This window comes from Myxine glutinosa, chromosome 4 (genome assembly GCF_964187855.1).
Source record: "Myxine glutinosa chromosome 4, kmMyxGlut1.1, whole genome shotgun sequence".
Taxonomy (NCBI): domain Eukaryota; kingdom Metazoa; phylum Chordata; class Myxini; order Myxiniformes; family Myxinidae; genus Myxine; species Myxine glutinosa.
In genome coordinates, this window is record NC_136264.1 from 115,899,672 (window position 1) to 116,043,850 (window position 144,179).

The window sequence follows — 144,179 nt, forward strand, 5'->3', positions numbered from 1 at the left end:
CTTCAACAAATATGGGCCGCTGGTGGAAGTGCGGGTGGTAAAAGACAGGGAAATGCAACGGTCAAGAGGGTTCGGCTTTGTCACGTTTGCAAGCCCAAGAGACGCCAGAGAGGCAGAGAAGAATTGGAATGGTAAGGCTTTGGAGGGTCGGACCATAACAGTAGGGAAGGCATTTCGTCGGCGTCGAGAGGTCTACAGAAGAAGACAACTTGGCGGTAGTTTTGGGGTTGGCAGCAGGCGATATTACTATGGAGGCTCCCAGAGTTACGGCACCTCCCGAAAGAATGAATGTCAGAGCACTGGCCGAGAAAGAGACCGCCAGTCAAGTAACGGCTGGGACAAGGGGTCCCACCGTAACTGTTAGGAGTCTGGAGAAGTTGAAGCACTAGATACGGGGGAGCCGCCGAGCCGGGGCTCCTACACGGACTAACCGTGAACGCCACGTTCTTAAAGGCATCCAGGTAGTGAACTTTCCTGCACGGACTAACCGTGAACTCCACGTTCTTAAAGGCGTCCATGGAATGAACTTTCCTCCCCGGACTAACCGTGAACTCCACATTCCTTAAGGCGTCCATGTAGGGAATACTCAGCTGGGCCTCCCGAAAAAGTGCTATCGAGAGGTTTAAATTTGTGGGCTTTGGTCACCACCTCTTAACCGTCATTCAAGAGAAACTAGAAGTGGTTGACGCTTGGTCCAGAGTGAATTAATCTAGGGGTTTTGGTGAAATTTTGTTGCTTTATTTTTAAGTGATAATTGTGCCCGGGGGGAACTGATGATTTGGGGGTGTGAGTTATCTGGTTTGTTTATCCAAGTTGGCCGGCAAAGAAAGTTTTCGCTGGGGTCAAACTTTCTTTCTTGAAGGGGGGGAGTGTTACGGATTTATGTGAATTACTATTCAGGTCTTTGCTTATTAATGTGTAGTCGATTAAAGGTTGTTGTGATTAAAGGGTCAGGAGCCCTTCTGGGGAAAAGGAGACCGGAAACGGAAGAAGAAAGACACGAGGCGATTCTCTTCTTCTTCCTCGCCCAGCGCCGAGAAGAGCAGTATCGATATTGAGCAGCGGGGAACGCTGCGTTTGAAGGCCCGTCTGGCGAGAGGAGTTACCTGGGCGGGGTAATTACCCATTTACACGTCAAGTCGCCGTGGGTTCGTGCACGGAACCCAGCGTCCGGCACAGTTCACCTCACCGTCTACAAGGACGCGTACAGGTCGCACCTTGGGCCTCGCGCGCATTGCAAGCCGTGCTTGGTTTTGCCCCGTTGCTTGGCAAGGAGGTGTGCGCTGCAGCAGCTGTCCCCGGTACGAGACGTGCACGTTTGGAGCACGTCCGCCTGGGGTTCGTTCAACCGCCCATGTGCGGAGAAGAGAGACATTGTGAGGGGCAGTGACCCAAGTGGTCGTGAGTGGGGACAGGGGGGGACACATATGTAAGATGGCCATCTTCGTAATATTGATTGTGGATTGTTGATTGCTCGGGGAAAATATTATTGATTACTCCGGATCCTTGGTGTGGGGTTTCTTATTGACTGAAATTCACATTGATTGCATTACGAAAGCGTATAAATCATAGATCTTTCTGGCGGAGTTCCTCTCACGGTCCGGGGGTCACCGAGACCAGGTAGTCACCGGGAGGACCACGTAACAGAATCACAACATTTGAGAGCAGGGAGAAGTGTGGGAGGGAGTGGGCTTGGGGGCAGGAGGCGTGGGAAGGGGTGGGGGGCAGGGGGGGGGAAGAGGTATAAAACACAAGGGGACCGAAATTAGCGGGGGTAGAAAAGATCAAGGTTTTGGATGGGGGAGGATAAGAGATGGTGGTGAATAGCTGTTTTAAAGACCTGGAGGGTGGAGTGGGATTGAAGAGAGTGAGGGAGTTTGTTCCAGAGGTGGGAGAAAAGAGGAATGAAGGAGTGAAGGTGAGCAGAAAGTCTTGATTTTGGCAGTTTAACCATAAGAGGGTTGCAGGCAGATCTTGTGCGACCTGGAGGAATATTTGGGGGACAGAGCCCAGAGAGAGCTGGGGGGGCAAGGCCAGAGAGGAGTCGGTAGAAGACGGAAAGACCACCAACCTGCCTGCGGTGAGTGAGTGAAAGGCCCTTGGAGTTAGCTTCATCACGGGAGATTACAATGATTCTGAAGGCTTTGGTTTCAACAGCGTGAAGACGAGCTAGGTGTGAGGCAGGAGCACCAGACCAGAGGGGAGAGCAGTATTCCATAGAGCTGCGGATGAAAGCCTTGTATGTGGTGAGGAGCTCAGGTGTGCCAAGGAAGGACTTCGCACGACGGAGGATGCCCAGTCAGCGACTGGCTTTGGAGGCCAGATTTGAAATGTGGTTTTCCCAGGAAAGATCATGGCAAATAGTGAGACCCAAAAGCTTGAGTGACAGAACTTCTTGGAGAGGATTATTCAGAAAGTGGATGGGAGGGTTTTCCAGTCGGTCTTTTCGGAGAGACATCGTAAGAGTGTGAGATTTATCAGGATTGAAAGACATGTTCCATTTGTTTGCCCAGTCTGTGATTTTGTCCAGGTCTGCAGAGAGTGAGGAGGCTGCAGACTGCCGATCTGAGGGATGAGGAATGGAGCGACAGAGAGTAGATTCGTCAGCAAAGAGACAGAGAGGATTTTCAAGAGAGTCAGAGAGATCATTGATGAAGACCAGAAAAAGCACAGGGCCCAGAACACTACCTTGGGGAACTCCAGCCTGAACAGGAAGAGGAGATGAGAGAAACCCATTCAGGGCCACACGTTGACTACGACCAGAGAGGAAGTCCGCCAGCCATGCGTGGAGATTTCCATGGATACCAAAGGAGGAGAGTTTGGTGAGCAGAGCGGGGTGCCAGACCGTATCGAAGGCAAGTGAAATGTCAAGGGAGACAGCTCTAATTTCCTGTTTGGCGTTGAGGACCTCCATCCATTGTTGAGAAAGCAGAAGCAGCAAGTCCAGAGTAGAGTGACCAGGTCTGAAACCAAGTTGATGATCAGAGATCAAGCCTTGGAGAAGAGGAAAGATTTCATATCTGAAGCAATGATGGATTCCATATTCTCATTATAAAGCTTTGGTGAAACTGTGATGACAAAACTCAAATGGTAAATTTAAATTTGAGGTAAATTGGATGAAAATTGATGATGCTATGTGACACTGACCTTTAACCTTTTTGACAAAATTATTAATTTGTCTATTCCATATTATCATAATAAAGCTTTGGTGAAAATGTGATGACAAAACTCAAATGGTAAATTTAAATTTCAGGTAAATTGGATGAAAATTGATGATTTTATGTGATGCTGACCTTTGACCTTTTGATCAAATTATTAATTTGTCTATTCTATATTCTCATTATAAAGCTTTGGTGAAACTGTGATGACAAAACTCAAATGGTAAATTTAAATTTCAGGTAAATTGGATGAAAATTGATGATGTTATGTGACACTGACCTTTAACCTTTTTGACAAAATTATTAATTTGTCTATTCCATATTATCATAATAAAGCTTTGGTGAAAATGTGATGACAAAACTCAAATGGTAAATTTAAATTTCAGGTAAATTGGATGAAAATTGATGATTTTATGTGACACTGACCTTTGACCTTTTGATCAAATTATTAATTTGTCTATTCTATATTCTCATTATAAAGCTTTGGTGAAACTGTGATGACAAAACTCAAATGGTAAATTTAAATTTCAGGTAAATTGGATGAAAATTGATGATGTTATGTGACACTGACCTTTAACCTTTTTGACAAAATTATTAATTTGTCTATTCCATATTCTCATAATAAAGCTTTGGTGAAAATGTGATGACAAAACTCAAATGGTAAATTTAAATTTCAGGTAAATTGGATGAAAATTGATGATTTTATGTGACACTGACCTTTGACCTTTTTGACAAAATTATTAATTTGTCTATTCCATATTATCATAATAAAGCTTTGGTGAAAATGTGATGACAAAACTCAAATGGTAAATTTAAATTTCAGGTAAATTGGATGAAAATTGATGATTTTATGTGATGCTGACCTTTGACCTTTTGATCAAATTATTAATTTGTCTATTCTATATTCTCATTATAAAGCTTTGGTGAAACTGTGATGACAAAACTCAAATGGTAAATTTAAATTTCAGGTAAATTGGATGAAAATTGATGATGTTATGTGACACTGACCTTTAACCTTTTTGACAAAATTATTAATTTGTCTATTCCATATTCTCATAATAAAGCTTTGGTGAAAATGTGATGACAAAACTCAAATGGTAAATTTAAATTTCAGGTAAATTGGATGGAAATTGATGATTTTATGTGACATTGACCTTTAACCTTTTTGACAAAATTATTAATTTGTCTATTCCATATTATCATAATAAAGCTTTGGTGAAAATGTGATGACAAAACTCAAATGGTAAAAAAGTTACGGCCTGGACAGACATACTCACATACCCAGACACACAGAAGTGATGCAAACCCGGTCCCCCGCGACAGTAAAGAGGAACAGGCAGATGTGAGACAGGGAAATCGTAGACGGAGAGAAGGATCAGGGGTAGATGTCTTACAACACTTCCATTCAATTTCAATCGTTAACATAATGAAACTAATGTACTAAATAATACCTTAGACTCCAGCTCTATAATTGACCATACAGTGCTGGGTTACACCAAAACCCACAAGTGGCACAAATGCACACAGGCATTCCTTCAAGCGTGTCACCTTAAAGGGCAGAGGGAACCAAATGTCACGTAGCACGGCTGCTGTCATAGTAGAGACAAAGCACCACGTATACACGAGGGAAAGGAAAGTGCATGCAGCGGTTGGTTTAATTTACTGCAAAAAATAAAAAGATTTACTTGGGCGCAAGCAGCAAATGCTGTGGAGACATTACCACCAGGCAATCTGGTTAAGTGCTAGAATTTACAATGGACCAAAAAAAAAAAAACCAGAGAGGGCTTTGTGTGGACATACCAAAGGATTTCACACACACAGCGCTGTTGGACTCTCACTCCATGTGCTAGCTCATTGTCTGTGTGAACATAACTACACGTGATAACCGTGTTCAACACTCAGAGAGCATTCAAGCCTATAGTTGAGATACTGCCCGATTTGTACAATTGCTTCAAACATTAAAGATAATTTCTTGGAATGCAAGATGAAGAAGACTTTATACAAGGAAACGTATGGATGAAATGCTATTGAAAGACAGTTGTGTAAGCCATGCGCAACAAAGGCATATTTTGATTAGAAAGTCCACTCTAAGTCCAGGAGATCAGTGGTTTGAATCCCCCGCTGAGTAATACTCAACACTATAAAAATTATACGTGCTGCTACCTTGATTGATGCTCAGCATTTAAAAAGGATAGAGCACAGACAAACAATCTTAGGTTGGAGCACTGAACGGATCAGGATGCAACATAACAAAAGGAGTAGTAGAAAGATAGGAGAAATACCAACAGCAGGGTTGAATAACAAAACAGAGGAAGACTTGGACAAAAAATGGATGTGGGGGAGGAATGAGGGGTAGGGGAGGATGCATGGGGTGGACCAGATGGATACAGAAACAAGCTCTCTGAAAGGAAAAAAAATGGAAATTTTGAAGGAGGTGGGCTTGGGATGGTATGGGTTTAACGGGGTAGAAAATATTGTTTTGGATGGGGGATGATCTGAAATGGTAGTGAACAGCTGTCTTGAAGATCTGGAGGGAAGAATGAAATTGAAGAGAATGTGAAAGCTGATTCCAGAGGTGGGAAAAGGGAGGAACAAATGAGTGCAGATGAGCAGTGATTCTGGATTTTGGGATTTTCCCCAGAAGGAGGTAGATGGTGGACCATGTGTGCCCTGCAAGAACCTGGGGGAATAGGGGCCAAAGCATGGAAAGAGTAAAGGGTGCAAGACCTGAAAATAAGCAGTATAAGTCAGAGACTACTAACACCTTTGGAATCTGCGATGTGAAAGTGATAGCCCATGGACTCAGCTTCAAAGAGGGAGATTCTAATGATCTTGAAGGCCTTGGTTTCCATGGCGTTAAGCTGAGTAAGGTGTGAGGCATGGGTGCCAGCCCAGAAGGGAGAGCATTGCTCTGTCAAGTTATGGATAAGGGCTTCAGGTGTGCCAAGGAAGCTTCCGGTTCCTCCGGTGAGGAAAGCGTCCTTCGAGCTCTCCACATCATCAAAGTTTAAGTATTTTCCCATTCGTGTCTTTGTCAAATTTCCATTGGTTATTTTAATGTGTATGTGTTACTGTGTGTTTCTCGTTAGTTTTGGTTTGTAATTCGTGCAAACTTGTGTGCAATTAATCGTTTTCTGTTCGTACCACGTGAGCGGCCTGGTCCCTCTCGGCTCCCTACCCCCGTCGGTATTTTGTAAACTTAAGTTATTTTCTTTGCTGTATTGTTTTTTTCTTTCATTTTCTTTTCTCCCCCTACCTCCCCCAAACATCTTGCCCTTTGTCTAACGTTTTAAATAAAAAAAACAAATAAACAATAAATTACTTTATTATTTCCTTCTCTCCTCACGGTCCCCACCCACAACCACGTTCCGGTTCCTCCGGCGAGGAAGCGTCCTTCAAGCTTGGTGTCTTGCCCCGCCCCCTTTATCTCCTTTTTCTTCTACCTCTCTAGCTGATACTCACCTTTCCAACTCTAGTTTCCACTGTTCATTTGCTTTATACCATGTACCCCTCCCTCCTCCCCCAGCCCCCCCCCCTTCCAAAGATCTACCGACGTCCCTGTTATTTTCTGTTGGTGTACTTGTGTGCCTCCCTCTCTCTCCTCCTCTTGTCTCGCACTCCCTTCATTGCATCTTTTATGCGTCTGTGCATGTTTTCATGTTCAATGTGTTAGCTCTTACACAAGCCTCAATTCTGTATACCAAAAAAAAGAAGAAAAAAACAACTTTGTACAATTGAGGATGCCCACTCGGCAACTAGCTCTGGAGGCCAACTTTGAAATGTGGTTTGCCCAAGAAAGATCATGGCTGACAGTGAGAACCAGCAGTTTGAGTGACTGCACTTCCTCAAGAGGATTGATAAGAAACTAGGAGACAAAGTTTTGCAGATAGTCCTTTCAGAGTGAGAAGAGAGTGAAAGCATGAGATTTATCAGGATTGAATGATATATTCCAATTGTGTTTAACCAGCTTGTAGTTTTGTGAAGGTCTGGAGAGAGGGAAGAGGCTGCTGCCTGTCTATTGGAAGGATACCTGAAGGATGAGTTGAAGGGTAGGGTCATCAGCAAATCGAGAGTGGATTTCCCAGAGAGTCAGAAAGCTCAATGATGAGGATTAGGAATAGGATTGGGCCCAGGACACTGCCTTGGGGCATTCCAGCCTTAATAGGGAGAGGAGATGAAAGGATTCCGTTGAAAGTCACCCATTGGCTACGAGAGCAGAGTAAGTCATAAAGGCATGTGGGAGGCTGGCCTTGGATGCCATAGGGGGAGAGTTTGGAGAGAAAGGCAGGGTGCCAGACTGCATCAAAAGCTCAATATATGTCTAGAGAGATGGCCCTGATATCATGCTGACATTGAAGGCCTCCATTCCATGTTGGGAGAATAGAAGCAGCATGTCCAAGGTAGAATGACCTGATATAAATGTGGTGGTGATCTGAGATGATGCCGTTGGGGAAAATCAAGAATTTAATATCAACTCTGGTGATTGGTTCCATGACCTTCCTGATGATTTCAAGTCAGTGAATATGTCTGTAGAGAAGGGGGTCAGCTTTTTGCACCTTTTTATGGAACGCTTTGATGTTGGGTGATTTCCAAGCAGATAGAAAATAACCAGGGTCCAACGGTAAATGAAAGGGTGAAAAGTGTAGAGAGAGGATTGGCAAGAGCGGCAGAGCAGCTTTTTAGAACATGTGAGCTGATTTTTAGGACATCTGGTCCAGTTGCAGCGACAGAGTTGAGGGTTGTCAGAAACTTCTCTACTTTCTCAGGTGCAAAATACACAGAGTCCAGGAGCAGTTGGGTATGACTGGGTAGAGTGGTTATAGAGAGTGAGGGGTTAGGGACAGAAAATGTGGAAGAAAACACAGAATTGAGGCATTCGGCCTTCTCATGAACGGAGTCGGCTGTGTCGGCATTTAAAGTGAGGGAAGGGATGGAGGTTGAGCATACTTCAAAGAGAGATTTCACAAGGCACTATCAGGTTTTAGAGGGAGACAAGTTTGAAAGTTCAATTTTGAGGTTGGACAGATGTTGTTTTCTGGCTCTCCTGACAGACGACACATTGTTGTTGTGGGCTTTGTGGAACGATCTGAGATTGCCTTGGGTTGGGTTTGCTTTCCAGAAAGAGAAATAAAGTTGTTTCAGAGAAATTGCTGCACCACAGAATTCAGTGTACTATGAAGGCAGGAGGGGGAAGGGAAGATAGGATAACTGAAGACAAAATGGAATTGATCTTTGCATAAGAGAGAGCAGGTTTCTGTGGAAGAATCCCCAGGTTGAGTTAATATCAGGGGTGGCAGATGTGGGAGACCAATCCTAAACTGAGAGATGTGGGTGGGTCTTTGTTTTTTATTTGTAGGTTGACTGCTTGACAATTTTGAGCAGTACATGCTTGGGAGCCTCTATAGCACACATTTTTGTCGACACTGTCGCTGATGACTCGCCAATGAACGATGAAACCATTCCAGCAGCTGAGGAGATGTGTAGCATTGGGTTTCTCTTGTGTGTACTATGTGTAAATGTCGTGTACTATGACCATCCAGGCCAGAGGTGAAGCGGTGAGCATGCGTACACAGCGTTTAATTCAGTGTTGCATTTATTGGGCTGGAAGGGCTTTGTTTACTGTGTCGCCTTTCCATCTTTCCTTTAAAATACACTGGGCCACCTTTCCTTTGTGAAATATTGTTCATAGTACTGAAAAAATGGGATAAATAGCATCCTCGGAAGGTATGAAATGGGATGTGAGACATTAGGGTAAAAAAGGGCCACCATGGTCAGCCTGCCGCCACCCCTGGTGTGGTGTTAAAGTCTTACGTAATATATTAGGGGGTGTCTGTCGTGTCAGATTTGAACAAAAAAGTGTTACATAATTTTTGAACGGCCCCAGAGATAATTTGTGTCACCACTTGGGCTGTAACAAATGGGGCTATTAATTTTTCTAAGCACCAAAAACATTCCTGGGTACACCACCAAGCTTACACTTATTCCATACATCGGTTTTGGAGTGCATAGATTAATAGACAGATATACACAAAGGTTCTTCCACAGAAACCTGCTCTCTCTTATGCAAAGATCAATTCTATTTTGTCTTCAGTTATCCTATCCCTTCCCCCTCCTGCCTTCATAGTACACTGAATTCTGTGATGCAGCAGTTTCTCTGAAACAACTTTATTTCTCTTTCTGGAAAGCAAACCCAACCCAAGGCAATCTCAGATCGTTCCACAAAGCCCACAACAACAGTGTGTCGTCTGTCAGGAGAGCCAGAAAACAACATCTGTCCAACCTCAAAATTGAACTTTCAAACTTGTCTCCCTCTAAAACCTGATAGTGCCTTGTGAAATCTCTCTTTGGAGTATGCTCAACCTCCATCCCTTCCCTCACTTTAAATGCCGACACAGCCGACTCCGCTCATGAGAAGGCCGAATGCCTCAAAGGCTTTGTGTGTGTGTGTGTGTGTGTGTCGTTACTGAGGAACGGGCTTATTTTAGCTGAGGATCATGACTGTACCTGAGTTGCTGTGTTGTCATGATTTACACCAATCATAATACAAACAATATTATTTTGCACAAATGTATTTGTTGTGTTTGTGATATTACATTTTTATAGGCAATTTAGATTGAAGATTTAGGTTGAATGTTTTTAGCCGCGTCGCAGACGCTGGTCATAGAGTGCCGTCTGCTGTTGTTGTTGTTGTTCTTCTTGTTCTTCTTCTTCTTGTTCTTGCAGAGAAGACAAAACCTCAAAGCTCCACCCATTCTGGGAACCATAGCTCCACCCATTCTGGGAGAGGCCTCATATAAACAAATATCCACCATTTTATAAACTTGCATAGCTTTGAGGCCTGTTTTGTAGGCCCGTGGTGTCTTCCTCTCTCACACAGTTTTATTTCAAATCAAATTCGATATATCATTTCATTTTTCAGTCGCTAACATAGTTTTAGACTCGGTTGAAAAAAAACGGGAAGAAAATCTGATGAAAGTTGCCCTTTATAGAACGAAATGAATTCTCAAAGGCCTGTAACTTCAAGTCCATTGAGATATATATTTTTTAAATCGCGGCATGGTCAGTCATACACCGCCCGAAATAACAGACGGGAAAATGCCGAGATATATATATTTTGTTTAAATCGCGGCATGGTCAGTCATACACCGCCCGAAATAACAGACGGGAAAATGCCGAGATATATTAAAAATTCGTCCATTTGATGACAATCGTCACGATGAAATATTTAATTTATACGTCGTCACAATAATGTGGAGAGAGGAGCATAGCTTCGTTCACGTGTCGCCACATACGGGAAATTGCCGAGATATATTTTTTTTAAATCGCGGCATGGTCAGTCATACACCGCCTGAAATAACAGATGGGAAAATGCCGAGATATATTAAAAATTCGTCCATTTGATGACAATCGTCACGATGAAATATTTAATTTATACGCCATCACAATAATGTGGAGAGAGGAGCATAGCTTCGTTCACGTGTCGCCACACATGGGAAATTGCCGAGATATATTTTTTTTAAATCGCGGCATGGTCAGTCATACACCGCCTGAAATAACAGACGGGAAAATGCCGAGATATATTTAAAATTCGTCGCCACACACGGGAAATTGCCGAGATATATTTTCACTTTGCACAAAAATAACATCAAGTAATCGAATCAATAGGAATGTCCTGTGCCTATAACATCGACGTTATAGGCACAGCTGCATCTAGGCATTGTGTAACATCGACGCGGGTTTTGTTTTAATTAAAACTTTTTGTACTTGTTTTTTTCAAGAAAGAACCCTTCAGCACATACATAGGGGAGGGGTAGGGGCAGACTGTAAATTTGGGACCATTACACCTCACCACCACGTAATTCAAAACACCTCACCACCAAGTAATTCAAAACACCTCACCACCACGTAATTCAAAACACCTCACCACCAAGTAATTCAAAACACCTTACCACCAAGTAATTTAAAACATCTAACCAACAAGTAATACAAAACACCGCACCACCAAGTAATTCAAAACACCTCACCACCACGTAATTCAAAACACCTCACCACCACGTAATTCAAAACACCTCACCACCAAGTAATTCAAAACACCTTACCACCAAGTAATTTAAAACATCTAACCAACAAGTAATACAAAACACCGCACCACCAAGTAATTCAAAACACCTCACCACCACGTAATTCAAAACACCTCACCACCAAGTAATTCAAAACACCTCACCACCAAGTAATTTAAAACATCTCACCAACAAGTAATTCAAAACACCTCACCACCAAGTAATTTAAAACACCTCACAACCAAGTAATTCAAAACACCTCACCACCAAGTAATTTAAAACATCTCACCAACAAGTAATTCAAAACACCTCACCACCAAGTAATTTAAAACACCTCACAACCAAGTAATTTAAAATACCTCACCACCAATTAAAACACCTCACCACCAAGTAATTCAAAACACCTCACCACCAAGTAATTTAAAACACCTCACCACCAAGTAATTTAATACACCTCACCACAAAGTAATTTAAAACACCTCACCACCAAGTAATTCAAAACACCTCACCACCAAGTAATTCAAAACACCTCACCACCAAGTAATTCTAAACACCTCACCACCAAGTAATTTAAAACACCTCACCACCAAGTAATTCAAAACACCTCACCACCACATAATTCAAAACACCTCACCACCAAGTAATTCAAAACACCTCACCACCACGTAATTTAAAACACCTCACCATCAAGTAATTCAAAACACCTCAACACCACATAATTCAAAACACCTCACCACCATGTAATTTAACACACCTCACCACCAAGTAATTCAAAACACCTCACCACCAAGTAATTTAAAACACCTCACAGCCATAAAACACGGAATAAAAACACCTCACCACCACAAAATGAAAAACACCTCACAGCCATAAAACACATAATAAAAACATCTCACAGCCATAAAACACGTAATAAAAACACCTCACGGCCATAAAACGTAATAAAAACACCTCACAGCCACAAAATTAAAAACACCTCACCACCACGTCATTTATAAACACCTCACCACCAATTAATTCAAAACACCTCACCACCACGTAATTCAAAACACCTCATCACCAACTAATTCAAAACACCTCACCACCACATAATTAAAAACACCTCACCACCACATAAATATAAACACCTCACCACCATGTAATTATAAATACATCACCACCACGTAATTCAAAACACCTCACCACCACGTGATTTTAAAACACCTCACCACCATGTGATTTAAAAACACCTCACCACCACATAATTCAAAATACCTCACCACCACGTGATTCAAAACCACCACAACGTTATTAAAAACACTTCACAACCACGGAAACAAAAGTTTGAGGGAGTTATTAAGTGACAACACAGACACGGCCCAGATGTGTAGATATATAGATAAATGACTGTACCCGAGTTGCCGTTTTGTCATAGTTTAAACCAATCATAATTCAAACAATTATTTTGCACAAATGTATTTGTAATATACGTGATATCACATTTTATAAACAATTGAAGTTGAAATTTTTTTTTTCACAAAAACAATAAATAAATAATTGGAACATTTTTCAAAAAAAATACTCTTAGGACATACCGACGGGAGAGATATGTGCACACCAGACGTTTGGTACGATTTCACAAAAGTTTGAGAAAGTAGTTCAGTGACCAGACAACACAACACAGGACAACACAACACAGGACAGGACAGACGCTGCACAGATATATATATATGCAGTCACGTGAAAAAGTAAGTACACCCCATGTAAAGTTTTGACTTTTTCACCATATTTCAACATACAGCTATTTGATCTTCATTTCAACAATATTGATAGATAAAGGTGATATAATATAACAAATATCATGAAACAATTACATTTTGAAGTCCATTGTATAATTTAAATAAACATAAATGCAAATTTCGCACGTGGAAAAAGTAAGTAATTTCCAGAAGAAATTTTACTGTCCGTAATCCCAGTCGTAATTTAAGTCAGTACTTCATCTAACCCCCACGAGCATTCAGGAGAGCACGTACATGTTGAGGAATGCTGTTCACGAGATTTGCCAAGGTTTGGACAGGAATCGCTTGCCATGCAGTGACAATAGCCTGCTGCAATTCACGCACAGAGGTCGGCTGCTGGTCCAAGTGGTCGATTGGACGCGTTAATTCTGCCCACAAGTTCTCTATCGGATTCATATCCGGGGACATGGCAGGCCACTCCATATGCTCTACACCACGGTCAGCAAGAAAGTGTTGGATCATGCAAGCACGATGAGGCCGTGCATTGTCATCTTGGAAGACAAAGTTTCCTCGAAAGGCTGCACGAGCAAATGGAAGCAATGTTTCTTCCAGAATGGCCCTGTACTTGAACTGGTTCAGGTTTCCATTCAGAACAACCAGGTAAGCTTTGCCCCCTGCAAGAAAAGCAGCCCAAACGGTCACCCCACCACCTCCAGCTTGGACTCTTGGCACTATACAACCTTTGTTGTAGGCTTCATGCACTTGTCTGCGCACTCGGACGTGGCCATCTTGATGATAGAACAGAAATATAGACTCGTCACTGAAGATCACGTGATTCCAGTGTCCTGGCTGCCATTGACGGTGCTCTCTGGCCCACTGCAATCGGCGCTGGCTGTGTTGTCTGGTCAGGCGTGGCTTTCTCAGGGGACGCCTGGCACGATAGCCTGCTTGAACCAGTCGTTAGTTGACTCGCCTTCTGGATACAGGCCCAAGTGGCAGTTGCTGCCACTCAGTCCTAAGCCGATTAGCTGACTTGGTACGGCCATTGCGGACTAACCGGTGCAGCTGGCGATCATCCCTCCTTGTGGTTCTGCGGGGACGTCCTGGCCTCGGTATTGGAGTAGGGACACCCCTCTGAGCATTTCGTTTCAGGATCTTTGACACCTGACCTTGAGTGATGCCATACTGCCGAGCAATAGCACGCTGTTTCATGCCGTAATTTCGTAAAGCCACCATCCATGACAAACAGCATTGTCGAGTTGACGGACCATCTCCAGAGGAAGCGGAAATAACTTTTGGAGACGTGCAGCAGTTGTTTTCCACGAATACAGAACGCAACAACCCTTGTATACCCAACTGTGAAGACAATCATCAAATGCACCTGTCCGTACATTTTGCCATGCCACCTGTGATATAATCCTGTTGTTGACTTCTTGCTGCGACAGACAACCAGTGACATGGTTCTTTTAACAAATAAATCACCAAAGTGTAAAAGAAACTCACCAGATTGATATACTGAGTTAAGAAAGTAAACCCAAGTCAAGAAAAAAAAATAATCCATATTAAATGCTAAGTCTGTATATATATACAGTCATGGGCAAAAATATTGGCACCATTGCACTTTTTTCAAACAATGCACCATTTCTTCCAGAAAATTATTGAAATAAAAAAATATTTTGTTATCCACATATGTACTTCTTTGGTTTACAGTGGAACAAAACAAAAAAAGCTGAAAAAATTACGAAATCTTAGCTTATTCCACACAACAATCCTAAAATGTCCAGGACAATATTATTGGCTCTTTTTAGAAGTTGTGAGAAATAATTATATTTCAAGCAGGTGATTCTCCTTTACTTTGGAATTGAACTCACCTGTGGTGAGTTGCAAGTGCCTGCAATATAAAAAAAACAAAAAAAAAACACCCATTCAACCAGCTTGAATGGAGAAAAGGAGTCATTCTGCTGTTTTGTGTCACTGTGTGTACCGCAATGAGCATGGAGAAAAGAAAGAAAACCAGAGAATTGTCTGAGTAGGTCAGACACAAGATTGTAGACAAGCATGGACCATCTCAAGGCTACAAGTCCATCTCCAGAGACCTTGATGTTCCTGTGTCCACCGTATGCAATGTTATCAGGAAGTTTAAGTCCAATGGCCATGTAGCCAACCTCCCTGGACGTGGCCGCAAGAGAAAACCTGATCGAAGATTGCAGTGAAGGATTGTCCGAATGGTGGAGAAAGCACCTCGATCAACTGCCAAACAGATTCAAGCTGACCTTCAGACACAAGGTATGACAGTTTCAACTCACACCATCCATCGCCAACTCAATGAAAGGGGGTTCTATGGTAGGAGACTCAGGGGGACCCCACTGCTGAGAGAGAGACATAAGAAAGCCCAGTTTTGGAAGTTTTCCAATGGGATTTTGGAAGTTTTCCAAAACACACCTGAACAAGCCAAAATCCTTCCTGGAGAATGTCCTGTGTACAGATGAGACCAAATTACAGCTTCTTGGTAAAGCACATCATCTATATGTTCACAGAAAACCTTCAGAGAAAAGAACACCTTCCCTACAGTCAAACATGGAGGAGGTTCAGTGTTATTTTGGGGTTGCTGTGCTGCATCTGGCACTGGGTGCCTTGAATGTGTGCATGGCATCATGAAAGCAGGAAATTACCAAGGCATTTTGGAGTGCAATGTTCAACCCAGTGTCAGAAAGCTGGGTCTCCGTTGACGGTCATGGGTCTTGCAGCAGGGCAATTACCCCAAACACATTTCAAAAAGCACCCAAGAATGGTTCAAGACGAAACGCTGGACTGTTCTGAAGAGGCCAGCAATGAGTCCAGATGTAAATTCCATTGAACACCTGTGGAGAGATCTGAAAACAGCAGTTGGGAGAAGGCACCCTGCAAATCTGGGAGAACTGGAGCAGTTTGCACAAGAAGAGTGAGCCAAACTGCCAGTGGAAAGGCGTAAGATGCTCATTCATGGCTATAGGAAGCGCTTGACTGCAGTTATTTTGTCCAAAGGCTGTGTGACAAATATTAAGTCGAGGGTGTCAATAATTTTGTCAATGCCATTTCTTTTTATTTTCTGATTTAAAAGGATATATTAAGTTCTGAATCAAAAACAAAGGTTCTGCAAAGAAGGTAGAATGTGTATATATATTGTTACATGCTCCTCCCCGACCTCCTGGTCACGGTGTACCTCCGAGCTCCGAGAGGAGCCACGGCAGAAAAATATGTTATTCTGTGTCAAAAATCAATAGGGAAACCACACCAATGGTTATCAACAAACAAATATTGTATTAAAAATCACACAAGAATAACGATACAACAATAATAGCAATCAAAATTACAATCAACACATCTTATGATGGTACCATCAGCTAGTATAGGATAACTCACTGTGCTCCAAGTGAGTGAAAAAAAAGAACATTCCCCAATGTCTCTATAGCTCAATATTGATCCCCTCCAGTGATCAGCAGAGCGATGTCGAATCGAAACCCGAACCCCGTTCAGATGAAGGTGACCCCAAAAGAAGTAAGGTGGGTAATATTTATATGACATCAATGGTGAAACTGCAAATGCCAAATCCATGAATGTCCCAGGTGGAAACCTCACATAATTTCCTAATTTAGGTTTAAACTCAATCTCTACATTTTCATTGCAAACAGCATCATTCCAATCACAAATTAATGCTATACCATTAATTTAACAAAACAGAATGTTACAAACATTAGTTAGGTAAACAAATATCTGTGCCATTCTGACATGATAACCAATACAGACAAATCTGCGGACGAGAAAGGGCGGATATGGAACACTTTGTATGGATCGAAAAATCAAAATCATAATTGTATTGAGAAACTAATTAAAATCTCCCTCCCCCACCTTAGGATGGATATACGTATGCAATGTCGTTCAGGTGGAAATTCGAAATCACAATTGTATTGAGATATTATCAAACCAGCGAAAGTTTCTGCCGAACCCGTGATTGTGTTTACTTCCGGATAGTTAGCAGTTTCATATGGATTAAAAGACAAAATCATAATTATATTTAGGAATTTGGAGCTAGTTCCAAAACTGAGGGAATAGGTCAAGGACAGATGGACAGACAGATGGACGGACACTCCTGCGTTTATATATTTCGACAAGTTCTTACGGACATGGGAGCAAATACATGGAGACTGGAAATACGTTTACCAGGTCTGCTGATTGATTTATACGCATAATATATCTTCTGTTTCAATCATTGGTAGAATGAGTGCTAGTTTTGAGCAAATGAGGATCATTCGCAGGGTCATGACCTCCAAATTGCACAATTAATGTGATGAAAGAAGCAACTTGCAGGAAAATGAGACAACGAGGTCATGCATCTCCCTCTGACAACCCTTCAAAACTTGTGCAGTAGGCAGCAGGCACCAAGGGAACATTAAACATGTAGGAGAAGGAGCCGTAAGAGTGTAAAGAATACATGGCGGGCTAGCCAAGCTAAGGCCAACATGATAGTGCTGTAGCAGGTGGCCAGCTGCATCGACTTTGAATTGAACTCTTTCCTGCATAAATACTGTGAACTCTCAGTTCCTGTATGTGGCGAGGAAGGAGGAAGGGTCAAACTGCTTGCTGTGCCCAATAATTGGCATGCCAAGTACCCCACGAATGGTGCCTCAATGGTCTTAGAGGTGATATGAATGCTTCACCCAGCTTCACTCAAGTTTATGCCCTTCAGGCATTGCAGATATAATCAGGCAGCCGGCTTATCTCAACTAAAACAGAAGACTTGCTTCCTCTGATAGCATGGCACTGCAAACGACAGGTAAACTTAAAATCATGTGGCAGAGCACAACATAGTGCATAAAAGGAGTTGAGGATTGTGGGTAAGAACCTCAAACAACTCTCAGTGCGATGATGGAGTGGAAATTGCAGGGAGGAAATCACATGATGAAGTGGAAGCATGGCCAGCAATGGGAGCTTGGGTTCAAGGGTAAGCCTTCAGCCAATGTGCTGTGATTAATAGGGATAAGAAGGTTCAATTCGAGCTGAAGTATTGTGCAGAATATTATTATTATACAAACTATGGTGCATGCAAAATTACCACCTACATAGTACCATAACAAGATGCTGATCAACTTCAATGTTATCTCTTTCATTAATGCAAGAAAAATAATTAATTTGTCAACCACATTATCATGTCCGCTTTTTATTCTTTATTGAACATAAACTGACAGCTCTATGGTGTCATACTTTGACTAAATAATCACTTATATAATGAGAATAAGGGAAGTATTATTTACGTATTCATTTTTCCAAATTAATCTCACAGTAATATCATTAAAGTTTAAACCAAAAAATATTGGACAATTTCTGCATAACATTTTTTTTATACCAAATTAAAAGCAGTGTGCAGAAACACTAATGACTGTCCAGACAATCCATCTCCAGAAGAAATGGGAAGCCCACTCGTTAGGCAAGTCTTGGGCAGGCAGTCTAACAGCAGCTGTAATTGGCTGTTTTGCAAGATTGTGAGGAATCATGGGCCCTGGCCTGGAAACCAGGCAAAGAGGCATCTTGCATACAGGTCACTCTGTGGTTGCATACATTTATTAATACAATTGAATAAACACAACTAAAATCACTACTTTGGGTATTAGTCAAAGATCAGTGTTGCGGTTGCTAAAGGCTGGGAAGTTTAGGCCATACATCCCCCGACTGGTCCCTGGCTTGATTGAAAATGACCCAGACCACCAGTTGCAGTTCTGTGAAGTGTTTATCAACCAAGTAAGGGAGAGCCCTCGGTTGCTGCAACACATTGTTTGGTCTGATGAGGTCACATTCCAAAATTCTGTCTATTGAGACAGCGAGAACTCACATGTGATCATCGAACAGCAACTGAAGTAACCCGGCATCATCATGTGGGGAGCACTCTCACACGTAGATGTCATTGGTCCTTATTACCCTGCTCTCGCGAAGCGAAAAAGAAGGTTAGGCATTCGGTTAGGTACATGCGTGCCTCCGTGTGGCGTAAGTGTCTGCATTTTTAAAATTCATTTTGTCGGCATCTGTTCGCACGAAATTTTACCATAGGAGTTCCTCCGGCTGTATATTATTTATTCATAATTATGACGTCATAGGTCCCGTGGTACGGACGCCATATTGAAAAAACGTTGCACCTCTATATCTCCCAAACTGCTCAATGGAAAAAATTGAATTTTTCATTTGATTTTGAAAATTGAAAAAATTGAAAAACCAAGCCATGAGGTCGAAGGAACTGCCTGCAGAGCTCAGAGACAGGATTGTGTCGAGGCACAGATCTGGGGAAGCCTACAAAAAAAATAATCTGCTGCATTGAAAGTTCCCAAGAGCACAGTGGCCTCCATAATTCTGAAATGGAAGAAGTTTGGAACAACCAGGACTCTTCCTAGATCTGGCCGCCCGGCCAAACTGAGCAATCGGGGGAGAAGGGCCTTGGTAAGAGAGGTGACCAAGAACCCGATTGTCACTCTGGCTGAGCTCCAGAGATCCTGTGTGGAGATGGGAGAAACTTCCAGAAGGACAACCACAGTGGCGTACCGAAGGTATGGCAGGTATGGCACATGCCCTGGGCGCCACTTGAAGGGGGGCGCCACTGAGCAGTTTCTATTAAAGTCAGACAAGCCATCCTCGGATAGTGAAAAAAGAATTTTCTTCAGATGTATGATCTGTCTTTGATTATCATGGGTGAGAAGCACTGGGATGGCTAGATTGTTAAACCACTTATATAAATTATTAGGTAAAAATACAGTGCTGGGAGCTACATGACCACATACCTCACAGTACCACTGCTCAGTGCCAACTGGCAGTAAGACCATTCTCCTGCGCAAACTAGGGGGGGGAGTCTCAAATTTTGTGCAAAATCGGTGAAATTTAATGTTCTTATTAAAAGTGCCATTTCCTTATATTTCAGAGCATTGTGTAAGAAGACCTTGAAACGTTTTTTCACGAAGAAGAAGAAAAGTGGAGCTGAAGGACGGAAGAGACGAAAGTTGGAGACGGAGGAAGCCAAGAAGTCGAGCAAGTTCTTCATGCCCTTCTTTGAAAAGCCCGGAACAAGTTGTTCGACACGTTCCATGGAGTCGCCTGCACCTGCTACAAGTTTGTTAGAATCCGAAGGTGGATCAAGTACAAATGCGTCACAAGCCAAGGAGGAAGTCAAGTCAGATAAATCCGAGTATGACGAGATTAAAAGTGAGGCTGCCAGAGAGAACGTGGACATGACAGGAGGGGATGACGATGGTGGTGGTGGTGATGTTGAGTTTATTGACGAGATTTTACCTGACGAGATTGAACCTGACGACACTGAACCTAGTGAACTGGATGGTGTCGAAGAGCCTCGAACTGTCATACCAGAAGTGATTGAACAGCATGACATTGGACTTCTGAAGTTCGACATGGATCCTGGAAAAGCAATTATGCCTGACGCGTTGAGAACATAAATAATAAAGCTGGGTTCGAAGTATTTCCAGAACAGTGAGGGGCCTTTCCTACCAACAAATAACCGCTCAATGAACAAAACTTGGTTCAAGAGGAAATTGGGAAATGGTCATGGTGAGGAAGTGACTCGCTCATGGCTGGTCTATTCCCCTTCTAAAAAGTCTGCATTTTGTATATGTTGTCTTCTCTATTCCCGTTACCGGTCAGACCATCAATCCTCATTGGAGCAGGAAAGTGGATTGAACCAGTGGAAAGCACCTGAATGGATTAGTGTTCATGAAAATGCTAAGAATCATTGGGAGTGCTTCACACAGTGGACAGAAATGGAAAGAAATTTAGCTGAAAACAGAGGAGTTATTGACGTGGAACTTCAGTCACAGATTGAGAAGGAAAAGCAGAAGTGGCATGATATCTTGACGAGAATCCTTCACTGCATAAAATTCCTTGCGACTCAGAACCTGGCTTTGCGAGGATACAGGGAGTCACTTCAGCTGGACGATGACTCCAATGTGGGAAATTTCCTTGGCTTACTGAAACTACTGGCCATCTTTGACCCTGCCATGAAAGTACACCTCACTCGTGTGGAAAGTCATCCTGGATCCACATCTTATCTTTCACCGGGTGTCCAGAACGAATTCATCCACATGATGGCATCCACTGTTCACCAGAGTTTACTGAAAAGCATTCGTAAAGCCAAGTACTATGGTCTCATGTTGGACTCGACTCCTGATCAGGCACACCGTGAGCAGATGTCAGAAGTAGTGAGGTACGTGGAAGTTGATTTTGAGAGGAAAACAGTCTGTGTTAGAGAGTCCTTCCTTGGTTTTATCCAGATAAGCCAGAAGGATGCTGAGAGCTTGGTTGAAGACATCTTGAAACAGCTAGAGAAGGACGAAATGGAGCCCCCGAATCATGTGCATGCCCCCGAATACGTTCGGGGGCGATGGGGTCACCAGTTTAGGAGTTGCCGAAGGCGAGAAGAAGAGGCCATTTCGTTGGGTACAAAGCTTGTTTATTGTACAGAAATCTCCAGCAACTGCTCGCGAACGGAAGTCGTAACGGCTTATATAAAACCAAAAACCCTCTTCGGAGGGCGTGGCTCCAACAGCCGCGCGTGCGTCACGACCACACAACCAAAAGCCCGTGCGCGTGAATTAGACCAAACATATGGTATTGATAACCGTCACATGCGGATAAGTTAACCGCGACATGTGAATAAGGTAACCGCTACACTGTAAAAGACACAGTAAACGCCCACTGAAAACAAGCAGCTGATAGATGCTTTGTTCGATGCTGCACTGCTACCTGCATTATCAGTCAGTCAGTTTTTTAGCAATGCCAGACAACCTTTTCGGAAGGAAATTTATCCATAGACATCCATGGTTGTCGTGCAAACAATCAGAATGTGCTACACTGCAGCACTATAAAAGTAAAGGACAGGGGAGTGGTATAACAGTTAAAATACAACAGCTACAGTGAAGCATGAGGGTGAATCAATGCAAGTGTTGGCCTGAATCTCAGCCAAGGGTGTCAGACATTTACCTGAAATCGAATGTACACCAATTGCCAGCAGTTATGGGCAGATTCTGATTCATCATATGCCATTTCCTCAGGAACACATTACATTGGGCAGTGATTCACCTTCCAACATGACAATTACCACAAGCATACAACTAATGTGTTCATAAACTACCTGGAACATAAAGAGGCTGATGGAATCTTCACAAAGATGCCTTGGCCTGCACAAAGTCCTGATATGAACATTAGTGAGGCTTGATGGGTTATATGGCTACTGAGGAAGTTTAACAGCAACCAAATACCTTGGATGAATTGTGGAAAGTGCTACAGGATATTTGGAAGAACATTCACCATTATACATTGATAAACTGCGTGGGAGCATGAAAAGAAGGTCAGGCTCTAGAAAGCGAGGGCTCACATACTGAATACTATTGCACAATATACGGTAGTTATATTGTTTATTTAAATTTTCTGTAATGCAGTAATTTGCAGTGTATATATTATATACATCTATCTCTTCGTTGCAATTACTCATTACTTGTGCATATCCTTTGTGTGCTTCATATATATATTCTCAATACATTTGTGCATGTACATTTATTTATTCATTCTCATATTCTCATTCTCATATTCTCTTTCTCTTTCTCTTTCTCTTTCTCTTTCTCTTTCTCTTTCTCTTTCTCTTTCTCTCTCTCTCTCTCTCTCTCTCTCTCTCTCTCTCTCTCTCTCTCTCTCTCTTCTCTTTCTCTTTCTCTTTCTCTTTCTCTTTCTCTCTCTCTCTCTCTCTCTCTCTCTCTCTCTCTCTCTCTCTCTCTCTCTCCTCTCTCTCTTTCTCTTTCTCTTTCTCTTTCTCTCTTTTCTCTTTCTCTTTCTCTTTCTCTTTCTCTTTCTCTCTCTCTCTCTCTCTCTCTCTCTCTCTCTCTTTCTCTTTCTCTTTCTCTCTCTCTCTTTCTCTCTCTTTCTCTCTCTTTCTCTCTCTCTCTCTCTCTCTCTCTCTCTCTCTCTCTCTCTCTCTCTGTCTCTCTGTCTCTGTCTCTGTCTCTGTCTCTCTCCTCTCTCTCTCTTTCTCTTTCTCTTTCTCTTTCTCTTTCTCTTTCTCTTTCTCTCTCTCTCTCTCTCTCTCTCATTATAAGCATATGGTAAATTTTCAGAAAGGAAGAGGCACACTCCAAATTTGTTTAGTAACAATAAAACTTATTCGTGAGCCATTCACACGATATTGGTGGGAGTGCACATGTTTGGCATTACACCAACATATATTTGCCTCAATATAACATGAAAACATTTTATAATTATATTTTTGCATACAGACATTTCAGCTCATGGAGGAGCTAAATGACAAGAGCAGCAGGTTCACAGACTGACGGAGGATCAAAGAGAAACAGGGAGATGTAGAGTGCACATGAGTGGTAGAAATGAGTGGGGTGGGGTGTGCAGAGTACAATGAAGCATGGTGGATATTGGGAGGACTGAAAGGAGGGCATGAAACAACAGGCATGGGAAGTCAATTCCAATTGCTACATAGTAGAGCTTGAATGTATCACTTGTAGCTATTGTGAGAGCACTCAAAAATATACATAGTACTGTAAAAATAATAAATAGCACCGCAAAGTGGGCGTAACCCCTCAGTCCATGCATAGTAGTTAGGTAAAAATATGAAATAAATGGGCAAAGCCCAAAAAAATTCCTATAAAACGTTTTATGGTGTTTTCCTGTAGTATTTGGTCCAGAGAACAACATACCAAAAGTAGGCTGAAATAGGACTATCGCAAAGGGTCTAAATGTGACGTCAAAAAAAGATGACCGCCTCTATTAAAAAGTGCCTTATATCTGCTCATATCCTATCAATATCCTATCAATGTAGCTGTTTTTACCCATTTACGTGTGAAAATAAACTCTTCAAACCAGTATATCAGTGAATTCATCATTATGTAGTATTACCCAATGTACCCAAGTGATGTCATGACGTCATCAATGATGTCATGATGTAGCTTTTCATTATTTCAAGTTTTTGTGGCAAATTAAAGCTGGAAGATGGTACTGACATTTTAGCTATTAAATTTTGTGTAGGAAACTCCAGTCATGCCAGAAAAACAGTAAGCAGATGAGTGCATTGGCATATTTTGCCCTGGTGAGGCAGTCCATAAGTGTAGTGCTGCCATCTATAAACATTTCTTCTCCAGAATGACAAAAGATTCCAATCAGATTCACATTTCTCCAAATTTTACCTAATCAAAGTGTTTCATTATGATATAGAAAAGGACACAATGTATTTAAGCTAATAAAGATCATACAGGTAAGAGAAAACAACTTTTCAATGGCCATTGTTTTCTACTTTCTGACTTGATAAACACTTGGTGAACATTGCATGCTAAGGCCATGGACTTGACTTGACTTGACTGTATGAACCAACCCTCCTCTTCAAGGAGCCTCCAGGTTATACTGGCATAACATAAAAAGTTAACTTGTTTATAAAACATTATCGTGTGCTACATGGATGTTGTAGCCGTATGTGCTACAGGTTACTTGCAACTTCTCAAGTTACTTGCTGTGCACTCTGTCATGTTTACCCCTGGTGGACCCCCCCCCCCCCCCCCCCTGGACCCGAATCAAAGTGTGCTTTTCTTGAGACATGTGTATATAACATAGAGTATAGACTACTGTATGTATTAAGAGGCCATTGCCAGGTGAAGGATGACTAATATCAGGATTGGTCTTGTTTAGGTCAATAGACAATAGTGTAAGTGACTTTCTATGTGCACTTGTTGTTCTGTGTCAGATCAGGTACCTGTTTAACTTTTTCATGGGTGATTGATTGTACTCTACAATCTACATATATTGAGAACTCTAGTCAAAACAAAGCTTATTCTGTGTTTCAGACCATGAAAATGAACGCAAGTGAAGAAACCTGTCTCTTGTGCAAAAAGGAAATTGCTTCAGAAAGTGAGGACAGCATTGTTATTACTCAAAAAGGAGCTGGCGGCATCAACAGTGCAAGTGTCGAGAGAGGTGACAGCATCATCGTAGCTGCTGCAACGAAGGTTCACAAGACCTGCCGCTTGAATTACACAAACAAAAAAAAACATTGAGAGAGCCATAAGAAAGGTAAACTAGATTCTGCTCAAGCTGCCAAAAGAAGTACACGTGTCTCTACTGGCCCTTATGATAGCAAAACAGACTGCTTATTCTGTGGGAATAAAGTAGTGACGAGCAAGAGGAGTCCCGATTATGATGATTCTAGCTTTGTTAGAACAGACAACTTTGCGGCCAAGATACTTTTAATGTCTAAATCACGAAATGATGATTGGGCATTTACAGTCCGGGGACGTGTCGAGTACTTTGGTGGAGACCTTCAAGCAGCAGAATGTATGTACCATCATTCTTATGACTCACATTTTCGCACATTATGTGATATTCCAACACAGCATAGGTCAGGACCAGGGAGCAATAAGAGAAGGAAAGTTGGGCGGCCAACCGACGATGACCAGGACCAAGCTTTTCAGAAGGTGCTTGCCTATTTTGAGGACAATGATGAAGAACAGTTGACTATTACAGACCTTTCCAATAAGATGAAAGAGTACTTGCATGATAGTGATTCTAGTGCATATGGCAATCAGTATTTGAAGTCTAAATTATTAACACACTACGGGGATTCTATATTTGTGGCTGAGGGTGCGGGCCTACATGATATTGTGACTTTTCGAGAAAAAACAAGTACAATTCTGCGGGACTACTTTAAGATGCAAAACAAGGATGACGGGACACAGTCTGAATCTCTAGCATCAATGCGGTACAGTTACCTCTGCAGAAAGGTGGCGACAGCAAAGACATTCGTAACACCAGGGCGATTGCCCCCCACAACCTCAGCAACAAAATATCATGCACAGCGAAGTTACCTTCAAGTCATGCAATGGATGGGCCACAGTGACAACATGGACCCTGCAAAATGGGGCTGGGATATTCAAGAGGACAAACTCACACCAGTAATGATGGACAATAACCATGCTCCTGACATCCTGCTAAAAATGATTCACTGCAACTGCTCAGCTGGATGCAACACGCTTAGATGTAGTTGTAAGAAGTACGGACTTGAGTGCACCAGGGCTTGTGGACCTTGCCAGGATGGCAACTGTGAAAATATGAACCATGCACCCATTTTAGATGAAAATGAGGACTGATAATATTGTGACTGGTGTGTAGTTGGTGGTGGTGAGTAGTAGAGTAGTGCCCATGGTGGTGGTGAGTAGTAGAGTAGTGGCCATGGTGGCGGTTGTAAAGTAGAAATGGTTCCCCACCTGGAATGACATCCTGGGTACCAACTAATTAAGAAAAGGTGGACATTGGTTTTATTTGTGTATGAGACTGTGTGTTAAAAGAGTGTGGAGCATTTTGGCATCATCAGTGACTTGATGATGCCATCTCACACAGATATACAGGACAAAAACTAGTTCAATTTAATTTCATGTGAATCTCAGTTTCATAAATTGGAATTTACCATCAGATTAAAAAATTATGTAATGACGTTATTTAATGACGTCATGTCATGTCATGATGTCATGACATAACTTAGAGACACTTCTGTTGACTGCAAGACTTCTAAGGTCATAAGCTTTATGAATAATTTTCACTTTTAAAGTGGTCTAGTACTGCTTGTTTCAAAAGAAATGTGAAGATATTAGGATTTTTGGTCAAATGGCGGCCATTTTGTTTGACGTCATATTTAAACCCTTTGCGGTTCTCATATTTTGGCCTACTTTTGTGATGCTGTTCTCTGGCCACAATATTACTGAAAAACACCATAAAATGTTTTCTAGGAATTTTTTGGGGGTTCGTCTGCATAATGATCCTACTATAGTGAAAGGAAGCCTTGGCGGCCATATTGAAAATCGCAGCGCGCCCATTTTCGAAAAGCACCTTCCGCTACTCAACCCCAACACACACTGCAAAAATGGATTTAATCGGACAAGTCGTTCTCCTTGAAATTGACGGAAACCAATTTCAAGATGGATACCGTGGCGGCCATATTGAAAATCGCAGCGCACCCATTTTCGAAAGGAACCTTCCTCTACTCAACCCCAACACACACTGCAAAAATGGATTTAATCGGACAAGTCGTTCTCCTTGAAATTGACGGAAACCAATTTCAAGATGGCTGCCGTGGCGGCCATATTGAAAATCGCTGCGCGCCAATTTTCGAAAGGAACCTTCCTCTACTCAACCCCAACACACACTGCAAAAATTGATTTAATCGGACAAGCCGTTCTCCTTAAAATTGATAGAAACCAAAAGCTGACGGACGCCCGGACGCCCGCCCGGGCGACATCCCTGACGACAATACCCCTTAGCCCATTGGGCTGAAGGGTGAAAACCTAACTTGTGTCCTTCAGAGTTTGAAAACTTAGGAAGTCAAACTGTGCTTATTGAAATTGACCATTTGTCATGTAAAGACCATCAGAGATGAGTATCTAGCTGTGTTTGTAAACTGAGAAAACTAAACTGTTTCCTGCATTTTTTTCTTTTTCTTTAGATCTTCCTTGCTATTTGGCCTTATTAAGTTTGCAAGCTTGATGTTGAGTTACGAGCAAGATTTGCAACTCAAATAACAACTTCTAACAATGTACATTACGTTTATCCACAGCCCAATGGAGTCTCGATGGAGTACTGTTCTCCCTTTTGCAAAGGAGCCCTTGGCTTACACCTTTCAGATATTGATGTCATGGAGAAAAAACGCTCAAAATCATTGGAATCTCCCACGATTAAGCTGAAACTCTTCGCTCATTAATCCCACATCACAGATAGTTTGGTGGCCGCTACACCTTCTCCAGCCTTCTTTCTGGTCTTGCACCCCCTCCTCCCCCTGCTTATCCCAGGTTTATACAGGGTGCATGCGGTCTGCCAGTAACCCCAGAACCCAGGTTCACTGCTCAACTCCACTCATTTGTTTCTCTTTTCTCTCACCTGTGCAACCAACAACCTCACTCCGTTCAATCTCATTTGTTGTTCTAGCTCTTCCTTAAGCCTCCACTTTTTATTATTACAATAAAAAGGCACTGCGACCTCCTCCTCAGGTGCCCCATCCATACTAATGATCTCTACGAAATTGATGATATATTCTATACAGGGTGCGTGTTTTATTGCAGAAAAGAGAAAATTGTATTTCTCTCCCTCTCTACAGCGTGTTGAGTCTTTGAGCGTGTTGAGTTGGATCTTGGAGACGGCGTGAAGCTGGAAGGTGTGAAAACATTTTGCTACCTCGGAGACATGCTGAATGGAGAAGGTGGATCAGACTCAGCAACGGTTGCTCGAGTGAGATGTGCATGGAAGAAGTTTCGGGAACTGAGTGGCGTGCTGATGAGGAGGAGAGTGTCGCTGAAGCTGAAGGGAAAGGTGTATGCTGCATGTGTGAGAAGTGTTATGATTTATGGGAGCGAGACATGGGTAATGAACGTAGAGCAGCAACGAAGGCTGGAAAGGGTGGAAATGCGAATGGTTCGATGGATGTGCGGAGTATCGTTGAGAGAGAGGAAGACAAATGATGAATTGCGAAAGATGATGGTAATATTGCCTGTGATTGATGCTGTGAAGAAGAACAGGCTGAGATGGTTTGGTCATGTGTTGAGGAAGGATGAAAGTGACTGGTTGAGAAGAGTGATGGAAATTGATGTAGAAGGAAGTAGAGGACGGGGAAGACCGAGAAAGACTTGGCTAAAGATGGTGGAAGAAGAAATGCGGGCAAGGGGGTTAACAAGGAGAGATGCAGAAAATAGGGCAAAATGGAGAAGATTGTCATGGGGACCGCAAGGCTAACCCCCGCTCTAGCAGGGAAAATGGCCTTAAAATGCATGTTGTTGTTGTCTACAGAACTACAGATTATCAAAGGTTCTCTTGCGTGTTATTTGTAACCACTTGATGATAATTTGGTTGATGGCCACATCTCCACAACTTAGTTAAGGTGCTATTCTGGCTTGGAATGTATTCCCTATTACATGTACAGCTGATGAAGCCATTGTGAGAATTCACTAAATTAAGTCCAAAGAGCTTATTAGTTGTTCTTGGAAATTGGTCAATTGTTCAAGCCAAATACTGGCAAGGCTAATTCAAGCTGGAGTTTAACTACAGTTAACTCTGCTGATGATAAAGAATTTTTTTTTTTACATGGTTCAACATCATAAATCTATCTAAATTCCTCTATCATCTAATTGCATTGCCTTTACCATGGGCAATATTTAAAAATATATTTATCCATTACCTGTCAAGGTTTATAACATGTCCTTTTATCTTTAGACAGGAGTTGGAGCCAGGATGGGAGTAAAAATAGGAAGGAAGAGAGTAGGAAGAAGGTGCCTGACCAAACAGCATGGGGCCTAGGTGCACTATTGCCAATGCACTGGTGTCACGATTAAATGGTTATGGAGGAAGCCACTTCCCAACAGTGGTGCTGCATAAAATACGAGCTTGCCTGCAGATCACAAATGCTGTCCTTGTGCCTGAAACCCTGAAGGCCAAAGTAGCAATGTAGCTTGTTCTTTTATGCAATCCACTCGGCCACATGGCTCACCATCTGCATTTTTTAACATTCAAGCTTTCTTTAGCCTGCGATATCGCTCGGCTTTAATGTCACTAGAAGCACCTGCTCCCTACAGGAGCCCACCTCAGGCACTCTCTTCTCTAACTTGCTAATCTGACAACCAATTTGGCTTATGATCTAGTCATTCCCCTTTGGATATGTATTCCTTCTGAGACAGCAGTGGATGGATGTTTCCAACTACATACAAGAGGGCAATTATCGAATTTGTGATATTGTCTCCCATCCAGACTTTATTTTAAGTTGTCTTCACTTGGTACTCAAGCCCCCTTGCTCAAGTAGTTATCTGATCCCCTCAATGAGCATAAACAGTAGATGGCCCTTCATTGTGTCCTTTCCCATGTTCGTTCTGTCCCTTAAGGCATGGTAGCACGATACATCAAGAAGTGAATTTCTTACTGTCCTTGGAATGATCTTACACTTCCCAACCACCCAGGAGTACCTTTGGCTGTGGCTTACCCTACACTCCCACCTCTTGTTTTTCTGTGTGTGGTACCATCCTCCAAACATTGACAAATCCATCTACATCAATCTCAGAAAACATGAACCAACTTTTAACCACTCAACCCAACTCTCCCTTCCTCATAAGTGGTGATTTCAATAATTGTAAATATCTCTCTGGCTCTCCTCACCAGCTGCCTCAGCACCAGTGAGTCTGGCAGTTTACTCAGACAGATTTGCAGGGACCGCATGCAGGGAAAATCATCATGCAGAGGATCACAGGACACCATGAACCACCACAAATCTTCATGCATGCATGCATGCAGGGGACCACAGGGCAAATCTTCCCATCTACTTTCCTAACAATCATCTTGAGGAAGTTCAGTCACTCAAACTTCTGGGTCTCACTCTCAGCCATGATCTTTCTTGAGGAAACTACAGTAAATTTCAAAGTTGGCCTCCAAAGCCAGTCATCAAATGGGCATCCTGAGTCATTCAAAATCCTTCCTTGGCACACCTGAACTCCTATCCACCTCCAAGACTTTCATCTACAGCTTGATGGGAAATTGCTCTCCTTTCTGGGCTGGCTGCCCTGCCTCACATCATGCTCAGCTTGACACCATGGAAATCAAGGCCTTTAAGATTATTAGTCTTCCACGATGAAGCTGAGCCTATGAGCTTATCACTTTCCCATCGCAGACAGATCGGTGCCTTCTACTACTTCCTTTCTGGTCTTGCACCCTCTGCTCTTTCCATGCTTTTTCCCCATCACCCCTCACCCCTCCACTAAGTTTCTGCAAGTCAAAAGTTTTCCTCCATCAATTACTTTCTGGTGAAACTACCCAAATCAAGGATCACTGCTCACCTCCACTCATTTGTTCCTCTATTTTCCTGACTGTGGAACCAACTTCCACACATTCTCTTCAATCTCATTCTTCCCTCCACGTCTTCAAGACAGCTGTTCATCACCATCTCAGATTATTCCCCATCCAAAACCATGATATTTTCTACACCTGTCAACTCCCCCACCCCTACTCCTTTCCAAATTTCCAGTTTTCCCTCCTTTCAGTTTGCTTCTGCATCCATTTTGTCCATCCACAGGCATCCTCCCGTGCCCTCATTCCTCTCCACACCCATTATTTGGCCAAGTCTCCCGTTATTTTGTCCTTCAACCCTGCTGTTGGTGTTTTCCCCTTTTCTCGACTGTTCCTTTTATTCTTTTCTTGCTTTCTACTTTTCCTTGCGTCCTGATCCGTTCAGTATTCTCGTTCCTTGATGAGCCCTGACCTTGTATACAAAAAAAGAAAAGAATGCACAATCCTCATTAAAGTTCAAAGTCAGGGCTTTGACCTTCATTACAACAGTATCAAAGCCACAATCCTATCATTCAAAACGCAGAAACTTTTGTTACCTCCACCACCAAAAATGTTTTCACCCCTGTCTGTCCGCTTGGCTGTCTGCTTGTTTGTTTTTGAACAAGATATCTCAAAAGGTTGTGGACGGATTTGGCCGAAATTTGGCAGAGAGCTAGCGTATGTGACAAGGACGAAATGATTAATTTTTGGTGAAGATCCGGATTCGGATCCGGCAAGTAGAATTTTCTAAGTGATTCTTCACCATTGGTAGATAGGGCCAAAAAGCGTTACGCCTAGGTCCCCCGTCGGTGAAATGATGTGAGTTGACAAAGTGGAAGATGCAAAGCGGCCATCTTGGATTTTGACGTGGCGACCCAATTTTCAATAGCCTTCTCCCTCATGCGTAGATACACCCACATCAGATTAGAAGTTAGTAGTTCGTTTATTTTTCAAGATATTTCACTCACAAGGTTCAGACATATATATGGTGGCGGCCATTTATGATTTTGACGTGGCGACCCAATTTTCAATAGCCTTCTTCCTTATGCGTAGATACACCCACACACCAGATTAGAAGTTAGTAGTTCGTTTATTTTTCAAGATATTTCACTCACAATGTTCAGACATATATATGGTGGCGGCCATCTTAGATTTTGACGTGGCGACCCAATTTTCAATAACGTTCTTCCTTATGCCGAGATACACCCACACACCAGATTAGAAGTTGGTACTTCGCTTATTTTTCAAGATATTCCGCTCACAAGGTTCAGACATACATGGCGGCGGCCATCTTGGATTTTGACGTGGGTTGCACCCACACACAAAATTAGAACTCGGTCCTTCGCTTACGCACGCACGCACGTACACACGCAGGCACGCACGCACGTCGGCACGCACGCACGCACGGACAGACGCACACACGGGCGGAGGGGAAAACCATAGTCCCCCTTTCGCTCTGCGGTGCGACGGGGGTCAAAAACGATACGTAGCAGGATATCTCAAAAAGTTATGGACGGAATTTGACTAAACTTTGTGGACAGGTTTTGTGTTTGACAAGGAAGAATCCATTCGATTTTAGTGAAGATCTGAATATGGTTTCGGATATGAGAAATATTTAATTTTCTAAGTGATTCTTCACCACTGGGGAGATGGGGCCAAAAACAATACATAGCGGGATATCTCAAAAAGTTATGGACGGATTTGGATGAAACTTGGTGTACCGGTTAGGTGTGTGACAAGGAAGAATCGATTCGATTTTGGTGAAGATTCGGATCCGGATCCAGCTAGTATAATTTTTTAAGTGATTCTTCACCATTGAGTGATATGGCCAACCAGGCGGAGGTATTCTCTCTACTGAGTGCCGTTCTAGTTCAAATATGTGCCAATGAAATGCTGTAGGTGAGGCACACTGCAGAAAACTTTCAAAAGTGTTTGAAAGTCAATCTGCCGTGCTCTGCAAAGTGACTTATTGTCCAATATGACAAGCCACTGCTTAGCTAAAGTGACCTTTTCACAACCGACTGGATAATGCAACATTATGATGGAATCCCTTCTCAACGTTTATGCACTGATTTATCATGTCAGTGCCTGAAGTATAAATTGAAGATATATTATATTAAGACAAGACAGCTTTCATTTTATGCACTGATAGACTACAATCTTAATCTCGGTCCCATACGAGATGGAGGGGTTGTGTGCACAGAAGACGGTGGTCATGTTGACAGTCGTTAAATCATGGATAGTTAAGTGCACAGCCACTGGGATGACAGCCAGTGTGGACGATACAGTAGCTACATTTTTGAATGATAATCTCATTTGGGGGGAAATATGATGTAATCCCTGTCAAATAACTCAGTAATCCCTGTCAGGGTAGAGGGCATCGCGTTCGCATTGCGAACCAAAGCCATAAAACGTGAAAATTGTCAATCTGAATATAACTATCCCTTTGTGCCGAGACAAATATCAATCAATCAATAAATCAATAAATAAGGAGAATGAGAATATAAGTGCAAGTTAATATGGGATAAACAGGACTAAACCGAAAAGGCTAGACCCTCGACATCAGCTGGTCTAATTAGCAATTGTCCAAGCAGGAGAAGATCTTCCCTGAAGCCTCATAAAGCTGTAGCCCGATTTATCAGCGGGATTGATGGGTGTAGAAGAGGTTGCAGTCGATCGCAAAAGCAGCCACAGCGGAGCTGAGGAAGGTAATCAGTACTGAGATAGTCAGTCTCACTGGGCTACAAGACAGCTTTGCGGTTGAAAAAAGAGCTTCGCAACACAATTACGTGTAATACAGTTATCCTTGTTTGGTTATGTGCGTTTTGGTTTGTGGAATGACAGTTTGAGCCTCCTGGTTTGTAACTCCAAGCATACTCGGATTGACTTTTCACATGTTGAGCACACATCCCACCACGTGATTACATGGTGATTGAGAAGAAAAAACAAACAATACATTCCACAATGAGCCAGAGAGAAAATGAAACTAAACTCCAGGCAATAAACCTCAAAGAAATTCACAATATAATAATAACAAACAAGCATTCTGAGTATTGTGCCGCAATGCATGTCCTCTACCGGCAGTCTGTCGTCCAGAAAACTGTTGGGGAAATTACCAAAGGGTTATTTACCCACAGGTTCTGAATCGTTCCCAATCGCTAATTACCTCAGGACGGGCTCACCTGTGATTCGCACTCGGGACTTCGATTTATACACCTTGCAGACAGGTCAGCAGAAGCACGACAAAATAAGTTGTTGATAAAGAACCTTTTGAGTCGCTAAATATCAGTAATTTATTATATTTTCCGGTTCACGATCAATGATCGATGTGTATATATGTGTTGCTCGGCTTGGCTCCGCCCCTCCCGAAAGCGCGCGCTGTGTCACGCTGTTGACGTTCGCGAGACGAGGCTGAGGGCGCCCGGTGCGGCTTGAGGAGAACTCGAGAATAAACAAGAGATATCCATTTAAAAAAAAAAAATTCGTTCAATTAACGATATCTGCCAAACCACGTGCCCTATCGCAAATTCCAAAAGGACATTTTAGTAGATTAACATGCTGAACAGATCTGTGAAGTTTCCCCTCGATTTGATCAAAAATGAGGGAGGAGCTCGGTTTTAAAGGTTCATGCTTATAAACGTCATAACTCTGAAACCATGTGACGCATGACGTCATGCTTTTTTGTTCATCATGGGTATGCGATTCTGCCTGCAAAGTTTGGCCTCGATCTGTTCAGCCGTTGCAGAGAAAAAGGGTTTTCGTGTTTTCATAAAAAAACAATATGGAGGCCAAACCACGTGACCTGTGACGTCATAATTACCATTAAAATATTCTACAGATCGAGTCCCCCATACGGTGAAAATTTGATCTCAATCCGTCCTATTATTGCAGAGAAAATCTTTTTTAAAGGAAATTAAAACTTAAAATGGCACTGAGTTGAGGATCATCAGAATTATCAGAATTCCCAAAGTTCAAAGTGCCATAACTTTGTCAAAAATGATCGAAACGTCGTGAAGTTCGAACTTGATCTGTAACTTATCATGAGGAAACCATGTGCCAAGTCTGAAATCATTAGCTTTAAGAGTTTAGAAAAAAAGTCCGGAAAACTGTTCTTTGCCTGACGAACTGACGGACGGACAGACGGACAGACGGACTGACGGAGGGACGGCGTGCAAACCTATAGTCCCCTCCGGTGTACACCGGTTGGGGACTAATAATAATATGGATGTATACAGCGCCTTTTGCATGTGGATGCAAGGCGCTGAAAGAAAAAGCACGAAAAGGAGAGAAATGCTGCTTGTGAGGTGCTCGTTCTCAATCCACAATACTCTTTAAGTCGGGTCTGCAGGGGTGAGGAGGAGTCGGTGAGGGTGAAAGTAACATATTGGACTTGGAAAGTGTGGAAGGCCAACATATTGGTTTTAATGACTTTCCAAGTTTCTGCTCTTGATATTGCAAATCTTTATATTAGGGGCAATTCAAAAATATTGTTTTTTACCAAAATCTGACACCCCCATTCCCCTGTAACGCTTCACCAGACACCCCCTAAAACCGACCTCTCCCCCATTTCATACCTTAATCCCGGGATGATATTAATCCCGACATTGATTTTTTCATTTACTACGAACTATATTTGAAAAAGTAAAGGTGGTAGTGTACCATCAAAAAGACCAGGCAGCAGTCGGAATCCTGTAATGATGTCATCAGGCTAATCGCGACTCAGTGATGCAATCGTTTCTAAAGATGTTCAATTGCTCTCATTTGCAAATGTGATTGTCTGTGGAAAAAGCAATGATGGAATAGTCTTCAAAACTGCACCAACAATATTGTTTTTTTACTTTTGCAATTTACATTTCATTATTATGATATAACATTTATTGTACAGATCTTGGCGATATAAAAACATGTTCTAATAAAATTGTGCAATTTAAAGTATATGAATATACAAAATACAACATCTTCTCAGTGGAGTGACATCACTTTTTCTTCGGTCAACAGTTTACAGTGAGATCTCTCAACAGTCATGGCCGACCGAGAAAAGCTATACAAAAATATCATTAAAAGCTTACGGGAAAGATACAGTGCCTTCAGAAAATTAGTCACACCCCTTGACTCTTTCACATTTTGTGTTACAACCTGAATTTAACATGGATTAAATCGAGATTTCTTTTGTCACTGATCTACACAAAATACCCCTCAATGTCAAAGTGGAATAGCGTTTTAGAAAAATTTACGAAATAATTAAAAATGAAAGACATATATCTAATTTGCATAAGTATTCAACCCCCTGAGTCAATACTTTGTATAAGCGCTTTTGGCAGAGATTACAGCTTTGAGTCTTCTTGAGTATGTCTGTATCAGCTTTGCACATCTGTATTTGGGGAGTTTCTCCAATTCTTCCTTACAGATTTGCTCAAGCTCTTTCAAGTTGGAAGGGGAGTGTCAGTGAACAGCAATCTTCAAGTATTTCCACAGATTCTCAAAGGGATTCAAGTCTGGGCTTTGACTGGGCCACTCAAGGACTTTCATGTTCTAGTTCTGAAGCCATTCTAGTTTTACCTTGGCTGTATCCTTGGAGTCATTGTCCTGTTGGAACATACATCATCGCCACAGTCTTAGGTATTTTGCACTCTGAAGCAGGTTCTACTCAATAATTTGCCTATATTTGGCTCCATTCATTGTTTTATCGATCTTTGCAAGTCTCCCAGTTCCTGCTGCTGCAAAACATCCCCATAGAATGATGATGCCACCACCATGCTTCACAGTAGGGATGGTGTTAGATGGGTGATTAACTGTGCTCAGTTTCTACCAGATGTAGCGCCTTGTGTTCAGGCCAAAGAGTTCAATTATCATCTAATCAGACCACACAATCTATTGCCCCATGCTCTGAGTGTTTTTTGCAAACTCCAGGTGTTGCAAACTCCAGAGAATATCTCGACGACAAATTCAGTGGACGATGGATTTGACGTGGATCTGAGATCATGTGGCCTCCTCAAAGTCGAGACTTAACAACATGAGACAACTCGCTTTGGAGCATTGTGAAAGAGGGAATTTCTCATCTCTGCCTAACAACAGTTGAAGACTTTAAAACAGCTGCCAGGGGCTGCTTTTATGACCTCCAACCCTCAACATGGAAGAACATGTCCAGTAGCACATGGTGAAAAATTCAAATTTGTGTGGATAATGGAGGGGAGCATTCAGATAAATTCTAACTACATTCTAACTGCGTGCATAGGGACGTTGTGGCCAATCTGTATATATGCACTACCAGTCAAAAGTTTAGGTACACCCGACATTCTTTTGATATTTTACTGTTTATTGTGCAAAATAAACATAAGATGTGAACAAAACTCATACTAAAGATATATCTGCTTATATACTGATATATAATATATACTGATATATACTGATATATATATATTTTTTTATACTGATATATAATATATTGTGCATCAAATGCATCTTTCTTGTGTGAAACGTAGGTATAAAGCAATTTTTGGAAATAGGTCGAAAATGCAATACTAAATCCAAAATGAAACGCGAAGTTAATGCTATTAACGTTTCATCTCAGGAGCAAAAACTGTTTAGAAATATTCTGCTCTGTGTGGAATGAATGTTTGTGCTTAGTTTCTTCATCATGTGCAATGCCTATTATTGCCAGGCATTGCAAAAAATGTTTACAGAAAGGCCAGCCAAACAATGTAATGAGTGTTTTTGTGTTTCAGATTGCATGAACATGGGTGCCAAAGCTCAGCTAATGCAAGAAAAAACACAGGCAATTGTAACTTTGAGAAAAGAAGGCCAATCCTTGAGACAAATTGCAAAAAAAATTAAATTGCAAAAGTGTCAGTAAATGCAGTTGCTTATGCTATTAAACGACATAACGAAACTGGTAAAAATGCGGATAGAAAACGTTCTGGTCAACCAAGGTTCACAACAGAATCACAGGACAAGTAATCAGTGTCACCAGTCTGCGCAACAGATGTCTTACAGCACCGGAAATTAGAGCCCAGCTAAACAGCTCCAGCATTGCAACTGTTTCAAGGCCTTCTTTTCTCAAAGTTTCTTCTTTTTTGGTTATGACAATCTTCCCTGCTAATGCTGCTCTTCTTCTGCTCCAATCGGTTCTTCTGATCATGTGCTTGTCAAAGTGGACATCTCTCTGGCCATTCTCAGAGAGCCTCCTCAGCGTCGACAAGTCTGGAATTTCACTCAGGCCGACTGGGACGATCTTCAAGCAGCCATCAATCGTCTGGATTGGTCTCCCATCTCCACTGCCTCTGACATCAATTCTTCCTGGGAATCAATTCTTCCTGGCCTCTATGGGGAGGAAGTGCTCGGCTGAATATGGAGAAAAGCGGTACCATTGATATGACGTCACCGGTACCCAGAGTATCCCAGGAAGTGATGCCACTTTCCCCAGGCCAAGTGTAACCGTGTGTGTGTGTGTGTGTGTGTGTGTGTGTGTGTGTGTGTGTGTGTGCTCCATTACGAGCCTTACATCTTGTAAAAAAAAAAAAAAAAAAAAAAAAAAAAAGCAAACTGCTCTCTCTCATGCACAGATTTATCCCATCTCGTCTTCAGTTGTCTTACCCTTCCTCCCGTCCATGGTACACTGAATCTTGTGGTGAGGCAGTTGCCCTGAAACAACTTGCCTTTGCCTCTTGGAAGGCTAATCCAACTGAAGGCAATTTCAGTTCCTTCCACCAAGCTCGGAACAAGTGTGTGTCTACCCTAAGGAGTGCCAGGAAGCACTATCTCTCCACACTCAAGAATGAACTCTCAAACCTGTCTCCTTCCTCCAAATCCTGGTGGAGTCTGGTCAAATCCGTTTCTGGTGTTTGTTCCCCCTCCATCCCCTCCCTTACCTCAAATGGCCACACAGTTGGCATCGCACGTGACAAAGCCGAATGCCTCAACTCTGTGTTTGCCTCAAAATCTTGTGTCCCAAACCCATCTCTCTCTGTTCCCAACTTTCCCAGTCAAACCCAACTGCTCCTGGACTCTGTGTCTTTCTCTCCTGACAAGGTGGAGGAGTTTTTGTCTAACCTCGACTCTGATTCTGCAACTGGACCAGACGGCATCAGCCCACGGGTCCTAAAATCCTGCTCAGCGGCTGTATCTCACCCTCTCTCTGTCCTTTTCACCCTATCTTTTGCTCAAGGTCATCTGCCACCATCCTGGAAATCAGCAAACATTACCGCTTTACACAAAAAAGGTGCAAAAACAGATCCTTGCAACTACAGACCAATCAGCCTGCTCCCAATTATCAGCAAAGTCATGGAATCCATCATTTCTTCGGATATGAAATCTTTCCTCTTCTCCAATGGCTTGATCTCTGATCATCAATTTGGTTTCAGACCAGGTCACTCTACTCTGGACATGCTGCTTCTGCTGTCTCAACAATGGATGGAGGTCCTCAATGCCAAACAGGAAATTAGAGCTGTCTCCCTTGACATATCACGTGCCTTCGATACGGCCCGGCACCCAGCTCTGCTCACCAAACTCTCCTCCTATGGTATCTATGGAAATCTCCATGCATGGCTTGCGGACTTCCTCTCTGGTCGTAGTCAATGTGTGGCCCTGAATGGATTTCTCTCATCTCCCCTTCCTGTTCAGGCTGGAGTTCCCCAAGGCAGTGTTCTGGGCCCTGTGCTTTTTCTGGTATTTATCAATGATCTCTCTGACTCTCTGGAAAATCCTCTCTATCTCTTTGCTGATGACTCCACTCTCTGCCGCTCCATTCCTCTTCCCTCAGATCGGCAGTCTGCAGCCTCCTCACTCTCTGAAGACCTGGACAAAATCACAGACTGGTCAAACAAGTGGAACATGTCCTTTCAATCCTGACAAATCTCACACTCTTACTATGTCTCTCCGAAAAGATCGATTGGACAACCCTCCCATCTACTTTCTCAACAATCCTCTCCAAGAAGTTCTGTCACTCAAGCTTTTGGGTCTCACTATCTGCCATGATCTTTCTTGGGAAAACCACATTTCCAAGCTGGCCTCCAAAGCCAGTCGCCGACTGGACATCCTCCATCGTGCGAAGTCCTTCCTAGGCACACCTGAGCTCCTCACCACATACAAGGCTTTCATCCGCAGCTCAATGGAATACTGTTCTCCCCTATGGGCCGGTGCTCCTGACTCACACCTAGCTCGGCTTCACGCTGTTGAAACCAAAGCTTTCAGAATCATTGGAATCTCCCGCGATGAAGCTATCTCTGAGGGCCTTTCACTCACTCACCGCAGGCAGGTAGGTGGTCTTTCTGTCTTCTACCGACTCCTCTCCGGCCTTGCTCCCCCAGCTCTCTCTCTCTGTACTCTGTCCCCCAAATATTCCTACAGGTCGCACAAGATCTGCCAGCAACCCTCTGATGGTTAAACTGCCGAAATCTCGGCTCTCTGCTCACCTTCACTCTTTCAATTCCACTTTTCTCCCGCCTCTGGAAAAAACTCCCCCACTCCCTTCAATCCCACTCCTCCCTCCAGGTCTTTAAAACAGCTGTGCACCACCATCTCTTATCTTCCCCCATCCAAAACCTTGATCTTTTCTACCCCCACTAATTCACCCCAGATCCACCTTGTTTGAAATTCCAACTTCTTTCCTGGAAGTCCTGGCAGTGTCCATATGTTTTATACCTCTCCCACCCCCCCTCCCCCTTCCCATGCCTCCCCCCAAAGCCCTCTCCCTCCCACAGATCTCTCAATGTCTCCATGTCTCTCGGTCCCTGCTCTCAAATGTTGTGTTTGTGTCCTTCCCCCTCTCTCCCCATCTTGTCTACCGCTCCCGATGTTATATGTTTTATGTGTCGGTTTGTCTTTCTGTGTGATTAATGTTCGCTCTTTCATGAGCCTCGATGTTGTATACAAAAAAAAAAAAAAAAAAAGTTCAATTGCCTGGCTTTTTCTGGCATGAGCTGAGCTTTGGCACCCATGTTCATGCAATCTGAAACACAAAAACACTCATTAGATTGTATGGCTGGCCTTTCTGGAAACATTTTTTGCAACGCCTGGAAAGAAAAAGACATTGCACATAATGAAGAAACTAAGCACAAACATTCATTCCACACAGAGCAGAGTATTTGTAAACAGTTTTTGCTCCTGAGATGAAACGTTAATAACATTAACTTTGTGTTTAAGTTTGATTTAGTATTGCACATTTCGACCTATTTCCAAAAATTGCTATAAACCTACGTTTCGCACACGAAACATGCATTGAGACACAATATATTATCAGTAGATAAGCAGATATATCTTTGGTAAGAGTTTTGTTCACATCTTATGTTCATTTTGCACATTAAACACATTATGTTGGGTGCATCGAAACTTTTGACTGGTCGTGTGTGTGTATATATATATATATATATATATTATATATATATATATATATATATATATATATATATATATATATATATATATATATATATATATATATATATATATATACATATTTATATATATATATATATATATATATATATATATATATATATATATATATATATATTGTAAATGATAGCACAATGAGCAGTAAAATAATTAAAAATTCTTTATTAATAGCCTGACGTTTCGAGAACAAACTAGTTCTCTTCCTCAGAGGCGTTTAGTGTGGTGTTAACAGTTAACTTCCGTTGGGGATGGTCCACGTGATAGATTGGTCCAAGTCTTTGCCAATCACAGGGCTTCCCTGCATTCAAATGGCCAGGCCTCGACAATCTCAGGGTTCACTCTCAAAGATCCTGTGCCAAGAATCGTGGTCTGATTCCATGAGATTGTGAACTGCGAGATTGTCATGGCCTGGTACTCTGATAAAAACTCCATCAACCGACACATCGACTTGCACCCCACATACATAGCACTACGCAATTAATTACAATGTCAAAAACGGCAGAGTCATTTGAATGCAGGGAAACTTTGTGATTGGCAAGCACTTGGACCAATCCATCACGTGAACCGTCCCCAACGGAACTTAATGGTCAACACCACACTCAACGCCTCTGAGGAAGAGAACTAGTTTGTTCTTGAAACGTCAGACTATTAATCAATAATTTTTAATTATTTTACTGCTCAGTGTGCTATCATTCACAATGTGAATCCTTGGCTACAAGTCTTTCGACATGTACATAATATATATATACTAGCTTGGCTCGGCTCGCTGCGCTCGCCTCACCACGCGTCGTTACAGAGGAACAGGCTTGTTTTAGCTGAGAATAATGACTGTACCTGAGTCGCCGTGTTGTCTTGATTTACACCAATCATAATACAAACAATTTTTTTGCACAAATGTATTTGTAGTGTTTGTGATATTACATTTTTATAAACAATTTTGGTTGAAGATTCAGGTTGAAAAAATATATAAAATTCAAAAAAGAACCCCTCAGCACATACTTACGGGAGGGGTAGGTGCAGACTGGAAGTTTGGAACGATTACACCTCACCACCACGTAATTCAAAACACCTCACCACCACGTAATTCAAAACACCTCACCACCACGTAATTCAATACACCTCACCACCACGTAATTCAAAACACCTCACCACCAAGTAATTCAAAACACCTCACCACCAAGTAATTTAAAACACCTCACACCCATGTAATTTAAAACACCTCACCCCACCTAATTTAAAACACCTCGCCACCAAGTAATTCAAAACACACCAGCACACAATTCAAAACACCTCACCACCACGTAATTTAAAACACCTCACACCCATGTAATTTAAAATACCTCACCCCACCTAATTTAAAACACCTCGCCACCAAGTAATTTAAAACACCTCACACCCATGTAATTTAAAACACCTCACCCCACCTAATTTAAAACACCTCACCACCACGTAATTCAAAACACACCAGCACACAATTCAAAACACCTCACCACCACGTAATTTAAAACACCTCACACCCATGTAATTTAAAACACCTCACCCCACCTAATTTAAAACACCTCGCCACCAAGTAATTTAAAACACCTCACCACCACATAATTAAAAACACCTCACCACCACGTAATTCAAAACACCTCACCACCACGTAATTCAAAACACCTCACCACCATGTGATTTTAAAACATCTCACCACCATGTAATTTAAAACACCTCACCCCACCTAATTTAAAACACCTCACCCCCACGTAATTTAAAACACCTCACCCCACCTAATTTAAAACACCTCACCCCCACGTAATTTAAAACACCTCACCCCACCTAATTTAAAACACCTCACCCCCATGTAATTTAAACCACCTCACCCCCACCAAATTTAAAACACCTCACCACCAAGTAATTCAAAACACCTTACCACCAGGTAATTCAAAGCACCTCACCACCACGTAATTCAAAACACCTCACCACCACATAATTTAAAACACCTCACCACCACGTAATTCAAAACACGTTACCACCATGTAATTCAAAACACCTCACCACCACGTAATTTAAAACACCTCACCACCAAATAATTCAAAACACCTCATTACCAACTAATTCAAAACACCTCACCACCACATAATTAAAAACACCTCACCAACAAGTAATTCAAAACACCTCACCATCACGTAATTCAAAACACCTCACCTCCAAATAATTCAAAATACCTCACCACCACGTGATTCAAAACCACCACCACGTTATTAAAAACACTTCACAACCACGGAAACAAAAGTTTCAGGGAGTAGTTCAGTGACAACAGACACTGCCCAGATATGTAGATATACTGTATAGATAAATGACTGTACCTGAGTTGCTGTTTTGTCATGGTTTACACCAATCACAATTCAAACAATCATAATGCACAAATGTATTTGTAATATACGTGATATTACACGGGAGAGATAGGTGCATACCAGAAGTTTGGTACGATTTCAGAAAAGTTTGAGTGAGTAGTTCAGTGACAACACAACACAACACAACACAACACAGACACTGCACAGATATATATAGATGTATATATAAAACTGTGAGAAATACCATAAATTCCACAATATGAGCAGGATCCCTCATTTGCTTTAAATAAATAATCGGAAGAAATTAAATAAGTCGTGGACATAGCTTTTAGATGGTTGATCTTTAATTTTCAGAAAAGCTTTGGCCCAACAGGCCTTCTTCTTAGTCCTCCTCGAGTTCAACGAAAGTCCGTTCAACATGATGCTTTCAACGATGACAATGCTTTCATTGAACTCGAGCAGGACTAAGAAGAAGACCTGTTGGTCGAAAGCTTGTCTGAAAATTCAAGATCGACCGTCTTGAAGATACGTCCATGGCCTATTTAATTTCTTCCGATTATATATATATTGTTACGGTCTCCAGAGGGGATTCGAATATCCCACTCCTGACTCCAATATGTTACGGCATACGGAGGGAATCTCACTCCTGGCACCAAATTTGTTACGATGATCGGAGGATTCGAATTCCGCTCCAAGACACCGAATGTGTTACGGCCCGGGGTGGGTTTACTACGAGGGGGTTAACCTCCATTCCTTCCCGAACTTACTGGACCTGTGGCTGCTGCACACGAATAACTTCGTGCTTAGCAGGTTGCGAATCAGCAACTATGAACGCCAATCGGGGAACGTACCGTATATACCCTCCGGCAGTTTCCTTTGTTCCCTGATGGAAATTTAGACAGCCGAGCGAAAACCGTTGGCCACCGCCAGAGAGGTGCTAAAGCCGTTACAATCTATGTTAAACTGGATATGAAGAATGGCAGATCAATGAAGAAAAGACATTCGCGAACAGAGAGAAAGGAAAACGTTTTAACAATTTGATTTATTAGAGATATTTATAATAGCCTGTTGTTGGCTTCGCGGTTAGGGTGCCGGCTTGGGATCCTAGGATCCTGGGTTCGAATCCCGGTCGATCGCTGAATTAACGCCAGGGGGGTTGACTCAGCCTGTCATCCTGCCGAGGTCGGCAAATTGAGTACCAGCTTGCTGGGATGAATGACCACGGTGTGTACCCCGATTTAGAATAGGTACACCGTATCCCTGCGCATCGTAAGAGCGTGAACCAAGGGTTGGCGTCAGGAAGGGCATCCGGTCATAAAAACATTGCCTCAAACAGGGAACCATGATTGTCATGGGGCCCGCAAGGCTAACCCCCGCTCTAGCGGGGAAAATGGCCTTAAAACTATCATTCATTCATTCATTCAGAGATATTTACAATGTGATAATTTTAATAACAAAGAAAAATGGACGAGAAGCAGAAACTTCGCTTATTCTACGCCTTATGACGATTACTACAGATATACATCATATGGGCGCCCAGCACACTCTCACGGAGAAGGGGAGGGGAATGAACAACGAAGGAACCTGCAAGCACAAAGGCTACATGCTCCCAAATTCCGCTCCTCGCAGAGCCAACGGTCCCGCCGTCGCCACCGAGAAGCACGAGCAGGTAACAATGATGCCAACACGGACCGGCAGAGTGAGGTCGATCGTCAGCACAGCAGAGTGACCCAGGCCAAGAGAGGAGCACACGTGCTAGGCCAACAATCCAGACCCCAGGAGTGGAGCACATGTGCCCAGCAAATCCAGTAGAGTCAGACAGGCCCGGAGCCGAGACAGGCCCAGAGTGTACCAATGCCGAGTGTAGAGGCCTGCGAGAGGGAGACCAGCCAAGAGCACAAAATGTCCACGTACTCAGTAGGGTGAGAGAGACCGGGCAGAGAGAAAAGTGGCCACAATGTCCAAGAACCAAAAGCCAGCACAACTGTGACCGCCTGTGACCAAGAACATGCAAAAACCGTGACTGCCTGTGATGCCAGCCACGAACCAAGAGAGAATCAATCTCTTAAAAATCCCTTTGTTCACCCTCCAAGGGAGAGAGGGGGGGTGGGGGGGGGGGTTCATCTTGGAGGTCTCCTGGCTCCCGATCCTGGTGGAGCCTATAACTCCACCCCTTTCACCCTGATTGGTGGGTTTCTGAACCTGGACACCATGTGCCTTGGACCCTGGTGCATTGTCTGGTAGCCTATCCCTTATAAGTGGAGGACCTATATTGCCTTTCCTCAACGCATATTGACATAATAACCCAAAATAAGGGAAAGGGACTAAGATAATGGTCTGCTATGAAATAACTATTTGAAGGGACCTGTATGGTGGTTGCCATTACTTTTTAGTGTTTTCCAAAAAACCGCAACAATATATGTATATATGTGTGTGTATATATATATATATATATATATACTGTATATGTATGTACATACATATAAGTATCACTGAATGTGTCCACATGGTCTGTTGGCACTAACCAGCAGGTATCATTTTCTGTAACGATAACAGCTAAATCTTCATGATTATTTTGACGAATGTCAAAGAGGTTTGTCCTGGAGTGTGTTCTCAGCAAGTGAATATTCTCCATATTAAATTTTTTGTCTCAAACTTTCTTTGAATCCTGCCTTTGATGACAATATCATGACATTCAGCGAAGATGCTATCACCTGGAAAACAGATGATTTCTTCATTTAAAAATGCACAGCAGCCTGCGTTCTTGGTCCAACAGCTGCTATGACAGAACGAGGAAGTAAGGGGTTATAGTTTGCCACAAGCTGTTGAGGTTGGCTTGCTCTTAAAATATATCCAGGAAAAGTAATCGGCCTGATATTCTTTGGGCAAACTGCACTCCAGCATTAAATTGCTTGTTTTGAGTCTGTGAAACAATTAATATGTCATCTCATTTCTGACACAGAGGAAAGCTGGAAAAATGTGAAGCTGTTTTGGGGCAAACAGATTAACACGTTAAGCCCTGTAGAAGTGCTGAAAGTTCCTGTTCACCTCCTTTACAGCACCTTCACAAAGTATTTACACCCATTGAATTTTTCACAGTTTGTTGTGCTACAGCCTGAATTTAATATGGATTAAATTAAGATTTTTTCATCATTGAACTACACATAACACTCCATAATGTCAAAGTGGATTTTTTCTTTTCGAAAATTTTCCAAAATAATTAAAAATGAAAAGCTGAAAGATCTTGAGTCAATGGGTATTCAACCCTTTGCTGACACTCAAAATTGGCCTCAGGTGCATCCATTTTTTTTTTCATCATTCTTGAGATGTCTCTACAACTTGATTGGAGTCCACTTGGAGTAATTCACAGGGGCAATTCAATTGTTTGGATATGACTAAGAAAGAAACACACCTTTATACATAAGGTCCCATGGTTGACAGTGCATGTCAGAGCAGAAACTCTACGATGAAGTCCAAGGACTATTCTGTTCACAGAACTCCGAAATAGAATTGTGAGGAGGCAAAGCATCGGAGGAAAGGTATAAAACAATTTATATAATGTTGAAAGTTCCCGAGCACAGTGAGCTCCATCATTAGGGAATGGAAAGAATATGAAACTGGCCAGATCTTCCTAGAGCTGGCCGTTCGACCAAACTGAGCAACTCAGTCTCCGTCTCCGTCTCCGTCTTCTACCGACTCCTCTCTGGCCTTGCCCCCCCCCCCCCAGCTCTCTCTGGGCTCTGTCCCGCAAATATTCCTACAGGTCGCACAAGATCTGCCTGCAACCCTCTTATGGTTAAACTGCCAAAATCAAGACTCTCTGCTCACCTTCACTCCTTCATTCCTCTTTTCTCCCGCCTCTGGAACAAACTCCCTCACTCTCTTCAATCCCACTCCACCCTCCAGGTCTTTAAAACAGCTGTTCACCATCATCTCTTATCTTCCCCCATCCAAAACCTTGATCTTTTCTATCCCCGATAATTTCACCACAATTCCACTTTTTGAAATACCAACTTCTGTCCTGGAAGTCCTTGGTGTCCTTGTGTTTTATACTTCTTCCCCCCCCCCCCTTCCCACGCCTCCTCCCCCCAAGCCCTCTCCCTCCCACACATCTCCCTGCTCTTAAATGTTGTGTGCTCTCAAGTGTTTGCGTGCTTCCCATTCTCTTGTCTTCCGCTCCCTCTTTTTATATATTTTGTTTGTCTGGTTGATTTGTTTGTGAAGTAAATGTCAGCTCTTTCACGAGCCTCGATTCAGTATACAAAAAAAAACAAAAAAAAAACTGGGCAAGAAGGACTTTGGTCTGGGAGGTGACCAAGAAGCCAATGACCACTCTGACAGAACTATGAATTCCTTGGCTGAAACTGGAGAACCTGCCAGAAGGACAACAGTCTCTGCAGCACTTCACAAATCTAGGTTTTATGGGAGAGTGGCCAGATGGAAGCCACTCCTGAGAAGAGGGCACATGGCAGCATGCCTGGAGTTGGCAAAAAAGCACGGGAAAGATTCTGCAATGAATGGAGAACTGCAATGAATGAAGATAGAGGGAACAATTAATGGAACCAAATACAAAGCAAATCTTGGAGGAGAACCTGCTTCAGAGTACAAAAGACCTGAGACTGCAGTGAAGATTTACGTTCCAATAGAACAATGACCCCAAGCATACAGCCAAATCAACACGAGAATGGCTTCAAAGCAAGAACATGAAAGTCCTTGAGTGGCCAAGAGTTACGTGCTCCTCCCCAAACCCCGGTCACGGTGTACCTCCGAGCCCCGAGATGAGTCACGGCAGAAAGATGTGTTATTCTGTATGTCAAAGATCAATGTTGAAACCACACCAATTGTTACCAACAAACAAGTATTGTATTAAGATCACACAAGAATAACAGTACAACAACAATAGTAATCAATTGTACAACCAATATATATTTCCTATGATGGTACCATCAGGTTCGTACAATATAACTCACTGTGCTCCAAGTGAGCGAAAAGAAGAACATTCCCAATGTCTCTATTCCGGCATCAAGCCAAAGTCGATCCGCTCCAGTAATCGTCAGAATGATGTCTAATCGAGACCAGAATCCCGTTCGGATGACAGTCACAGTTACGCTGCCAAAGCTGCGCAAAAGTGCCCTCAAGGCAACTGGGAAATCACACCCTCGGGTATAGACGTTCCACGTCTCCCACTCGGCGAACCGCAGATTTCCCACTCAAAAGCCACATTGCACACACACCAGATTAATGTCTGAATGCAGTGAAAATGGTTGAAGCGAGAGGAAAAACCTTGAGCGAAGCGTAAATCCTGCGCAAGGTAAAAATGGCCGACGGCCCGTTCTCGTGGCATAACGGCACTCTGATGATTCTCTCCGGAATCAACCACAAAACCTGTCATGCAGGTTTATCTGTCACAGCGATGACAACCCTGTCGCAGGAATCCCTTTCCCTGGAAACCCAAAGTTCACTCGTGACCCTCATTCGCCAATCGTTCGCTCCAGACCTCGAAGCAGCTCGGCTTCTTTTCCGACTCACTCGCTCCGCCTTCTCTTCCTCCTCAACCTCTTCGTCGTCGTCCGGTTCCGGTTTCATTTAAAACATTAACTTTTTTACCTTTTGAAAATAGTAATCTCTATTTTCCTTAAACGACAGCAATAATAGTACATGGAATCAAAAATGTTTACAGTGGGTGAAAACCACAACAACGGAAGTGACGAATCCGTAACACAAGCCAAAGCCAATACTTGAATCCCATTGAGAATCTGTGGAAAGACTTGAAGATTGCTGTTCAACGAGGCTCCACATTCAACTTGACCGAGCTTGAGCAAATCTGCAAGCAAGAATGAGAGAAACTCCCCAAATCCAGATATGCAAAGTTCTACCAGGTCCACATTGCCAGACAGAATATCAGAGCCATCTCCCTTGACATATCTTGTGCCTTCAATAGGGTCTGGCACCCCGCCTTGCTATCCAAACTCTCCTCCTTTATGGTATCCATAGAAATCTCAACACTTGGATCGCGGACTTCCTCTCCTGTCGCAGTCAACGTGTTTCTCCAAATGTAATTCTCTCATCTTTTCTTCCTGTCGATGCTGGAGTTCCTCAAGGCAGTGTTCTGGGCCCTGTGCTTTTTCTGGTCTTCACTAATGATCTCTGCAACTCTCTGGAAAATCATCTCTAACGTTTTGCTTATGACTCCACTCTCTGCCGCTACATATCTCAGGCAGCAGCCTCTTCACTCTCTGCAGACCTAGATAAAATCACAAACTGGTCAAACAAGTGCAACATGTCTTTCAGCCCTGACAAATCTCACACTCTTACGATGTCTCTCCGAAAAGACCGACTGGACAACCCTCCCATCCACTTTCTGAATAATCCTCTCCAAGAAGTTCTGTCACTCAAGCTTTTGGGTCTCACTATCTGCCATGATCTTTCCTGGGAAAACCACATTTCAAATCTGGCCTCCAAAGCCAGTCGCCGTTTGGGCATCCTTCGTCATGCGATGTCCTTTCTGGGCACTTCTGAGCTTCTCACCACATACAAAGCTTTCATCCACAGCTTGATGGAGCTCTCCCCTCTGGGCTGGTGGACCTGCCTCCACCTAGCTTGGCTTCGCATTGGAGAAACCAAGACTTTTAGAATCATTGGCATCTCTCGTGATGAAGCTGATTCTGGGGGTCTTTCACTCTCTCACCACTGGCAGGTTGGTGGTCTTTCTGTCTTCTACCGACTCCTCTCCTGCCTAGCCCCCCTGCTCTGTCTGTGCTCTGTCCCCCAAATATTCCTGCAGGACGCACAAGGTCTGCAAGCAACTCTCGTCTGGTGAAATTGCCCAAATAAAGACTCTCTGCTCATCTTCACTCTTTCATTCCTCTTTTTCCCCACCTCCAGAACAAACTCCCACATTCTCTTCAATCCCACTCCTCCAGCCAGGTCTTTAAAACAGCTGCCTGCCACCATCTATTATCTTTCCCCCATCCAAAACCTTGATCTTTTCTACCCCTGTTAATATACCCAAAATCCACCTTCTTCAAATTCTGTTTTCTTTCCTGAAAGTCCTCGTAATGTCCATCTTGTTTATCCCATGTCGCCCACCCCAACCCTCTCCCTTTCACAGATCTCCTGAAGTCCCTGTTTTCTACTGTTGTTGTGCTTCTCTTTCTCTCCCCCTCTTGTCTCCCACTCCCTTTATTATATGGTTTGTGTGCGTTTCTGTTTTTATGTGTTTTATGTGTTAGCTCTTACATGATGAGCCTAGACTTTGTATGCAAAAACAAGACCGAAAGACTAACAGCGGCATAGCCGGGCTTGTAAAATATTATAAACAACAAACACACATGATTAGCTTTTTAAACAGTCGCTAATGCTGTTTATAAGCAGCCAAGTAGGCTGCAAAGAAAGAGGTAGCAAAGGCGCAGGAAGCATGTAGGAAAATGTTCGGAGAACGCTTGGATCCGGAAGAGGGTCAGAGAGCGGTATTCAGGATTGCAAAACAGATAGCGAAAGAGAGGTGTGATGTGATGGGGGTGAGTTGCTTGAAGGATGAAGTGGGACAAACCGTTGTGGACCCAGATGGAATTAAAGGAAGATGGAAAAGATATATGGAAATGCTGTTGAATAGAGAGAATGAATGGGATGACAACATAGAGAGTAACCCAGTTTTAGGACCGGCAGAGAAGATAACTGAGAAGTTGAGGAAGCGATAAAAGCAATGAAGAGTAGAAAAGCGGGAGGGCAGACGGGAGTTGTGGGAGATATGTTGAAGGCAGCCGGAAGTTGGGGTGTGAAGAGAATGACAGAGATCTGTAATCTGGTGGTGAAAGAAGGCCGCATTCCAGTGGATTGGGAACTGAGTACCCTCGTCCCTCTATACAAGGGGAAAGGTGACCCTCTGGAGTGTGGCTCGTACCGAGCGATAAAGTTATTGGAGCATGGAATGAATGTATTGGAAAGGGTGTTGGAGAGGAGGATAAGAAAGAAGGTGAAGATCGACGAAATGCAGTTTGGATTTATGCCAGGAAGAGGAACGACAGACGCGCTCTTTATTTTGAGGCAGTTGCAGGAGAAGTACATGGAGAAGAGGAAGAAGTTGTTTCTTGCGTTTGTTGATCTGGAGAAAGCATTCGATAGGGTTCCAAGCGAAGTATTGACATGGGCATTGAGGAAGTTAGGAGTGGAGGAATGGTTGATCAGAGTAGTAATGGCAATGTACAAAAGAGCGCGCACAGCTGTAAGGACGAAGGACGGGAATAGTGGTGAGTTTGAGGTGAAGGTGTGAGTGCATCAGGGGTCGGTACTAAGTCAACTACTACTAGTAGCTGTGATGGAGGTGCTGGCTCAGAACGTAAAGGAGGGTTTACCGTGGGAGTTGTTGTATGCAGATGATCTGGTGTTGATTGCGGAAAGTATGGATGGACTGAAGGAAAAGATGAACAAGTGGAAGGAATGTATGGAGATAAAAGGTCTAAAGGTGAATATCGGAAAAGACGAAGGTGATGGCAAGTGGTAAAGCATGTGGTGAGGTGGATAGAACTGGGAAGTGGCCATGTGCTGTGTGCAGGAAGGGTGACGGAGTGAACTCCATTCAATGTACAATGTGTGCTGAGTGGGTTCATTAAAAATGTAGTGTTCTGAGAGGGTCATTAACCAGTGTGGCAGCTACATTCAAATGTAAGGTGTGCACAGAGGGAGCTGCAGATGGAGGAAATGTTGAGTTGGATCTTGGAGACGGCGTGAAGCTGGAAGGTGTAAAAACATTTTGCTACCTCGGAGACATGCTGAATTGAGAAGGTGGATCAGACTCGGCAACGGTTGCTGGAGTGAGATGTGCACTGAAGAAGTTTCGGGAACTGAGTGGCGTGCTGATGAGGAGGGGAGTGTCGTTGAAGCTGAAGGGAAAGGTGTATGCTGCATGTGTGAGAAGTGTTATGATTTATGGGAGCGAGACATGGGTAATGAACGTAGAGCAGCAACGAAGGCTGGAAAGGGTGGAAATGCAAATGGTTCGGTGGATGTGCGGAGTATCGTTGAGAGAGAGGAAGACGAATGATGAATTGCGAAAGATGATGGGAATAGAGCCTGTGATTGATGCTGTGAAGAGGACCAGGTTGAGATGGTTTGGTCATGTGTTGAGGAAGGATGAAAGTGACTGGTTGAGAAGAGTGATGGAAATGAATGTGGAAGGAAGTAGAGGACGGGGAAGACCGAGAAAGACTTGGCTAAAGATGGTGGAAGAAGAAATGCGGGCAAGGGGGTTAACAAGGAGAGATGCAGAAAATAGGGCAAAATGGAGAAGATGGTCATGGGGACCGCAAGGCTAACCCCCGCTCTAGCAGGGAAAATGGCCTGAAAATGCATGTTGTTGTTGTTGTTATTGCTAATGCTGTTTATAACATTAAACAAAGAAATTTGGAGGAATCCAGACTTCCGTGAGGTAAGTTTTACTTGCAGAACTGAGGGAAGATCGACTGTAATCTAGATTATACCCTGTGGTGCTGCGCACATACTACTCGATTGCCAGAGAGGTAGGCCACAACGCGTTGGTACAAGAAAGAGTCTTTATTCAAAGCTCGCACTTCAGCACTGGGCGGGCTCAAGCTTAGAGCCCGCATGTATGTCCCGAGGCCACGTTTTTCCCCCGGGCATGGCCGATCGGCCGATAGGCGGGGCATGCATTACAGTTCCCCTCCTGGACGTTCGCGCCACCTGCTGGTGCGCTGAATTCTTGTCCCTTGTGTCCGCCACACGCGCGCCCCCAGAATTCCCCCGCACCTGAAGGGTGAGTTTGCGGGGAAGCCGGATGACCCGGCCGAAATGCCCCCTGGCGATGCGTGCAGGGCTGGGGGGTAGCGGGACGGCGGGGCTGGGGGGTGCCGGGGGTCTGACCGCTGGGAGGCGGCCTCGACGCGGAGGCAGAGCTGCTTGCGGGGGGTGGTCCAGATCGAGGTGGGCCGGCTTGAGGCGGTCCACGGAGACACGATCCGGGGCACCGCCGATGTCGATGGTGAAATATTTGTCCCCGCTCTCCAGCACGCGGAAGGGCCCTTCGTACGGGGGCCGTAGCGGTGCCCGGTGGGCGTCGTGCCGGACAAAGACGTACTCTGCTGTGTGAAGCTCCCGGGCGACGTTGGAAAACGGGCAACCGTGGTGTGCCGTCGGCACCGGGGCGAACCTCCGGGCGGTCTCCTGCAGGGTGGAGCGCTGTTGCGCCGCGGACCAAGGAGCCATGGAGTCGGGGATAAATTCGCCCGGTACCCGCAGTGGTTGCCCGAGCGCAGGTCATCCTTGGGCCCATCCTGAGGCCCAGCAGGACCCAGGGGAGCCTCTCGGCCCAGCTGCTGTCGCGGAGGCTGGCCCGGAGCGCGGCCTTCATTGAGCGATGAAAGCGCTCACACAGGCCATTGGCCTGGGGGTGGTAGGCCGTGGTGCGGTGTAGTTTGACACCGAAGCCTTGCGCCACCGCACCCCAGAGCTCCGATGTGAACTGGGTGCCGCGGTCGGATGAGATGTCCGAGGGGGAACCGAACCGGGCAACCCAAGTGGCGATGAAGGCGTGCGCCACATCAGCCGCAGACGTCGCCGCCAATGGCACGGCCTCCGGCCACCGTGTGGTGCGGTCCACCATGGTGAGGAGGTGTGTGAACCCTCGCGAGGGGGGCAGAGGTCTCACCAAGTCGACGTGAACGTTGTCGAACCGACGCTCGGGCACCGTAAACGGGGCCAACAGGGCCTGGGTGTGGCGGTGGATCTTTGCGCGCTGGCACGCGAGGCACGTCCTGGGCCAGTCGCGGACGTCCTTCCTGAGGCCATGCCAGAAGAACTTCGCCGCGCCGAGCTTCTGGGATGCCTTCATGCCCGGGTGGGACAGGCCGTGGATGCCGTCGAAAACTGGGCGCCGCCAGCCAGCGGGCACGATGGGGCGAGGCCGGCCGAGGGAGACGTCGCATAGGAGGGCCATGCCCGCGGTGTCGAACGGCACCTCGGTGACGCGGAGGCCCGTGACGGCGGTCCGCAAGGCCTGGACGCCAGGGTCGGCGGACTCGTCCTCCGCCATCCGGGTATAGTCGATCCCGAGGTGGACCGCGTGCACGACGGACCGGGAAAGGCAATCCGCCACCGGGTTGTCTTTACCCGCCACGTGACGGATGTCCGTCGTGTACTCGGACACGGCAGAGAGGTGACGCTGCTGCCGTGCCCACCATGGCTCGGCGACCTTGGCCATCGCGAACACAATGGGCTTGTGGTCGACGAAAGCCGTGAACGGGCGGCCCTCGAGCAGATGGCGGAAGTGTCGGACCGCCAGGTGGAGCCCTAGCAGCTCGCGGTCGAAGGTGCTATAGCGGCGTTCGTGCGGGCGAAGCTGCCGGCTAAAATACGCCAGCGGCTGCCAAGCACTACGCACCCACTGCTCGTGCACCGCGCCCACCGTGTAGTCCAACGCGTCGGTGGTGAGGGCGATCGGTGCATCGGGCGCCGGGTGCGCCAGCATGGTGGCGTTGGCCAGGGCCAGCTTTGTGCCCGCAAATGCCATGGCCATCGGCTCCGACCAGGCGACGTCACCTTTGCCCGGCTTGCTCCGCAGGGCCTCGTGCAGGGGACGAAGGAGCTGGGCGACGTGGGGCACGAAGCAGTGGTAAAAATTTACAATGCCCAGGAATTCCTGGAGCCCCTTGATCATGCGGGGGCGAGGGAAATCCCTGACTGCCTCCACCTTGGCCGGCAAAGGGACGGCCCCGTGCCTGGTGATGCGGTGCCCCAAGAAGTCGATGATGGCGATGCCGAAACGGTACTTTGCGGGGTTGATGATTAGGCCATGCTGGCCCAGGCGTTCGAAAAGCATGCGGAGGTGGAGCAGGTGCTCCTCCCGGGACGCGCTCGCGACTAGGATGTTGTGCAGGTAGACGAAGAGGAAAGGTAAGTCATGCAAGACGCTGTCCATAAGCCGTTGGAACGCCTGGGCCGCATTCTTCAACCCGAAAGGCATTCTCAGGAACTTGAAGAGGCCGAAAGGGGTGATGACGGCCGTCTTCGGGACATCGCCCGGTTGTACGGGGACCTGGTGGTAGCCCCGGATGAGGTCCACCTTGGAAAACACGGTCGTGTTTGCCAACCGGGCGGAAAAGTCCTGGATATGCGGGACCGGGTAGCGGTCGGGGGTGGTGGCATCATTGAGCCGGCCGTAGTCCCCGCACGGCCGCCATCCCCCGCCGGGCTTCGGCACAATGTGCAGAGGGGAAGCCCAAGCGCTGTTGCAGCGCCGTACGATCCCCAGCCGCTCCAGCGTGGCGAACTCTGCTTTCACCACTGCGAGCTTCGTGGGTTCGAGTCGGCGTGCCCGGGCGTAGACCGGCGGTCCGACTGTGGGTATATGGTGCTCCACCCCGTGTTTAACGGCCACCGCTGAGAAGGTGGGCCGCGTGAGGGCCGGGCAACTGGCTAGGAGGCAGGTAAAGTCGTCCGCTGCCGGAAGCGTGCAAACTAAACTCGCCGGGACGGAACCTTCCAGCAAGCTGCTTGGCAAGCCGCTCAGTGAGCCACTCAATGAGCCGCTCAACGAGCCGCTCAGTGAACAAGCGAGCGAGCTGAAGGTTTCGGCCTGTACGAGACGTCTGCGCTTCACGTCGACCAACAGCCCATGCGCACATAGGAAGTCCGAGCCCAGCAAAGCCATTGGCACGCTGGCGGTCACGAACGACCATTGAAAGCGCTGCCCTCTGAACCGCAGTGAGAGGCAACGCTTCCTGAATGTGCGGATGGGTGTACCGTTGGTGGCAAGCAAAGCGGGGCCCCGGCCCGCGGTTTGCTTGTCGGACGTGGAGGCGGGGAGGACGCTTACCTGCGCTGCTGTGTCGCAAAGGAAACGGTGCCCGGACAAGGTGTCCGTGATGAACAGGAGGCTGCCGGAATGGCCGACGCTCAGGGCCGCTAATGAGCGCCGGCCCGGTCGTTTCCCGACCCGTCAAAAGAGCACGGCGGGCGACACGTTTTAGCTTTGCGGCCGAACCTGGCATGGTAGTAGCACCAGGTTTGCGGCGGTGACGGCCTCGGCGGCCGTGGTGGTGGCGGCGGCGGTAGTGGGCGGGGCGCAGCAGCGGCCACGAGGGAAGCCGGGGGTGCTATAGCCTCTGCCCCGGGATCCACTACGGCAGCACCGTAACCGACCGCGTGTCGCAGGCCGCGAAAAACTTGTCGGCCTCTCCGGCCAGGTCGCGGGGTTCCGTGATTTTGGAACCGGCCAGCGCGAGGCGCACCTGTATCGGTAGCTGGCGGAGGAAAAGCGCGCGAAACAAGAATCCGGGCACTGGTCTCCAAGCAGCGACAGCATGTAATCCATCCGGACGGATGATCGTGTGTCGCCGAGGGCGGGAAGGTCCAGGAGGCGGTCGGCCCGTTCGATCTCCGTGAGCCCGAACGTGGCGAGGGGGAGATGTTTAAGCGCCTCGTACTTGTTGTCGCCCGGCGGGCGCCGAAGGATGGACACGACTCGGGCGGCAGTGCCGGGCCCGAGGGCGGCAACCACGTGGTAGTACCGGGTCTCGTCCGCCGTGATGCCTCAAAGCTGAATTTGGGCTTCAGCTTGCACAAGCCAAACGTCGGCCTGTGCTTCCCAAAACTCCGGGAGTTTGACGGCGATGGCGTTGGTAGCCATGGCGCGTTCGGGGGTCAGCAACGGCTGAACCAATCGGGGTCACCAGTGTGGTGCTGCGCACACACTACTTGATTGCCAGAGAGGTAGGCCACAACGCGTTGGTACAACAAAGAGTCTTGGTTCAAAGCTCGCATTTCAGCACTGGGCAGGCTCGAGCTTAGAGCCCGCATATATGTCCCGAGGCCACGCCTTGCCCCCGGGCGTGGCCGATCGGCCGATAGGCGGGGCATGCATTACAGTTCCCCGCCTGGACGTTCGCGCCACCTGCTGGTGCGCTGAATTATTGTCCCTGTGTCCGCCACAACCCCACAAGGGTTGGGTCCGCACTGTTTTGTTGGAAGAGACAGTAATGCCGATGCTTTCGATATTTGATGGTGATTTTAACAATCGGTTTGTTTGTGTTTCACATTGAATGAAAAACGTGAAGGTAGAGCATGGCGATTGTGATATATGAGAGGCTCGACGATATGTTCGGCATGACCGGCATATAAATCAAAATGGCGGTGTGTGGAGAGTCAGCAGCCGCACCGCCCTAATGACATCAGACGTAATCACATCATCCTGTCATGTGACCAGATCCTCAGCTCTGATTGGTATATGTTTGAGGGGACATACATACATACATACAGATGGACAAACACTGTTCTCGATGGCTTTTCCCTATGCCTATGGGATACGCCATAAAAAGAAGCTCATACAGACATACCCAAGAAGACTCGAAGCTGTAATCGCTGCCAAAGGTGCTTCTACAAAGTACTGACTGACCGATAGAAGGGGGTTGAATATTTATGTAAATTAGATATTTATCTCGATTTCATTTTTAATTATTTTGTAATTTCTAAAACAAAATTTCTACTTTGACATTATTTGTAGATTAGTGACAAAAACTCAATGTAATCCATTTTAAATTCAGGCTGTAACACAATCAAATGTGAAAAAGTCAAGAGGTATGAATACTTTCTGAAGGCACTGTATATGTTGTCAACATTATGGTGACATCAATCGGAAGAAAAACTTTGCTGCTACTGGGGATGATTGAGAGAGTGCAAAGTTTGAAACTCCTTTGCGAAAATCTCTTTCAGTTTCTCATGAAGTCGGATATAAATCTGTCACAAACCTCATCAGATCCCATGACTCTATCTGTGTTTGGACTGTTATACTATGTCCACAAATGATCACCTTAGAGCAGAAGTATTGAACTAAAGGGTATGTAAAGATTATCCTCAGAATTAAAGGAATCGATGAATGAATGATAGACATCTAAAACCACATTTTTATGTAGGATAATGGAACAGTCTCTTGGATTTATCAAATTACACGCTCGGGATCAGCAGCATTATTCAGCTGCCAGTGACTAGCATTGGGAAAGCGAGAGACAAGGGATTGGCGACACGAGAGGACAGTAATTGGCAGGCGAACCTGACATGGCTGCACTGCTTGTTACATGCGACAGGCCTCTGCTCTGCTGCCTAGGAAATGAAAACGATGGATGAATTAAATATGTGCACGCCAAGGCCGTTGGACAGGAAATTTAATTGGTGGTATTGTGCCCAGGTTGAAGTTGGAAAATAGGATGTAGGGATATGTCACATCTCTCCACCTGAAGTGTACACGTTTGGTGCAGGCTCATTCAAAATTATGCACAGTCAGGAATACTTTTCTCTATTGATTGTATAAATGCCATATAGACGTTGAGACAAAGAATCTGAGGTTCCTCCTTAACCTTCACCAGTAAGACATGTAGTCACGGCCCTTAGGGATATTTTGGTTCAAATTCTTCCAAAAGCATCAAATTTGGCGCAGATGTTGCCCATGCCATACTCTTTCGATTTTTGACGGGCGCCAAGGGCGGTATGATCCGGGGACCATACCGGTCCATCCCGCCATGTCACCTGACCCATGACGTCATAATTAGGATATGCATCCAATCACATGGCGTATTATAAGTGGTCAAAAGTTCAAAATGAATCGAACGAAAAATGAAGGCAGGGATCCATTTTTAAGGTTTTCATAAAATCCAATATGGCCGCCAGGTCACATGACCTATGACGTCATATTTATGACGTATACAATCATGTATACATGAACCCGGATCATGATCGCACAAAAATTAAACACAAGGATATGGCATACAGTTCATAAAACATCAAAATCCGTACCTTTGTAATTAGACTGATGAACTGCATATGCCTGAAAATTAGGAAATAGACATGTAAATATTTCCTCTAATTGTCAAAAATAAGGTCAGAGTTCGATTACCCAACCCAGAAACATAAAATGATGAACCTCGCGTAAATCCTGACAAAAAACTCAAAAACGACATGTTTGACTCAAAAATGACCTTTAAGATGACCTTGAGTGTTGACCTTGACCTCGAATCATCAAAATAACATCATAATTGGATTCCTCGACCTCTAAAAACCCCTGAAAAGTGGTATCATACATGATTCCAGCCTTTTTGGTTATTTAACTGATTTTCCTCTAATCCGGGTGGCAGCCATTTAGTATTTCGCCAATATGGGCCCCCCGGGGGGGGGGGGCGCCCGTCTTGGCGCCCGTCAAAAATCGAAAGAGTATGGCATGGGCAACATCTGGGCCAAATTTGGTGCTTTTGGAAGAATTTGAACCAAACGGCCCCAAAATATCCCCAAGGGCCCTGACTAATGGACAGCTTCAACTTCCTTGTTCATAGACAATGGCTGCTTTATTAGGTTGCTGTCTCAAGTTAAACCTGCATTTCTGTCAATACATTGTGCATGTCCATATCTACCAGTGTAGTCCATCATTTTGTTTGATATTCCCAGAGTCAACCCCAGCTCAGACCTTATTGGAGAAGAGAAATTACCCAGCTGCTGCTCATCACAAGCCTTCTCTGTGATTGGGTTTAAAAAAAACACTTTGGGAAACTCCAGCTCAGCAGTCTTGAACAATCTATCGATCAGGCTGCGGATAACAATGGAAGAATGGAAAGAGAATACATCAGTAATCAGTCGGGAGTCCATCAGTGCAAGGCAGCTGCGTCTTCCGATGCCACCCATGTGGCTCGAAGCTACGGTTCGTGTAACCTCAGTCACACGCTGTCACCTCCAAGGGAATGCAACGAACGTGTGATACATTAGGCGACCTCAGCCTCCGTCTCATCTTGGCAATGTGTGGCTCCCATGTGCCCTAAAATGTGGTCCACTACCGTCTGTTCGTCTTCATAGTCACTTTGTAATTTCATGTTTTATGGTCACCACATTTTTATCTGTTTCAAGAAAAAAGGTGGCATGAAGGTCACGAACAAAGCTGAGTTCAAGAAGTTACAACATTCTTTTTTATTTAAAATAACGTCAACAGGTGAGTCCATTAAATAATTATATGACAAGCCATTGATATATTACGTATTATGCTTAACCGCATCACTTCATGTAAGGGTATCACAATCACTTGGTTACAATCAATCACCTCAAATTTAACTTCTCATCCTCCAAGTCAAAGTACATGAAGATACTGTAGGCTGGAAAAGGCTCATGAACAAGCAGCATATCTTCTCAACATGCAAGTTGATCTTCTCATCAACACTACTGATGGCAACACAAGGTTGCTTCACAAGGCTCATAAAGCCCGTTTTGCACCGAGGTGATTCGTCCTTGTAAATCCTCGAAATTCCAAGGTGATTATTCGCAGTGAGAAACAAACCCAGACTGGCACAAATTGCAGGTATTTTCCAGGCAAATTTTGAATCCATTGAAATTATTCCCCTCACCAGAGGAGAGGTTATTGCATTGGAGTCCGTTTGTCTGTTTGTTACTTGGGAAAATCGAAGATTTTTCAAGTATATTGGTTGGTCTTGTGCGTTATTCTGTCTGTTTGTCTGTATGTCAGTCGCCTACAGGCCATAATTTTCAACCGATCTTCACGAAACTTCATTAAATGGTAGAGATGGTCATAAGCATGAAGCCTATTGTTTTGGGGTCAAAAGTTCAATAGGTCAAATAGGCCAAAGGTCACCAACTTTGTCAAATTTCTAAAATCCTCAATTTTCATCTGATTGACTTGAAATTTTAAGAGGATTTGCATATATGGTCACTGAATTCAACCACCAACTATTTTTGAGGTCAACATAGGCCAAATTTCTAAAATCCACAATTTTTATACGATCCACTTGAAATTTTAAGAGGATTTGCATAATCTGGACACTGAATTCAACCACCAAGTATTTTTGAGGTCAACATAGGCCAAAAGGTCAACATAGGCCAGATTTCTAAAATCCTCAATTTTAATCCAATTGGCTTGAAATTTTAAGAGGATTTGCATATATGGTCACTGAATTCAACCACCAACTATTTTTGAGGTCAACATAGGCCAAATTTCTAAAATCCACAATTTTTATACGATCCACTTGAAATTTTAAGAGGATTTGCATAATCTGGACACTGAATTCAACCACCAAGTATTTTTGAGGTCAACATAGGCCAAAAGGTCAACATAGGCCAGATTTCTAAAATCCTCAATTTTAATCCAATTGGCTTGAAATTTTAAGAGGATTTGCATATATGGTCACTGAATTCAACCACCAACTATTTTTGAGGTCAACATAGGCCAAATTTCTAAAATCCACAATTTTTATACGATCCACTTGAAATTTTAAGAGGATTTGCATAATCTGGACACTGAATTCAACCACCAAGTATTTTTGAGGTCAACATAGGCCAAAAGGTCAACATAGGCCAGATTTCTAAAATCCTCAATTTTAATCCAATTGGCTTGAAATTTTAAGAGGATTTGCATATATGGTCACTGAATTCAACCACCAACTATTTTTGAGGTCAACATAGGCCAAATTTCTAAAATCCACAATTTTTATACGATCCACTTGAAATTTTAAGAGGATTTGCATAATCTGGACACTGAATTCAACCACCAAGTATTTTTGAGGTCAACATAGGCCAAAAGGTCAACATAGGCCAGATTTCTAAAATCCTCAATTTTAATCCAATTGGCTTGAAATTTTAAGAGGATTTGCATATATGGTCACTGAATTCAACCACATACTATTTTTGAGGTCAACATAGGCCAAATTTCTAAAATCCACAATTTTTATATGATCCACTTGAAATTTTAAGAGGATTTGCATAATCTGGACACTGAATTCAACCACCAAGTATTTTTGAGGTCAATATAGCCCAAAAGGTCAACATAGGCCAGATTTCTAAAATCCTCAATTTTAATCCAATTGGCTTGAAATTTTAAGAGGATTCGCATATCTGGACACTGAATTCAACCACCAAGTATTTTTGAGGTCATCATAGGCCAACAACATATTTTATGGATTTCACAAGTATGCTATGCACGACATATTTCCTGTTTGTTTGTTTGTCTGCACAGAATAAATATGATTTTCTCGGCAAAAGTTGGTCTGATTCATAGGAAAATTTCAGCATAGGTGCACCTCCTCCTGTAGAATTTTTAATGATAATTACGACGTCATAGGTCACATGGTACGGGGGCCATCTTGGAAAAAACGGAAAAATTGCACCTCAATATCTCCGAAAGCGCTAAATGTAAAAGATTAAGACATGGTTCGTTGTAAAGACCTCTCCGTGGAGAATAAAATATGTTAATGATGATGCCATAGGTGCCTCCACTATGACGTCATAATTCGACAAATACAAAACTTCATCCGATCAAGATGAAATTTCTTGAGTGTCATCTCGGGATAAATTGGTGGAGATGACGTCATAAAAATAATGATGACGCCATCGGTCATGTGGTTTTGCCGCCATATTTGTGTTAACACAAAAGTCCTAAAAACCACGAAAACACGTCTGGGCGAAGGTCTGCAATCTCTGATTGCTATTTCTTGTTTCTTATGTTTTAAATGCTGGTGTTTAAGAAATACATCAAATTTGCTTATTTTTTGATTATTGAGAAGCAGATGACTCTACTAAACTTTCAGATACTCTAAAGTCCACCGCACACTCACTGATGTTCACCAACGTGACTCACCAAAACAGTTGATGACTAATTTTGTACAATCTCGTTTTGTCGGAGACTGCCGCACACTACACAACAATAATTGATGACACTATTTTTCCAAAAAAGACTTGGAACAACAGAGGACGTCAACTCTGCAGCTGGGTTTGTCGGTCAGCTTTGCAGTGTGGGTGTGCCAAGATAAGTCATGGGTCATGATGAGGCCTAGAAGTTCAAGAGACTCTTTAACCCTCTTTCAGTCGCTGACCATGTTAATATATAGGGACGTTTGTTTGACAACACAGTGAGACTGATTTTTTTCAGGATTCAAGGATATGTTTCATTTATCAGTCCAGTATATAAACATTTTAAGATGAGCAGAGATTGTCGAAGCTGCTCTCTATCAGTTGGATGGGGGGTACCAGTTACTATACAGTGTGGAGTGTTCTGATAAAAGGAAGAGAGAGCTTTCCAGAACATCAGAGAGGTCGTTTATGCAGATGAGTAACAAAGCTGACCCCAAACACCTGTATTGGGCACTCCAGCCTCCAATGTGATAGAAGAGAAGGTTCCATTTTTATTAATTTATTGAGTAAGAGTGACTGTGTAAGTGGAGGAAGTCAAAAATCAAGGAATGAAGGTGGTCTTGTATGACACAAGGAGAGAGCTTGACAAGCAATGCGGGATGCCAGATTGTGTCGAATGGCCAAGATAGGCCCAATGAAACGGTCCTGATCTCTTGTTCACATTTAGAGCCTTAAAACATTGCTGAGAGAGCATGCATTATATACAGTATTGAGTGACTGGGATGGAATCCATCAGGCTGTTTGAAAACAGGAACGACATCTGTATGTATTAACATCAGTTTGAAGAAACATGCAAACCGGGTGCAGCAAAAGGACGACGGAATTAAATGACACTGCATATTGAAATTGCTGTTGTGTTTTTTTTAAATGCTGTAATTCTACATGGAGAAAATTATTGTCTTTGCTTTCCTTTTTGCATTATTGAAATGTACCGAGCTGTTTGTTTTCACAAAATTACATTTTTAAACAAAGGGAAATAAATGATGTTGAATTCCCTTAACTGGCACATAGCTTCCATAAATATGACTTCGTCAACTGCTGTCTCTGATTCCTTTTAGTTTTCAGTTTCCTTAAATGTATATATTAGTGGCAAATCAAGGATTTGAAAAGAGAAAAAGGAGCATGGGTGGGAGAGGTCTTTGAGCTCTTGAAATTATCGAAAAAACTCCATTTGTTCTTGGGCCAACACCATTTGTACTTAACTATTTAAAATGAAGGAATAAGGGTTTATTTAAAGATTTTGATAATGGAACAACTGAAAAGGGTAGGAGGGGTTCCAAACCTTCCATCCTCGTATATCATATATGAGGGAGATCCAATCTCGAGAGGGACCTGCTCCATTGACCCACCTGCATCAATCTCACACATCTATTATTAAATTTATAATTAAGTTAATATTCTAAGGTTAGCTGTATGGTATTAGCAAATTAATATCTCAAAGTAAGCTGAATGACATTAGATTAATATTCCAAAGTCAGCTGGAGAAATCTTTTACTCAATCTGAGGATTTTTGGAAGCATTTATCTTTTGGAATGGGAACCTTAAGATACAAGAGGAAGATAAAAGCACCAAATGATGTCCAGTGTTTGTTTCTCCATTTATCAAAGTGGCAAGGAAAGCTGCCTTTGCCGAATAAAGGACAGCTGCACACGGATGCAAAAACGCCATTCGGATCTCATGGCATGCATCACCGTCTAGTTAACGGGAGGGCTCAGTCAATGGCAATCTTCCCATATTGATTGTGCATTCATTTTTAGCTGCATGAACCAGGCGCACATGGCATGGTGTACAGCTGCCTGGACTCAACCGGCAAGATACGAGCCAAAAGATTTGTATTTTTCTTTCACCACGCAGGCCATGAAATAACCCAAGCGTGCTCACTCTTTCCGTTATGACTCACTGTCACCATGGCATCACATGAGCGAGCATCTGAAACTGAAGCAGTTCATGTTTACCTGATGATGTTGGGTTCACCGTACCATAAAACCCATGATACTAAGAGGAATCCCAGATGAAGTTTCTGTAACAAATTTCCACAGCTTCTGTTCCAGGTGAATTTTCAAAAAGTAAAACAGTTTTGATAACTCAACTTTTTGATAATATTAAAATTACTGTAAAAGTGAAATAACCTCATATTATTTTGTACACATTTCTTGAATTACGTGAGACTTTTAAATTATGTTGTATGAATGGCATAATCATAATAGGACAAGGTATGATAAAAATTATAACAAGGGCCATATATGAAAAATAAAAAAATACATTTATATATTTTGTTACTTAAAATGTGCTTATATATGTACAAAATATTGAAAAAGAAAAAAGCTGGTGGATTACTTTGAGTATCTGGTTTCATATAACTTTTTGATCGTCCCTCATATAAATAGGCTAGATGTAAAATGAGAATTGTTCTTCATGTTGACTAAAGTTGCTTGTTTAAAGCTCGCATGCAATGTCTTCCTTCCAATTCTGTTGTTTTTCTCTTTTATATTGTTTATTTTCTTTACATTATTGCGGAATTTCTCCAGACTAACTTCAGAATGGATCACAGTGTTCAGCCACAGCCGTCTGTCTGTACATACGTACCTATGTCCATTAACATTAGACTAAAACATCTTCTCACAAACTACCACACTGGTATGGACCAAATTTGGTACGATGCATCAGACCAGCAAGGTCTCGTGGTGTTGTGCTCCGGACCCAGATCTGCCCAATTAAAGGGGGTGAAGGGGGTTTTGCCCTAAATATTGGTATTTCATTCAAAAATCATCTTTTCAGAAACCAACAACCGAATCCAGACCAAACTGGCCATGCAGCATCATGACTTTGCCCTAACCTTAAGCTGTGCTCCCCATGGCCATATCTCCCCCAGAAAGGGGAACACAGGCTCCATCCACATATCCATCATATTCACTAAAACCCATTGTTCTCACAAACTACATGACCAATATGGACCAAATTTGGTATGATACATCAGAACAGTAAGGTCTTATGGGGTTGTGCTCCCCATCCAGATCCACCTCCTACAAGAGGCTGAAAATGGGGGTTTCACCTCAAATTCAGGTACTTTCTTTTAAAATCTTCTCATAAACCGTGAGGAAATAACCGGCAGCCCCCCACGGAGCTATTTTCCCTCTCTACCTGCTGTTTCCTACAATTAAGAGCTATTTTACACGACTCCATTAAAAAGTTAACCTTTTATTGTGTATCTCCACTCTTACTTGTGCTTGCATGCCTGTCTAAATAATGATAATACCTAGCAAATTACTTGAGTTAGATATAATAATAAAGCACCGGATGTAAGGACAGATATTATATATAATACCAACTTGAATTCCGAAAAACGTAGGTCTGCTTGGATGGTGATTTGTGCGACGATGGAAAGGATGGTCGGATTGTAAATGTGAGAATGGATGGATCCAGTGGAGGGATGACAAAGGGGAGGTGGAAAACAGGAGCTGGATGAATGGTGGGCTAGATAAGGCTGTCAGAAACCGATTTCCAAGAGGCCGAGCTAAGATTGGCAGCAACTGAAAAGGTCGGGTTTGCATCAAAAACAATGAGACATTGCAGCCAGGAGCTGTTTCTTTGGGCGACAAAGCTGAAATTCTGAGCAGAGATTTCAGTAATAAGAAGTACTGCTGCTCAGAATTGGTGCTGTTACTCAGTTTGCAACTGCCATATACTGTGCTGATTTGTAAATGCCTTCTAATCTCTGAATTATTAATATAACAACACATTTATCCGAGTGACCTTCTGCAGTGCATACTACTTCTACAAACTCTCCAACAGTATTGGAAATGGTTAAAAAAAACACAATGAAAATATCAGAGAGAGACAAAATAACTTTGTCTCTACAATTTATCAATTCCATCCTTTCTAACCACTTATCATAGTTTATTTGGTATATTGTACAAATAAAATGTAAAACTAAATAAAGACAATACAGACAAGAGAAATCCAGAGGCTGAATACAAGGATGACAAAACACATAATCTTAACTGCCGACAAATCATATACATCTGAGGCATCCTTTATATTTACAGTGTCTAAGGCTCACAGACCGAACATCATAATTGCATCCAAAATAGTGACATGAGTAAAGAAACAAATTCACACGATGTCAAACATTTCAATACGGAATAAGGAGGGGAAAAAGGAGTAAATAAACAATTTTAAACATGTGCGCACATAAAAATAAAAATACTTTTGAAACAAAAATTAAGTCCACTATTAATATACTCCCAAAAATGAAGTCCACTATTAATATACTCCCAAAAATTAAGTCCACTATTAATATACTCCCAAAAATTAAGTCCACTATTAATATACTCCCAAAAATTAAGTCCACTATTAATATACTCCCAAAAATTAAGCAACAATAGCTTTGAGGCTTATATTGATATTGTCATGTGTGTGGCTCCTATGTCAACCACATTACCACAGTTGTGGTGGAGACCGGCCACGACAGCGATTAACTCCAAGAATGGCTGTGCTTCCAGCAATTTGGGACAAAGTACACCCGAACAAAGAATGTGCTTTGTACTCCGAACCAGGTCTAATACCACGGCAGTTATTAATTCAGGTAATTACCTGAATTAATCCCCCAGGGGGGTCTCAATTATCCGAATTGTCAATGCATGGGACACGCATGCAGGCTTACAAACGGTAATATTTACTGATGGACAGGACAACAAATATTGGAATCCTGGATGAAAGACGCACGATAAATCATCACGACAACTTGTGCAAAGCGTGGATTGAACCGGGTTAAGGCGCCACACACATAAAAGCACGCACACGAAACTTGCTAGATGATAATAGAGTAGGCAGTTTATACTCGCTGAACAGCAGGAGAACGGCCATAAAATGGGGCAGGCAGGTAGCAGGTAGTGACGCGTCCAGGCAGCAGTAGGGCACATAAGGGAACACGTCTTATTCCCAGCAGATGAACCAACCCGTAGGAGACACACAGCCAAGTGCAAAAGCCAGTTGCCCAAAAAGCTAGGATCAATAGCCAGAACCAACTCAGCGTCTCTGCCCAGACGTGGGTCTTTCATCCCTCACCTGCATCACCTCCACCTCATCTTCAGATAAAACAATGATCCTCATGAGAGATTATAACCGTGGGCAACCAGAACAAGGTTTCTCCATGAACTGTTCAGTCTGACAGTACCTTCTCAGTCCCCTATAAATAAATACCACTGTCATGGACACTCTACTGGGAGACAATGGCAGTTGGAGACATCCCCAAATCGGATGATCCGGGTGGCGAGACAACTCATTTGATGTTAAATGATACCTTGCCATCTCTATAAACTTATTGGAGCACATGTGTGGTGAAGTTACAGAGGGCATTAACATGGTGGGTTGTGTGTAGACATGCACACTGATTCTGTGAACGACATGATAGACATGCGTGATTTTTAAAATTCCACGATCACTCAGTTCAGGTGGGTGGTTCGTGTGCAGTCACCTGGCTGCTGGTTGCATCATTTTTCTGTGGGCACGTCTGCCGCTGATGTTGCAGCCTCTCTATAACCAGTTATCTGGTACTCATTTTGCCGACCTCGGAAGGATGACAGGCTGAGTCAACCCCACCTGGCATTAATTCAACGGGATACGAACTCAGGACCTTAGGATCCCAAGCCCGCCGCCCTGACCATTAGGCACTCAGTTCAGGTGACATAATTGCACGATTACATGTTGCACTCCTCAATGGGTTTGTTTCCTGAATCGTCATAATTTTCATACACCTGACGAACTATGAAAAGATGACTAAGGAATTTATGAGCTGTGAATCAATAGTTTATTCCACAGTTTAGAAGTTGTTGCTTAATTTTTTTGTGAAGAGTATATTGAATGACCCCAAAAAATGTGAGCTGCTGTCATCATAGAAAAAGATGAAGGAAAAAAAATCAACTCTTCAACGTTGTATCAACCCATTTTGAGGTTTAAAAAATGAATGCAAAACTAACACTAATTGCTAAAATCTGAAAAATCGGTTATATGGGATGCAAACTTGAGGTCACAACCTCATGAGAGTATTGGATAGACTAGATCAATAAAAGGTGGCTGGTTTGTGATCTTAGGGTCCTGAGTTTGAGCCCCTGTCATGCCGTTGAATTAACACCAGGTGGGTTGACTCAGCCTGTCATCTTTCCGAAGTTGACAAAACGAATACCAGCTGACTGGTTATAGAGAGGCAGCAGCATCAGCGGCAGCTATGCCCCCAAAAAATGATGCAACCAGCAGCCACAGGCTGCACACAAACCACCACCATCTGTTATATTAATCTCAGTCTGGGAGATATCCTTTAGAAGCATTTCACTGTCCATACAATCACTAGTCTTCTTGCTTACATCGTACCACATAGCTCCGAGGATCGTACCAAAAGTCATGAGCATCAGTGGATTCCACACATTTGTGCTGAATATAGTAGTACACAAGTTATTGGCGAATATATATCCATCTATCCACTCCAATATAAACACAGGGTCGGCACATGCACACCACTGGTGTTCCGATACTCCATTATGACAAAATGGCTGTCGATGAAATATCATTTTGTCAACGTGACGTGTTTGAATACCTCATGCAGGAGAAGAGCTCAGGGACAGACATATATGGCCGATTGAGTCAGCAGTGCGGAGACGCCTGCATGAGTGAAAGCAGTGTCAGAATGTGGGTGAAACACTTCAACGATGAAAACATGAACATCGTCGATCGGCCACTCTGTGGTCTGGTGAGAAGTGCCATGATTGAATGCAATGAGCAGAAGGTTGATGCGCTCATCAGTGAGGATTGAAGGGTGATGATTAGGGAGATCGCAGTGCAGCTTGGCATAGGATTCCCCATTTACTTACGGAAGAACACAAAAACACAAGCATGGATGTGTAATCGCAGTTGCTTCAACGACATGCTGCCGAGGGCGATGACTTCCTGTTCCATATCGTGACTGGTGATGAAAGCTGGTTCCAACATTTCGACCTAGAAACCAAGCAGCAAACCATGGAAGGGGATCACTCCAAATCTCAAAAAAAAAAGAAGGCCAAAAGAGTACCCTCTACTGGCAAAGTTATGGAACTGTCTTCTGGGATGCTGAGTGATGCATGCTGGTTGATTCCCTGCCCAATGGAGAAACCATCAATCCAGCTAGATATGTTCAGAATCTCAAGAAACTGAAACGTTCACTTCGGGAAAAGCACCCGATCCCAATGCGGCCAACGACGAGGCAGTCCAGATAGCCATGCATAGCTTGTTGCAAAGTATTGGGACGGACCTCTACAGCAATGGTACTTTTAACCCTTGGATGCAGTGGTTGGGCCTCGGAGGCCCACAAGGTTTTTTTTTGTTGCAAAAACTATGCTGTACAATTTTTTTTTGGAATGAGCCTCATTTTCATCGACTTTCATGTTGTTACACAAAATTCAGTGACATAAATAAATAAAAATTTCATTCAGGCTCGTGGGAAAATCTTCATTCTTCACTTATAACCCGAAAATCCGACATCAATGCAGGCCTGGGGCTTTCGAGGCCCCGCATACATGTTGTTGTACTACTATGTTATATCATTATTTTCTTAATATGAGCCTCATTATATGCTCCTATAACTTGAGTACAAATAATTCAGTGACAAAAATATGAAAATTTAAAAACTTTACACGAATACATTCGTGGGGCCTCCGATGCCCAATGATTCATTACTTGTATGGGATTCTTCCAACTAATAGGATCAATGATTCACATTTTCTGAGCAAATACACATCCATGAGCATCGACGTGGATTTAAAAAGGATATGAAAGAAAAAAATCTATTTAAAAAAACAACAAAAAAAACATTACATGAATACATCTGTTGGGACTCTGAGGCCCAATGGCTACGTTTATGTAGGATTTTTGACGCCTGCATCTAAGAGTTAAGCTCGTGCAGCGCTGGCAAAAAAGCATGGATTATTCTGGAGATTTTGAACAAAAGTAATGTGGTATGTCCAGGTATTTTTAACAATATCAGTTTTCTTACATGTACCTTTGTTTTGCTGTACAATAAACATGCTCATGACTTTCGGTAAGGTCTTCGTATATGAAATACCCCTTTTGGGGGGAGGAAAGAGTCAGCATACTTCGAGCTTTACTCCTAATATTTTACAATGGAATGCCCACATGCATAACCACATCGGACAGTCATTGGATAAAACTGAAATATTGGCAGTGCGGTAGGATGTCGGTGATTCAAAAAAGCTTAATAAACTTCTTCAGAGTTGGACAAGTTCCATTGATACCAACTTCACGAGCTAGATGCAGAGAATGCTCGATCATCAAAGCTCCTCTCAGAAAAGCATGGTACACTGCATTGCACAGCAAAACCAACAACAAAAGCCTCAATTCCTCAGTGAGCCCAAGACAGCTCCATACTCCCGTTTCTATGGAACGTTATTTGTCATGGCAGGGTGCTGCGGACAGCAGTACGCGAGAATAAATTTCCTGCAAAAGCTCGCTTCTGGCAGGCTGGCAGAATATGCAGTGATTCGCTAAAGCCGATAAGAAGCACTGTCCAAATCCGTCGAGGCCATCAGAAAGCTTGTAGTGATTGATATTGAGTGGCAGAGGCTATCAGGGCTACCTCGGAGGCTTGTATGGGATAAAGCAAAATGCCCACATAAAGCCAAATAGATCCCCTATTAAAGTATGGGCCTTGACAACGTGACAATGTATGAGCTCACCTGATAAACTATTTCATTTCAGTACATTCTACTTTTCTTTAATGATTATATGACGTACTTAGCAGGAGAATAAGACCAAAAAAAAATTATACTCTGCTGCGCAAGACAGTGATTAAATGTATTGTTCTATCCTAGCTGTTTCAACAGTAAGTCCTCATGAAAAAAGTAACATGGTTGGTTGAACTATAAAATATGCAGATAGATCCATTATATTCAAACACGTTTTTATCAATTGGACAATTTTCCTGTCCTTGTTTTTGTCCTACTTATGTACACCAAAGATTAAAAAAAATTATTGTTGCAGAAGCACCCACCGAGTTAGCATACTCTACCTTGAGATGTCTCACCTGAGATTTATTCAAACTGTTAAATTGGTGTTTCGCAGGCAGAGCGTTGCATCACAAAGTGCACCGTCCCTCGTGTGAATGTTAAGCTGGGTGTAAGGTTTGCTAAAATCAGTTGGTGGATGTTAAAGATTCCACGGTGTATTTTGCAAAAGTAGAACATTGTCTGCTGGCACCCTGGCCAAATCCAGAATTCCTGCCCTGACTACTGCTGAGAAAGGCAATGGCAAGCTACCCATTTATTATCTGCATAGAGATTGCTTCGGCAACACCGGTTATTAAAAAAAAAACTTTACAAATAATCACTCTTTAACTCATTCTGCCAGATATTTTCTTCCTTTGCTCATTCTTTATGTAGCCTGTGGGACCAATCATTAGTCCCCGTCAGAGCTAATTATATTGGTTCCGCCCCTTTTGGCTTTATAAGCTACCTGTGCAGGCATATCGAGAGACTACTATTGCTCGGGTCCTCTGCGATAGTACTTCCTGGTTGTCTTACCTGACATACTTACCTGACAGGAGTACTACCTTGTCAGTGGACTCACTCCTATGGAGGAGGGGTCCAATTGTATGACTATGCATTGTGGCCCTTTGGGGTGAGGATTTTTTTTTTTTTTTTTTTTTGTATACTGAATCGAGGCTCGTGAAACAGCTGACATTTACTTTACAAACAAATCAACCAGACAAACAAAATATATAAAAAGAGGGAGCAGAAGACAAGAGAAGGGGAAGCACACAAACACTTGAGAGCACACAACATTTAAGAGCAGGGAGATGTGTGGGAGTGGGAGGGAGAGGGATTGGGGGGAGGAGGCGTGGGAATGGGGGGGGGGGGGTGGGAGAAGTATAAAACACAAGGACACCAAGGACTTCCAGGACAGAAGTTGGTATTTCAAAAAAGTGGAATTGGGGTGAAATTAGCGGGGATAAAAAGATCAAGGTTTTGGATGGGGGAAGATAAGAGATGGTGGTGAACAGCTGTTTTAAAGACGTGGAGGGTGGAGTGGGATTGAAGAGAGTGAGGGAGTTTGTTCCAGAGGCGGGAGAAAAGAGGAATGAAGGAGGGAAGGTGAGCAGAGAGTCTTGATTTTGGCAGTTTAACCATAAGAGGGTTGCAGGCAGATCTTGTGCGACCTGTAGGAATATTTGCGGGACAGAGCCCAGAGAGAGCTGGGGGGGCAAGGCCAGAGAGGAGTCGGTAGAAGACGGAAAGACCACCAACCTGCCTGCGGTGAGTGAGTGAGAGGCCCGTGGAGTTAGCTTCATCGCGGGAGATTCCAATGATTCTGAATGCTTTGGTTTCAACAGCGTGAAGACGAGCTAGGTGTGAGGCAGGAGCACCAGCCCAGAGGGGAGAGCAGTATTCCATTGAGCTGCGGATGAAAGCCTTGTATGTGGTGAGGAGCTCAGGTGTGCCAAGGAAGGACTTCGCACGACGGAGGATGCCCATTCGGCGACTGGCTTTGGAGGCCAGATTTGAAATGTGGTTTTCCCATGAAAGATCATGGCAGATAGTGAGACCCAAAAGCTTGAGTGACAGAACTTCTTGGAGAGGATTATTCAGAAAGTGGATGGGAGGGTTGTCCAGTCGGTCTTTTCGGAGAGACATCGTAAGAGTGTGAGATTTGTCAGGATTGAAAGACATGTTCCACTTGTTTGCCCAGTCTGTGATTTTGTCCAGGTCTGCAGAGAGTGAGGAGGCTGCAGACTGCCGATCTGAGGGATGAAGAATGGAGCGACAGAGAGTAGAGTCATCAGCAAAGAGATAGAGAGGATTTTCAAGAGAGTCAGAGAGATCATTGATGAAGACCAGAAAAAGCACAGGGCCCAGAACACTGCCTTGGGGAACTCCAGCCTGAACAGGAAGAGGAGATGAGAGAAACCCATTCAGGGCCACACGTTGACTATGACTAGAGAGGAAGTCCGCCAGCCATGCGTGGAGATTTCCATGGATACCAAAAGAGGAGAGTTTGGTGAGCAAAGCGGGGTGCCAGACCGTATCGAAGGCACGTGATATGTCAAGGGAGACAGCTCTAATTTCCTGTTTGGCATTGAGGACCTCCATCCATTGTTGAGAAAGCAGAAGCAGCATGTCCAGAGTAGAGTGACCAGGTCTGAAACCAAATTGATGATCAGAGATCAAGCCATTGGAGAAGAGGAAAGATTTCATATCTGACGCAATCATGAATTCCATGACTTTGCTGATAATTGGGAGAAGGCTGATTGGTCTGTCGTTGCTGGGATCTGTTTTTGCACCTTTTTTGTGCAAAGCGGTGATGTTGGCAGATTTCCAAGCAGATGGCAGATGACCTTGAGCAAAAGAGAGGGTGAAGAGAACAAATGTGTTTTGGGGAACTCCAGCCTGAACAGGAAGAGGAGATGAGAGAAACCCATTCAGGGCCACACGTTGACTACGACTAGAGAGGAAGTCCGCCAGCCATGCGTGGAGATTTCCATGGATACCAAAAGAAGAGAATTTGGTGAGCAGAGCGGGGTGCCAGACCGTATCGAAGGCACGTGATATGTCAAGGGAGACAGCTCTAATTTCCTGTTTGGCATCGACACCAAATTGATGATCAGAGATCAAGCCATTGGAGAAGAGGAAAGATTTCATATCTGAAGCAATGATGGATTCCATGACTTTGCTGTTAATTGGGAGAATGTGCTGTCGAGGCATGTGTTTTGAATGACCATGTGCTTCAGCCTTAGGGTTGAGGTACATGTGTATGTTAATGGGACAGCCTTGATACATGGTGTGGCTTGGCCGTGGGGTCAAGGTGCACGTCCAAGGCTGTTCAAATGTTTGGGTTTTTTAAACCTTTTTTTCTTATAAAAAAGGCAGGCCCTCGTGCTGGCCTCATAAGCACTTCCTCGTTGTCCAAGCTAGGGTGCTGTGCTTGGTTGCATCTGCTCAAGAAGTATATTTCCGAGTTTTTGTACTCTCCAGTGAATTCTTGGCTGTCCAGTGGGTGTGTGCATGTAACCGGCAGATGAAGGCAGAGGTACAGTGGAGTGTTTCCACCGTGACCTGGGTAACCCCTGATCTCTTGTGAAAAGGGTATGTGATTTTGTTTTATGTCGAGTAAACAATTAGCGTTTTGTGTATAGTTGATTTGTATATTTATATTGGTGGTTAGTTGGGCTAAGTTAAACCGTTTTGGGGATAGCTTTTAATTATGAGAAAGGTAATTTTATGTTTTCTTTGCAGATATGTGTTCAGTGCTGTCAGCTGCTGTTCTTTTGATAGTTTTTATTACTTGGCTGCTATTCGCCTTTTGGGATATTCTCAAGTTTAACAAGCATTCTGAGTATTGCGCTGCAATGCATGTCCCCTACCGGCAGTCTGTCGTCCGGAAAACTGTTGGGGAAATTACCAAGGGTTATTTACCAACATGTTCTGAATCGTTCCCAATCGCTAATTACCTCAGGACGGGCTCACCTGTGATTCACACTCGGGACTTCGATTTATACACCTTGCAGACAGGTCAGAAGAAGCACGAGAAAATACGTTGTTGATAAAGAACCGTTCGAGTCGCTAAATATCAGTAATTTATTATATTTTCCGGTTCACGATCAATGATCCATGTGTATATATATGTTGCTGGGGTTGTCTCCGCCCCTCCAGAAAGCGCGCGGTGTCACGCTGTTGACGTTCGCGAGACGAGGCTGAGGGCGCGCGGTGCGGCTTGAGGAGAACTCTAGAATAAACAAGAGATATCCATTTTTAAAATATTTTCGTTTAATTAACGGTACCTGCCAAACCACGTGCCCTATCGCGAATTCCAAAAGGACATTTTAGTAGACTGACATGCTGAACAGATCTGTGAAGTTTCCCCTCGATTGGATCAAAAATGAGGGAGGAGCTAGGTTTTAAAGGTTCATGCTTAAAAACGTCATAACTCTGAAACCATGTGACGCATGACATCATGCTCGTTGACTTTTTTGTTCGTCATGGGTATGCGATTCAGCCTGCAAAGTTTGGCCTCGATCTGTTCAGCCGTTGCAGAGAAAAAGTGGTTTTCGTGTTTTCACGAAAAACAATATGGCGGCCGAACCACGTGACCTGTGACGCCATAATTACCATTAAAATGTTCTGCAGACCAAGTCCCCCCTACGGTGACTTTTTTTTTTATCGCAATCGGTGCTATTATTGTCGAGAAAATGTTTTTTAAAGGAAATTAAAACTTAGAATGCCACTGAGTTAAGGATCATCAGAATTATCAGAATTCCCAATGTTCAAAGTGCCATAACTTTGTCAAAAATGATCGAAACGTCGTGAAGTTCGAACTTGATCTGTAACTTATCATGAGGAAACCATGTACCAAGTTTGAAGTCATTAGCATTAACAGTTTAGAAAAAAAGTCCGGAAAACTCTTCTTTGCGTGACGAACTGACAGACGGAGGGACGGCGTGCAAACCTATAGTCCCCTCCGGTGTACACCGGTAGGAGACTAATAAAGTACCGGTATTACATTGTGCTCTCCTACCAAACTTTCAAATAAATTCCATTAATCTGAAATCTCTGTTTGTTCAGTTAATTGAACACTTACCTTTGGGGAATTGCCTTCAAATTACTTATTTAGGGTCTCCCACCCCATATTTGGGAGTGGTGTACTCTGTAAACAAACTACCAGGAGCCCTGGACTCCCCTGTGTGCTACATCTTTCATAACTCCAACTGGAACAAACTTGTTTCTTACTATAAAAGCCTTTGAATCAATCATTCCCAATACCTCTTAATACAACTAATTTTGCTTCTCACTTCAAAAGCCTTTATTTACTTTTTAAAAAGCTTCATTTTCCAAATTTGTTTGTCACAAAATCTACACGTTATCTTTTTCCTCATTTACTTGTCTTAGTCTTCTTCTTCTTCTTCATACAATTTTTTTTTCCCTCCCCAAATCAGTCGATCACCTAAACTCTCAATCCATTGACTGTCCCTCAACTTACAGCCTGATGCTCCTCTGTGCATTCAATAATCTTTAATTTCATCTGCAATGTGAAGTCTGTCATTGTTTATTAGAATTAAATATCATGACCCCCCCCCCAACCCCCCCTTGCACGTTCTACTCCCCACGCCCCAGCCACATGTTCACTTCCCTTTCATCCACAGCATATGTCTTGTTTCCTCTTCCGCAACCACTTGTCTTGTGTCGTCATATTCACCATCCCATGTAAACGACCAATTATAAGCCATGCAATTCTTATACGTCCCTTTACTATAGTTATTGTCTGCAGACTACTGTAATTAGAACTTTAACCAACTACAGTTTTAACTTAGTATTAAGGAGCAACTCTCTGCAGTCTACTTAATTATAACTGTAGTCACTTCAGTGACTGGCAATCCTTGCTGCAGTACATAAACCACAATAGCATAACTCATAGTAATTATAAAGTTAACTTAAATTGCCAGCAAGTTTATGAGAGTACATCTGCAGCTCTAACTATAACATTTTGCCTAATTCGTCAAGGCCTTAAATACACTCTTAAACATACCCTCGCTGATATGTAAACGTTTCTTTGTTATTTAAACGCTTGTGATTAAGTTTTGATCATCATTAGATAATCACTCTTCGGTGAATGGCGATTACCTTTTAACGGGTGATCATCGCACGATTAGCAATTCTACACATACCATAACTCTAACGCCCATCGTAAATTTGGCCCCTAATGTTTGTCTGTGTGGGAAACCATCCACCCAATAATGATGACGCTCTATAATCCTCTATTGCTTCTAACAAAGATGAACTTGTAATCGCCCATCCTAACTCTCTATTTCTCATCTGTGGCAATTTCAACTGCCACCATGCCATCTGGCTGGATGTTGCCTCGACAAAAACAAACGATGGCATTTCAGCCAAGGCCTTCTGAGACTCCAGTTTACCAAATCTGTATACTTCCCAACCTGGATTTCTCTTGCACTTAAGAATGACTAACTTTCCATCAAATCTCTCTTGTTCCTCTTCTGCCTCCATTGGCTACTCTGATAATTTGTCAAGGCCCATATCTCTAACTATTGTGAGGGAGATTAACCTCAACAACGCAAAATATGGTTGTTTGCACAGGCAGACTGGCAGTGTCTTCAATCTACCCTCTCACTAAGGAATTGGAGCACCATCTCCACAGCACTTGATATTGATTCCTCATTGGAATACTCTCACAAAAGTCTACTTTCTCTTATTCACTGGTTCATCACTTCATGTCTCTGAATTTCCAATCCATCCTCTTGACCCCGAGACACTGATATTCTGTAGGAAGCAGTTGCACTCAAGAAGCTTGCTTTCTCAGCTTAGAAAACAACCTGGTGGTAACTTTATTTCATTCTGTCAGGTAGTAAAGGACCAACTTACAACGGCAAAACTTACAAAAAAATGCAACAACAAAAAAGTAAACCAAAAGAGGGCAACATTTGATCATGCTAAATTTTTCTTAGCAATAATGTGAATACATTTCAAATCTCCTTAGATTGCATGTGACATAAAGTTGTTTTTTACATGTATTAAAAACAATGGGGCAATTTAGCATTGAACAATGGAACTTTATTTATGACATACATTGAAACAGAGTCGCCAAAGGGAGTGCTGAGAACATTTCAGAGAAGATTGGCAGCATCTCGTGTACCTGCTCACAAAATAATAAAGGCATTAGGACGAAAGATGAAACATCCAGGCTCGTTAGAAAATGTGAATAAGGGACGTTTAGGCCGGTGTGTTAGTGTCCATGTCCTAGAGACTATATAAACAATAGGGAAAAGTGTGGAGAGAAGTCCACGTAAATCAACAAGACGATTCTTTGCTGAAACAGGAATCGGTCACACATGAACGTGAGATGAACACTGAAGGAAGACATCGTATTTTCCTTACAAAATTCAGCGTTTTCCAGCAATGAATGAACATGATCACAGATGATGGGATGAATTTTGTAACCCCTCTCCTGAAGCACTGGAAAATGAAGACCTCAGTGTCTATGACGTCATTTTCTCTGACGAGTGCTATATTTACATTAACGGGAGGATGAATAAACATAATTTCAGACTTGGGGGATTGGAAAAGCCATCGGAACATGAAGAAGCATCACTTCACTCTCCGAAACTCACCGGCTGGGTTGGATCGAGTTCCTCACGAATCTACACTCCCTATTTTTTGACGATCCTCATACCAAAAGTTCAGTAACTGACATCAGATCATTATCTTCACATACTAAAGACTTACTTATGCAACAGGCTGAGAAAAAATGAAAGTCTGTGGTTTCAACAGGATGGATCCACATCCCACTCCTCTAATGATTGTCTTGCTTAGCTGAGGGAAAAATCTCCTAATCACCTTATCAGTCACAGAACTGAATTATCATGGCCCCCCTGATCTCCTGATTTATCACCACTGGATTATTTTTTAGCCGCGTCGCAGACGCTGCTCATAGAGTGCCCTCTGCTGTTGTTGTTGTTGTTGTTGTTTTCTTCTTCTTCTTGTTCTTGCAGAGAAGACAAAACCTCAAAGCTCCACCCATTCTGGGAACCATAGCTCCACCCATTCTGGGAGAGCCTTCATATAAACAAATATCCACCATTTTATTAACTCGCATAGCTTTGAGGCCTGTTTTGTAGGCCCGTGGTGTCTTCCTCTCTCACACAGTTTTATTTCAAATCAAATTCGATATATCATTTCATTTTTCACAGTCGCTAACATAGTTTTAGACTCGGGTGAAAAAAAACGGCAAGAAAATCCGATGAAAGTTGCCCTTTATAGAACGAAATGAATTCTCAAAGGCCTGTAACTTCAAGTCCATTGAGATATATTTTTTTTAAATCGCGGCATGGTCAGTCATACACCGCCCGAAATAACAGACGGGAAAATGCCGAGATATATTAAAAATTCGTCCATTTGATGACAATCGTCACGATGAAATATTTAATTTATACGTCGTCACAATAATGTGGAGAGAGTAGCATAGCTTCGTTCACATGTCGCCACACACGGGAAATTGCCGAGATATATTTTTTTTAAATCGCGGCATGGTCAGTCATACACCGCCTGAAATAACAGACGGGAAAATGCCGAGATATATTAAAAATTCGTCGCCACACACGGGAAATTGCCGCGATATATTTTCACTTTGCACAAAAAATAACATCAAGTAATCGAATCAATAGGAATGTCCTGTGCCTATAACATCGACGTTATAGGCACAGCTGCATCTAGGCATTGTGTAACATCGACGCGGCTTTTGTTTTAATTAAAACTTTTTGTACTTGTTTTTAATGGCGTAGCCCATTGGGCAAAGCCGTCTAGAACAGTGCTGGTCCGTCTGTAGGTATGAATGTATGTCCCCTCAAACGTATACCAATCAGAGCTGAGGATCTTTTCACAAGACAGGGTGATGTGATTACGTCTTATGTAATTACGGCGGTGCGGCGGCTGACTCTGCACACACCGCCATTTTGATTTATATGCCGTTCAGGCCGAACATATAGTCGAACCTGTCATATATCACAATCGCCATGCTCTACCTTTACGTTTTTCATTCAGTGTGAAACACAAACAAACCGATTGTTAAAATCACCATCAAATATCGGAATCATCGGCGTTACGTCTCTTCCAACAAAACGGTACGTACCCAACCCTTATGGGGTAGAATCTAGATTACAGTAGATCTTCGCTCAGTTCTGTAAGTAAAACTTACCTCATGGATGTCTGGATTCCTCCAAATTTCTTTGTTTAATGTTGTAAACACCATTAGCGACTGTTTAAAAAGCTAATCATGTGTGTTTGAGGTTTATAATATTTTACAAGCCCGGCTACACCGCTGTTAGATTTTAGGTCTTGTTTATGCAAACAAGTCAAAGGGAGAGTGTTTCAGTTGAAACCAACCACATTACTGATTTGAAAGATGTGGTTATTCAGATGATCTCGGGAGTTATGTAAGACACCCTTCAGAGAATAACTTGGTGCTGCATAAAATAAAATGTGTAGAACAGAGGGGAAGTCATATTGAGCATTTGGATTACTTCTTGAAACATGAGTATTGTACAGTTATTTGACATTAAAAATTATATCATATCTGTTACTGGTGTCTAGTTTCGACTTTTTGTTTTATTTACTTTTTAAAGATGACCCACCGTGCAGAAAGACGGCAACAAGTATGTATTCATTCTGTGGCAAGTCAGGAAGCATCATCTTGCAAATCTCAACGCTTAAGTCTCCAACTAGTCTCCTTATTCCAAGTGATAGTGGTATCTTGTGAAGTCTGTCTCTGGTGCTTTTTTCCCCTTCATCACAACCCTCACTTCAAACAGCTGTACTGCATGTTCTGGGACCTAAGATAAGGCAGAATGTCTAAACTCTGTGCTTGCCTCCTAATATCATGTACAAAACCCACCCTGCTCCGTCTCCATCTTACCCCCAAGGTACCCACTGTCGACTGGATTTTGTCTTTCTCGCCCAAGGGAGTAAAAGTTCTGTCCTGCCTTGACCTTGCTTCGGTAAATGGGAGCAGATGTCATCAGTGCCCTTCTTGTCAAATTCTGCTCTGTCATTCTTGTTCCCCCCCTCTCCCTATTTGCCATATTCAATCTGTCCTTTCTTTTAGCTGCCTCACATCTGCAAGGAAGTCAGTAAAAATCACTCAAGTCCCCAAGAATAGTGCAAAAACAGGCCCAACAAAAAGTTTGCTTACAATTACAAGCAAAGTCATGGAATCCATCATTGCTTCTGATGTCTCATCTTTCCTGATTTCAAACATTCTGATCTTTGACCATCAGTTTGGATTATATTCTGGTTGCTTCACTATGGACATGCTTCTGCTCCTCTCTCTTAGCAATGGTTGGAGGCCCTCAACCCGTGGCAGATAAGAATGCATTAATTCCTGGATTTCTGACTTCTTCCACTCAACCAGTCAACATATTGCCGATGGGAACCCTCTTCTCCCTCTCCACGTTGAGGCTGGAGTTCCATGAAGGCAATGTTTTGAGCCTACAGTAGTCTTGTTCCTGTTCCTTGTTCTAATCATCTATATTAATGGTGTATTAGATGCTCTGGTTAACCATATCTTCCTTTTTGTGTATGACTTCACACTGTGTCATATAGTACACCATCTCTCTGCAAAGCAGACAGCAGCTGCATTTCTTCTGATCTGGACATGATTAGACTCTGGTCTGACAAATTGACCACATCCTTAAATCCTGGACAATCCCACAGTCTCACCCTATCGCTTCAGAATGATCATCAAGCTAACTCAGCTATCCATTTCTTGGTCATCCAGTGGAAGAGGTTCATCCTCTTGAAATGATATGCCTCACCATCAGTCTTGACTTTACCTCGGCCTATCACATCGCAAAGCTGGCCTCCAAAGCCAGCCGCAGACTAGGCGTCCTCTGTCGATCCAAGTCTTTAGTTGGGAAATTAGAGCTACTCAGTCTACAAGACCTTTATCCATATAAGTTCAAAGGAGTACTTCTATCTGTTATAAGTTGGTGCGCCAGCATCAAATGGTACTGCTGGATCCTGTCAAAGCTCTCAGCTGTCAAAAATAATTGGGATCTCCTGTGATAAGGCTGAGGCACACTAGATCTTAGTGTCACATTGCAGACAACCTGGTGGTCTCACTGTTTTCTAACGTCTATTCTCCAACATTGTTCCCTCTGCTCCCTCAGTTCTCTGACCTTCCCCAGCAAATCCAGTATGTACAGTCACATGAAAAAGTAAGTACACCCTCATGTAAAGTTTTGTCTTTTTCAACATATTTCAACATACAGCTATTTCATCTTCATTTCAACAATATTGACACATAAAAGTAATATAATATAACAAATATCATGAAACATTTACATTTTGTAGTCCATTGTATAATTTAAATAAACATCAATGCAAATTTCGCATGTGGAAAAAGTAAGTACACCCTTGGCTCTAATAGGTGGTATTGCCCCCTTTGGCAGAAAGAACCTCAAGTAGGCGTTTCTTATAACTGTCTACCAGTCTCTGACATTGACTGGGAGAAATTTTTGCCCACTCCTCCATGCAGAATTCTTTCAGCTGTGCGATGTTTGAGGGGTTTCTTGCATGCACAGCTCGTTTCAAATCCCCCCACAACATCTCGATGGGATTTAGATCCGGGCTTTGACTTGGCCATTCCAGAACCCTCCATTTCTTTCTTTTCAGCCATTCCTTGGTGGATTTACTGGTATGTTTAGGGTCATTGTCATGTTGCAAGGTCCACCTTCGGTTGAGATTCAACTTTCCGACAGATGGCCTCACATTATCCTCAAGCACCCTCTGGTATAATGAAGAATTCATATTGGATTCTATAATGGTGAGCTGCCCAGGCCCTTATGCAGCAAAGCTGCCCCAAACCATAATATTTCCAACACCATGCTTTGCAGTTGGTGTCAGGTTGTTGTGGTCAAATGCTGTCTTTGATTTTTGCCAAACATGTCTTCTGGTACTGTGGCCAAATAGCTCTACCTTTGACTCATCTGTCCAGAGCACATTGTTCCAGAAGTGCTGGTCTTTGCCGAGGTGTTCATTGGCAAACTTTAGTCTTGCCCTGATGTTCTTTCTGGAGAGCAAAGGTTTCCTCCTGGCACACCTCCCATGTAGATCAAATTTGTGCAGCCTCTTTCTAATGGTAGACTCGTGCACTTTGACATCAACAGTGGCAAGAGCTACCTGTAGGTCCCGTGATGACATTCTGGGGTTCTTAGAGACTTCTTTCAGCATCTTGCGGACTGCTCTCGGGCTGAACTTGCGGCGGCGGCCTGGCCTGAACAAGTTGGCAGTTGTTTGGAATCTTCTCCACTTGTAGATGATCTTCCGGACAGTCGAATGATTGATTTCAAATTGTTTGGAGATCTTTTTAAATCCCTTCCCAGACTCGTAGGCATCTATAACGTCCTTTCTGAAGGCCTCAGAGAGCTCTTTTGATCTCGGAATGGTGACGCCCCACACTTCAACAACAAAGAGCAAACCAAACTAAATGTCTGAGGTTTAAATAAGACAGGTTCCTCCAAGATCCTCTCTGACGATGTTCTAATCATTTGCACCTGAGCCAGTGCACCTGATTCTAATTTTAGGTATTTGAAGTAGTGATAAATGTAAGGGTGTACTTACTTTTTCCACATGCGAAATTTGCATTTATGTTTATTTAAATTATACAATGGACTACAAAATGTAAATGTTTCATGATATTTGTTATATTATATCACCTTTATCTATCAATATTGTTGAAATGAAGATGAAATAGCTGTATGTTGAAATATGTTGAAAGAGACAAAACTTTACATGGGGTGTACTTACTTTTTCATGTGACTGGACATGATCTTCTCGTAACACCCACCTGGTTAAATTTTTAAAATCCAGACTGACTGGACACCTCACTTGTATTCTTATTCCTCAGTTGTGCCGTCTATGGAACCACTTTCCAGCACCTGTCCTGTTTCACTCTTCCCTCCAGCGCTACAATCAGGCAGTGAACCACTATGTATTGCCATCCCCCATCCTGACCGACAATATTTTTGCCCCCATTAACCCCTCTTAATCCAACCCTCTTACTTGCTGATTTCAGTGTTTACTCTCTCTTCCTTTCCTGTTCATTTATCCCATTTCTGGCTTTCTGGTTGTGCCCAAACACTAATGTACATAATATGTAGGTGGTTCCAAATTGAGGAAAAATCTCAACTTGATAATAGAATATATTTCTTCCTGTGGTTATATGAATCAATATACAAGAGAAATACGATACAGTCCAACTTCTACACAATGGTCATGTGACAATGTGTTATCTGGTCATGAGATATTGCATCCATTTACAATAACAACCCATTTTGATTGACAGTGACAGTCTCTTCATCACTTTTGAAAATGTTGACATGGTATGTTTTGAAAGAATCGTTGAAAAATGATATATTAAAAAAGAAAGAATGCAGGTGGCCTAGCATTAAATGGAAGGACAAATGGAGAGACACGGACAAAGAGAAATACTAAGAAAACTTCATTAAAGCCCTATCTTGGATTAAATAGTGGAAACGGTACTCTTTAATCTGCAGATCGATGGTGGATCCGCTCACGGAAAGAAGGAATGTAAATTAAACGTCCTACCTCATTTATACTGAGCACATTTCAGGGATCAGCACCTGGCCAGATAACCAAGTGAATGTATCTGATGGAAAATGAATCGATTGTAAACGAGACAATGTCGCCTTGGAAAGCAAACAAAACAAGTGAATGGTGCTTCAGATTCTAACACTGTCATTCTAAGGATGAAATTGATAATTTGATGAGCTTATTTAATGAAGCACTCCAAGGTAAACTGCAGGCCATGTCAATGCCTCTATGAAAAGGAAAGGTAAACGAAAAACTGAGAATTACTTATCTGATCATTATAGATTTTTCGCTTTGTATTCTTATATAAAGGGAAAAGGCCATTAGGCAGTAAATCCAATGCATTGAATTTCTGTGGATGCAGACATTCAGTCTCTTAATCATGTGATGCTTTACAGCCAATCACAGACCTGCATTTTCAAGACAGGGCTACCCCAATAGATATTACAGAGAAATGCAATGAGCTATTTTTAATCCTTAATTTAAGTATTTTTTTGCATGTGTGTGGGGGTGGAGGTGGGGGCTGAAAAAGACATTTAATCCATCTGTTCGTGGGAGAGGGTTTTGGGGGTTGGGGGTAACAATTGGAAAATTAACAGACAGACACAGATACAGACCACCGTTAGAGGCCATTTTCCCCGTAGAGCGGGGGTTAGCCTTTTTTGGGCATCGTGGTCCCCTTTTTGAAGCAATGTTTTATGGCCGGATGCCCTTCCTGCCGCCAACTCTGTTAGTCACCTCTTGCGACACACAGGGAATTACCAGTGAACTGGTACTCAATTTACCGACCTCGGAAGGATGACCCCCTTTGGCGTTAATTGAGCGATTGACCGGGATTCGACCCCAGGATCCTAGGATCCCAAGCCGGCACCCCAACCACTAAGCCAACACCAGGCTATGAAAATTAACATTGAAAAAAAGGAAGATAATGAAATTGAGGAAGGGTGATATGAGAGAATGAGGTGTGAAATGAGCAGAGAGGACCGTGAAGGATATAGGAGAAAGAGGAGGCAAGGTAGGAAAGTGCATGTGTGTAGTACATGGTCTATTTGGAGGGGAGCGGGAGTGACTGTCCAAATTCCACAATATTTAGGTACATAATAAATAGATGGTCTGAAAATATAAAACCACACATTTGAATCACCAAAGATGTCTGACTTCTCATAGCAGGAAGCACCAACATGGTGACCGTATGATTTTTTTTTTCCAAAGAGAAATTGTAGGTGGAGTCAGGCGAACTATCCAACCAATGGGTGGAACAGAATGTGACACAGACAGACAGACGGGCAAATGGACACATGAACAAGCTTATTATTATTAAGGAAATAGGCATATGCAGTACATATATAATACATATAGGGAGTAATGAGACATAACGCACCTGATACATAAAAAAATATGTAAGTTGTATTAACTGTGTTGGCTATTTGAATTTCCCACATTAGCACATCCATTAAATGATATATCCTGTGGTGATTCATTGTACATTGTCCACTAAAATCCTTCTAATTCTTAACATATTAAGTCTCAACGTCTTTGTCGAGCATGTGATGTATGTCCAACATCCTCAATCATCCTCAGCCTGGAGAACAAAAGCAAATCTGAAAGACCTCCACTTTCTCTTCTACACATACTTGTCTATAAGTCGCTAAACCCACAGTTGTAAATTGTGGTCTTGACTGGCAACTGTGAAGGTTTTGCAGCTCGTTTCTCCATGATAAAGTGGCCGATGCTACGTTCACAGGCAGAGATTTCCTTGAGATGTGCAGGATAACATCTGAGGTGTCAATCCTGACATCAACTCGACATGGATTCACATCCGTGTAACTGTCAACCCAGTTCTGTGTGAGTGAAGGGAGCAATCCTCAGATGTGCGACGACTGAGAGCGGTAAAATCAACCTTCCTGCCTTCTCAATTGTGAGTGGAAAAGCGTTGATCATAAGTCCCCAACTTGAAATAGAAGCAGAAAATAAAACACGAGTAATTCTTGAGATAAAGTTGTTCGAAAAGGTTAATAAATGGAGAACAATCAGTTTAAATTACTGCAAAACATTGGATGACAGGCTGAGTCAACCTAAAATGCCTTATATTCTTATATTTATTTACTTCTGAGTACCCAGTATCCGGCCCAGACCCAGCATCCGGCCGTAAAACATTGCTTCAAAAAGGGGACCAAAAAACAACAACAACCACGGTTCCCGAAAAAGGCCAACCCCCGCTTTGCGGGGAAAAATGGCCTCGAAACGGTGGTTTTTACCACACTGTAATCTGATTACTTCTACCACCGAAGGTGGACAGAGGTTATGTTTTCACCTCCGTCTGTGAACAGGATATCTCAAAAAGTTGTGGATGGATTTGGACAAATTTTGGTGGAGAGGTTGGGTATGCGACAAGGATGAAATGATTATTTTGGTGAAGATCTGGATCCGGATAATTGAATTCTTGAGTGATTTTTCACCATTGAGAAATAGGGCCAAAAATGTTATTGCGCAGGATATTTCAAAAGGTTATGGACAGATTCAGCCGAAACTTGGTGGACAGATTGGGTGTGCGACAAGGAAGAATCGATTCAATTTTGTTTAAGATACAAATTCGGATCCGGATCCAATTAATCATTGAAGTGATGATTCTTCACCATTGAGCAATAGGGCTAAAAACGATATATAGCATGATATCTCAAAAGGTTATGGACGAGTTATGACAAAATGAGTTGGTTAGGTGACAAGAAGAAGCTGATTCAATTTTGGTTCAGGTCCGGGTCCAAATCCGGCCTAACAGTGGATACAAAACGCAAACTGTTCAGCTCAGTGGAGGTATGCGCTCTTCCGAATGCCATTCTCGTCACTACTTGGTTTTGCAATGTTCATGCAAGATGGAATGCGCATGGGCCTGGGCCATACAGTCACGTGAAAAAGTAAGTACACCCCATGTAAAGTTTTGACTTTTTCAACATATTTCAACATACAGCTATTTGATCTTCATTTCAACAATATTGATAGATAAAGGAGATATAATATAACAAATATCATGAAACATTTACATTTTGTAGTCCATTGTACAATTTAAATAAATGCAAATTTTGCATGTGGAAAAAGTAAGTACACGACTTCAAATACCTAAAATTAGAATCGGGTGCACCAGCTCAGGTGCAAATGATTAGAACGTCGTTAGAGAGGATCTTGGAGGAACCTGTCTTATTAGTCCCCGACCGGTGTACACTGGAGGGGACTATAGGTTTGCACGCCGTCCCTCCGTCTGTCCATCTGTCTGTCCGCCTGTCAGGCAAAGAACAGTTTTCTGGACTTTTTTTCTAAACGCTTAATGCTAATGATTTCAGACTTGGCACATGGTTTGCTCATGATAAGTTACAGATCAAGTTCGAACTTCACGACGTTTCGATCATTTTTGACAAAGTTATGGCACTTTGAACTTTGGGAATTCTGATAATTCTGATGATCCTTAACTCAGTGCCATTTTAAGTTTTAATTTCCTTTAAAAAAGATTTTCTCTGCAATAATAGGACGGATTGAGATCAAATTTTCACCGTATGGGGGACTCGATCTGTAGAATATTTTAATGGTAATTATAACGTCACACGTCATGTGGTTCGGCCGCCATATTGGTTTTCGTGAAAACACGAAAACCCCTTTTTCTCTGCAACGGCTGAGCAGATCGAGGCCAGACTTTGCAGGCAGAATCGCATAAACATGACGAACAAAAGAGTCAGCGAGCATGACGTCAGGCACCACATGGTTTCGGAGTTATGACGTTTTTAAGCATGAACCTTTAAAACCGAGCTCCTCCGTCATTTTTGATCCAATCGAGAGGAAACATCACAGATCTGTTCAGCATGTCAGTCTACTAAAATGTAATTTTGGAATTTGCGATAGGGCACGTGGTTTGGCAGATATCGTTAATTAAACGTAAAAAAAAAAGAAAAGGATATCTCTTGTTTATTCTAGAGTTCTCCTCAAGCCGCACCGCGCGCCCTCAGCCTCGTCTGTGAATGACAAAAGCGCGACACAGCGCACGCTTTCGGGAGGGGCGGAGCCAAGCCAAGCAACATATACATACACATCGATCATTGATCGTGAACCGGAAAATATAATAAATTACTGATATTTAGCGACTCAAAAGGTTCTTTATCAACAACTTATTTTGTCGTGCTTCTGGTGACCTGTCTGCAAGGTATAAATCGAAGTCTCGAGTGTGAATCACAGGTGAGCCCATCCTGAGGTAATTAGCGATTGGGAACGATTCAGAACCTGTGGATAAATAACCATTGGTAATTTCCCCAACAGTTTTCCGGACGACAGACTGCCGGTAGAGGACATGTATTGCAGCGCAATACTGAGAATGCTTGTTTAAACCTCAGACATTTAGTTTGGTTTGCTCTTTGTTGTTGAAGTGTGCGGCGTCACCATGCCTAGATCAAAAGAGCTCTCTGAGGCCTTCAGAAAGAAGGTTATAAATGCCTACGAGTCTGGGAAGGGATTTAAAAAGATCTCCAAACAATTTGAAATCAATCATTCGACTGTCCGGAAGATCATCTACAAGTGGAGAAGATTCCAAACAACTGCCAACTTGGCCAGGCCGCCCCAGCAAGTTCAGCCCGAGAGCAGACCGCAAGATGCTGAAAGAAGTCTCGAAGAACCCCAGAATGTCATCACGGGATCTACAGGTAGCTCTTGCCATGGTTGATGTCAAAGTGCACGAGTCTACCATTAGAAAGAGGCTGCACAAATTTGATATACATGGGAGGTGTGCCAGGAAGAAACCTTTCCTGTCCAGAAAGAACATCAGGGCAAGACTTAAGTTTGCCAATGAACACAGCAAAGACCAGCACTTCTGGAACAATGTGCTCTGGACAGATGTGTCAAAGGTAGAGCTATTTGGCCACAGTACCAGAAGATATGTTTGGCGAAAACCAAAGACAGCATTTGACCACAAGAACCTGATACCAACTGTAAAGCATGGTGGTGGAAATATTATGGTTTGGGGCAGCTTTGCTGCATTAGGGCCTGGACAGCTCACCATCATATAAACCACTATGAATTCTTCATTGTACCATAGGGTGCTTGAGGATAACGTGAGGCCATCTGTTGGAAAGTTGAAGCTCAACCGAAGTTGGACCTTGCAACATGAAAATGACCCTAAACATACCAGTAAATCCACCAAGGAATGGCTGAAAAGAAAGAAATGGAGGGTTCTGGAATGGCCAAGTCAAAGCCCGGATCTAAATCCCATCGAGATGTTGTGGGGGGATTTGAAACGAGCTGTGCATGCAAGAAACCCCTCAAACATCGCACAGCTGAAAGAATTCTGCATGGTGGAGTGGGCAAAAATTTCTCCCAGTCGATGTCAGAGACTGGTAGACAGTTATAAGAAACGCCTACTTGAGTTTGTTTCTGCCAAAGGGGGCAATACCATCTATTAGAGCCAAGGGTGTACTTACTTTTTCCACAGAAGGAAATGGCATCTCTGTTAATTTTTTGTTGAATAAATTATTGCAAAGTCAATTTCCCATTGTTTTTTGTTCAATTAGATCACCTTTATCTGTAAATACTGTTTAAATGAAGATCAAATATTGATATGTCCACATATGTTAAAAAGATAAAAAACATTTCATGGGGTGAACTTACTTTTTCCACATGCTAAGTTTGCATTTATGTTTATTTAAATTATACAATGGCCGACAAAATGTCAATTTCATGATATTTGTTATATTATATCACCTTTATCAATATTTTTGAAATGAAGATCAAATTGCTGTATGTTGAAATATGTTGAAAAAGTCAAAACTTTACATGGGGTGTACTTACTTTTTCATGTGAGTGTTATGTTGCTTTCTTTCAGTCTTGCTTCCAAGTTAAACAAGAAAGAGCAATCAGAGATTGCAGACCCTCGCCAGGATGTTTTCCGTGGTTTTCAAGGCTTTTATGTTAAAACAAATATGGCGACCGAACCACGTGACCGATGACGTCATTAGTTTTTTTTTCTTCACCAATTTATCCCCAGATTATGCTCAATAAATTTCATCTTGCTCGGATGAAGTTTTGTTCTTGTCGAATTATGGCGTCATAATGGAGGCCTTGGGCCTGGAGAGTTAAAAATTGGGCACAGTCTATCCCAGGGCAAGGCAAACATGTGTGTAAAGTATGGCGATGCTATGTGCAACGATGTGGAGGTAGTACTGCGCACAGACAGATAAACCAACCAACATACTTGCCAGAATCTTTTCCGGCAAGTAACAAACAAACGGACTCAAATGCAATACCCTCTCCTCTGGCGAGGGTAAAAAAATATATATACCAATGGATTACTCCACGAAAGTTATGCCTTTGTGTGCAGAGTTGTTCTGACTTTTTTTTAAAAATCCATTTTGAAGGTGACTGGTGCTTTCTCTTTTGACATTGAATGCACCTATTGGTTTGACTCATTCCTACCATTTTGTTGGAGACGCTTGTGCAGTCCTTCAACTTGGGCATTTGATATAACTTGTTCTCCATCCCAATTCAACTTCCCTCTTTATAGCTATTATAATGTACTCGTATGTTTCTGCATTTGAACCTGCATTTTGTTCTTTCATACAGCAGCTCACAAGTGGTCACCATAATGGAGCTGAAAGAGTGACCATTTCCCAAATAATTGCTCCATGAAAACTACAAGCTTGTGCGGAGATGCGAGTCGCATCTCCTGTCCACTTCTTTCTTATTCATTTTATGCTGAGGAGTCAAAGCGCAAGTCTGCAACAGCCTTGCCTCTGTCACGCACCATGTCGTCTTATTAGAAGAAGCATCTGTCAAGTGATTGCCCAAGGCTTTCACCATCCAAGACCTTTAGTGCCTTTGACAGGACAACCGATGACATAAACATCCACAACCTCCAGTTTTAGAATGACATTTGTGGTGAGGCAATGACCTTTCAAAAATGGCGATGGTAATAAATATAATCAAATTTACTAAATTGGATTTCATTCAAGGTTCACATGAAGCAGATGGGTGGATGAGAAAGAGCAGGGCAGTGGTGAAGAAAACCCTGTACACACCGATTAAGTAATGCTGAAGAATACATGCTTTATATTTGGTCAAAAATATGTTTTGCATAGACTGCCATCATTAGGCAGCTCCCGGCTGCAGGTTTGCACTATTTCTGGGGGCATGTCTCGTGCCCTCCAACCTCCCATCCACTCCCCCTGGTGGATGAGGGCAGCAATTTACAATTTGACCAAGATACAGGCCAATATAGCCCTTTATGAATTTGAATTTGGCACAATCAGATCTTTATCCACTTCTCTCCGAATGATGGCATGCTCCTTGCATGGAAGCACCAGAATGACAGCATGTTGTTCGACAGTCAATGAAACCCAGACACAAATGATCATGGGATACTTGCTGTTATTACCCTGCGCTCGCGAAGTGAAAAGTAGGGTTGGGCAGGCATTTGGTTGCGTACGTACATGTGGCGTGCGTGTCTGCATTAAAAAATAAATAAATCATTTTCTTGGCAACCGTTTGCCCGATTAACATAACGTTTTTACCATAGGAGCGCCTCCGCCTGCAGTTTTTTTATTCATAATTATGACGTCATAGGTCACGTGGTACGGACGCCATCTTGGAAAAACGTAACACCTCTATAGCTCCGAAACCACTCGATGGGAAAAAAATTGAAACGAGCTCATTGTCAAGTCCTCCCCATGAGGAATAAGATATGTTAATGATGTCATCGGCACCTTCATTATGGCATCATAATTTGACAAGTACAACGCTTGATCCGATCAGTAGGGGAGAGTGGGGTAAGATGAGCCATTTTTCAGTAATGCCCTTCTGGACATCAAATATAAAGTGCTGTGCATCAGAGCCATCGTGATTATGATGGTGTAAATACTTGCTTCTCCCCTCATACACATGTTACCATTTCATTTTCATGTAATTAATTAGCAGAGGCCTTCAAAAAAAAGTTGTCTAATGGCTCATTTTGCCCCAATGATGGGGCAAGTTGATCATGGGTTCGGGGTAACTTGAGCCAGTGGGTAAGTTGAGCCACAAGAAAAAGACAGCATGAAACATTTTGTGTCCCATCAAATTCACAGGCTCAATACAGGACAGAACAGCAATAAAATAAGTTTGAGACAAAAAGTTTAAGTCCAGATCCACTGGAAAAGCTTATTATTGATAAAACACTGAGAAAACCCATTGAAACTGGGAATGCATGAAGTATTAATGAATACACATTTTTTTAAACAATCACGCAAAAGCTGTTGCTTATAGCTTTAACAATGCAAAACAAGACAAAGTCGTTTCCTGTAAATGTTCACGTTTTTCAGATCAGATTTTTCAGTTCAATAATTGAAACTTGATATATGCTCCTTTCCCTTGTGTGAAATTTACGCACATGTAAGAAGCACCTCGTGTCTATTACAAAGTAACATGATGTAATTGATCTAATGAAATTTAACAGTTTGAACTGAAATAATTATACATGTATTGTGTTCTGATTTATTAGTAAGACACATGAATTATCAGTAAACTTTGGCTGAATGTTCATACATACGTATGTAATCGTCAAGATTTATCAGTCAGATATGCTGATGAACTGGTTTGTATTTCAAATAATTATGAAGAACAACCACGTGCTGTCTTCCTTTTATAGTCCCAAGGCATTTTTCCATTTACCTGTGATTAATGCAAAAATATTTACATAAATCATTCTTAGGAATAGGATTTAGATCTATACACAAGTATCGGTGTTACAAGAACTACAGTTTTCAACTCCAACTTGCGTATAAAGCAGTAACTTTATCTTGCACACATGTTCATGGGGTAAGATGAGCCATGGCTCAACTTGACCCGACCCAATTGATCATCTTACCCCACGGGCGCCACTTTGAATATAAACATGCTCATTTCACGTATTGATTCAATTTACAATTCATACTCTCAGGTAAATAATCTACACCATTCATGTTCACATTACTACATAAACAATAATTCATTAAGCTTCCATTAATTCTATTGTTATCACCCTCGAAACACCATAACTCAAAGTTTGGGAAATTCTGAAAAAAATACAAATTTCATTAGATCTTACTTACCCCTGCTTCATATTCCTCTGCATGTGTACTCAGGAAGAAAGACTGTTGCTATGAAAATATAGATGGCGCTCTCACACCTTCAAATATTTCACTTTCGAAGAAACATGGGGCGGCTCAACTTACCCTTAGGCTCAACTTACCCCACTCTCCCCTATTAATTTTTTTTTCTCTGCAAGTGTTGGTCTGATGGACACGAAATTTTGACCATAGGAACGCCTCCTCCTGAAGAATATTTTAATGATAATTATGACGTCATAGGTCACGTGGTACAGGTGCAATCTAGGAAAAACGAAAAACGTTACACCTCTATCTCCAAAACCTATCCATGGAAAAAATTGAAACGTGGGTCATTGGAAAGAACTCCACATGGGAAATAGATGTTGTTAATGATGACGTCATTGGTGCCTTAATTATGTCGTCATAATTTAACAGGAATAACGCTTAGTCTGATTAGTTTGAAATTTTGTGAGCGTGATCTACACAAAAATTATATTGGAGAATATAAATTTTATGATGTCATCGCTCATGTGGTCTGGCAGCCATATTGGATCAAAGAAAAAAAACCCTTTCAAAAACAGAAAACTTGGCTCGCACCAAATTGACTGTGCAGGGTAGGTATTCAATGAATACCATCTAGTTAAAATATGGTAGTAAGATTTTAAGTATTTCATCTTGCAAAGTAAAGCATGTGGTGAGGTGGAAAGAACTTGGAAGTGGCCATGTGCTGTGTGCAGGAAGGGTGTCGGAATGAACTCCATTCAATGTGCAATGTGCGCTGAGTGGGTTCATCAAAAATGTAGCGGTCTGAGAGGGTCATTAACCAGTGTGGCAGCTACATTCAAATGTAAGGTGTGCACAGAGGGAGCTGCAGATGGAGGAAATGTTGAGTTGGATCTTGGAGACGTCGTGAAGCTGGAAGGTGTGAAAACATTTTGCTACCTCGGAGACATGCTGAATGGAGAAGGTGGATCTGACTCGGCAACGGTTGCTAGAGTGAGATGTGCATGGAAGAAGTTTCGGGAACTGAGTGGCGTGCTGATGAGGAGGGGAGCGTCGTTGAAGCTGAAGGGAAAAGTGTATGCTGCATGTGTGAGAAGTGTCATGATTTATGGGAGCGAGACATGGGTCATGAATGTAGAGCAGCAACGAAGGCTGGAAAGGGTGGAAATGCGAATGGTTCGGTGGATGTGCGGAGTATCGTTGAGAGAGAGGAAGACAAATGATGAATTGCGAAAGATGATGGGAATGGAGCCTGTGATTGATGCTGTGAAGAGGAACAGGATGAGATGGTTTGGTCATGTGTTGAGGAAGGATGAAAGTGACTGGTTGAGAAGAGTGATGGAAATGAATGTAGAAGGAAGTAGAGGACGATGAAGACCGAGAAAGACTTGGCTAAAGATGGTGGAAGAAGAAATGCGGGCAAGGGGGTTAACAAGGAGAGATGCAGAAAATAGGGCAAAATGGAAAAGATTGTCATGGGGACCGCAAGGCTAACCCCCGCTCTAGCAGGGAAAATGGCCTTAAAATGCATGTTGTGTGTTGTTGTGTATCTTGATGCAGAAGTATGCAATATTTTGAAGATGCACATTTAGCCAGCTGTGTTCTCCCCGTCAATGTGTACAATCGCAAGAGCAACATTTGGCAATATGGGCCAACAATTTTTTTTCCCTGGAGATTTTTTGAGCTTTGTTTCTGTTCAATTCCTGCACAATGCGATGTTTCTTCTTTTGCTCTACTCGAGTCTTGTTCTCTATGCTTTATTTTCCTTTTTCACCATCATAAATTTCCATGTTTGTTTTGCCTATTCATGATTTTGTGTTTACTTAACTTGTGTTTGTCATTATTTTGCTTTACAATATTCGACAAATGAATTTAATATGATACAGATAACAAATTTGTGTGTACCCCTGTTGTACTATTTTTGTGTACTACCGGTGTGTACCCCGGTTAGAATAGGTACACATTATCCCTGCGTGTCGTAAGAGGCGACTAAAATGGTTGGCGTCAGGAAGGGCATTCGGCCAAAAAACATTGCCTCAAAAAGAGAACCATGACAATTACAATTACATATGGGCAGGGAACAGCCAGAAGTACCCCGTGGGGGACCCCAACCCCTCGTCAAAACTCAAGGTGGGGAACCCGATCGAAGCAAGGGTGGAAATCACTCCATTTATGACGACGAAATGTCTGATGCCCCACGTGGAGATCGGTTTCTGAGGTTTGGGACATGGAATGTAGGGACAATGACAGGGAGGTCAGGAGAAGTGGTGGAAGTATTGGTCAGAAGAAGAGTGGACATATGTTGTGTGCAGGAAACGAGATGGAAGGGAAGTGGTGTGAGAATGGTGAAGGGTAGGCAGGGACAGAAATACAAGTTTGTGTGGCAAGGGTGCCCAGAAGGTGTGCATGGTGTTGGTGTCCTGTTTTCTGAGGAGTTTGTAGACAGTGTGGTGAGTGTGCCTGGAGTGAGTGAAAGGTTGATGATGGTGAAAATGATGATTGGAAAGCTCTCAGTGAAAGTCATCTCAGGATATGCTCTGCAGGTCGGTCGGAGCGATGAAGAGAGGGACAAGTTCTGGTGTGCGATAGAGAAGCTGATGGAAAACGTGAAAGATGAGGAAGTTGTTGTGGTAGGAGGAGACCTAAATGGACATGTGGGAATGCGTATGGACAATTTTGAGGGAGTTCTTGGGGGTTACGGATATGGTGTGAGGAATGGAGAAGGCGAAAGGATTTTGGCTTTTGCTGATGGAGCTGGTTTGTTGATTTGTAATACTCAGTTCCAGAAAGAGGATAATAAGCTTGTTACATACACGTCAGGTGGGTCGACGACAACCGTTGACTACCTGATGGTGCGGAGGCGAGATAGGGGGCATCTCCGGGACACAAAGGTGATCCCGGGGGAGGAGGCTGTTTCACAGCACCATTTGGTTGTCTGCGACAAAAGGGTGAAAGGTGTGAGGAGAGCTCGGCGGGTGAAGTACCAACCGAGAATGAAGGTGTGGAGGTTGAAAAAGGTGACAGTGAGGGAGGCATTAAAAGAGAGGCTGAGTATGGTAGAGGATGATGTGGTTGAGCTTAAAAGTGGTTGTATGTCAATGAAAGATAGTCTGTTGGGAGCCATTGGTGAGGTATAGGGATGGACTCAAGGACCACCGAGGCACTCGGAAACATGGTGGTGGGATGATGAAGTTGGAAAGAGGATTGACAATAAGAGGAAGAAGTTCAATGAGTGGAAGAAGGTGAAGGGTACGGGGGCAGAAATGGCAGAGCATGAAAGTTATAAGGCAGCCAAAAAGGCTGCAAAGAAAGAGGTAGCAAAGGCACAGGAGGTATGGAGGGAAAATGTTCGGAGAACGCTTGGATTCAGAAGAGGGTCAGAGAGCGGTATTCAGGATTGCAAAGCAGACAGCGAAAGAGAGGTGTGATGTGATGGGGGAGAGTTGCTTGAAGGATGAAGTGGGACAAATCGTTGCGGACCCAGATGGAATTAAAGGAAGATGGAAGAGATATATGGAAATGCGGTTAAATGCAGAGAATGAATGGGACGGCAACATCAAGAGTAACCAAGTTTTAGGAATTGCAGAGACGATAACTGAGGGAAGTTGAGGAAGGGATAAAAGCAATGAAGAGTAGAAAAGCAGGAGGGCCGACGGGAGTTGTGGGAGATATGATGAAAGCAGCGGGAAGTTGGGGTGTGAAGAGAATGACAGAGATCTGTAATCTGGTGGTGAAAGAGGGCCGCATTCCAGTGGATTGCGAACTGAGTACCCTCCTCCCTCTCTACAAGGGGAAAGGTGACCCTCTGGACTGTGGCTCGTATCGAGCGATAAAGTTATTGGAGCATGGAATGAAGGTATTGGAAAGGGTGTTGGAGAGGAGGATAAGGAAGAAAGTGAAGATCGACGAAATGGTTTGGATTTATGCCAGGGAGAGGAATGACAGACGTGCTTTTTATTGTAAGGCAGTTGCAGGAGAAGTACATGGAGAAGAGGAAGAAGTTGTTTCTTGGGTTTGTTGATCTGGAGAAAGCATTTGATAGGATTCCACGCGACGTAGTGACATGGGCATTGAGGAAGTTAGGAGTGGAGGAATGGTTGATCAGAGTAGTGATGGCAATGTACGAGAGAGCTGATGAGTGTCCACTACTATTTGAAGCTGTGATGGAGGTGCTGGCTTGGAATGTAAAGGAGGGTTTACTGTGGGAGTTGTTGTATGCAGATGATCTGGTGTTTATTGCGGAAAGTATGGATGGACTGAAGGAGAATATGAACAAGTGGAAGGAATGTATGGAGACAAAAGGTCTGAAGGTGAATATAGGAAAGACGAAGGTGATGGCAAGTGGTAAAGCATGTGGTGAGGTGGAAAGAACTGGGAAGTGGCCGTGTGCTGTCTGCAGGAAGGGTGTCGGCATGAACTCCATTCAATGTACAATGTGCGCTGAGTGGGTTCATCAAAAATGTAGTGGTCTGAGAGGGTCATTAACCAGTGTGGCAGCTACATTCAAGTGTAAGGTGTGCACAGAGGGAGCTGCAGATGGAGGAAATGTTGAGTTGGATCTTGGAGACGGCGTGAAGCTGGAAGGTGAGAAAACATTTTGCTACCTAGGAGACGTGCTGAATGGAGAAGGTGGATCAGATTCGGCAACGGTTGCGAGAGCGAGCTGTGCATGGATGAAGTTTCTGGAACTGAGTGGCGTGCTGATGAGGAGGAGAGTGTCATTGAAGCTGCAGGGAAAGGTGTATGCTGCATGTGTGAGAAGTGTTATGATTTATGGGAGTGAGACATGGGCAATGAATATTGAGTAACAATGAAGGCTGGAAAGGGTGGAAATGCGAATGGTTCGGTGGATGTGCGGAGTATCGTTGAGAGAGAGAGGAAGACAAATGATGAATTGCGAAAGGTGATGGATGCTGTGAAGAGAAACAGGTTGAGATGGTTTGGTCATGTGTTGAGGAAGGATGAAAGTGACTGGTTGAGAAGAATGATGGAGATGAATGTCGAGGAAGGGGAAGACCGAGAAAGACTTGGCTAAAGGTGGTGGAAGAAGAAATGTGGGCAAGGGGGTTAACAAGGGGAGATGCAGAAAATAGGGCAAAATGGAGAAGATTGTCATGGAGCCCACAAGGATAACCCCCGTTCTCGCAGGGTAAATGGCCTTAAAATGCCTGTTGATGTTTTGTTGTATAGATAACACATTTCATCCTACGGAATGCTTGTGTTTATCAAATAAGAACTTCTGGAACGTGAGCTTGGACTTGAAACGTTTATTACTGAGTTTGCTTTGTGCTGAAGCTAAATTGACTGAAAATGATGAAATACATTTTATGATGCATTATGCTGGTTTAAATATCCCTTATTACAAATCAGCAGAAGCCATCTCGATTTGAATTCACATTTTCCTCGTAAGTGTATGCTTACATCAAGGAGAAGGGAAAACGCTCACCGACCCTCTATTGAACTATGCAAACATTTCACTTCCATTTTATCAGAGAACATAACTTCAACACTATTATATTTGAAAAGTTTTGTCATAATGCTGAGTTCTTTTTGCAAAGTCGCGTCCACTAGTTTACTTGTTGAATATGGTTATAAACTGGAGTTACGAACAGGGCACAGGAGAGAGCTATAGTCATAGGGGGAAGCAGCAGTTTAGAAAGGTGGCATAACATTAGCTTTAAAGGTGATGGGATTAGTATTTTTTTATTTTACATATGTACAGATATTGCATGCACACACACAAAGACGCACACACACACACACACACACACACACACACACACACACAACGGAGGTGAATACTTTGAGACCTGGGAGGGCTACGTTCCACCTTCTGAAACTCGCAAATGGAGATAACCAGTGAGTTAAGACAAATACATTGTGTGGACAGTGATACAAGTGTCCAGTGGTAGGTCAATTTCAACATCAATGATTGTTACAATTTAACGGCTTTGCAGAAATCCGAGCTGTCACAATAACAGCAGAACTGTTTCTGAGAACAATTCCATCCATGGCTAGTTTTCTCAGATAACATTCTCGAGACGAACCTTTCTCCTACACATGTCATGGCCAATCTCACTTTACAGGCCTATCCACAATAAAGTCACTGACCATCAAATCTCGTGCCTCCATCCAGCTCCTCAAACAACCTGTTTGTCAACCCATCTTGTTACATCCCGCTTGGTTTTCTGACCTTGCCTCTCACACATAACACTTTGTTCTTTATTGAACCGTCCAAGAGCCACACCTCATGTATTAGAGAAAAGCCCGTCTCGAGGCTTCTCCAGTTCAAAGGTGAGTGTAGAGCCACAAGAAGAATGATCAGCTGCAACCTCGCTGCCCTGTTATGCTCATTTTCTTCAACTGTTCAGTTTGTCGGGCTGGCAGCCGGCAGGGTGACCTACAGGTACGCATACTCACCTATGTGAGTGTTTGTGATTTTACATTTTTATAAGCCATTTAGGTTGAAGATTTAGTTTGAAAAAATATATATAAATTCAAAAAGGAACGCCTCAGTACATACATACGGGAGGGGTAGGTGCAAACTGGAAGTTTGGAACGATTACACCTCACCACCACGTAATTCAAAACACCTCACCACCACGTAATTAAAAACACCTCACCACCAAGTAATTAAAAACACCTCACCACATTGTAATTCAAAACACCTCACCACCACGTAATTAAAAACACCTCACCACCACGTAATTAAAAACACCTCACCACCACGTAATTAAAAACACCTCACCACCACGTAATTAAAAACACCTCACCACCAAGTAATTAAAAACACCTCACCACATTGTAATTCAAAACACCTCACCACCACGTAATTAAAAACACCTCACCACCACGTAATTAAAAACACCTCACCACCAAGTAATTAAAAACACCTCACCACCAAGTAATTAAAAACACCTCACCACATTGTAATTCAAAACACCTCACCACCACGTAATTAAAAACACCTCACCACCACGTAATTCAAAACACCTCACCACCACGTAATTAAAAACACCTCACCACCACGTAATTAAAAACACCTCACCACCACGTAATTCAAAACACCTCACCACCACGTAATTAAAAACACCTCACCACCACGTAATTAAAAACACATCACCACCACGTAATTCAAAACACCACCACCACGTACTTCAAAACACCTCACCACCATGTAATTCAAAACACCTCACCACCACGTAATTAAAAACACCTCACCACCACGTAATTAAAAACACCTCACCACCACGTAATTCAAAACACCTCACCACTACATAATTCAAAACACCACCACCACGTAATTCAAAACACCTCACCACCACGTAATTCAAAACACCTCACCACCACGTAATTCAAAACACCTCACCACCACGTAATTCAAAACACCTCACCACCACGTGATTAAAAAACACCACCACCACGTGATTTAAAAACACCTCACCACCACGTGATTTAAAAACACCTCACTACCACGTGATTTAAAAACACCTCACCACCACATAATTAAAAACACCTCACTACCACGTGATTTAAAAACACCTCACTACCACGTGATTTAAAAACACCACCACCACGTGATTTAAAAACACCTCACCACCACGTGATTTAAAAACACCTCACTACCACATCATTTAAAAACACCTCATCACCACATATTTCAAAATATCTCACCACCACATGATTCAAAACCACCACCACGTTATTAAAAACACTTCACAACCACGTAATTAAAAACACCTCACCACCACGTAATTCAAAACACCTCACCACCATGTAATTCAAAACACCTCACCACCACGTAATTAAAAACACCTCACCACCACGTAATTCAAAACACCTCACCAAGTACATAATTCAAAACACCTCACCACAAGGTAATTAAAAACACCACACCACCACGTAATTCAAAACACCTCACCACCACATAATTAAAAACACCTCACCACCACGTAATTCAAAATACCTCACCACCAGGTAATTAAAAACACCTCACCACCAAGTAATTCAAAACACCTCACCACCACGTGATTTAAAAACACCACCACCACGTGATTTAAAAACACCTCACCACCACGTGATTTAAAAACACCTCACTGCCACGTGATTTAAAAACACCTCATCACCACATAATTCAAAATACCTCACCACCACATGATTCAAAACCACCACCACGTTATTAAAAACACTTCACAACCACGGAAACAAAAGTTTCAGGGAGTGGTTCAATGACAACAGACACTGCCCAGATATGTAGATATACTAGCTTGGCTCGGCTCACTGCGCTCGCCTCACCAAGCGTCGTTACTGAGGAACGGGCTTATTTTAGCTGAGGATAATGACTGTACCTGAGTTGCTGTGTTGTCATGATTTACACCAATCATAATACAAACAATTATTTTGCACAAATTTATTTGTAGTGTTTGTGATATTACATTTTTATAGGCAATTTAGGTTGAAGATTTAGGTTGAAAAAAAAAAATTCAAAGAAAAAATCTTCAGCACATACATACAGGAGGGGAAGGTGCAGACTGGAAGTTTGGGATGATTACACCTCACCACCACGTAATTTAAAACACCTCACCACCAAGTAATTCAAAACACCTCACCACCAAGTAATTCAAAACACCTCACCACCAAGTAATTCAAAACACCTCACCACCAAGTAATTCAAAACACCTCACCACCACGTAATTCAAAACACCTCACCACCAAGTAATTCAAAACACCTCACCACCACGTAATTCAAAACACCTCACCACCACGTAATTCAAAACACCTCACCACCACGTAATTCAAAACACCTCACCACCACGTAATTCAAAACACCTCACCACCACGTAATTCAAAACACCTCACCACCACGTAATTCAAAACACCTCACCACCACGTAATTCAAAACACCACCACCACGTAATTCAAAACACCTCACCACCATGTAATTCAAAACACCTCACCACCACGTAATTAAAAACACCTCACCACCACGTAATTAAAAACACCTCACCACCACGTAATTCAAAACACCTCACCACTACATAATTCAAAACACCTCAACACCAAGTAATTCAAAACACCTCACCACCAATTAATTCAAAACACCTCACCACCACGTGATTCAAAACACCTCACCACCACGTGATTCAAAACACCTCACCACCAAGTAATTCAAAACCCCTCACCACCATGTAATTCAAAACACCTCACCACCAAGTAATTCAAAACCCCTCACCACCACGTGATTCAAAACACCTCACCACCAAGTAATTCAAAACACCTCACCACCAAGTAATTCAAAACACCTCACCACCAAGTAATTCAAAACACCTCACCACCAAGTAATTCAAAACCCCTCACCACCAAGTAATTCAAAACACCTCACCACCAATTAATTCAAAACACCTCACCACCAAGTAATTCAAAACACCTCACCACCAAGTAATTCAAAACACCTCACCACCAATTAATTCAAAACACCTCACCACCACGTGATTCAAAACACCTCACCACCAAGTAATTCAAAACACCTCACCACCAAGTAATTCAAAACACCTCACCACCAAGTAATTCAAAACCCCTCACCACCAAGTAATTCAAAACCCCTCACCACCATGTAATTCAAAACACCGCACCACCAAGTAATTCAAAACACCTCAACACCAAGTAATTCAAAACACCTCACCACCAAGTAATTCAAAACCCCTCACCACCATGTAATTCAAAACACCTCACCACCAAGTAATTCAAAACACCTCAACACCAAGTAATTCAAAACACCTCACCACCAAGTAATTCAAAACACCTCACCACCAAGTAATTCAAAACACCTCACCACCAAGTAATTCAAAACACCTCACTACCAAGTAATTCAAAACACCTCACCACCACGTAATTCAAAACACCTCACCACCAAGTAATTCAAAACACATCACCACCAAGTAATTCAAAACACCTCACCACCAAGTAATTCAAAACCCCTCACCACCAAGTAATTCAAAACACCTCACCACCAAGTAATTCAAAACACCTCACAGCCATAAAACATGAAATAAAAACACCTCACCACCACTAAATTGAAAACACCTCACAGCCATAAAACACGTAATAAAAACACCTCACAGCCATAAAACACGAAATAAAAACACCTCACAGCCATAAAACACGTAATAAAAACAACTCACCACCACAAAATTAAAAACACCTCACAGCCATAAAACACGTAATAAAAACACCTCACAGCCATAAAACACGTAATAAAAACAACTCACCACCACAAAATTAAAAACACCTCACAGCCATAAAACACGTAATAAAAACAACTCACCACCACAAAATTAAAAACACCTCACAGCCATAAAACACGTAATAAAAACAACTCACCACCACAAAATTAAAAACACCTCACAGCCATAAAACACGTAATAAAAACACCACACAGCAATAAAACACATAATAAAAACAACTCACCACCACAAAATTAAAAACACCTCACAGCCATAAAACACGTAATAAAAACAACTCACCACCACAAAATTAAAAACACCTCACAGCCATAAAACACGTAATAAAAACAACTCACCACCACAAAATTAAAAACACCTCACAGCCATAAAACACGTCATAAAAGCAACTCACCACCACAAAATTAAAAACACCTCACAGCCATAAAACGTAATAAAAACACCTCACAGCCATAAAACACGTAATAAAAACACCTCACCACCACGAAATTAAAAACACCTCACAGCCATAAAACATAATAAAAACACCTCACAGCCATAAAACACGTAATAAAAACACCTCACCACCACGAAATTGAAAACACCTCACAGCCATAAAACACGTAATAAAAACACCTCACCACCACAAAATTAAAAACACCTCACAGCCATAAAACGTAATAAAAACACCTCACAGCCATAAAACACGTAATAAAAACACCTCACCACCACGAAATTAAAAACACCTCACAGCCATAAAACATAATAAAAACACCTCACAGCCATAAAACACGTAATAAAAACACCTCACCACCACGAAATTGAAAACACCTCACAGCCATAAAACATAATAAAAACACCTCACAGCCATAAAACACGTAATAAAAACACCTCACCACCACGAAATTGAAAACACCTCACAGCCATAAAACACGTAATAAAACACCTCACCACCACGAAATTAAAAACACCTCACAGCCATAAAACACGTAATAAAAACACCTCACAGCCATAAAACACGTAATAAAAACACCTCACCACCACGAAATTAAAAACACCTCACAGCCATAAAACATAATAAAAACACCTCACAGCCATAAAACACGTAATAAAAACACCTCACCACCACGAAATTAAAAACACCTCACAGCCATAAAACATAATAAAAACACCTCACAGCCATAAAACACGTAATAAAAACACCTCACCACCACGAAATTGAAAACACCTCACAGCCATAAAACACGTAATAAAAACACCTCACCACCACGAAATTGAAAACACCTCACAGCCATAAAACACGTAATAAAACACCTCACCACCACGAAATTAAAAACACCTCACAGTCATAAAACTTTTGTCACAGTCGCAATCACAGCAGCTATCACAGTTAAGACTACTATCACAGCCATCACAGATATCACAGCTATCACACACTATCTCAGTGGAATTCACACACATGCTACCATCGACTTCACAGAAACCCGTCACAATTGTCAGAGAAAATAGTCAGAAAGAATAGCAAACCTGCATAACCTCCACAATAAAAGCACCACTTGACAGAAAAGGTAATTCTAAATGGATATAGAGGGTTATAAGGGGTAAATCTAAATCGTTCCTAGATTGGCGACCATAGTTTCGAAATTGTGGGTGGAGTCACATGAACTGCCCAACCAATGGGTTGACCTCGCATGCACGCACACATGAACACAGCTCCTTTTTTTACATAAATCCGAATGGAGAAATCTTATCAAGACAGTGGAAGAAGCTATGCACCAGAGTGATAAGAAGCTTCATGGATTGTCAAACTTAAAAACTAACACTAAAACTTAAAAACCAACTATAAGTGACTGCTGTATGATTACTTGGTGTCGAGAAGAGGAGAAAACGGTATGAGTAATCTGGATCAGCAACGAAGAAAGTGGAAAATGAAAAGGTGTGGCACAGAACAATGCTCCCCCTCCCCCATCATGGTTTCTTCATGTTGTGCAACGCAGCTACACATTCACAGGAACTTTCTTCATATTAATAATAATAATTATTAATAATATTAATATTATTAATATATTGACAAAATATATTGATATTAGTTAATATATTGATTAAGACATACTTTTCAAGCATATTTCCAGGGATCAATCCTGACAACAGGTAAGAAAAATCACTTTGCAACCTTTTCACCGTTGCTATTTGAATTAATTCTCCAAGATCAAATCCGTCTATTCCGAGTGCTTAGATTTCCTTACACTACATACATGTACAAGAAATCAAATAAAATGGCAATTCCAAAACCATAACAATTAAGAATAGCGTGGGAATTTTTTTTATACTCCATTAAATGTAGGGGCTAAAAAAGCCAAGGACTTGACAGCCCTCGCCACCAACAATCTGCACTAATTCCTAAACAATTAGGCAGCACCATCTGGATCGCGAGCACAGTGAAGTGACAGGAACCGTTAATGGTGTAGCGCATTAAATGGGTAACTCCATGCATTCGCACACTTCTGCTACCATTTATTCAATAACAATTTGTCATTTTCTTTTCTCTCACCGAGTGGAATAGGTTGCTGCCAACGAATGACAGCTGTTGATTATCTTTAGAACACACAACCTTTTAAGAATCCTCAATGCTTTTTCAATTATACCGAAAAGTGCATAATTCAATGCAGTGCATTCAAAGGCACAATATAATGCAGTACAATACAATGTACATCAATTGCCTCACAAAGACGATCAGTTTTTTTTGAACCTGATGACAACTTGTCTTTTGCTTAAATATGATCAGCTCAACTTGTGACAAATCCTTTAAAGTAAAAATGCTTTCAACTTGCACAAATAGAAATGCAAGCAAGAAAGAGCAATCAGAGATTGCAGACTCTCGCCAGGATGTGTTTTTAGTGGTGTTTAAGGCTTTTGTGTCCGAACAAATATGGCGGCCGAACCGCGTGACCGATGACGTCATCATATTTTTTTTTCCCCACCAATTTATCCCTAGATGACGCTCAAGAAATTTCATCTTCATCAGATGAAGTTTTGTACTTGTCGAATTATGATGTCATAATGGACGCACCTATGATATCACCATTAACATATTTTATTCCCCATGGAGAGTTCCTTAAAATGAGCCATGTCTCAATTTTTTATATGCAGCGCTTTCAGAGATATAGAGGTGCAAATTTTTTGGGTTTTCAAAGATGGCGCCTGTACCACGTGACCTATGGCATAATAATTATCATTAAAAAAATTCTACAGGAGGAGGTGCACCCTGCATTCACCCTATTCTGAAAATTTCCTGTCAATCGGACCAACAGTTGCAGAGAAAATCATATTTATTCTGTGTGGACAAACAGACAAACAAACGGACTCAAATGCAATACCCTCTCCGCTGGTGAGGTTAACTAGAAAGCATCCCCAAATGCAAAGATCTTCCGCATCCATCCGCTTTGTACTCAAATTTAACTCGACGAAAATAACAGCTAAAAAAATATCATATATATATATATGTGTGTGTACATTTTATCAATTACGAACAACGGTACCCGGCATTGTCCGGTGCTGTTCTGATCCTGTTTAGCGGGGCAGCTAAGTGCCAAATATCAGTACAATTGTTCAGATTGTGGTAAAAGCACCAAATTTCGTACAGTTCATCTTGAATACATAATAATCGATTTCAGATATAGTGCCAAGATAAAAATCCCCCTGGTGGCCATATCTGGCCAAAATCCAAGATGGCCACCAGCCGAGCCGTGAATTTCTATTAAACCCGATATTTTCTTTAATATTCAAGCTACAGACATGAATAAAACATCATTTTGTATGTTTTCAGACACAAGGAATCCAATTACAGCATTAATTCTTTCATAAAATGCATATATTTCAGCATAAAGGGCATGTTTATGTCGAAATTGTCAACAATCGACGAACAATTGACCGGATTACAATTTGGAATATTCACGATGACAACAGTCGGAAAGGTGAATGCTTACTTTCTAATACGACTATTAACTGTATTCAGAAACAATTCTTTTCTCTTTTATGTCAGGTCTACATGTATGGCGCCAATGATGCCATCCAGGTGTTAAGTCTGAACCTTCGGAGCTCCCACAATGTCGACACGGAAAAAGTGTAAGCTCATTGAACATGAGAAGCTGTCCTCACCTCGAAACACACCAGGACCTATTGATTGGACAATATGTGTGCTACTTCGCACTCTACGTCGCAGCCCTAGAAGCAATGGCTCCCTGGTTCTTTGCCCTTGATCAAACACACTATTCCAGATGGATTCCCGTTCATATTCGGGACATGGTTACACGTAATATGGACAGACTTCCTGATGTAGCAAGGCAGTTTGAACAAGGTGATTTTGTGGTGCACAAAACAAATCGTCCATTCTCAGCTCTTGCCATAGATCATGCACACGAACAAAATAATGCGGTCGTAAAGGGTGATGGTGGGGCGGTTGGTCTTCTGCAAAATCCACGAGCACTCCTACGCTGGATGGTAGCAGGTCCTGAACTGGCTAGGGTTGTACATGGCTTTGAAACAGTTGCCCTCGAGAGCAGTACTTCACAGAACAATCTTAAGCATCATGAGCATACGCTGTCCGCACAAGTCTCCTTTGCAAAAGAGGTCACGACGCTCGTTCAAGTAATTGATGACATGGGAAATCCATTCACAGACGAAAGCGGGGACTTGCTGGTCTTGGATAGCCGAGATATTGTTGATTCAGAAATAGCGGATAACGTGCGCTCCATAGAGAATTTGGGCCAGCAGCAGTATGAGCAATATGTCAAAGAGCGTATGTTAGAGAGAACAACCCCTATAATGGATCCCATCAAGAGAAACAACATACCTTTGTTCAGCCGACCACCACCAAAGGTCTCATCTAAAGCAACACACCTATCATCACTTAAAAGTGACTGTGCACTGTTTTCGAGACTCTACATAGCTTCTCAAATGCGCGAAAGGGACCTGGAAAATTTCTTCAGGCACGAGAACCACGCGTATCCTCCTTCTCTGTCACAGCTTGGGAAACTCCGGTTTGGGACAAAAGATGACCTCACGGAATGTTTAGAAAAGCTATGCAAACCCAGTGGAGAAGCCCCTGTAGCTGATGTTATCATATTGGATGGAGCAGCAATCGTCAACATGTTGAGACCAGTAGGGACCAAAACCTTCCAGGAATACGCTACCCTAGTGTTTCTGCCTTACATCAAAGCACAGCTACGAAACGTCTCGAGAGTCGATATCGTTTGGGACATGTACATCCAAGGGAGCCTTAAATCCACAGCTAGAGAGAAACGAGGCAAAGGTATTCGGAGACGTGTAACAGCAGCAAACAATATTCCAGGAAACTGGCAGGAGTTCCTGCGTTTGGACAACAACAAGACTGAGCTCTTCGAATTCTTGGCACATCAGGTATTACCGTCACCAATCACCATGCTTAATATAATTCTTAATATATGCAAATAATTGTACATAACATTTAATATACAATGTAGTTTCATTAACCATGTTAGCAAGTGTGCGTACTACTGATATACCAATGCTCTATACTATACCAATATCAATCTATAATCACTAATACTTCTTTACTGTCGCTACTTCTAACCATAGGTGGTGGAAAATCTCTCCACAGAGAAGGAAGTGTACACGACATGTGGAGAGAATGTGTTGTGTACTCGTGTGAATCAAAACGTATCGGCTATGGCACCTTGTTCGCACGAAGAAGCAGACACGAGAATGTTCGTCCATGCAATGGATGCAGCAAACTGAGGACATCGCAGAATTGTCTTGCGGACAGTCGACACTGATGTACTTGTTCTTGCCGTCTCCAATGCTGTACGTCTTGAGAACACGGAGATATTGGTTGCGTTTGGCACAGGAAAGCATTTCCGGTACATCCCTGCTCATGAGATCGCCACATCGTTGGGCCATGACAAAGCAAGGGCGCTTCCAATGTTTCATGCCTTCACTGGTTGCGACACCGTGTCATCATTTGCGGGGAGAGGAAAGAAGACTGCTTTCGACATTTGGAAATCATTCCCCGAGGTCACTCCAGTCTTCATCACTCTTACGGAAACGCCATCAAGTTTCAACGAAGAGTACATGTCAGTTTTAGAGTGCTTCGTTGTACTGCTGTATGACAGGACATCTTCAGAAACCAGCGTAAATGCAGCCAGGCAACACATGTTCAGTACCAAAGCTAGATCTCTCGATGGTATACCGCCAACAAGTGCAGCACTGTTACAACAAGTGAAACGGACAGTCTACCAAGGTGGACATATTTGGGGACAGTCACATGTGCGTGTTCCAGAGGTGCCTTCCCCAGATGCATGGGGGTGGAAGAAGAACGCTCTACATGAATGGGAACCACTGTGGACACTACTGCCTGAAGCAGCAATGTCTTGTTCCGAGCTGATAAAGTGTCATTGTGTGAAAGGTTGCAGGGGACAATGCAAGTGTGTCAAAGCAAATCTTAAATGCACAACACTCTGTCAATGCAGGGGTGATTGCGACCACAATGAAGGCAACTGACTGTTGTTTGTAAATGATGTAATGATATGGCGTTTTCATTCGCTAGTCGAATGTAGCCTACTGCAGTATTAGTAGTAGACATCATCATGTTTCAGTAGTATTGTCATTCAGTTGACATGGGTGTATATAGTTAATGTATTTGTTGTCTATCATGTCTATATACAACATGAACTGGTCAATTTATTGTTTATTTCAAGATCTGCCAATGTGGGTAATTGTGTTTTAATTCTAGTCTGATTTGTATATCAGTTTTACGGTATCGTTCTTGCCAGCAGTCAGCTATAGTGGCTACTGGTATACTGGTATATCATATCAAGGTGCTTAATAATCTGTTATAATGTGGAATGTCAACCACACCCAACTGCAGTCAGAAGTAGTTGCTTAATGATTTTGTGTTCTTACTTCCCAATATATTGCATTGCGATATTTGTTTACATTTTTATTTATGTTTGCTTCTGCTTGTACATCATATGTTACCATGATGACAATGCATTTATTTTAAAACTCAACCATGTGGTAATTCCATGTAAAGTAATTTTACTTTTCATTTAATGTGAAATGTTTTAATATTGTTCATTTTTAAATCTCATTTCACATGCATCAGTGTACTATGTGCATAATTTAATGGTAGCGATGTATTGTTGTGCTAAACTGTTGGCAGGTGGAACAACAGAGCGATTCGGTTACTAAATTACCATATTATAAATGATGTGTACAATTACACCTTCATGCATTACATATATTATTGCAAGTAAAAAATACTTAGAATTTATATTATGAGTATAATATACCCATGTTGTGATATGATATCACATCACATTGCTTAAAATCGGTCAAATCTTTCACCGATTTCAGATAATTTGGCACAAAAAAGCCCTTTATGTTGAAATAAATGTATTTTATGAAAGAATTAATGCTGTAATTGGATTCCTTGTGTCTGAAAACATACAAAATGATGTTTTATTCATGTCTGTAGCTTGAATATTAAAGAAAATATCGGGTTTAATAGAAATTCATGGCTCGGCTGGTGGCCATCTTGGATTTTGGCCAAATATGGCCACCAGGGGGATTTTTTTCTTGGCACTATATCTGAAATCGATTATTATGTATTCAAGATGAACTGTACGAAATTTGGTGCTTTTACCGCAATCTGAACAATTGTTTCACATATCTGCCCCGCTCGTTGGCATTTTGAAGAAAAAAAATATTTTTTAACCTATTTTTGTGGGGGCCTAAAACACTTCCCTACACCCACAAAGGAATGGGGTCAAGGAACATTTTATGTTATCTTTTCACAAAGCTAGAAATGTTTAGGGCTTAGGTGATTTTAAAAAAAATCCTAAAAAGATCCAATTTGGTTTTTTGCCTAATCCACTCCCCGACACTCACTGATGAACCTCTGAAAGTTTGAAGAGATCCGTTTGGCCATCTCTGAGAAAAATGGTGACACATATATGTTTACACACACACACACACACACACACACACACACACACACACACACACACACGCACACACACACACACAAACGGCTCTCTTACAGTATAGATGTTCTCCAGATCCTCATAATAAAGGTTTGTTGAAAATTCGATGACAAAAGCTCAAACCACAAAAAAGGAATGCTCTGGATACACACACTGACGCTCAACAGTAAATAAACAAATAAAAAAGCGATTAAAAATATCGCCCATCTCGTGATTTACTGCATCGGAAGGGCTGACGAGGATTATTTGTACTTACTATGACTTTGCCCTTTGACCCAATTATTAATTATTCTTCTCCATATTCTCATAATAAGGGTTTTTTGAAATTTTGATGACAAAAACTCAAATGGTAAAAAGATTATGGCCTGGACACACACACACACACACACACACACACACACACACACACACACACACACACACACACACACACACACACACACACACACACACACTGTGGGCGGATGGGAATTTTTTTTTTTTTTTTTTTTGTATACAAGATCGAGACTCGTGAAAGAGCTAACATTAATCACACAAAAAGTCAACCGACACATAAAACGCAAAATAAGGGGTGCGGAACACTAGATGGGGAGAGAGGGGGAAGGACACAAACAACATTTGAGAGCAAGACACCGAGATAAATGTGGGAGGGGGAGGGCTTGGGGGGAGGTGGTAGAGGTTTCAAACATAACACTGCAAGGACTTCCAGGAAAGAAGTTGGAATTTCAAAAAAAAAGTGTATCTGGGGTGAAAATTAGCGGGGGTAGAAAAGATCAAGGTTTTAGATGGGGGAAGATAAGACATGGTGGTGAACAGCTGTTTTAAAGACCTGGAGGGAGGAATGGGATTGAAGGGAGTGGGGGAGTTTGTTCCAGAGGCGGGAGAAAAGGGGAATGAAAGAGTGAAGGTGAGCAGAGAATGAAGTAAAAGTAGCTTCCTTTCTTTTCTTCTCTTTTGTTCCCTAACACGTAACAATGGAGTGCGATAGCAACATGCTAAATTACCCTGCACAGTGCACATGGTCACACTCTGCATGTTCTGAGACATTGCCCACACTGACATTAAATCGCTCCCATCAGTCTTTCCCAGCCACAGGTGTCCACGTCAGATTTGATGATAAAATTCTCATCCGATCAACCAGTCTTCAGAGCATATTTGGAAAAGATACGCTGAATTGTTGGCAGGATTGGAGCATCTGTGAATTGCTCATATCATGTTCAATTATCAGAAGATGAAAAATATATATTTTGCTGATCTGTCTTCCATACAAGACTCTCTTGAGTTGTCAGGTACACAAACATACACAAACAATTAATTTCGACAATTCTCAACACAAAATTCCATTCGTGAAACAAGACAGGCTTGCACTGAAGCTCAAATGACAATCGATAATGAGACAAGATGGTCACCGACATTATTTTAATGACATTTGGAGATGATTTATACTGGGATGAGGATGTGACATCGATGTGACTTTCCAAGTAACACTTCCTCATATTCTTGCAATCTTTCATTCTCTTGTAACTTTACAAAAGCAATTGTCTGCGATTCACAGAAGTCTGTGATTTTATATTCATACAGTCGGATCAAAAGCCCACTCAGCTCACACACAACCACGATCAAAGAGAAATGCCTACAAGGTCACCCAGAAATATGCTATTTGAATGCGTACCAGTGATGCTGACATTATTTGAGGGGGAGAAAGGGTCCAGAAGGGACAGGGAGGGGAGCAACAGTAAAAAAAAACGCATTAAAATTTACTTTGCACGAGGGAAAACATTATATTTGTTAATTGCCTAATTGTTTGTCTTCCACACTCCTTCCTTCACATCCAATCCCCCCACCCGCACTCGTGAAGTCGTGTGTGCATCATGATAGATGGTGTTCGGTAAGACGGTTTAAGTCTGTTAGAGGAGATGAAGTGAGCAGGTAAATGTGGGAACAAAGATATCATATGGTATCCAAAAGGAGAAAATAATTGCAATGATAAATATATTTGTTTTCCAGGGTGATTGAGTGAGGGAGAAAGATCAAGAAAAAAAAATATGGAGAGATCTGACTGGGGCAAGACGTTGGTATACCATCCAAAATGGGAAGTGTGCAATGATCATGTGTGCAATGATATGATCATGTGTATAGTATTTGCAAAGGTTACATCAATTGCAGTGGTGTTTTTATTTTTTTTTAGATAGAAAATCTCGGCTTTTATTTTTATCCTTAATACTTTTTAGATATGAGCGAGGAGACAGATGGTAAAAATGACAATGTAATGAAACAGATAAGTGAAGTCGATATGACAAGCAAGGGAATAAATGAAGAGGTAAAGAAGAGATTGAGGAGTGTAAAACAGGAAATTCTAGATAAGAGTGTTGGGTTAGGTAGAGGTGTGACATGAAATGGCAGGCAATGCTTATACTTGATGCCCTTGAGGGAATTTGCAGCGTAACCATCTCAGGATAAGGAAGGTAGTTCCACAAATTGGGAAAAAGGGAAACAAAAGAGTAAAGGTTGGTGGGAAGCATGGATTTAGGGAGTTTAAGCAGGATTTGGGTTCTGGGTCAGTGAGAATGCAGGTCCGCGTGCATATGTCCTGGATAAACTGGGGAGGGTCAGAAGACTGAGAGCAGGGGAGCTAGGCCAGAGGAGAGGAAGTAAAAAATAGAGAAGTCACTGATATGTCTGCGATGTGAAAGCAACATACAGTGGTGGCCAAAAATATTGGCACCCTTGCACTTTTTTCAAATAACTCTCAATTTTCTCTAAAAATAAGTTGAAATTGACAAAAGTATTTGGTCTCCACAATTCTTTATTTCAGTTAATATTACAGTTCACTGTCTCTATTTCACTGTTAATATCACAGTACTTTTATTTGTGATTCAGAACTTAATATATCCTTTTAAATCAGTAAATACAAAGAAATGGCATTGACAAAGTTGACACCCTAGACTTAATATTTGGTAACACAGCCTTTGGACAAAATAACTGCAGTCAAGCCCTTCCTTTCGCCATGAATGAGCTTTCCTACACCTCTCTACTGTCAGTTTGGCCCAAACTTCTTGTGCAAACTGCTCCAGTTTTCCCAGATTTGAAGGGTGCCTTCTCCCAACTGCTGTTTTGAGATCTCCCTGCAGGTGTTCAATGGGATTTAGATCTGGACTCATTGCTGGCCACTTCAGGACAGTCCAGCGTTTTGGCTTGAACAATTCCTGGGTGCTTTCTGAAGTGTTTTTGGGGTCATTGGCCTGCTGCAAGAGCCATGAGTAGAGGATAAATGTTGCTTCTAGCTCACATAAAATTTAACATTAAAGTCAATGGGAAAAATTAAGGAAACTTATTGACTAGCACTCTAGCTCACCAAAAATTTCCGGAAATTTCTCCCTCTCCCATCTCAGCAATAACTTCATTATACTCATACAGAGACGCAACGAATATTTGTGTTTCATTTTTAGGTAATAGCTTCATTTTCTTAAAAGCAGAATCACCATCTAAAATATTGATAAATATCACATTAGAATTTAACTCTTGGTTTCGGTATCGCTGTTGAGCCAATATGAAATGATAAACCCCTCTTAATGATCTCGTCTGAGTCCTTCCTGAGCCACATATCATTTTAAGATAATAGTAAATTATTTTCCCATTGATTTATTGGCAACATTTAGTTTTTTGCCAAATAAATACAATGTTTCAAAACACAAAATAAAAATTTCAATCAATTTCCTCATTTAAAAAGGATACTGAAATATATTGCACTGATGTAAAATTGAACAAAGATGATTATAAGAACTTTTGGATTAAACCTAATATGAAGGATAATATGAGCTACTGAACCCCTTTTAAAGGAAGAGCATGCTCTGTCTTTTGGAAACCATCAATTAAAGTAGTTATAATAAAAGTTTCACCACTATTTATAGAGATCTATGGCAAACAAGAGGAGGCAATGAAAGATGTAAAAGTATCAAAAAAGAACAACTCTTTTTACTGAAGCTAGCGAAAAGGAGGATACAACGGTAATGACTCCACTCTCTGCCGCGTCCATTCCTCTTCCCTCAGATCGGCAGTCTGCAGCCTCCTCACTCTCTGCAGACCTGGACAAAATCACAGACTGGGCAAACAAGTGGAACATGTCTTTAAATCCTGACAAATCTCACACTCTTACGATGTCTCTCCGAAAAGACTGACTGTTCAACCCTCCCATCCACTTTCTGAATAATCCTCTCCAAGAAGTTCTGTCGCTCAAGCTTTTGGGTCTCACTATCTGCCATGATCTTTCCTGGGAAAACCACATTTCAAATCTGGCCTCCAAAGCCAGTCGCCGACTGGGCATCCTCTGTCGTGCGAAGTCCTTCCTTGGCACATCTGAGCTCCTCACCACATACAAGGCTTTCATCCGCAGCTCAATGGAATACTGCTCTCCCCTCTGGGCTGGTGCTCCTGCCTCACACCTAGCTCGGCTTCACGCTGCTGAAACCAAAGCGTTCAGAATCATTGGAATCTCCCGTGATGAAGCTAACTCCGAGGGCCTTTCACTTACTCACCGCAGGCAGGTTGGTGGTCTTTCTGTTTACCGACTCCTCTCCGGCCTTGCTCCTCCAGCTCTCTCTGGGCTCTGTCCCCCAAATATTCCTACCGGTCGCACAAGATCTGCCTGCAACCCTCTTATGGTTAAACTGCCAAAATCAAGACTCTCTGCTCACCTTCACTCCTTCATTCCTCTTTCCTCCCACCTCTGGAACAAACCCCCTCACTCTCTTCAATCCCACTCCTCCCTCCAGGTCTTTAAAACAGCTGTTCACCACCATCTCTTATCTTCCCCCATCCAAAACCTTGATCTTTTCTACCCCCGCTAATTTCACCCAAAATCCACTTTTTTGAAATACCAACTTCTTTCCTGGAAGTCCTTGATGTACTGTGTTTATACTTCTCCCACCCCCCCCCCCCTTCCCACGCCGCCTTCCCCCAATCCCTCTCCCTCCCACACATTCCCGAAGTCCGAAGTCCCTGCTCTCAAATGTTGTGTTTATGTGCCTCCCCTTCTCTCCCCATCTTGTCTACCACTCCCCTTTTTATATACTTTGTTTGTTTGTCTCTTTGATTTCTTTTTGTGATAAATGTTAGCTCTTTCACGAGCCTCGATTCTGTATACAAAAAAAAACCCCAAAAAAAAAAACAGCGATACCTGAACCAAGAGTTAAATTCTAATGTAATATTTATCAATAAAATTCTAATGTAATATTTATCAATAATTTAGATGGTGATTCTGCTTTTTAGAAAATGCAGCTATTACAAAAAAATGAAACAAATATTTGTCGGGTCTCTTATGAGTATAATGAAGTTATTGCTATGATGGGAGAGGTAGGAATTTCCGGAAATTTTTGGTGAGCTCGAGTACTAGTCAATAAGTTTCCTTATTTTTCCCATTGACTTCAATGTTACATTTCATGTTATCCTCTACTCCCATGACCTTCGATGGAGACCCAGATTTCTGAAACTGGGATGAAAATTTCGCTCCAAAATGCCTTGTTAATCTCCTGATGTCATGATGCCATGCACACAATCAAGGCACCCAGTGCCAGAGGCAGCACAGCAACCCCAAAACAGCACTGAACCTCATCCATGTTTGACTGCAGGGACGGTGTTCTTTTCTTTGAAGGATTCATTTTGTTTTCTGTAAAAGTAGAGATGCTTTACCAAAAAGCTCTAATTTGGTCTCATCTGTCCACAGGACATTCTCCCAGAAGGATTTTGGCTTGTTCATGTGTGTTTTAGCAAACCCCATTTGGGCTTTCTTAGCAGTGGGGTCCTCCTGGGTCTCCTACCATTGAACCCCCTTTCATCGAGTTGGTGACGGATGGTGCGAGTTTAAACTGTCGTACTTTGTGTCTGAAGGTCAGCTTGAATATGTTTGGCAGTTGATCGAGGTGCTTTCCGCACCATTCGAACAATCATTCGCTGCAATCTTCGATCAAGCTTTCTCTTGCGGCCACATCCAGGGAGGTTGGCTACAGTGCCATGGGCCTTAAACTTCCTGATAACAGTCTCTGGAGATGGACTTCTAGCCTTGAGATTGTCCATGCTTGGCTACAATCTTGTGTCTGACCTCCTCAGACAATTCTCTGGTTTTCTTTCTTTTCTCCATGTTCATTGCGGTACACACAGTGACACAAAACAGCAGAATGACTCCTTTCCCTATTCAAACGGGTTGAATGAGTGATTTTTATATTTCAGGCAGCTGCAACTCACCACAGGTGAGTTCAATTCCAAAGTAAAGGAGAATCACCTGCTTGAAATCTAATTATTTCTAACAACTTTTATAAGGTGCCAATAATATTGTCAGGGCCATTTTAGGATTTCTGTGTGGAATAAGCCAAGATTTAGTATTTTTTTTCAGCTTTTTTGTTTTGTTCCACTGCAAACCAAAGAAATACATATGTGGATACGTAAATATTTTTAAATTTCAACAATTTTCTGGAAGAAATGGTGCATTATTTGAAAAACGTGCAAGGGTGCCAATATTTTTAGCCACGACTGTACCTTGTGCTTTGGTTTTATCGTAGAAGATTCCAATAATGTTGAAAGCTTTAAATTGAATGGAATCAAGGAGAATCAGAGGTGACGTTTGAGTATCAGCCAATAAAGGAGAGCAGTACCCCTTAGGACTTAGAGCTGTAGACGAGAACTTCTGATTTTCTTCTTCTTTTTTTTTCAACAGTAGTTCTGATTTTTCAAGCAATGGCTCAAAACGACAGAGCATGCCCTGCTGGCATTGGAAGCCACCTTTGCTATATAGTTTGCTCAGGAGAGGTCATGATTGATGGTGAAGCCTAGAAGTTCAAGACACTATCCCTCTATCAATGCCTGACCATGGGGATAGGTGGGTTAATTTGATGATCCTTCTGCAGCGACAGGGTAAAACTGAGATTTGCGAAGATTGAAAGACATTCCATTTATTATACCAGTGTCTAATCAATTCCACATCCACAGAGAGTGATGTTGTTGCTGTCTGCTTGTCAGATTGAGTCAGACCCACAGTCACAGAAAGCCTTAAATGATTGCTGCAGAGCTAATATATGGCCATCTGGAATGGTGGAAGTTGAAATTGGTGAGGATAAATGAGAAATTCGTGAGAATAGCTGAGATTTGGGATGGATGGTTACAATTCGATTCGATTCCTGTTAGAGGAAATGTATGTATGTATGTATGTATATATATATATATATATATATATATATATATATATTGTATAGGATAGCACACTGAAGAGTAAAATAATTTAAAATTCTTTATTAATCACCTGACGTTTCGAGAACAAACTAGTTGTCTTCTTCAGAGGTGTTGAGTGTGGTGTGGTGGTGAAACCGTTAAGTTCCGTTGGGGACGGTTGATGGATTGATCCAAGTCCTTGCCAATCACAGGGCTTCCCTGCATTCAAATAACTCTGCCGTTTTTGACGTTGTAATTGATTTGTGCTTTGTATGTGGGATGTAAGTTTATGTGTAGGTTGATGGAGTTTTCATCAGCGTACCAGGCCTCAATAATCTCATGGTTCACTCTCAAAGATCCTGTGCCAAGGATCGTGGTCTGATCCCATGAGAATCTGTGTTGGTGTGCGTATGTGTGTCGCAACAATTGACAACCTGTCTTGTCGTCTTACAGCACGTTGGTGTTCAGTTAGCCTTGTGGTTGAGCGTTTGGACGTTTGGCCCACATAATTGGCTCCACAATCTTCACATTGTATGTTGTAGATGACATTCTGTCAAATTTGTTAACCTGGTATTTTGGTTTTGACAGCTGTGCTGGTAAGGATGTTTGTGGTTTGTGGGTGATGATGTTGTACTCACGGAGAATGCGGCTTGTGGTTTCAGAAGTGTGTTGTATGTGTGGAAGTGCCACCATGTGTGGAGGTGTGGTTGGATTGTTGTTGCCGTAGTTGGATTTCCGGCGACAAGATTTGATAAATGCATTTGGATAGTGGTTTTCTCGCAGTAGTTGATTGACGTGCAGCATTTCCATCCGGCGTTGTTCATGATCACTGCAATGTGTTTTTGCACGATCTAATAATCTGCGAACACAACTTCGTTTGTGGCAGGTGGGATGGCCACCATGGTAATCCAATACTTTGTCTATGTTAGTGGGTTTACGGTACACCTGCGTGTGTAGCTTGCCGTTTCCGTCCCTGGAAAGATATACATCCAGGAATGGCAGAGACCCAGCTTGTTCTACTTCACATGCGAATTGTATTGCTGGACATGTTGAATTTATCTTTGTGTGGAAACACTCAACATCCGCCTTCTTTATGATCACGAATGTGTCGTCAACGTACCGCAGCCACAACCTCGGAGAAGGCTCACCATGTAGTGTTAGATATTCAAAGCGTTGCATCACCAATTCGGCGATGAGCCTGAGATGGGTGAGCCCATCGGGGTTCCTTCATGTTGATGATATGTGGTGCTGTCGAATACAAAGTATGTTGATTTGAGGCAAAGTTGAATGAGTGTCATGAGATGACCAGAGCTGAGGCAGCTGTTGCTCGCTAGCTCTTGGTCGTTGGTGATGTATTGTTCTAAGGTCTGCATTGCTAATTCGACGGGAATGGATGTAAATAATGAAACCACGTCAAATGAAATCATTATTTCATTACTCTCTATGCAGACATTTCTGATTGGTTGATAAAATCTTTCGGTTCTTTACATTGTGTGCTGAATGGGTTGTTAAGTGTTTGAGTCGGTGGAAAAGCCACTTAGCCAGATTGTAGGTGGGTGCTCCTGGGAGAGCCACGATGGGTCGTAGTGGGACATCAATCTTGTGAATCTTTGGTAATCCATCGAAGCGTGGAATGACAGAGTCGTTTGGTCTCATCGCGTCCCATTCTTATTTTGTGAGGAGGTTTAGATCTCGTAGTTTCTGTAAGGTGGTAATTACCTGCTTGTCAATGGTATTTGTAGGGTCACAAGGCTTTGTGATTGTAGTCCACGTGGTTCATCATGACCGTGGCACGCACGGCCTTTGTCGGCGGGGACTATGATGATGGATTTATCCTGGCGGAGACTTTGTAATGCTTCCGACTCGTCGGCTGTTAATATACAACTTGCGTTTTTGGTTGACGAGTGTTGTGGTGAGTTGTGCACGTCGTCGTTCATAGCACAACTACAGACTTGGCATTTAATATGGAATTTTTTTTTTTCTTGACTTGGATTTACTTTCTGAACTCAGTATATCAATCTGGTGAGTTTCTTTTACGCTTCGGTGATTTGTTTGTTAAAAGAACCATGTCACTGATTGTCGCAGCAAGAAGTCAATAACAGGATAATATCACAGGTGGCATGACAAAATGTACGGACAGGTACATTTGACGATTGGCTTCACAATTGGGTATATAAGGGTTGTTGCGTTCTGTATTAGTGGAAAACAACTGCTGCACATCTACAAAAGTTATTGCCGCTTCCTCTGGAGATGGTCCGTCAACTCAACAATGCTGTTTGTCCTGGAGTGGTGGCTTTACGAAATTCCGGCATGAAACAGCGTGCTATTTCTCGGCAGTATGGCATCACTCAAGGTCAGGTGTCAAAGATCATGAAACGAAATGCTCAGATGGGGTGTCCCTACTCCAATACCGAGGCCAGGACATCCCCGCAGAACCGCAAGGAGGGATGATCGCCAGCTGCACCAGTTAGTCCGCAATGGCCGTACCAAGTCAGCTAATCGGCTTCGGGCTGAGGGGCAGCAACTGACAAATGTGCCTGTATCCAGAAGGCTAGTCAACCAACGACTGGTTCAAGCAGGCTATCATGCCAGGTGTCCCCTGAGAAAGCCACGCCTGACCAGACAACACTGCCAGCGCCGATTGCAGTGGGCCAGGGAGCACCGTCAATGGCAGCCAGGACACTGGAATCACGTGATCTACAGTGACGAGTCTAGATTTCTGGTCTATCGTCAAGATGGCCGCGTCCGAGTGCGCAGACAAGTGCATGAAGCCTACAACGAAGATTGTATAGTGCCAAGAGTCCAAGCTGGAGGTGGTGAGGTGACCGTTTGGGCTGCTTTTCATGCAGGGGCAAAACTGACCTGGTTGTTCTGAATGGAAACCTGAACCAGGTCAAGTACAAGGCCATTCTGGAAGAAACATTGCTTCCATTTGCTCGTGCAGCCTTTCGAGGAAACTTTGTCTTCCAAGATGACAATGCACGGCCTCATCGTGCTCGCATGATCCAACATTTTCTTGCTGACCGTGGTGTAGAGCATATGGAGTGGCCTGCCATGTCCCCAGATATGCATCCGATAGAGAACTTGTGGGCAGAATTAACGCATCAAATCGACAACTTGGACCAGCAGCACCTCTGTGTGTGAATTGCAGCAGGCTATTGTCACTGCATGGCAAGCGATTCCTGTCCAAACCTTGGCAAATCTCGTGAACAGCATGCCTCAACGTGTACGTGCTCTCCTGAATGCTCGTGGGGGTTACACGAAGTACTGAACTGTAATTTTACTGTCCATAATCCCAGTCGCAATTTAACTTTTGTTTTTGTTTAACAAAAATGTGGCTGATGTGCAAAATAAAGAGATACTTCTGCAAAATGTACAGAAGTTTAACACAGTACTGTCCGTGAATTGAGTTCGATATCAGTTTACATCACTTTCAAGGATCAATTTATTTGCTTCGAAATGTCAAATGTGGTTTTTGTTTCTTTTAAAGGTCACATTAACAAAATCTAGAATAATTTCAACATAATTCCAATGAACATTTTGGTGTAAGTCATCTTGAAAAGTAAGTTCACCCCCACAAAAAAAATTCCATATTAAATGCCAAGTCTGTATATCACGCAGTATTCTTTAAGGTGGTGTCAGTTGCTACATGAAAGGGATGTGGTTTAGACTGCAGAGGTCTAAGTGTGTAGTAATGTGTGTAGTAATGTTTGTACAAGAAGCTGAGCCAGATGGCAAGCCCCTGTTGCCAGTTGAAGAAACAGTGAGACAAACAGATGTTGCAATTTGGGAGGATATGAGAGGGTACCATGGTGTTGAGAAGTTTATCATGGTGTTCATTCTGTTCATTAAACAAACTCACCATACTGAACACATGGTTTGGGAAGAACATCCACAAGTATATATGGCAACATCCAGGAAATAAGAAGTGACAATCTTACATCTTCCAGGATCTGGATACGAGAACTCTTTATTTTTTTTAAATGTGATTCTTCACAAATGAGCAAAAGGGACAAAAACGATATTATGGTACGATATCTTAAACAGTTGTGGATGGATTCTGACAAAACTTGGTGGATGATTTGGGTAGGTGACAAGAACAAGCTCATTAGATTTTGGTTAAAGTCTGCAGATCCAACCTATCAGTGGGCTAAAAAACGTAAGAGAACAAAATAGAGAATAAAATCTGAAATAAAATCTCGTCTTTGGAATCTGGGATGTTAAATTAAGTCGTTACATTACATTATTGGCCAGTAAAATAACTGATGCTTTACGATTGCTCTTATCGTGTGCTTTATGCTTTACGATTGATGTTCTACATTGAAAAATAAAGGCGCACATAAGTCTTGTCTGACAAGTTTATTTTTCTGTTTTTAGCAACTTCAAGTGATACATGAAAACCAAAATACTTTATTTTTAATAAATGAGGACAAAGTGTAAAAAACTGCACGTGGGCTGAAGTCTGGCATCCAAAGCTTTTATAGCCAGAATTGAGATAGAATGCATCTCCGAACATCTAGAACCTTAGGGTTCCAGGAACCTCGGCAACCTATTGGTCATCACTCACTTCGCTCGTGAAATTAGACATCCTACTTCCAATTTCTGGTTAAAACTCTGGTGTGTAGCTGTGACCTTCCGTGTATAGAAACTTGTAGACAAAGCAAGAGAACACAACACCATGGTCCACATGCATTTCGGGGACCTTACAAAAGCATACGACTCAGTGCTCCATCAAGCTGCTTGTTTGATGCTACAGAGGTATGTTGTACTTCCTGCAATGGTAAAACTTATTCAATCCCTGCATGATGGAATGAAGGCAGAAGTCACAGTTAATGGAAACGTATCACGAGGATTTAAAGTCAATAGTAGTTTGCACCAAGGCTTTACTATTGCTTTTATTTCAATATAGCGATTGAGAGCTGGAGTAAATTATGCCAATCCTTTGTTGGTAGATGTGCTTTGCAAATGTAGTCCGAGATTAGTGAGCAGAGTGAGCAGAGCAGAGCAGAAGTGAGCACATTAGTGAGGACTGAATTTCTGTTTTCTGACCATGTGGTTGCAATGGGTACCACCAGACTGACAATGCAGTTACACCAGTATGGGAAGAGCAGCATACTACTATAGTACTATAGTTGATAATCAGGTGACATTAGCGTGGGGTTAATAATGAGCATGCCTAGAACGAAGGTGCTGACAGGGGTGGGGAAGGTTAGGACAAGGAGGATGCACAGCCAATCTACATGAGAGAAGTCATCAAGGTAGTGACTGGCTTCAGATACCTCAGGACAATAATTTAATCGCATGGTGGTATCACAGAGGATATAGAAGACAGGACTCCCTGTACCTTGAGAATACTTTGAACCACACGTAGACCTGTATTCGGAGATGATGATCTTTTCCTGAAGCCAAAAACTTGTTTGTTGTGCTGTAGTGCTTAATATGCTGCTGCATGGGATTGAAATATGAGCTCACAAAGGCAATATCTGCAGGAACATTGACGCCTTCAACAAACCGGTGCCTCCAAAGAAAACTAGGTATCGGTAAGGCTCAACAATAGACATGGCATATAAGTAGTGTCCAAGTAATGAAAGTTTGAGACAGAGGAGTTACTTACCATAGGATATTGTTGCAGCCAGGAGACTGCTGGCAACGTTATCTTTAGTGGATGTAAAACAACCGCATCACTAAGAAACCCCTATGTGGTTGGTTGCCACAGCACTACCCGGCACATGGAACCAATTTGAGATGGAGAGGCAAAGTGAGGCAAGACATGACTAAGTTTAATATTGATGAAGACCGTTGGGTTTGTGTTGCTCTAGAAAGAGATTTTTGGCGAACGAAATGCAAAGACGTGTGTCAAGAATGTGTATCAAGATGAAAGGTGTATCAAAAAGGTGTATCAAGAAGGTGTATCAAGGTGTATCAAGAAGAAAGTGAAGATGCACAATGCAAACCATGATGCTGCTATTTGTGCTATTTCCAGACAAGAACTGACAAGTGATCTTGCCAATTTCACATGCAATACATGTCAGAGATCCTTCAGAAGACGACAAGCATTGCAATCCCTAAATGCCTGACATCTGTCCATGCGAAGACAGGACAAGCGTGCCAACGATCTCAATTTTACACTTGTGGCGGAAGGCATTATCTGTAGGATGGCCTTCTTTCAAGTTTCAAGGGGTGTGTGTGCATGTGCTTCTACATGTGCGTGTGTGGGTGTGTATGAGTGTCATTTACTTCATAACATATTCTGGTACCAGTTATCTGGCATGCCTCAAAAGGTGCCGCAAGATGGCAAATGAAACAAAACCCACTGGCTACTTTGGGCAGGATTTTGACCAGGGTGTCAGAAAAGAATGGCTTATGCTTTGGAAAAGAAACCGTGAGATCTTAAATGTCCACTACCAACCAGTCTTGGGAGATGGGTTCACAGCTTAAAGTCTGATCTAACGTATAGCAGACTTATTCAAACAACACCAAAGCTCTGCATGCAAAAAACGAGGGTAGCCATTTTTAGTTGTATCAGCAATATAACCCAGACAAGACGGCTCAAAGGTGAGTGCATAGCTTTCTCTGAGCTATTCTGCTAGTCCATTCTGAATCCTTGAGTTCTGGGTTCGATGCCAACAAAAATAAATAAATAAATATGATTTACCTTAGAAATAACTTTAGTGCAGTAGGAGGCCATTATGTCCATCAAGCCTGCATAATGGTGCCAACCTATGGTTGTTTGTCTGTGCTCTATCCTTTTAATATGCTGAGAATCAAATATGGAAGCAGCACATTCAGGTGAATCTGAGCTGGTACATCGAGAAAAAAAAGAGAGTACCATTGAGAGCTTTTCACTGGCAGTAAAACAGGCACTCTTACCGAAGTACAATCCCCATACACCAGGAGTAGCAATAAAGCGTGGAAACTGATGTGGGGATGGGTAAGGTTTGACAGGTGCATTTGACTGAGATCAATCAATCAACATATGTGTCAGCCATCAGGGTCTCCTTCCTGAGCCACTTCCCCATCCACCGTGTTCCCCCACCCAACTACCACTCGTTTGATAAATCTGCCCTTTCGTGGTAATACCAGTGGCCTCCGACCCCCCGTGCATTAATCTGGTCCAGAGTCATTTGTTTTAATATTGGTGGAGTACTGAGAGTGAGAGTTTCATTACAAGGGATGAGGTAAAATGGTAACTCCCTCATGCATACATGTAATTGCTTTTCACATCACCGAGTAACAGCAAGAACACTCCAGTTCTTCGATTTCTACATGTCTGTGTGTCTTAGACTTTGTGCATGTTTTCCTGACAGTTAGATGCTCGCAATGGCATCATGCACAATGGGTTCGTTTTTTGTTGATGTTTGTTATGATATAATTTTAAGGTAAATTGTAAGTATAAGCCAGATATACATTGCCAGGTAAGTAAATAAATGAATTAAGAGAAATGTTTCATTCTAAAAATACTGGAAGAATTAACGAATTTGATAGAAACATACACGGAATGTTTAAATTCATTTTTACCTAGCATGTAAATCACATGAGTCACATGTTAAGAAAATGTAGAAAGAGCCTGAGGCAAAGATTTAGAACTCAGTCTACTTTGTCAAAGAAAGATAAGAGCTTGCCTGTGTGTCCAATATGTTTAACTATTGGAATTTCGACAATCTTCCAACAATAATGAAAGGTATTGTACATACCTAAGCCTGGTGTTGGCTTATCGGTTAGGGTGCCGGCTTGGGATCCTAGGATCCTGGGTTCGAATCCCGGTCGATCGCTAAATTAACACCAGGGGGGTTGACTCAGCCTGTCATCCTTCCGAGGTCGGCAAATTGAGTACCAGCTTGCTGGGTGAATGATCCCGGTGTGTACCCCGGTTTAGAATAGGTACACCGTATCCCTGCGCATTGTAAGAGCGCGACCAAGGGTTGTTTTTTTTTTTTTGTATACAAGATCGAGGCTCGTGAAAGAGCGAACATTAATCACACAGAAAGACAAACCGACACATAAAACATATAACATAGGGAGCGGTAGACAAGATGGGGAGAGAGGGGGAAGGACACAAACACAACATTTGAGAGCAGGGACCGAGAGACATGGAGACATCGAGAGATCTGAGAGAGGGCGAGGGCTTTGGGGGGGGGGGCGTGGGAAGGGGGCGGTGGGAGAGGTATAAAACATATGGACACTGCCAGGACTTCCAGGAAAGAAGTTGGAATTTCAAACAACGTGGATCTGGGGTGAATTAGCGGGGGTAGAAAAGATCAAGGTTTTGGATGGGGGAAGATAAGAGATGGTGGTGAACAGCTGTTTTAAAGACCTGGAGCGAGGAGTGGGATTGAAGGGAGTGAAGGAGTTTGTTCCAGAGGCGGGAGAAAAGAGGAATGAAAGAGTGAAGGTGAGCAGAGAGCCGAGATTTCGGCAGTTTAACCATCAGAGGGTTGCTGGCAGATCTTGTGCGACCTGTAGGAATATTTGGGGGACAGAGCACAGAGAGAGCTGGGGGTGCAAGGCCGGAGAGGAGTCGGTAGAAGACAGAAAGACCACCTACCTGCCTGCGGTGAGTGAGTGAAAGGCCCTCAGAGATAGCTTCATCGCGGGAGATTCCAATAATTCTGAAAGCTTTGGTTTCAACAGCGTGAAGCCGAGCTAGGTGTGAGGCAGGAGCACCGGCCCATAGGGGAGAACAGTATTCCATTGAGCTGCGGATGAAAGCCTTGTATGTGGTGAGGAGCTCAGGTGTGCCGAGGAAGGACTTCGCACGACGGAGGATGCCCAGTCGGCGACTGGCTTTGGAGGCCAGCTTGGAAATGTGGTTTTCCCAAGAAAGATCATGGCAGATAGTGAGACCCAAAATCTTGAGCGACAGAACTTCTTGGAGAGGATTGTTGAGAAAGTAGATGGGAGGGTTGTCCAGTCGATCTTTTCGGAGAGACATAGTAAGAGTGTGAGATTTGTCAGGATTGAAAGACATGTTCCACTTGTTTGACCAGTCTGTGATTTTGTCCAGGTCTTCAGAGAGTGAGGAGGCAGCAGACTGCCGATCTGAGGGAAGAGGAATGGAGCGGCAGAGAGTGGAGTCATCAGCAAAGAGATAGAGAGGATTTTCGAGAGAGTCAGAGAGATCATTGATGAAGACCAGAAAAAGCACGGGGCCCAGAACACTGCCTTGGGGAACTCCAGCCTGAACAGGAAGAGGAGATGAGAGAAACCCATTCAGGGCCACACGTTGACGACGACTAGAGAGGAAGTCCGCCAGCCATGCGTGGAGATTTCCATGGATACCAAAGGAGGAGAGTTTGGTGAGCAGAGCGGGGTGCCAGACCGTGTCGAAGGCACGTGATATGTCGAGGGAGACAGCTCTAATTTCCTGTTTGGCATTGAGGACCTCCATCCATTGTTGAGACAGCAGAAGCAGCATGTCCAGAGTAGAGTGACCTGGTCTGAAACCAAATTGATGATCAGAGATCAAGCCATTGGAGAAGAGGAAAGATTTCATATCCAAAGCAATGATGGATTCCATGACTTTGCTGATAATTGGGAGAAGGCTGATTGGTCTGTAGTTGCTAGGATCTGTTTTTGCACCTTTTTTGTGCAAAGCGGTGATGTTGGCTGATTTCCAAGCAGATGGCAGTTGACCTTGAGCAAAAGAGAGGGTGAAGAGAACAGAGAGAGGGTGAGATAGAGCAGCAGAGCAGGATTTTAGGACCCGTGGGCTGATGCCGTCGGGTCCAGTTGCAGAATCAGAGTCGAGGGTTGACAGAAACTTTTCCACCTTGTCAGGAGGAAAGGACACTGAGTCCAGGAGCAGCAGGGTACGACTGGGTATGGTGGGTACAGAGAGGGATGGGTTTGGGACACAAGATTTAGAGGCAAACACAGAGTTGAGGCATTCAGCTTTTTCACGTGCGGAGTCAGCTGTGTAGCCGTTTGAGGTAAGGGAGGGGATGGAGGGGGAACAAACACCAGAAACGGATTTGACCAGACGCCACCAGGATTTGGAAGAGGGAGACAGATAAGAGAGTTCGGTCTTGAGAACGGAGAGATATTGTTTCCTGGCTCTCCTGAGGGTGGACACACACTTGTTTCGGGCTTTGTGAAAGGAAATGAGATTTCCTTCCGTTGGATTTGCTTTCCAGGAGACGAAGGCAAGTTGTTTCTGGGCAACAGCCTCACCACAAGATTCCGTGTACCATGGACGGGAGGAAGGGTATGACAACTGAAGACGAGATGGGATAAATCTGTGCATGAGAGAGAGCAATTTACTTTGGAAGAATTCCCAGGATGAGTTGATGTCAGAGGTGGTAGAGATGGGAGACCAGTCCAGATGATTGATGGCTGCTTGAAGACCGTGCCAGTTGGCCTGAGTGAAATGCCAGACTCGTCGACGCTGAGCAGGCTCCCTGAGGATGGTCAGAGAGATGTCCACTTTAACAAGGACATGATCAGATGATCCGATCGGAGCAGAAGAAGAGCAGCAGACATTTTCAGGGAAGTTAGTCATAACCAAGTCCAGAAGAGAAGATGTTCCGTTGACTGAGATCCGGGTCGGGAAATTGACAGATTGTGTCAGTCCCAGTGAGTCGCAGAAGTCCTTTGCTGAGGAGCCATGGCTGGTGAGAGAGGTACCCACACCCAGCCAACTGGCATTGGTTGGCGTCAGGAAGGGGATCCGGCCATAAAAACATTGCCTCAAACAGGGAACCATGATTGTCATGGGGCCTGCAAGTGGCGTCAGGAAGGGGATCCGGCCATAAAAACATTGCCTCAAACAGGGAACCATGATTGTCATGGGGCCCGCAAGGCTAACCCCTGCTCTAGCGGGGAAAATGGCCTTAAAACGATCATTCATTCATTCATTCATTGTGCATACCTACATTCCTACCTCAATTCTTCAGTCAAAATAATACTCAACTCATTGTTAGTTTCCTTTGTTCTGCGACAAAAACTCACAAGAGCTGCTCCCTTCCTAGTAAATTAAACAAACCACAATACTCCAAGCTCCCACAATGGTAGCATCTATCATCGTTATTTAGCATGCCATGCAGCCATATGACATTTGCTGTTTTACTCCCCGCATGCTTCCGCCGAAATCACTCCCCATGTCTGCAAATATCGCTTCAGGGTGAAACACGGGAAAACATGTAGACACATCTCAAGTGGAAAAAAATTGGGATTAAGAATGACAGAGTTCAAAATAGAGTTGATGAAACGAAACTCTTGCGTGATTGGATTCTAACAATACGTGTGTGACTCAGCAGATGAGCATCTCCTGGGAAAGATTACAGTTCTTCGAGATGACAGCACAACAATGCTATTTTGATTTTCAGACAAGTTGGGAAGCAAATATATTGTGGAAAAAACGCAGGGTGTGTGTAATATATATATATATATATATATATATATATATATATATATATATATATATATATATATATATGCAGTGTCTGTGTTGTCTTGTCACTGAACTACTCCCTCAAACTTTTGTGAAATCGCACCAAACTTCTGGTATGCACCTATCTCTCCCGTGGGTATGTCCTAAGGGTATTTCTTTTGAAATTTTTTGAAAAAAACATGTTAAATATATATTTTTAAAATTTATTTGAAAAAAATTTTTTTCCCACTTAAATCTTCAACTTCAATTGTTTATAAAATGTAATATCATGTATATTACAAATGCATTTGTGCAATATAATTGTTTGTATTATGATTGATGTAAACCATGACAAAGCATTAACTCAGGTACAGTCATAGATCTATATATTTAAAGTCACGTGAAAAAGTAAGTACACCCCATGTAAAGTTTTGACTTTTTCAACATATTTCAACATACAGCTATTTGATCTTCATTTCAACAATATTGATAGATAAAGGTGATATAATATAACAAATATCATGAAACATTTACATTTTGTAGTCCATTTTATAACTTAAATAAACATAAATGCGAATTTCGCATGTGGAAAAAGTAAGTACACCCCATGAAAAGTTTTGACTTTTTCAACATATTTCAACATACAGCTATGTTGAAATATGTTGAAAAAGTCAAAACTTTTCATGGGGTGTATTTACTTTTTTACATGACTGTACATACAGAGAATTGCCTTATTTATTGGAGTATGATGTTTAGTCATACTTTTCTCATGCAACTTTGTCAAGGCACATCAAGATGCAAAAATTATGAGCCTCTGCATGGCAAAACAAAATCAGTGAAGAGTTCTGGCAAGACCAGCACTTCCTTTGGAAATATTTGGCCCACTTGGCTTGGAGGTCATAGGCAATGAGTCTGCTTGAGATCTTAAGGCTTAAGGCAATGCTGCATTAGTCTGAACAAATAGTTGAATAAGTTGAACTGCTTTCAACTATTTGTTCAGACTAATTCAGCTGGATACAATAAGAGGGTAAGAGAGAAATAAGAAGGAGGAAGAAAAAGATTACTTTGTCATCTGAGTCCAGTACACAAATACAAGTCAAATTCAACTACTTTTTCTGAAAAATCATTAACAGAGGAAGCTTTTCGCAGGCCTAGTATCACAAACCATCAGCTAAAAGTAAAGGTGCAATTTCCTGACAGCGAACAGTATATCGTTTACAGTCATAGCTTCTAATCATTAAAATTCCTCATCAGGAAAACAATTAGAAGCCCTTAAAAGACCAATGCAAACCTGGTTTCATGTATATTTTAAGCAGGAAAAAGCAAAATGTCGAAAGGCACAGGAATTGAAAGAGAAATTCTAATAGTTTGGACAAGTGTTTGCATGTTTGTATGCATTAAGCCGATACATGATACCAACAGCTTGTAATCTCGTACGGCCCACTAAATGGCAAAAAGCAAGATTATTGACCACCATACTGTATATGCTGGTGAAACCAAACTCAGCGTAACCCAAGGGAAACAGAAGGGGTGTAAGTGGGTATGGAGGCCTTAGTAGAAAATGACCCAGAAACATCAACGCACAGTGTGGGTGATTAATGATTCCCATATTACCAGGGAGTTCGAGGGGTTGATTGTGCCTCCCAGGCCCGGTCCAGACAAAGCCAACATGCCTGAGTTGCAGTCGCTTTCTTGGTTATGCTTGTAGGCAAATTTAGCATTGCTCTGCTTTTAGTTTTGAGTATATCATATCACTGCTTTTATACTAAAGTTTAATTGTATGCTTTCAAAATAGTTCTTGGAAGGTATGCGTCCTCTGATTTTTACATATTATGCATATAACCACACTACAACATGATTTTTACATATGTTTACATTTTATTGTATACAGTGCATTCAGAAAGTATTCAGAACCCATCACTTTTTTCACATTTTGTTATGTTGCAGCCTTATGCTGAAATCGTTTAAATTCATTTTTTCCCTCATCAATCTATACTCAATACCCCCATAATGACGAAGAGAAAACAGGATTTTAGAAAGTTTTGCAAATTTATTAAAAAGAAAAAACTGAAATAACACATTGACATAAGTATTCAGACCCTTAACTCAGTACTTAGTTGAAGCACCTTTGGCAGCGATTACAGCCTCGAGTCTTCTTGCGTATGACGCGACAAGCTTTGCACACCTGGATTTGTGGATTTTCTGCCATTCTTCTCTGCAGATCCTCTCAAGCTCTGTCAGGTTGGATGGGGACCGTCGGTGGACAGCCATTTTCAGATCTCTCCAGAGATGTTCGATTGGGTTCAAGTCAGGGCTCTGGCTGGGCCACTCAAGGACCTTCACAGAGTTGTCCCGAAGCCACTCCTGCGTTGTCTTGGCTGTGTGCTTAGGGTCATTGTCCTGGAAGGTGAACCTTCGGCCCAGTCTGAAGTCCTGAGTGCTCTGTTTCAGGTTTTCATTAAGGATATCTCTGTACTTTGCTCCTTCATTGTTCCCTCAACCCTGACCAGTCCCCCAGTCCCTGCTGCTGAAAAACACCCCCACAGCATGATGCTGCCACCACCATGCTTCACTGTTGGGGTGGTATTGGGCAGGTGATGAGCGCTGCCTGGTTTCCTCCAGAAATGACGCTTAGAATTGAGGCCAAACAGTTCAATCTTGGTTTCATCAGACCACAGAATCTTGTTTCTCACAGTCTGAGAGTCCCTCAGGTGCTTTTTTGCAAACTCCAAGCGGGCTTTCATGTGTCTTTCACTGAGGAGAGGCTTCCGTCTGGCCACTCTGCCATAAAGCCCAGATCGGTGGAGTGTTGCAGTGATGGTTGTCCTTCTGGAAGTTTCTCCCATCTCCAGACAGGATCTCTGGAGCTCAGCCAGTGACCATCGGGTTCTTGGTTACCTCTCTTACCAAGGCCCTTCTCCCCCGATTGCTCAGTTTGGCCGGGCGACCAGCTCTAGGAAGAGTCCTGGTTGTTCCAAACTTCTTCCATTTAATAATTATGGAGGCCACTGTGCTCTTGGAAACCTTTAATGCAGCACAATTTTTTTTTAGGCTTCCCCAGATCTGTGCCTCGACATAATCCTGTCTCTGAGCTCTGCAGGCAGTTCCTTCGACCTCATGGCTCGGTTTTTGCTCTGATATGCATTGTCAGCTGTGAGACCTTATATAGACAGGTATGTGCCTTTCCAAATCATGTCCAATCAATTGAATTTACCACAGGTGGACTCCAATCAAGGTGTGGAAACATCTCAAAGATGATCAAGAGAAATGGGAGGCACCTGAGCTAAATTTCAAGTGTCATAGGAAAGGGTCTGAATACTTAGGTCAATGTGATATTTCTGTTTTTTCTTTTTAATAAATTTGCAAAACTTTCTAAAATCCTGGTTTCTCTTTGTCATTATGGGGTATTGAGTGTAGATTGATGAGGGAAAAAATGAATTTCAACGATTTCAGCATAAGGCTGCAACATAACAAAATGTGAAAAAGTGAATGGGTCTGAATACTTTCTGAATGCACTGTAACTCCCTCATTTAATGTTTGGCTACTCAGTGATACAGGTTGCCAACATTTAATGACATTTATGTGCCCAAGTATTTACTCATCATCTTGCATTGTTGAAAATTAAAGTGTGGGCAAAATTTCTGAGGTGGTGGATTGGAATCCTCATGCATATGTATGAGAAAGCAGAGCTTGAAACTTGCCCATATCTTCACTTTCTCAAAATGATCATGGAAATTTAAGTGAAAATGGCAAGAGAAAGTGGGGAAATGAAATCTGCCACATACCATCAAAGGTACAGTGATTCTAATGAAAGTTAACTGGTCAATGTCAGTTTCGATCACAGTGCCAAAAGAGACACAAACAAGTGAAAGCAAAGTTATAAAAATAAGATTCTGTACTTCAACATGGATCCACACGTTCACTAATACCACTTCCATATCCTCATGGCCTTTAGTTAACATGGAGCATGAAGTGGAACGCCCATAAAAAATTGATGGAGATCATATCACCCATTTAAAAGTGTAAGATTCATAATAGAATGAATGATCGTTTTAAGGACATTTTCCCCGCTGGAGCAGGGGTTGGCCTTGCGGGCCCCATGACAATCATGTTTCCCTGTTTGAGGCAATGTTTTTATGGCCGGATGCCTTCCTGACGCCAACCCTTGATCACGCTCTTAGGATGCGCAGGGATACAGTGTACCTATTCTAAATCGGGGTACACACCATGGTCATTCATCCCAGCAAGCTGGTACTCAATTTGCCGACCTCGGAAGGATGACAGGCTGAGTCAACCCCCCTGGCGTTAATTCAGCAATCGACCGGGATTCGAACCCAGGATCCTAGGTATCCCAAGCTGGCAGCCTAACCGCTAAGCCAACACCAGGATTCATAATAGAGGTAGTGGTTTATTAATTACTCAAATGACTCCATTACCTGATTATGCAATTTAGCGGTGGCAATTGAGCGAATGATCTGTGAAAATTAATCAGGATGAAATTATCTTCTCAATGCTTATGGGCAATATATATATATATATATATATACATACTGTATATATATATATATATATATAAGTTCAAAACACACCTGGTCACAAGTGTGCCACACTGACCGGGTCCTCAGCATCATCCCGTTTCGGCCCTTCAACCTCGATACGGTCAGCTAAGGTGGGCCGGCAGGGGCACATACACATCCACATGCAGCAACTACACCTGGATGGGTACATAGCCCCACCCCCAGCCAGTGTGAATGCAGACTACAACAACAACAACACCTCCGCATCCAGAATCCACAGCACCAAACAAACATGGTGGAACACTCAAACACCCACCTTTATACCCTTCACCACTCAACAACAAAACACACCAGATCATTCATACACACACATACACACCCATACACACCCATACACACACATACACAACACCAACCAACCACCTACCCTTACAACATACACCACTCAACATACAAAAACACACACTCATGCAAAAATTAATTCATGCAAAAACACACACCCTCACCCACTCACTCATATACACAAAATAAGAAATAATAATAGTGACAAAAAAAACCAAAAGAAAACCACACAACCAACATACACGGTTCGACGTGCCTCCATAAACTTCCTCCATATCCAAAATGAGCCTTTCAAGGCAACCTGGGCCACCTTGTCACACATCCTCCTTCTTTCTGTCCCCCACACACCCAGCCTAGCAAGAAATGCAGAAAAGGAATTGCCAATATACCCTCTACACCCCACCTCAAATGGCTGACATGAAACTCGCCAACCCTTCTCCCGGCACTCTGCCTCCAGCTCACTGTACTTTCCTCTCTTCCTCTCATGCACCTCCTCCATGTTCTCTTCCCAAGGTACTGACAATTCCCCTAAGATGACCTGTCTTGAGGCACCTGACCAAATGACAATGTCAGGCCACAACCTTGTCACACAGATCTCCTCTGGGAAATATATATATGTATATATATATATATGTGTATATATATATATATATATATATATATATATATATATATATATATATATATATATATATATATATATATATACATACATATAGTCATGTGAAAAAGTAAGTACACCCCATGTAAAGTTTTGACTTTTTTAACATATATCAACGTACAGCTATTTGATCTTCATTTCAACAATATTGATAGATAAAGGTGATATAACATAACAAATATCATGAAACATTTACATTTTGTAGTCCATTGTATAATTTAAATAAACATAAATGCAAATTTCGCATGTGGAAAAAGTAAGTACCCCCTTGGCTCTAATAGGTGGTATTGCCCCCTTTGGCAGAAACAACCTCAAGTAGGCATTTCTTATAACTGTCCACCAGTCACTGACATCGACAGGGAGAAATTTTTGCCCACTCCTCCATGCAGAATTCTTTCAGCTGTGCGATGTTTGAGGGGTTTCTTGCATGCACAGCTCGTTTCAAATCCCGCTATAACATCTCGATGGGATTTAGATCCGGGCTTTGACTTGGCCATTCCAGAACCCTCCATTTCTTTGTTTTCAGCCATTCCTTGGTGGATTTACTGGTACGTTTAGGGTCATTGTCATGTTGCAAGGTCCACCTTCGGTTGAGCTTCAACTTCCCGACAGATGGCCTCACATTATCCTCAAACACCCTCTGGCACAATGAAGAATTCATAATGGATTCTATGATGGTGAGCTGCCCAGGCCCTGATGCAGCAAAGCATAATATTTCCATAAACCATAATATTTCAATAATAACCATAATATTTCCACCACCGTGCTTTACAGTTGGTATCAGGTTATTGTGGTCAAATGCTGTCTTTGGTTTTCGCCAAACATGTCTTCTGGTACTGTGGCCAAATAGCTCTACCTTTGACTCATCTGTCCAGAGCACATTGTTCCAGAAGTGCTGGTCTTTGCCTAGGTGTTCATTGGCAAACTTTAGTCTTGCCCTGATGTTCTTTCTGGACAGCAAAGGTTTCCTCCTGGCACACCTCCCATGTAGATCAAATTTGTGCAGCCTCTTTATAATGGTAGACTCGTGCAATTTGACATCAACAGTGGCAAGAGCTACCTGTAGGTCCCATGATGATATTCTGGGGTTCTTTGAGACTTCTTTCAGCATCTTGCGGTCTGCTCTTGGGCTGAACTTGCTGGGGCGGCCTGGCCTGAACAAGTTGGCAGTTGTTTGGAATCTTCTCCACTTGTAGATGATCTTCCGGACAGTCGAATGATTGATTTCAAATTGTTTGGAGATCTTTTAAAATCCCTTCCCAGACTCGTATGCATCTATAACCTTCTTTCTGAAGGCCTCAGAGAGCTCTTTTGATCTAGGCATGGTGACGCCGCACACTTCAACAACAAAGAGCAAACCAAACTAAATGTCTGAGATTTAAATAAGACAGGTTCCTCCAAGATCCTCTCTCACGATGTTCAAATCATTTGCACCTGAGCTGGTGCACCTGATTCTAATTTTAGGTATTTGAAGTAGTGATAAATGTAGGGGTGTACTTATTTTTTCCACATGTGAAATTTGCATTTAAGTTTATTTAAATTATACAATGGACTACAAAATGTAAATGTTTAATGATATTTGTTATATTACATCACCTTCATCTATCAATATTGTTGAAATGAAGATCAAATAGCTGTATGTTGAAATATGTTGAAAAAGTCAAAACTTTACATGGGGTGTACTTACTTTTTCACGTGACTGTATATATATCTATTGATCTGCACGTTTATATGGTATATATCTATATATATATATATATCTATCTATATATATATATATATATATATATATATATATATATATATTGTTACTGACGCGGCTTTTAGATGTTATATTGACCGAGCGGTGGTGTATTTAACCGCGTCCGAACAGTTACTCCCCGATTAAAACCCGATTTCACCCGACGTTGACCAGATCGCCCCACGGATATTCAATCGGGAAATCTCTAAAGCGATCGCAAGAGAATGAAAAAGAAGAAGAAGAATACGGAGGAAGAACAGATTTATTATACACACACAAGCAAAGGATGGAAGAAACAGTGACACAGCGAATCCTTAACTTACACTATTCGTTTTTACTTAGCCCCAAGACAAACGAGCAGGACAGGACGTTCACACTTACACAGGGGATAATGCAGGCAGGTAAGGCTTGAGATGGAGGCAAGGTCGGGAGGCCGCCGTTCGCAATTCCTCGCGGTTTTGGTGGGAAACCCTCCGTCGCGTATCCACTGCGGGAGACGCCACGCGCTGGTTCGGCACACCTGCTCCTTTTCTTGGGGTGGGGCCGTCTCTCTCCTTTCAGCGCGTCTCTCCAAAGCTGGTTTCCTTGCCGAGTACCTCTCCTCTTTGGCTTGGAGCGTTTCGCATCTCACCGCCTCTCTTTGGTGCAGCCTCTTTGCTCCTCTCCCAGGGTCATCTCCAGCTCATCTCTCCAGTCATCTGGCAAAGCAGTCCCTTACAGTCGCTTTTATCACCTCGGCCGAAATCAAGCCGCCGGCTCCGAGGGCACGCCTACCGGGTCGATCACCGCGGTGTTGATTGGCTGTTAGGGCCGGTTCACTCCTTCCCTCTTCTGACGAGGTGGAGACACGCCTTTCTTCTCCAACCTTACCTCGTGGCCAATGGTGGTTGAAGAGAAAAACCGACCAAAATGCGGAAGGCAAATGGAAGGGAGGTTTTGGGGAAATTGGAAGGGCCTACGCTTATTTTGTTTGATACAATGCAAAGTCAATCTAGTGGGAAAACACATACTTAGCCTACATGGAATAAGGAAATACACTATTTAAAAGATATATCGTGACCTGCGTGTATATTCCATGCAATTAACTAGGACGCTGACTGCGACCATTATTTACATTAACAGGGTGGTACCGTACGTTTGTAACGTTCACATTGTAACGTTTTCACATTCGTTACACTTCCTCCAAAATTGTTACACTTCTCAAAAACCGTTACACTTCTCAAATTCGTTACACACTTCTCAAAATCGTTACACACTTCTCAAAATCGTTACAATATATATATATATATATATATATATATATATATATATATATATATATATTGTAACGATTTTGAGAAGTGTAACGGGTTTTGAGAAGTGTAACGGGTTTTGAGGAGTGTAACAATTTTGGAGGAAGGGTAACGGATGTGAAGAGTATGGTTTTGGTATGGTAACATCCTGGTAATGTAAATAATGGTCGCAGCCGTCCTCCTAATTAATTTCATAGAACATACACGCAGGTCACGATATATCTTTTAAATAGTGTATTTCCTTATTCCATGTAGGCTAAGTATGTGTTTTCCACTAGATTGACTTTGCATTGTATCAAACAAAATAAGCGTAGGCCCTTCCAATTTCCCCAAAACCTCCCTTCCATTTGCCTTCCGCATTTTGGCTGGTTTTCTTCAAACCACCATTGGCCACGAGGTAAGGTTGGAGAAGAAAGGCGTGTCTCCACCTCGTCAGAAGAGGGCAGGAGTGAACCGGCCCTAACAGCCAATCAACACCGCGGTGAGTGACCCGGTAGGCGTGCCCTCGGAGCCGGCGGCTTAATTCCGCCGGAGGTGATAAAAGCGGCTGCAGGGGACTGCTTTACGAGTCCAGAGTCGAGATGACTGGAGATGACTGGAGAGGAGCAACGAGGCTGCACCAAGGAGAGGGCTTGAGAGATACGCTGGGGGATGACCTGGAAGAGGAGCGCAATCCACCGCAAGCCCTACCTACCTGCCTGCATGCAATATCCCCTGTCGTTGGAGAGACGCGCTGAACGGAGGGAGACGGCTCCACCCCAGGAAGAGGAGCAGGTGTGCCGAGCCAGCGCGTGACGGCCGCGGATACGCGACGGAGGTTTTCCCGCCAAAACCGCGAGGGGTGCTGCGGCCTCCGATTTTGCCTTCCTCTCAAGCAATCAACCTCGAGCCATTACCTGCCTGCAATATCCACCGTGTGAGTGTGAACGTCCTGTCCTACTCGTTTGTCTTGGGGATTAAGTAAATGAAATAGAATAAGTTAACAATGCACTGTGTGACTGCTCTTTTCCATCTATTGCTGTAAATAATATTGGTCGCTCTAAAATATTGCTTGTGTGTGTATAATAAATCTGTTCTTCCTCCAAACTCTGTCTTTCTTCTCTCTTCTTCTCTTTCGGTCGCTTTAGAGGTTTCCCAATTGAATATCTGTAGCGCGATTAGTCAACGTTCGGTTGGAATCGGGTTCTAATCGGGGAGTAACTGTTCGGACGCGGTTAAATACACCACCGCCCGGTCAATATAACATCTAAAAGCCGCGTCTGTAACAATTGGTAGTCAGGAGATGGGATTCGAACCTGGGACTAAATTTATTTAGCCCAAATTTTGGACACCAATTGTGTTAGTACTGTAACAATTGGTGTCGAGGAGTTGGATTCGAACCTGGGACTAAATTTGTTAGGCCCAAATTTTGGAACACCAATTGTACTATTAGAGTAACAATTGGTGTCGGGGAGTGAGATCGACCCGGAGCGCGCTGCACGCGCTCAAAATTATAAAGCGGACGAAATTGTGTTTTATAAAACCCGAATTTTTAGATCGCGCCATGGACAATCAAGGCGATCGGATGTCGGTGGGGGAGATAGACGGGTTAGGGGTAACCCAGGAACCAGGGGAAATGTATGTGGAAGAAAGGGAGGAGGAAAATGGCAATGTGGTTGCGGGAATTTCAGGTGCACAAAATGGCGCTCTAGCGCACGTGATTACAGCGGCGCCACATTTAGCCACGCCCATGGTCGCAGTCGGCGAACCGGAGATGCCAATGGATTTGAACCTTTTTTTTATACAAATGAAGGCCCTTATGGCCCAGAATAGTGAGCAATTGGGGGTAATGAGGAACCAATTGGGGGTAATGGGGAACCGGATGGATGCTCAGGGTGAGCGATTGGAGGACCAAATGGGGGTAATGGGGAACCGGATGGATGCTCAGGGTGAGCGATTGGAGGGCCAAATGAGGGGTACCGGTGAGGGATTAGACAAGAAATTTGAGGGATTAGACAAGAAATTTGAGGGGTTAGACAATGGGATAGAAGGGGTGAAAAATGGGTTAATGGGGTTAGAAAATAGGATGGAGGACAAATTGCGGGAAATAGGGGAACAATCCGCCCGGGAAATCGAACAGATGGGGAACCAGATGGAGGAAATACGACGAGGGGTGAGTGAGGAGGTCTCGGGGCTGCGCGAGGAGGTAAAGCGAGGCGAAAAGCGTATAGAGAAAGAAGTGAGGAATAATACGGCTAAGTTACAAGGGGGAATAGAAGATCTGACGGAGGAGGTGGAGCAGCTGACAGAGGGACAAACTAAGTTAGTGAAGCAGGTTCAAAAGAACACTGCGGTACTAGGAGGGTTAAAGGCGACACAAAAAGAAATTAAAAACGAATTAATAGCGACGCAGAGGCAATGTCAGATGGTACGGGAGGAACTGACAATGAGGGTGGAGGAGGTGACAGAGATAATGGAGACAAAGGACCGGCAGGTGAGGATGCACATAGAGACGGTCACGGTAGCCTTAGAGGACGAACTTGAGGGGACGCACCGAGAAATAAAAGAGGTTAAACAAAAACTAGAGGAAGTGGGAGAAGAGGTGAGTGAAATTAAGAAGGGACGGACAGAAACTAAGAGGGAGATAAAGGAGGAAGTCATGGAATATGTACAAGGTCTGTGTTCAAATCATGATGTGATGCTCACTAACCAAATAAAAAGTTTGCAGATGGCAGAGGAGGTGCGACGAGGTACGGAGGTGAGTGGCAATGTACATGATGTGAGGGGAGATTCAGTCGGCTTGGGGATTGGTTTGGATCCGGGTGTTCGTGAGAGGCCGTTGGTGAAGTGTGTGACAGGTCAGGTGTGCGAAAAAAGAGGTGTGCGAGAATGTCCGACCATGGGGTGTGTGAGGAAAAAGTGCACGCCGAGGAGTGAGTGTGCCGTCAAGAGTGAATTGGTCAAAGCGCGTGTGCGAGGGAGCACAGGGAAGCGCGGTGTGGTGAGTGTTACGGAGGAAGTAACGAAAAAGTGTGCGCGGGAGGACGCGCGAGAAAGGTGTGTAACGGACGGGTGCATGGGGAAAGCGCATGCTGTCAAGAGTAAGGGAGAATGCATGCCTGTGGTGAGTGTTACGGAGGAAGTAACGAAGAAGTGTGCGCGGGAGGATGCGCGAGAAAGGTGTGTAACGGACGGGTGCATGGGGAAAGCGCATGCTGTCAAGAGTAAGGGTGAGTGCGCGACTGAGAGTGGAGGTGAGAGTAGTGAGAGTGAAACGGAGCGTGAGCTGGTTGTGATAGGTGAGCGAGGATGTACACCTGGGATGGAAGGATGCACACCTGGAATGGTAGAGCGTGAGTGGGAATGCACGCTGGAATTGGTAGTGAGACACGTGGTTGGGTGTGCGGGTGAGAGCACACCTGTGATTGTCACAAAGGAGGTGACCGAGGAGGGGGCGCGAAGCGGTGTATTGGTGAGGTGTGCGAGCAACGAATGTGTGCCAAAGTGTTCGGTGGTCAGGTGTGTGACCAAGTCGGTGAGCGGAGTGAGTGTACCGAGGTGTGAAAGAAAAGGTACGAGGAGAATGGGAACGGCTGCATGTATGAGCAAGAAAGAGGTAGCGTATGCATGTAAGCCTGCAGGTGAAGCGTCGACGGTAACCGGGTTAAAGGTTAGGTCGACTTTTAGCCGGATCGGGCCCTCGGTGCGTGCCGGGCTTCGCGTGCCGCGAGAACCAGCGGAGATCCGAGCCACGGCGGGTTCGAAAGGACCGCCGTGCGCGATCCACGCTGGGCCTCGCGTGGAGCGGCCGCGTCCGGGCTCCACAAGGCGGAGCGGGCAGCTCGATAGGAAGGGTCGTCATGGCGACCACTTTCTATTGAGACGTGCCGGCAGGTCGAGATCGGGACATTGGATGGCTCCACGCCGAAGTGGTGCATGGGATCTCGGCCCGGGTAAGCCTCCGTCCCTGCCCCGAATGCGGGACGTATCCAGCCGCTGGCAAAAAAAAAAAAAACGACCCGCGTTCATTGCTCGGCTGTACGAAGCCGGGCTGTAGATGTGAATTGGCGCACCGAGAGGATGTAATAAGTAGACGGGTGATGTGAATTGGCGCACCGAGAGGATGTAATAAGTAGACGGGTGATGGTGATAGTGATAGTAGTGATTTGAAACGAAATTTAGAAAAGTGAATAGAATTGGCAGTAAATGGAAAATTTTTGAATTGTTGGATTTGGACGAGCGAAATTGGTAGTGAGAGACCCCCGATGTGGTGGGATGGCAAATCCACCATCCCTCACAGGTGGGGGCAAATGCGCTATAGATTATGGGGTTTATGGCAGTGAAAACGAGCCAGGGAGGGCTTGGATAATG